At 37.4% G+C, this 144,179-nt stretch overlaps 1 protein-coding gene and 1 pseudogene across 3 annotated transcripts; one reads left to right on the plus strand and one right to left on the minus strand.

The window, feature by feature from the left end:
• Positions 1-18,920: 18,920 nt before the first annotated feature.
• Positions 18,921-76,712, minus strand: MCHR2 (melanin concentrating hormone receptor 2). Of its 3 annotated transcripts, XM_072738025.1 has the most exons (8): positions 76,254-76,312; positions 74,410-74,591; positions 47,893-48,035; positions 47,435-47,642; positions 39,630-39,839; positions 34,170-34,364; positions 31,505-31,624; positions 20,505-22,632 (listed from the first exon to the last, which is right to left on the minus strand). In XM_072738025.1, the coding sequence occupies exons 4-8, from the start codon at positions 47,614-47,616 to the stop codon at positions 22,347-22,349; spliced, it is 993 nt and encodes a 330-aa protein (XP_072594126.1). In that variant the 5' UTR covers positions 47,617-47,642; positions 47,893-48,035; positions 74,410-74,591; positions 76,254-76,312; the 3' UTR covers positions 20,505-22,346. The 3 variants fall into 3 exon arrangements, with proteins under 3 accessions (XP_025858646.1, XP_072594119.1, XP_072594126.1); XM_026002861.2 differs by lacking the exon at positions 74,410-74,591 and having other exon boundaries at positions 18,921-22,632; positions 76,254-76,712; XM_072738018.1 differs by lacking the exons at positions 47,893-48,035; positions 74,410-74,591 and having other exon boundaries at positions 18,921-22,632; positions 76,254-76,664.
• LOC112923215 (small nucleolar RNA U3) lies at positions 19,861-19,947 on the plus strand (annotated as a pseudogene).
• Positions 76,713-144,179: the final 67,467 nt, after the last annotated feature.

Consider the following 144,179-nt stretch of genomic DNA (forward strand, 5'->3'; position numbering starts at 1 on the left):
TATCATCTATCTGTCTACTATTATCTACTTTTGATTGGGAAATCTTGGGATGCTTTGAAATACAATGCATGGCCTGGTGCTCTGTAACCAATACAGAGCTATCAGCTGGGGAAGAGTAGAGGCCGAATGATGGGCCGATTTGGGATGAGTATTATGAAATAAAAGTGAGGTCAGGGAGAGTATCCTGAGTGGACAGATGTGGATGCTGTGGATGCCTTGAATGCAGTCAAGGAGACTGATAGGGCTATGGTGAGATTATGCATGTGAGCCCGTGGGTTTGCTAATATTTCCACAAAGAGACTGGTTTGAGATGTTTAGAACACTGTGAGTAGAACTGCCTTTAAATGTGTTTTGTCCCTACAGGAAATGCTTGGAACATGGAAATGGAGGCTTATGCTGATAGACCAACTTGTTTTTTGAGTGCCTTAGTTGTTTTAAGGTCTATTTGCCTTTTTTTTTTTTTTTTTTTTTTTGGATAAAAAGATTCCAGAAGTTGTATCATTTTTTCTTTTCATTTATAAAGTCATTGGCAATAGATCACTTAATCTGCTAACTTTTGAAGGCAAAGTAAAATTACATCATGAAAAATCGATGGCTTTCTTTGTGCTTTACTGAAATGTCATATAGGTGTTAAGACCAAGCTTAAAAATGCCCCTACTACAACTTGGCATATCAAAGATAGGACAGTTGTCAAGCTATAATCACCTGTTACTTTGCTGCAGAAAAATAAAGTAGTAAGCCTATGATGAATGGAAGGGAAAATTAAACAAACATGGTATGGTAAATAAAAATACTAAAAATACTTCCTTTCTAGATTCCATAGATAAAGTGCATAGCTGATCAAGCTTGAAAAGTTCAACATTTTGTTTTGATAACAAAATGAGTATTGAATAGTGGGAATAGAATGAAAGAGATTGAAACTCCAGTTTGTTATTAATAATGACTAATTGATAATGCTGTTTATAACAATGTGGTTATTAATAATGCTACACAGGCTTTTGTTCATTACCAAAGCTATGCTATTGAGCACTAAATATACGTCAGCTACTATTCTCGTAGCTTGATATTTGATATTTCTCTATTTTCTTTTTTTTTTTTTTTTTTTTACAACAACCATCAGGGTAGGTCTCATTACCTTCATGTTAAGGAGAACTGTGACTCAGAAGGGTAGAGCTAGGGTTTGCAACAGTCAGTCTGACCCCAAAGCTCCTATCTTTCACTAGCTGACTGCCAGTATTAGCAAATAATTTATTAATTGCCTACTATGAGCACGTCACTATGCAAGATATCAAAGTATAAAATAAGAACTTAGGAATATGAATGTGAAAAATGATGAATAACAACTCAAAATGGCATACAAAAGCCATGCATGCATGCAGTAAAGATAATACATGACAGGAAAAGTCAATAGAAGGAGTTATCATTGAGGAGTAAGGACAGACTTCATTTATTCATCCTGGAGAGAAACACAGGATTTGGGGAAGTGAAAGGGCCAGAGGAGTGAATGGGAGCTGTGATACAGTTTTTGAGGATTAATCTGACTTCAGTGAGAGAATGGATTTTTTCTGGAGCAGGTGAATGGAGAGATGCCTGAAGGAGTTTATTTTTACAGCTTCCTTCCTATGTCCACATCTTGTGGTAATGATGATCTAGGAGAGTGAAAATGGAGAGGTTGTAGAAACATAAAATTATAAGCCTTGCATACTTTACCTTTAGCATAGTCAAAAATTTCAAGCAGTACAATAAACTGGTAGCATAATAGAGTGTTTATTGTAAGAAAGTATATTGACAAGAACATTGTATATAAACTTGTGTTCATTTAAGGTCATAGGCTATATTGGTATAGCAACTTTAGAATTTATTGATTTACTGTAGAGTTAGCTGCATTACTATGGTTTAGCTTTGATAACTCAACCTAGATGAAAGCTCTGAAAATTTTCTTAAAAATAGGTGGACAGTTGAAGGCATTTATTCCCATTGAAAAAGAATTCACAGGGCACCTGGGTGGCTTAGTGGTTGAGCACCTGCCTTTGGCTCAGGCATGATCATGGGGTCCTGGGATCAAGTTCCACATCAGGCTCCCCACTGGGAGCTTGCTTCTGCCTTTGCCTATGTCTCTGCCTCTCTCTCTTTCTCTCTCTCTCTCTCTTATTAATAAATGAATAAAATTTTCAAAAAAAAAAAAAAAACAAAAGAAAAAAATTCACAAGTACAGTATAGTTTCTTACAGATTGATTTTTAACCACAACTCAGAATTTGTTGTTGGATTGGAATGGATTCTGAAGACCTAGGAAAGGTGAATGAATCTGTGATTCACTGACTTTAAGCAGATTGTGCTCTGAGTTTCTTGCATCTGGTGACAGAGTCCCAAGATTTTCATCCATACACTTGAGGCAAAATGACCTGTGTAGGAACTCAAGTTCTCATTCTGATTGCTCAACTCATCATTGTGGATAAATCTTTGGATAAAACTTGGTATAAATCTTGTAATATCTTGAAAAGGTTTCTGAGGTCTAATGAAGTTCTAAAATGCCGTAACTTTGATTCTTTCATCTTCTTGGGACCAGTAGAATATATTTGAAGGGTAGTTGTTTGGGGTTTGAGAGCACCCAGTGGCATGAAACCGAGAACTAACTGGCACTTAAAGAGAATGAGACCATGGTTCTGTTACCATGCTTAACTGATTGCTTTCAACTATATCTGACAGTTCAAAAAAGGCATTAGTTGGTTCTCAAGACTCTTAGCAAAATCTCTGGTTGCTCAGGCAATAATACTATTAGTTGCTAGTTAGTTTACATCAAGGTAGGTAAAAAGATGCCTTTGGAAAAGGTATTGACATTTTCTCAAACTTAAAATAATCTTTTTTGGCATTATATTTACCAAACTGAATATTTCATGCTCAACTCTAAACACATTTAGACTTGGTTTCAATAGTTTCAGGGCCCACATGTGTCTCAGAGATAATTTAATACCATATTTCATTTAATGTTCACTTACATGGTCTGTTTTTGCCACACTTTGTACTAAATTGATTCAGAAGAGTTAATCTTCAAACACTCTTACCTCCTCTGCCAGCTGGTCTCTTTTTAGGTTCTTTAGATGATATTGGACTGGTAAAAATAAAGGTCTTATTTTGTTAAGTGGCTATTCTATCATCAGAAGATCAAAACAGACTCTAGTCAATTTTCAGGCCAATCAGTTAAATCTTCTTGTGTATAAATGGGCAGTGTGGTAGCTATCTGAGAGTTCTAAAACTAAGGAATAATTTATTTGGTTCAAGTTTTTTTTACTTGTAAAAAGTAAAGTATTTACAAATATATAACATTTACAGCATATAATTTTAGTATTTATTTGTAAATTAATAAAATATAAGGAATAAGTGGAGAAATATGGGCAATGAAGGTAAATATGGTCTGTATTAGTTAGGAATCAGTCAGGAAAAAAGAAAGCACTAGGTATCTCAAGCAGAGAGGAAATCAATGCAAGGAGTTGGTTAATAACTTGTTGGAAGGATGGAGGAGCAAATCAGAAAAGAGTGTATTACCCACAACATTAGCTGCCATCCCTGGTACTGCCACTGCCACTGGAGCTTCCAGAACTTCTTACTATATTAGGAGGTAAGAAGAGATGAGACGTTTTCATTGAGCAGTTAAAGATCTATAAATGAGACCTGTGTGCCATGAGGGCTAGAAGAATACTCTGAAGATGGACTGGGGAACGATGGCTCTGTATTTCTTATAAAGAGAAGTAATGAAGGAGGTAGATTCAATGATGACTGAGACATAATAAATTTTTACAGAAAATTGTTGCATCGAGGACATTGTAGACTACCTCAAGAATTTGAGAAATTAATTTACTTTGATACTACAATCAAGGGATCCCTGGGTGGTGCAGTGGTTTAGCGCCTGCCTTTGGCCCAGGGCGCGATCCTGGAGACCTGGGATCGAATCCCACGTCGGGCTCCCGGTGCATGGAGCCTGCTTCTCCCTCTCCCTCTGCCTATGTCTCTGCCTCTCTATCTCTCTCTGTGTGACTATCATAAATAAATAAATTAAAAAACTAAAAAAAAAAAAAAAGAGAGAAAATGATACTACAATCAAGATGCTCTATTTCACCAGCATGGGGGAGTTATATTTCCTTTAGTTACAAAATGCAAGCCCCCTCACATGCAGAAAGTCCAAACTTTTCTTGGAGTTTCTCTTTATAATTCAAAGCATACCTTATTGATTTATGAATTAGTCCTTGTTATTAATTTGCTGCAGCTGTTCAGGAAAGAAGGAACTTCTGACACATCCTTGGAAACCATCACATCCTTGAAATCCACAAACCTGACTGGGCAATTCTGTCTGCTGGACCCTTGTGCTTGCAGCACTTTTTTCTTCTGGAAATCCTTCCTTTTTGGACTATTCTTTCTCTATTTATTGGTGCTGAAAAATGGGCAGATGCCACACATCTCCATTCTCACTGTGGTAGAACTGAACCTAATACATTGACATAGAAACAAATGTTATGAAACTGAATCCTTGTTTTCTTATTTTTTGGTGGTGGGGAGGTATGGCTGGGAAATGGATCTATATAGAATGAAGGAATCAACCATTTAAACTGGTTTGGTTAATTACTTAAACCAAATAATCACTTGTCTATTTTCCTCTTCACTAAATTGAGCAGATGTTTGACAGAACTGAGTGATTAATTAAATAAAAATGGCTATTTCAGCACATTATTCTGTTATTTGAAATGTATTTTTATTACGACCAGTGAAGTACTGAGTACTGATTTGGAAATAATTTGCTAGATTATTAGATAACCACTAGAGCTTAATATTTTTCCAAAGACATAACCAAGATATAAGGACTGACTTGAAATGCAGGTCATTGACATTTATAATTTTCTTTATATTCTTCATTTAATCAATCACTTCTTATCAACTCTTCTAAGTCCAGTCTTTTCCCATATTTGTCCCTTGTAATATCTCTGTCTTCTCCCTACTTTTGCTTGGCTCTTCTTTTCTACAGTCGAGTGATGACAGTGCCAACTATGAACACCTAGATCTGTTCTGCATCATTTTGGTGGTGGAAGAACAGGACTTAAAATCTACCACTATAGGAAGTAGCATATTCTCATGACTTCCAATTAAGAGCTCTTCCTTTTGTACAATTAGTAGGGTTGGATGTAACCTTGAAGGTCTATTGCAATTGAAGGAAAAAATAGAAAAATGCTGGGTGTGTTTAATTATGTTTCCTAAGCATACCACCTTATAGTCAAATGATCACAATACTTTCTTCCCCCCACTAAGTCTCTTAGGAATTGTCAGAATATCTGAGTGATATGAGGAAAAATTTCAACTACATTTGGACCAGTACACAAAATGGAGTTTACTGTAGTTGATGCATCTCACAGTTAGTCTGTAAAGTTTGTAATTTACCCTGGGACTCCATATCAAATGCATGGCCGTGATGCATTGGGATTTATTGTTGAGAAATGGTGTGATATAAACAAAGAAGATGATCAGGAAGGGGAGTATAGAGTTTGGCAGAAACCTCTTTACTAGGAATGGACAGGCAGAGATAGAGTGGGAAGTGCAGTTGGCTAATATCAGAGACTCAATCAGGCAAGTCTGGGATGATGATCTAGGAGCTTGGATTCCCAGCTGCGCTTTAGGCAAGCATTTGGCACCTTGTGTCTAAGCCAAAGAACCAAGAGGAACATGGCAATGGGGAATATATGTGCATGCCCTGGTTTTATCTGAGAGTTTTACATGAGTAATTCACACTGTAGATAGTCCATTTCTAGATAACTGGGACTTGGCTGTTAAGAAAAGAAAGAAGGCATGCTGTATAGATGTATTTTTACTTCCTGAGTCTGTGCTTTGACTTGATCTAAATTGTTGTCATCAGAAATAAATTACCATTGACATTTCATTCTTAGTCACAACTCAGAAGTCTTATTCTGTGTTCTTGAAAAATCTTTGGTTTGACAAATAAAAATTGGCAGCTACTATCTATAGAAATCCATTCCCTTAAGATGAAGTTGACAGCACCATTTAATTAAGTCCAATTTTTTCCACATAGGAGAGTTGTGAAGATGAATGAAGTAATTTGAAAACATTTCTTTGATAGCACATGGTAGAAAAAACTTTTAAGAAAAATACTGTCATGTCTAGATTTTAGTGATAGGGACATAATCTTTTCTTAAAGGGGAATCTATCATTTATTGAACTCTATTCTCTAATCTATGAAAGAATGTCTTTCAAATATATTTGATCTTGACCTAGAATAAGAAATATATTTTGTATCACATACTAGTGCATGTATGTGGACACAAACACACATATACACAACTTATGTTCTATTAATTAAGGGTGGGGGGAAGAGGAAAAACAGATAGTCGAGAGCCACTAACCTGGTCTCATGGCTCTCTGGTTTGACATGCACCTTGAAAAACAGTATTAGTAATATTTTATGTTATAAAAACAGATAAGCATTAAAAAAGCTGTATGTCAAAACCCTTTATAATAACAAATTAAAGTATAGCACAAGATTCAAAAAAGTGTTTAACTAGAGCAGAATTCTTTCCTTTAGGGATCTAGAGGTTGTGATGAGAGTCTATAACATGTTATTTTTTAGTTCATCCTAATTGAGCACTATCTTCCCCATGGGTTTCTGATTGAACCTTCTTTATTGTGATGAGTGATAAAGAAATTAACAGGCTAATTCTCATACCTAGTCTATTTTTTAATAATAAAATTGTTATTTTTAAAAAATAAGTATTTAAAGATACTGAAGTTATTTCACTTTTTTTTGCATCATATGTACATTTTTTTTCCTAGAAGACAACCACACAGTTCTACACCCCCCCTTCCATTGTTACAGGAATCTAGATGGTAGGTTGGATAATCCCCAGAGATATTTGCTCACATTGGCATTGAGACATTTCTCCAAGTAAAAATCGACAATATCTCTGCTCATTTGTTTAGCTTTGTCAAAATGATTGGCCAGTTTTGTGGCAATAGCCTGACCTTATACTTTAATGATTGTTTACACAGTAACTACCATGCCAGTTTCCCCAAATTAGAAGGTCTAAACCCCAGTATAGTGTATACTTTATGCTTTTTATAACTTACATTCTGCCTTCATTTTTAAAGTGTACTTTGTATTCAAAATCTCACACTGTTTCAGCAAGAAATCTGTACAGAGTAGTGACATGCTGTTTTGATTATGTCTCAGCTCATCCATTTAAGAAGGCTGAAAAGTTGTTTCAGCAGATTTCCTGCAGGTGTGCCTGATTACCTGGGCTCCATTGTTTCAGGAAGATAAATGGAAAACTTAGATCTTCATGAAATAAGGACTGGAGGGAGAAATTCTGCAATGAACTGTCTTAAAAAGCAAGAAGCTTTCCATCCCTAGAAATCTTTAATCATAGATATGGTGACTGCTGTTGGAGGTATTTTGGACAATATGGTGATGTAAGATTGTAAGGCTCGTAGACTTATACGGTCTTACCCAATTGGGAGATTTTATGAGTTTAAATTATGTCAAAGGACTGACATACTAGGCCTTAGGATCTATTGAATTTTCAGTGGCATACACATGGGCTGGTACCCATGTAAGGCTGGCACCCAGTGGTTAAGTTTGGGTTCAGCATAACAGCATCTTCAGTAAAGCTTGTGCTAAATTTATTCTTCAACTTAAAAACATCAATTGCCATTCTCCAGACTATTCTTCTTTGTCAGATGTCAAACTCTGATTTGAAGAAAAGTTGTTGAGGTTTAAAGATTGGGTAATCCAGTGTCACATGTGAAAACTCTTTGAAGAACTTCTCATGATTCTTAACCATTTTAAATCACAGGTCTCTTCAAGACTCTATCCAGAAAAGTATGCACTGAATTTTATAGGCTTGGAAGACTCACCCCAGATTAAAAATACTTGTATGGAGAAATGTATTTTCTTAAAGTCTCACCTTTTCACTTCTTAGGGATTGCCAGAACACACCAGTTACTCCTGAAGTTATTATTATGAGGCACTGAATCTCTTTCTGCAAATTAAATACCTTAACAGAAGTAATAAATACCTCTCCTACCTAACAATAACTGTGAGTTATGTTTACACTAAAAGTCATCTCAGAATTGAGTTCATAAAGTTGTAAAACAATAGAAATTCAAAGTAAAAAGGCTAATGAATGATTATATAAAAATGAAAAACTGTTCAGCAAAGAACACTAAAAACAAGATTAAAAAGAAAATGGGAAATTGGGGGAAAATAATTGCAATAAACATTTAGTATATAGATGGCTTTTAGAAATCAAAAAGAAAAACGTTAAAAACCAATGTAACAAATGGTCAGAGTATGTGAAAATATGATTGTTTTTACACCAGTTATTGAGTCATTACACCAGTTATTGAGTCATTACAGTGTGGCAGGAAAACACCCCTGTCCTCAAGGGGTTTATTTCACAGTAAATGGAATACAAATGACCAGTTAACATGTGAAAAATCCCTAACTTAAAAGTGTACAAAATTACTGAGAAACAACGTTGGCCTGTCATAATAGAGACAAAAATAATAATAATACTGAGTATTATTGAGAAGATGGGAAATAGATGCTCTTATCTATTGCAGATAGGAAGTTCCATAGTGGCAACTTTATGGAGAGTATCTTTGCAACATGTATTAAGAGTTTTAACAACTAGGTACTCCTTGGTCTATTTATTTCCCTTCTATAAATCAGTTCTAAAAAAGTGGTTAAAAACTCAAATATTTATGCACAAAATCCATTGTAGTATTAGCTATAACCTCGAAAAAACCTGGAGTAACTTAATTCTATTTAAAAATATGTACTATGGCCAATATATGTTAAAATAACACATATACTTAGGAAAATCTAATCTAGAATGCATTGTGATTTTCATTTAATTCTTTTCATTTTGTATTTCTGAGTTTTCTATATTATTTTTCTTTTTCTTTTTTTGAAGATTTATTTATTTCTTTTTGAGAGAGTGAGAGAGTGAGTGCAGGAGGAGGTATGGAGGGGGAGGGAAAGAGAGAATCTCAGGCAGACTCCTGGCTAAGCACAGAGCCTGACACAGGGCTGTATCTCACAACCCTGAGATCATGACCTGAGCAGAAATCAAGTGTTGGGTGCTTAATCAACTAAATCACCCAGGTGCCTCTCTATGTTATTTTTCTAATGAAACATTATTATAATAAAATATTAGCAATAATTATTTTGGGCTGCTGAATTTGGGATGGTTTTTATTTTCTTCTAAAGAACTCCTGCTCTTCAGATCCAATGTAATTATAATTTCTTTTCACTCCTACTCTTCTAAAGGAAATAATTTATTTGCTTCCCAAATTCTCTATAGTGAGCATTTTTGTATCTTTTATGAATTTAGAGAAAAAATAAGCAGTACTTAAAAACATGTCTTGACAGCAAGAATATATTCAAATCCCCTTTGAATTATAATAGATTTCTGGAAGCAAGAAAGAATTTACTCATGTAGAGAAGACACTTGGTAGAACCAGCCATCTTTAGAACCTGTTGTTATTTGCTTAGTAACATTTATAGGATTTTGGTTTATTGAAAAAGAAGACAGGATTGAATATTTTCTGCTTGATACCTGATGTAACTATATAATTTTGAAAAGGTTATTCTTTGAACTTTCAAATGTTCTTAGAAACGAAGTTTAGAAATTGGTCTACAGAAGTCCAAGCTTTAAGTTAAGCACTTGCAGCATTTATCAAATACTGTTCTCATAGATTCACAGTAAGGCATTTGAAACCACATTAAATCTTTTTTTATCTCATTTATTTATGTTTTTTCACATTAAATCCTAAGAAGTACAAATCAGATGCCTTTTAGAAAATCCTAGCTAAAACCTAACTAAGGCAAAATATGTACAAGCGTTTTAATACACAAGTGATATGCCACTGGTTTATTACTACATTCAGAATAAAAAATGAAAAGGAGAAGTTTAAAGAGATTTGTAAGATATTTCAATCACAAAAGCCTTTTCATAGTTGATATGAGAAATCTTCCTAAATGTTAACATTTAGATACGTGTCTTTCAATGCCCACATAGGACTATGGATACCCACACACAGCACACACAGATGCCCCAACATCCGTTCAAGTATTCTTTGCCTTCCTTCCTTATTTATTTATTCGATCACTTGAGTGTTTCCTGGACACTTGTTATGTGATAGATACTTAAGTATCACCAGTACCATGATGAGGTCGGTATGTTTTGATTTGAGGAGCTTAGAAATGTAGTGGGTAAGACAAGTACATAATTGCTATTACTGATTATGTTCTATATAATAGAGGACACCACAGAGTAGTATGTAATACAAACAGGAAATGATTAATTTGGCTTTCTTTGGGAATGGGAGTGTAAGAAATAACAATTACATTGTGTCTGAAGAGCAGGAGTTTGTTAAGTAGAGAGTATTCTAGGTAGCAGGAATGGCACTTAAAAAAAAAGCATGGATTTATGAATGTATACCCCCATGAATATGACTGACCAAATTGTAGGGTGAGTAGAGAGGAATGGCCCTTAGAGTTCAATCATGAAAGGCTTTGTAGACCAGGCTATATTCAAGCCTCAATCATGGTGACCTGGAATATGACTATTGTCAAGCCCTTCCAGGCCAGGTGTGATCTTCTCATCTTCCTGATCTAATATCCCAGAGGGTTCTGTTTGGGAATGCAAATACGGGCTTCTCTTTGTAGAAAGCAGTCCTCCAGTCCTGCTGAGTAAGTGCTTTGCCTAAGCCCATTTGTCTCTTCAGGTGTACCTTCTTCAGAATCAAATAGTAAACAATGCCCAGAGCGCTTTCACAAGACCTTCTCATTTGCAATGACCCAAGAAACCCAGCTTTAATAAGCAGTGAACACCTACTCAGGCTGGCAACTGGGTCAAAATGTTAATTATTCTTCAATAGCCACATTTTTTTTCTCTCTCTTCATTTGCTTTTTCACCTCCTCAGAGACTTTAATCAAGTTTGAATTTTTCTTACTGCTGAGACTAGTGTAGTGTTAAAAATAAGTTAGCCCTTTGTCTGTCTCCTGGGCACCTATAATCTCAGGCGTCATTAGCTTCTCTCCCTTTCCAAGTTAATTATATTCAGTGTGAGCTTGAATTTTCAAATCCATCTGCTTTCTCCATCTCTGGAGATAGTTTATTTATATCTACTATTTTAAATAGAAAAGAGATGGAACAACAATTTTTTCATACTTTAAATGTTTTGAGTTTGATGCAATAGCCAATTCTTTTAGAATAAAATCAATGGGATTCTTTCAGAATAAAATCACAGCATCTCTGGGTTTAGCACTGACAAAAAACTATCCAGTAAAACTAAGACACGGTTCTGCTATTCTCTCCTCTAGGCACATCACAATTTATAATTATATACATATTCCTGTATTTACATTTGTAATGCCAACAGGGCTGTAAACTCTGTAAGGGCAGGAAAATGTTTTGTTATCATTTTATATCTGAAGCTTAGTATATTATCTGGAATATGCTAGGTGCTCAGTAAATCTTTATAGAATGAAGGAAGAAAGGAAGAAATCAATTTCATAGTAACTGTAATGCTTTAGAAGCTCATAAATTTTTTATCACCAAGGTGATAAAATTTTTTATCGCCAGTTTGTTAATTTTTACTTTTGTGAATGCTATTTTGATTACCTATTGCTGTGGAACAAATTGCCTCAAAACTTAAGACTTAAACAACAACAATTTATTATTTTTCACAGTTCTGTGAATTGGTTGGGTGGTCCTCTGTGGCTTTTGTTTGGGTCACTCATATGACTATGAACACTGGACAGTCAGCTAAACTATAAGATCCAAGATGGTCTCATTCACGTCTGGGAGTTAGCATTGGCTACCAGGTTGAGTGTCTCAGTTTTCCTCCACATGGCTTCTCATCCTCCAGTAGGCTAGACTGGCATTTTACTTGATGTCTCAGTGCAGGATTCCAAGAGGGCACAGGTGGAAGCTGCAAGCTCTCTTGAGGCCTACACTTTGAAATTGACACAGTGTCACTTCTGTTATAATCTGTTGATCAAAGGAAGTCACAAGTTTAGCCTAACTTCAAGGGATGGGAAAAAGACTACTTCTCAATAGGAGGAATTGTAAAATATTGTTCATACATTTTTAAATTTGTCCAATATTTTAAAGTGATGATGATAATGAAGATGATAAGGGTGATGATGATACTAAAAGTACTAAGTATTTACACTAAGCAGTGTTCTAAGTGCTCTCAGTGTTTACAACTCACAAAAGAAGTGTGAATTGGGTGATATCATCATCCTCAATTTATAGATGGGGAACCTGAGGGTTGGTTAGAACAGTTAAAGAACTCAAAGTATTACACAAATTTAGGGATGCAAACACAGATTGATTAACTTTAAGTCTATAGTTTTCCCCTCCTTCCTTTTCTTTCTACTCTTTATGAAGTAGTAAGTCCCTGCTGACTGTGTTATGTTTTTCCATGTCAAGATCAATCCTGATTTAAGTAATCAGAGATTATTGTAGTGACTGAGTTGCTAATAAAAAAGAGTTGAATAAATAAGTTGATATGTATGCACTGTTTACTACTAGTAGCATGATTTTAATAATTGCTAAGAGAGTGGGTTCATTATTTATTATTAATTAATTAATTAATTAATTATTTTTTTAGCCCTTTAAAAATTGATTTAAGGGGTACTTAGGTGGCTCAGTCAGGTAAGCATCCAACTCTTGATTTCTGCTCAAGTCATGATCTCAGGGTCGTAAGATCCATGCTCAGCAGAAAGTCTGCTTGAGATTCTTTCCATTTCTCCTACCCTACTCTCTCTCTAAAATAAATAAATAAATTTAAAAAATGATAATAAAATTGATTTAAAAGCAGAGAGACAGAGATTATTTGATGAATACAGATTATAGCTGTTACTCTTCCTGGGTTACTATTTCAATTGGTAACTTTCCCTTAGGCTAGAAATCTCAAAACAGTTTCCTCTATTGTCTTCTTCAGTCTACACAACCAACTTTATTTTTTTGGAAGGTTTCTCCTGTCTCTCTCCTTCTTTGCACTTCCATTAGACATAACTCCTTGCAGCTCAGAGTCTGGTCTATGGAACAGAAATATCGGCATCAACTGGGAACATGTTAGATAATGCAGAATTTCAGACTGCACCTAGAACTGCTAAATCAGAATCTGCATTTTTTAAAAAAGGAGAAGATAAATAAAATTAGAAATGAAAGACTCCAAACTCGGGGAAACGAACTAGGGGTGGTGGAAGGGGGGAGGAGGGCGGGTGTTGGAGGGGAATGGGTGACGGGCACTGAGGTGGACACTTGACGGGATGAGCACTGGGTGTTTTTCTGTATGTTGGTAAATTGAACACCAATAAAAATTAATTTTAAAAAAAAAAAAAAAAGAAAGAGGAGACATTACAACCGATATCACAAAAATGCAAAGAATCTTAAGAACAATGAAAATGAAGACTCATATGCCAACACATTATATAACCTAGAAGAAAGAGATCAATTCCTAGAAAAATATGATCTTTCAAGATTGAATCAAGAAGAAATAGAAAGCCTGAATAGAAGTCAGTAAAACAACAACAACAACAAACTTCTAACAAAGAAAATCCCACAAACAAATGAATCCCACCAAACACTCAAAGAAGAATTAATATATCAGTCTTTCTTAAACTATTCCAAAAACAGAAGAGGATAGAACACTTCCAAACTATTTTATGAGGCCAGATACCAAAGATTCAACAAGAAAACTATAGGCTAATATTTCTAATAAATTTAGATGCAAAAGTCCTCAATAAAATGCTAGCAAACTGAATTCAACAGCATACTAAAAGGGTCATACACCATTATGAAGTGGGATTTATCCCATCCCAAGGATGGTTCAACATTCACAAATTGATACTACATTAACAGAGTGAAAGATAAAAACTACATGATCATCTCAATAGATACAGAAAAAGCATTTGACAATATTCTACATCCAATCAAAATATTCAGAATAGGTTTGAAAGGAACTTACCACAACACAATAAAGTCCATATATGAAAGACTGGTAGCTAACATCAGACTTAATGGTGAATAAAAGCTTTTTCTTCTAAGATTCAGTAAGAGGCAAAGATGCCTACTCTTACTAATTCTGTTCAACATAGTACTTAAAATCCTAGCCAGAGCAGTTAATTCAGCAAGAAAAATAAATGAAAAAACACCAGTTTGGGAAGAAAGAAGTGAAATTATCACTATTTGTAGATGACGTGATCATATATGTAGAAAACCCTCAAGACTCAGCAAAAAACTGTTAGAACTAATAAATACATTTAATGAAGTTGCAGGATACAAACTCAACATACAAAAATCAGTGGCATTTCAATACACTAACAACAAACTATCTGAAACGGAAATTAAGAAAATGATCTCCGGACTCCTGGGTGGCTCAGTGGTTGAGCATCTGCCTTCTGCTTAGGACATGATCCTCAAGTCCTGCGTCAGGCTTCCTGCGGGGAGCCTGCTTCTCCTTCTGTCTATGTCTCTGCCTCTCTCTCTGTGTGTCCCTCATGAATAAATAAATAAAATCTTAAAAAAAGAAAATGACCTCATTACAATACCAACTGAAAGAATGAAATAGGAATAAAATTATCTAAAGAGGTGAAAAACTTATCAGCTGAAAATATAAAATATTGTAAAGAAAATACAGATAAATAGAAATACATTTTTCGTACATGGATTGGAAATAATATTGCCAAAATATCCATACTACCCAAAGTGATCTATACATTCAGTGCAATCCCTATCAAAATCCCAATGGCATTCTTTTCAGAAATAGAAAAAGCAATTCTAAAATTCATATAGAAATACAGATGACCCCAAATAGCCAAGGCAATGTAGAACAAGAAGAACAAAGCTGGAGGGCATCATACTTCCTGATTTCAAAATTTATTTTAATAACTAAAGTAATTAAAATAGTATGGTGCTTGCATAAAGATAGACATGTAGACAAATCAAACAGGATAGAAAGCCCAGAAACAAATCCATGCATTTATGGCTAACTCATCTTTGACAACAGTACCATAGACACACAATGGAGAAAGAATGGTCTCTTAAAGAGTGTTGGAGAAACTGGATATCCACATACAGAAGGAAATTGGACTCATCTAACACTATGTAAAAATGAGAGATAATCAGCACAAAATCAACTTAATATGATCAAAGACTTAAATGTAAGACCTTGAATATGAAACTACAAGAGGAAAACACAGGGAAAAATCTTCTGACATTGGTCTTGGTGTTGATTTCATGGATATGACACCAAGTACACACAGGTGACCAAAGAAAAAATAGGCAAATGGGATTGCATCAAAGTAAAATGCCCCTGCACAGCAAAGGAAACAATAAATGGAGTGAAGAAACAACTTAGAGAATAGGAGAAAATATTTTCAAATCATAAATCTTATGAGGGGTTAATATCCAAGATATATAAGGAACTCAAACAACTCAATAGCAAGAAAACACATAACCTAATTAAAAAGTGGGCAAAGGACCTGAAAAGATACTTCTCCAAAGAAGTCCTACAAGTGGCCAGCAGGTAGAGGAAAAGTTGCTTAACTTTACCAGTCATCAGGGAAATGAAGTTGAAGTCACAATGAGATATCACCTCACACCTGCTAGGATAGCTATTATCACAAAGACAAAAGATAAGTGTTGGCAAGGATGTGGAGAAAAGGGAACTTTTGTATGCTGTTAGTGGGAAGGTAAATTGTGATAGCCATTATGGAAAATGATATTGTGGTTATTCAAAAAATTAAAAATAGAGTTGCCATATGATTTAGCAATCCCATTTCTGAATATATATCTAAAATAAATGAAATCTGGAAGAGATATCTGCATTTCCATGTTTTTGCAGCATAATTCCCAATAGTCAAGATATGGAAATAACCTAAATGTCCATCAGCAGATGTGTGGATAAGAAAAATGTGATAAACACAGCTAACACACAGACACACACGCACACATGCACCACACACACGTGAGAGGAATATTATTCAGCTTGTAAAAAAGAAGGAAAGCCTGTCATTGGTGACTACATCGATGAACTTGGAGGACATTATGCCAACTGAAATAAGCCAGACACACAGAGGATAAATATTGCATGATCTCACTTATGTGGAATCTAAAATAGTCAAGTGTATAGAAGCTTTGAATGACATTGTGGTTGCCAGATTCCAGGAGGTGGGGTGCATGGGGAGATGTTGGTCAGAGTTCAAAGCTTCAGTTCTGCAATATGAGTAAGTTCTGGAGATCTAATGTAGAGTATGCTGGTTATAGTTAGCAATATTGTATTGTGTACTTGAAGTTTGCTAAGTGGATAGATCTTAAATGTTCTAAAAAACAAATAAATAAATAGGGTGATAAGTATGTTAATTAACTTGATTGTTATAATCATTTAACAGTCAATACATATATCAAAATATCAAGTTGTTTACCTTAAAAAAATACTATTCCTGTTTGTCAATTTCACTTGACTATAGCTGGAAAAAATCCTCTGTTAAAACTTGGGGGGAAAAAAGAATCTATATTTTAACAGAATCCCCAAGTGAAATGCATGTCTTGTAAATTTTGAGGAGCAATGACATAGTGAATGGACAAGAGCATCAGATCTGGGTTTGAATTTCTGAGTGCTCTTACTAGCTATTTGTAGATGACTAGCTATATAATTTGAGGCTGGCTACTTCAACCTCTGATTTCCTCATCTATAAAATGGTGACAATAACAGTAATAACAGTATGTAGCTTTAAGGGTTGGTGTGAGGGTTATAGAAGATTATGCTCAATATCTGGCACATTTTGTGTACTCAGGAAATGTTAAGCATATACAACTATTGTCATTGTCTAATTGGCAGCATTTTTTTCTCCCATTGGACCATTGTGATAATTTCCTGCCCCCTTTTCTAGTTTTAGGCTCTTCCCATTCATCCCACCATATACTCCAGTGCCAGTTATTTCCACCAGCAAAGATTTGATTGTGGTACTACTCTTCTCAAAAAAACCTCAGGGTATCTCATTGCACTTACTAGCATTTTACTGCATTTGTGAGCCAAACTTCTTTGCGTGAAATTTACAACTTCCTTCTCTCTGAGTGCAGCCAGGAGAGAATGATATACTGCAAAGAAGGAAGGCCTGAGGAGGGAGCTTTAGCAATTTGCCCTCGTTTTAACAATAAAAAGCTGCTTGACTTTGTCTACCCTTCTTTGGGCTCCAATTTTCTAATTCATACAATTAAGTAGTTTGATTAATAGTTTTACCAAGGTCTTTTACATCTAGTGACTGATGAAGCAACTCTACTGCACATTAGGAATTCCAGAACTTTTGCACAATATTGAAAGCTGGAGAGAGGGACCTCATTCCTTATTTCTTATTCCTGGAAATAATTTTGTCAGTTGTTTGGAAATGTTAAAAAGAAAACCACAGGCCCAAAATAGTGTCACTTAGACCAGGTTCCTAAACCATGGCTTATTACCTAAACTAATTACAATTTCAACTTTCCCTAGAAATTTTGTCTTAACTAGTCAGTCACGAATTTTTTGATCAGTGCCAATGAGTTGGCTGAATGCGCCTCCTCCATCACCCAAAGAAAGATGAGGACACCTTCATGGTCAGACCCTTGCCTTTACTCCTAAGGGAAATCAGCCTTTCCTGGAATAATCCTTTCTTTTGTTAATAACTTTCCTGCCCCATGCCCCTTCTGTAACAACCTTCTATTTTGTGCAACTCCTCTTAGAGCCTTTCTTTTTCTTTTTCTTTTTCTTTTTCTTTTTCTTTTTCTTTTTCTTTTTCTTTTTCTTTTTTTTTAAGATTTTACTCATTTATTCATGAGAGACAGAGAGAGAGAGAGAGAGAGAGAGGCAGAGAGACAGGCAGAGGGAGAAGCAGGCTCCATGCCGGAAGCCTGATGTGGTACTTGGTCCCGGGTCTCCAGGATCAGGCCCTGGGCTGAAGGGGGGCACCAAACCGCTGAGCCACCCAGGGATCCCTCTTAGAGCCTTTCTGTTTGCTAGATGGGATACTACCCAATTCTTGAATTGTTTAATAAAGTCAATTAGATCTTTAAAATTTACTCGGTTGAATTTTTGTTATTTAACAGTAAAAAACCTACATAGGATATTTTAGAGAGCGGTTATTAAAAAGTGCCTACTGTTACTTAAATATTTCAGTGAAAGAGGTAATTGCCTTGAATATTTTTCAGAGAAATAGCAAGTGTATTGTATTCAATTAAGAAGCACAACACATTTTTTTATATGTGCTAGAGATAAACTGTATTCTCCATAAAGATCATGCTTTTTAGAAATGTTTTTTGCTTTTGATTAAGATGCAACTTTATATTTTTGAATAGGTTTCTGATATAAGAGTACACTTTTGAAGCAGTCTCCCAGAATTACATTCCGAGTAATGGAGTGATGAAGCCCAAGATAACTTTTTATTCTCAAGAAACTCAAAGTTTTATTTTCAGGATGCCATGTTAAGTTTTTCTGTTGTTAAGGTCGAAAGTACTTGTGGCTTTGTTGTTATAGAAATACAATTAATTTCAAAATTATTTACATTTTTTTCTCAAATCCTGTGCCTGAAAAAAAGTAAAACATTTTGTGAGGTGTTTAACTAATTTAGATCCTTTTATATGATTAATTTATGTATTTGGATTTAGGTATATACTAGTAGGGAGGAAATCTGTTGGTAGAGAATTGTTTCATTGAATAATAGAGATGAATACATGTAATCTTAGAAGAAAATGTGATGATAAATTGTCAGTGTTTTTTTTTTTTTCAATTCAGTAATATGCAATTTACCCACATGTTAGTGTTTTTGAAATTAGGGTATGCTGTACGTTTAATGTGAATGTTTAGTGTTCTATTTTTGTTTCCCAAAGGCAGTTATTCAGTTAATGGTGCATTTTACCATGAATTGTGTTTTAGAATTGAGAAATCACTAGAGATTGTTTTCTGGGTCACCCAAGTAGGTAGAATTGATCTACAGGAAACATAGGAGACGCCAGATTTTCAATTCTTGAGACTGGGTAATGTTTTAGGCATTTTTTTTTTTTTTCCAGTGGAGCCCAGCATAGTGTCATAGAGGTAAATTTTTATATAAATATGTGGTAAATAATGAATATACAGACACCAAAAATCTAGATGTCTAGAAATCTAGAAATCTAGATGACACCAAAAATCTAAATTTAGCATAGTCTTTTGGATGGACATTGCTGAACCTGAACTAATTACTAGAAAGACAAATGAACTAATTTAATATTATCCTTCCTGGGATGAAGTCATAAAGGAGTCATAGCTGTAGGGCTATTCCTAGCCTTAGGCAAGGGAGGAGGCTACCTGTAGAATGAACTAAATTTTTGAGATAGAGCAGTGTCAACAACAACAACAACAACAACAACAACAACAACAAAAATAAAACTGAGGATAGTAAAAGAAAATATTGTTAACTTTCTATATTTTGCTTTGGGCTCATTCCATGGAACTCTGTGAAATAAATAGAAAATTAATATCTGCCATCCTAACAAAAAGTTATGAATCATGAAAATCATGAAAGCAAATTATGAGAAATCAGCTTTTTTTTTCTAATTCTATAACTTTTCAAACATACACAGTCTTTATTTACTCACTGAGCTCTCAGAAATGTGTTATAGTCATTAAGTCTTAACTTTAATTTTATTAGTTGTTTTTCACTGTCCTGAAAAGAAGGAAAGTTTGGTGGAAAGAACTCAGGGCTGGTTTCTAGCTGCCCATTAGGGGTGGGTCTTCAGACAGACACTGGACTGTGTTAAAAATAACTCGATTTTAAAACTGTGCTTTCAGGGATCATTTCTATAGTTTGTTACTAGAGAAGTTTCTCTGAATGGGTAAAAATAACTTCATCTTTCTTGGGATTATTTGTCTCATCTGTAGCATCTCAGAATCTCTAAAGTATCTTTCAAGTCCCAGATTCCATGACCCCTGTGATATTATAACCCATGAAAAGCAGTAATTTCTAAGACTTCAGGTATAATATAAGTGCCCAGATTCCTGAGAATCTGGTGGATATTGCCTTTTGACTATTAGCCATATTTAGGACACATTTTACTAATTCTGAACTCTTTAAGCTTTGCTCAGGAGAAGCTATATTAAGGAAATATGAAATCCTTTATATAAGAAAGTCTTGCAAATACAAGCTACTAGCCAGAAATAAGTAAATATACAAGCATTATTCATTGATTTGTATTAATTGGTCAAAATTTAAATGAGGTACCAAAAATTGAATAGGCATAGAGGAGGAATATGATTTTAAATAACGATAAATACCCAAGTATTAATTAGATATGGGAAACTGATCATTAACTTGTCTTAAAAGTAAACACGTACACAGTCTCTATCAAATCATCTCAACGAATTTGCATCTGTGTGTGTATACACTTATGTATAGAAAAACTATATATAGAGGCCCAGAAAGGATTTTAATAGTCATCCTTTTTATTTTGTACTTTGATTAAATGCTAAAGTTCTTTACAACTCTTTATAAATTAAATCACAAATTAATTTATATATTGGAATTACTTGAGGCCTATTGGAAATGCTATTAGAAAAATGTCTGTTGTTTTAAAATTATTTAAGTCTTTAAAATCATATTATCTGTGTTAAAAAAGACAACGGAGGTAAACTCTTCAACTGTTTTTCAGTTACCAAATGGCAACATCTGTTTATGTCCCATGGTGTTGGGTCTTCAGATGTCAGGGTCACTCACTGAACCCTGACTACTGCACCTTAGGAAAGTAAGAAGGAAAGCCTCTGGAACTGTAGCCATGACATAGCTTCTTCTGAAATTGTAAAGGAGCATGTAGGCTCTGGGTGTAGCTCTGTAGAGCTCAGTTACAGAACTTACAGAACTAAAATATCTCAGAGGTAACCTATATCAGTCTCATGTTGTTTACATGATCTTTAATCCAGATATTCATTTATATATTACCTTGTTTCAAAATAGTCTTTAAAAGATCGAGAACCAAACACATTGGGTTAAAAGTCACGTGTGCTGACAGTTGAGATATAAAAATGAACATTAGGTTGTTAAAAAAAGCTGGTCTCTGTGACTCCTTTATGTAAAGGGTAGTTTAAAAATCAATTTAAGACATCCATGGAGCAAGTGATTTTATGATTTAGATGATGGAGATGGATTTATAGATTTCATCCACGAACAAAATAACAGTGTTTTAACCTTTGTTGAGAATACAGGCTTTAAAAGCATTTCTTTCTTTTCTTTCTTTACAAAGTGCATATTTGCTATAAGCTCAAAGAGGAAAAAATAGATATAATTAACATATACAAATTTAAGGGGTATTACTTTTTGTACCCTTGAACAAACATATACTGTACCCAAAGAGAATGTATCTGATTGTATGCTTAACAACCTGAAGAATACTATTATTAAAATGTAGATGCTGGTTTCTATAATCTGTAAGCATGAGAACAAAGCTAAATGCAAAAGGATATGCTTAAATCATCAACTAAATTTTTACAGACATTAGTTCTTTCCTTATGGAGTTGTAGAAGAAAGCAACCCCCCAAATTATTTGACCCTCTGTAGTATGATTGGTACAGGTTGCCAAGGTGGTAGTTTCAAAGGACAGAAACAGGCAGATCTGGATTTAGCCCAGATCTTACGTAGTTTTGCAGGATCAAGCCTATCACTTTACCTTTCTGAGGCTAAGTAAACTGAGGTAATACCTCATGAGTTTGTTACATGTAATCTTACATATTGCATATGTTCAATACATGATAACTGTTATGGTAACAGGTGGAGCTGATTATTGAAGGCATTAGATTGGATCATAACAAAATTTTGTAGATAAAAAATGGCCAAATTTCAGACCTCATTGTAAGGTGTTCTCTTCTAGACACCTCAAGAGTACTATTGCAGTGAGCAAAGTATGGATGGCAAAGCCAGATTCCTTGGTGAGTTTTCAATCAATAGTCATGGATGGCCTTTTTATCAGTGATAGTTACAGTATGCTGAAATAATATCCACAACCATGGAGCTTAGGTATCTCAGACTATCCATCCCTTACTTCCACTGCAGACAAGTATTTTACATTTTACTAAAGTTAGCATATTAAACTCATTGCATTTGAATGGTTATAATTCTGTTCCATGCTACTAAGAGTCAAAAGTACACAGGAAGGATGGACACAAGCACACTGTTTCACTGGCCCTTTCTAATAATATCAATAACATAGACAAGCCTATCTACTTATGGTGATCCATGTACTCTCCTAAAAGCTCGATTTCAAGGTATTTTCTATATTGTTGATTTCTCAGTCACTCTCCTTTGTACTTGAGGCAGGCGTTTCCGGAAATTTCCACTCAGCATGATGTAGAGGAAAGGGTTAATGCTGCTGCTGGCATAGCTGAAACAGATGGAGAGATAATAGCCTACATGGAAGGCCAGTGTGGGCTGCTGCATCTTTAAGTTCACCAGTTGTATCACATGGTAGGGGGCAGCACTTAGGATAAAGACCGCCACCAGCACCAGCACCATCTTTGTCAGCTTCATCACTCTCTCTTTTGGAACACTGGGATTGTAACTATAAAGGAAATATTAGGATAGACAGAACATAAACAATCATAGAAATTATGGGGCAATGATTTCCTAGAACTTTCATCAACAGAGATGTAATGCAGTTACCATGTGCCCCTTGATATGTTGTGATGAGAACTGATTTTTCCCCAAAGCACATAACTACAGTCTAATTGTGATACAATATCAGAAAAATTCAGATTGGAAACATTCTACAGGATACCTAACTAGTACTCCTTAATACTCTTTAGGTCATGAAAAATAAGAGAAGAGTAGAAACTGTCATAGACCAGAGGAGACTGAGGAGACATGACAACCAAAAGCAATATAGTATTCTGCATTGAATCCTAGACCAGAAAGAGGACTTTAATAGAAAAATTGGGATACCAATTTCCAAAAAATTGTAACGCAATAAGGGATAGAGTTTAGTAAGTAGTAATGTACCAATGCCATTTTCTTTGCTTTGAAAATTGTATCATGGTAAGGTAAGGTATTAATGGAGAAACGAAGTGAGTATATAGGAACTTTCTCTACTGTTAATGTAACTCTTCTATTAATTTAAAATTATTCCAAAATAAATGTTTTAAAATTCCCAAGTTTTATCACGTTATATTTAGACATTCAATAGAAATGTCCTAGGGACACAGTTGAAGCAGATGAATAACCCTAGGGAATTTATATATATATATATATATATATATATATATATATATATATTAAAAAACAGCGTGGCAGCAGAAAGTTATTGTAAGGTAATGATTCCTCTGCAGTTTATCAGAGTAGGCACCATCATTCCTCAAACTTCTTCCATTTTGAGGGATAACTAGACAGTGTGAGCTCTGTTTCATAAGATGCTCTTTGCATTTCTGAGAAAAGTGCTGGGAACACAGTGATCTGCTTTAGTGAACTATCCTAAAAGGGCTCAAGCATCCTTTCCACCTGTCAGTTCTTAATGTTCCATATGATTGCATTTCAACTGTTTTACCAGCTCAGCTGCCTATAATACATTTAGAAGCTAAATTATTTTTCTATATAACTGTGGCTGCTTCTCTTTCCCATTCTAAACAGACCACCCTTTAGGGGTGCAATATTTCCAAAGAATTTCAAGAAGCTAAGTGAGAAAAAATATCATGGGTCAGTAGAACACCTGTACCTTTGGCATTAGAGTTTGCTATTAATTTTAGCTCATGGTCAAGTTGATCACCTATTTGACTTCTAGGGAAGATGATGGGTTAGGAGAATCCTAAACTCATCTCATTCCATGGATACACCCAGATAACACCCACATTAGTGTAAAGAGTCCAGAAAATGATCCAAAGACTGGCAGAATAGACTCTCCATGGTTAATCAGAGAGAAGAGGGCAGGCACATCAAAATGGTTGGAAGGACAAAGATGCAGTCTTGCACCAAACTGATATGTGAGACTGTTTTCTGGAGGGCAGGAAGCTCTAAGCATGATGAAGGCAAAGGAGCAGACCCTACACCAGGTACCCCAGACAGGGGAGGACTTGCACTTGGAAGATGAATCTTCACAACATTTGGCTTTAAAACCAGAAGGGCTTAACTTCACAAGTTTTGCAGTCAGTGAGACTTAACACCTGGAACTTTAAAAGTCATCAGGGTCAGCTCTGGGAGAGCCAGAGCGTAATAGGAAACTGAGTTCCCACCCTTAAGGAGACAGCACAACAAACCATTCCTTGGAGATAAAGAATAAAAGCAGGATTTTGAAAAATGCCTGGAGTTTGTGGGAAGATTTATTTACTAATCTCAGAACATTTGCAGGAGGAGCAGAAATTATTAGGAGACTTCTCCAAGAATAAAAGAGCTAGGAGTGCCATTTCTCTCCCTTGCCCTCTGGCCTAGATACATGGACACCTAGGGAACCAGTATAAACACTCTCTACTTGGCTTGCTCACAGTGTGCCCTACCCTTCCTGCTCTCCTCAGAACTCTCCAACATGCCCTTGGTTGCCTCAAAAGTGGCTACATGTCCCCTCCCAGAGCAGAACTATGCAAATCTTGCCAACGTCACAGTCTCTGGATCTGTATTCTCCAATGTACCTTTGGCTGAAGCCCATGCAAAACAGTGCCACAAGCTTGGCAGTGTGCATATAGCTTGGATAGTGGTCAACAGCACTCCAAAGTGACTCTTGCCCTGGGGAGAAGGGAAGATAACCACCCACACCAGTTCCACTGTGGTCCCAGTAATGGCCCCAGGGCAGAAGTCTGGCCTGATTGCAGGCCCTGACCAACAATGAAAGCTTCTCTGGGGACAACACAGGGAGAGTGCCCTACAGTTCAGTGTGACTATAGCTGCTCCAGATGCCTGGTCTGACCCAACTCAAGACCAAGGCAGCCCCAGATTGATCCATTAACAACACAGGAACCAAACCCTGCCTACAACAGGCATAGAGAGCCATTGGCGATGACTGGACTGAAGACTAATGCAGTTCAGCTATAATAGTAAGGCACATGCAACATGTATAGGAGACATCCCTGAAGTGCCAGGTTCTGATGAACAATGAACATAGCACTGCAGAGGACTGTAGAGCCTTTTCTTCATAAGGCTACTACTTTCAAGAGCAGAAGATATAGCTCAGTTTCCTAACATATAGAAACAGACACAGGGTTAGACAAGATGAGGACCAGAGGAATGGGCCCCAGATGAAAGAACAGGACAAAATTACAGCAAGAGAGACAAATGAAATGGATATAAGTAATATGCCTGATAGAGAATTTAAAGTAATGGTCATAAAGATACTTACTGGACTTGAGAAATTACTGAAATTAAAAATATACTAGAGGGAATTAATAGTAGAATAGAGGCATGTGTGCTGCCAAAGTTAGTACAGAACAGTAAAATAGAGGAAGCAGAAGAATGGATCAGTGACCTAGAAGACAGAATAATGGAAAGCAATCAAGCTGAACAGGAGAGAGGGGAAAAAAATGAGAATAGATTACCCTTAACTCAGTGACACAATCAAGCATAAAAAATTTGCATCACAGGGATCCTAGAAGGAGAATTGAGAGAAAAGGGGGCAGAAAATTTATTTGAAGAAATAATAGCTAAAAACTTCCCTAATCTGAGGAAGGAAAAAAACATGCAGATCCAGGAGGCACAGAGGTCCCAATAAAATCAACCCAAGGAGATCCACACCAAGACATATAATAATTAAAATGGCAAAAAACTGACAGAGAATTTTAAAAACAGCAAGAGAAAATAAAACATTTACATAGAAGGGACACCCCATAAGACTTCAGGTTGATTTTGTAGGGAGGAAGAGAGTGACATAATATATTCAAAGTACTAAAAGAAAAAAAACCCTGCAACCAAGAATGCTCTCTATTCAGCAAGGCTATCATTCAGAATAGAAAGAGAGATAAAGGAGTTCCCCAGACCAACAAAAGTTAAGAAATTCATCATCTCTAAACCTCATAAATATTAAAAGGGATTCCTTGAGTGGAAAGGAAAGACCATAAACAGGTATTAAAAAAAGTAGAAAGCATAAAAGTAGCAAAAATGCCTATAAAAGCAGCCCAGGGATTCACAAAATAAAAAGATGTAAAATATAACACCATATACCTAAAATATTGGGGGGAGGGGAGTAAACATTTAGTGCTTTTAGAATGGGTTCAAACTTGAGACCATCAACTTAATACAGACTGCTATATATAAGATGTTATATATAACCTAATGATAACCACAAATAGATACACAAAATATATAGAGAAAGGAATCCAGGTATATCACAAAACAAAGCCATCAAACTATGAGAGAAGAGAGTAAGAGAAGAAAGGAACAAAGAAGAACTACAAAAGCAACCTTAAAATAACTTTAAAAATGACAATAAGTACATATTTATCAATAATTACTTTAAATGTAAATGGACTAAATGCTCTAATCAAAGATAAGGTGATTGAATGGACCTATCTATATGTTGCATACCAAAGTCTTAATTCATTCCTAAAGACACATGCAGATTGAAAGTGAAGGGATAGAAAAACATTTATCATGCAAATGGAAGTAAAAAACAAAGCTGGGGTAACATTACTTATATCAGACAAAAAAACTTAAAAAAAAAAAAAGATTGTAACAAGAGGCAAAGGATATGACATAATTATAAAGGGAACAATCCAACAAGAACACATAACAATTGTAAATATTTATGGAACCAATATGGGAAAATCCAAATACATAAAGCCAGCTATAAACAAAAATGAAGGAAGTAATTGATAGTAATACACTAATAGTAGGAGACTTTAACACTCCACTTACATCAGTGGATAGATCGGATAGAAAAATCAACAAGCAAACAGTGGCCTTGAATGACACATTGGAACGGACAGATCTAACAGATATATTCAGAACATTCCATTTTAAAAGAGTGGAATACACATTCCTTCAAGTGCACGTGGGACATTCTCCAGAATAGATCACAAGTTAGGCCACAAAACTAGTCTTAACAAATTAAAAAAGATTGAAATCATATCATGCATCTTTTTCTGACCATATGCTATGAAGCTAGAAATTAGACACAAGAAAAAGTCTAGAAAGAACACAAATACATCGAGGTTAAATAAAATGTTACCAAATAATGAATGGATCAATCAAAAAACCAAGAGGAAATAAAAAAATATGTACACAAATGAAAATGATAACACAATGGTCCCATATCCTTGGGATGCAGCAAAAGTTGTTCTGTGAGGGAAGCTTATAGTTATATAGGCTTACTTCAAGAAGAAAGAACAATCTCAAAGAAACATCCTATTTTTATACATAAAACAGTAGAACAAGAACAAACAAAACTCAAAACCAGGGAAACCCAGGTGGCTCAGCAGTTTAGTGCCATTTCGGCCCAGGGTGTGATCCTGGAGACCGGGGATCAAGTCCCATGTCGAGCTCCCTGTGTGGAGCCTGCTTCTCCCTCTGCCTGTGTCTCTGCCTCTCTCTCTCTCTCTCTCTCTCTCTCTCTGTGTGTGTCTCTCATGAATAAATAAAATCTTAAAAAAAAAAAAACAGTAGAAGGAAAGAAATAATAAATATTAGAGCAGAATAAATGAAAGAGAAACTAACAAATAAAAACACCCACAATAGAAGAGATCAATGAAACCAGGAACTGGTTCTGTGAGGAGATCAACAAAATTGATAAAACTTTAGCCAGACTCATTAAAAAAAAAAAAGAAGACTCAGATAAATTCAGGAAGAGAAGAAATAACAACCAACACTATAGAAATAGAAAGGACCATAAGAAAATATTGTGAAATATTATATGCCAACAAATTGGACAACCTAGAAGAAATGAATAAATTCCTAGAAACATAATTTCCCAAAACTTAATCAGGAATAAATAGAAAACTTGAGCAGATTGATTATAGATCAATCTTGAACAGATTTCATTGCTAGGCAGCAATGAAATTGAATCAGTAATTGAAAAACTCCCAACAAATGAAAGTCTAGGACCAGATGGCTTCACAGGTCAATTGTAACAAACATTTAAAGAAGAATTAATACCTATTCTCAACCTATTCCAAAAAAAAGAAGAGGAAGGAAAGCTCCCAGATTCATTCTATGAGGCCAGCATTACCCTGATACCAAAACCAGATAGACACTACAAAAAAAAAAAAAATGATAAGTCAATATCTCTGATGAACATAGATGCAAAATCCTCAACAAAATATTAGCAAACCTAATCCAACAATACATGAAAATCATTCACCACAATTAAGTGTGATTATTCCTGGGTTGCAAAGGTGGTTCAATATTCACAAATCATAAAGGCCTTTTATGAAAAACCCACAGCTAACATCATACTTTATGGACAAAATCAGCAAGGATATTCTCTCTCACTGCTTTTAATAAACATAGTACTGGAATTCTTAGCCACAGCAATCAGACAACAAAAAAATATAAAAAGCATCTAAATTGAAAAGAAGTAAAACTTTTCACTATCATGCAGATATATAATAGTATATTTAGAAAACCCTGAAGACTCCACTAAAAAATCTACCAGAACTGATAAATGAATTCAGTAAGGTTGTGGGATACAAATCAATATATAAAAATCATTTTCATTGCTATACACTAAGAATGAAGTAGCTAGAAAGAGAAATTAAAGGTAACAATCCCATTTACAACTGCACCACAAGGGATCCCTGGGTGGCGCAGCGGTTTGGCGCCTGCCTTTGGCCCAGGGCGCGATCCTGGAGATCCGGGATCGAATCCCACGTCGGGCTCCCGGTGCATGGAGCCTGCTTCTCCCTCTGCCTGTGTCTCTGCCTCTCTCTCTCTCTCTCTCTCTCTCTCTCTCTCTCTCTGTATGACTATCATAAATAAATAAAAATTAAAAAAAAATCCTATCTCTCTTTAAAACAAACAAACAAACAAAAAAAAAACAACTGCACCACAATTAATAATATGCCTAGGAATAAACTTAACCAATGAGATGAAAGATCTGTGCTCTGAAAACAATAAAACACTGATGAAAGAAATTGAAGATACCACAAACAAATGGAAAGATATTCCATGCTCATGGATTGGGAGAACCAATATTGTTAAAATGCCCATACTACTCAAAACAATCTACAGATTTAATGCAATCCTTATCAAAATACCAATAGCATTTTTTCCCCACAGAACTAGAATAAATAATCCTAAAATTTGTATGGGACCCCAAAAGGCCCCAAATAGCCAAAGCAATCTTGGAAAAAGAACAACCCTGGAGGTATCACAATTCCAGATTTCAAAACATACTACAGAAGTGTAGTAATCAAAACAGTCTGATAGAGGCACAAAAAATAGACACGTAGATCAGTGGAACAGAATAGAGAGCCCAGAGTTAACCCCACAATTATATACACGATCAGTTAATCTTTGACAAAGGAGACAAGAATATGCAATGGGAAAAAGACATTCTCTTCAACAAATGGTGTTGGGAAACTGAACCACTTTCTCACAACAAGCACCAAAATTAACTCAAAATGGCTTAAGGACCTAAATGTGAGATCTGAGTTCATAAAAATCCCAGAAGAGAGCATAGACCGTAATTTCTCTGACATCAGCCCTGGCAACATTTTTCTAGATAGGTTTCCTGAGGCAAGGGAAGCAAAAGCAAAAATAAACTGTTGGGACTACATCAAAATAAAATTCTCTTCACAGCAAAGGAAACTATCAACAAAACAAAAAGACAACCTACTAAATGGGTTGTCATATTTGCAAGTGACATACGTGATAAAGGGTTAGTATCCAAAATATATAAAGAACTTATTCAACTCACCACCAAAAAACCAAATACTCCAATTAAAAATTGGGCAGAAGATATTTCTCCAAAGAAGACATACAGATGGCCAACAGACACATGAAAAGATGCTTAACATCATTCATCATCAGGGAAGTGCATTTCAAAACCACAGTGAGATATCACCTCATACATGTCAGAAATGGCTAAAAAACAGAAAAAACAAGTCTTGGTCAGGTGAGGGAATGTGAACTGGTGCAGCCACTGTGGAAACAGTACAGAGGTTCCTTAAAAAATTAAAAATAGAATTACCATACGATCCAGTAATGTGGCACTGGGTATTTATCCCCAAAATACAAAAACACTAATTTGAAAAAGATATATATTACCCTTTGTTTATTGCAGTATTATTTATAATAGCCAAGGTAGGGAAGCAACCCCAGGGTTCACTGATAGACATGAATAAAAAATGTGTGATTTATACATGTGATGGAATACTACTCAGCCGTAAAAAGAGTAAAATCTTGCCATTTGCAACATGAATTGAGCTAGAGAGTATAGTCCTGAGGGAAATAAGTCAGTCAGAAATGGAAAAATAACTATATGCTTTCATTTGTGGCTGGAAGAAACAAAGCAAATGAACAAGGCAAAAAAAAAAAGACAAAAAAATAGACTTTTAAATATAGAGAAGAAACTAGTGGTTGCCAGCAGGAATGTGAGTAGGGGGCATGGGTGAAGGAGGTGAAGGGGATTAGGAGGGGATTAATTAAGAGGGGGTTATGTGTGGGAAATCTAGTGAGTTTGTCTAAAACATACAGTAATCTATTCTAAAGACAGATTTTAATAATATTTTAAAAATCTACCATGTTATGTATTTACTGACTCAATTTGGTATAGACAATTTCAAGTAGAAATAATTTTTTAAAAAGATTTATTTATTTTTAGAGGGAGAGAGAGAAAGTACACAGGAGAGAAGGGCAGAGGGGAAGAGAATCTTCAGACACCCCAACCCCCACCCTTCAACTGAGCATGGAGCTAGGCAGGGCTCCATCTCATGACCCTGACACCATGACCTGAGCCACTGTCAAGTGTTGGATGCTTAACCATCTGAGCCACTCCGGTCCCCCTGGAAAATAATCTAGATTTATTCATAAAGGTTTTTCCCAAATCTTTTGTCTTAGGGTAAGTCTTTGGTTTTATTTAGTCCTAATTAATCTTGTCCTAAGTATTCAAATATTAATGGGATCCCTATTCTCAAAATTATAAAATTAAAACACAAAAATTAGAAAGTTATACTCAGCATCTATATTTACATATGTACACAACTCTGCAAAGTGTACAAATAAAACATTTAAATAACATTGTTGATGAAAAATATAAAAGTATTCTTTAAATAGCATCTTGAGTTCTGTTTACATTTTTATGAAACCATTACCTCAGTGATTGGAACATTTATCACTGAGAGATCTCAAATAGCTGCTTCAGAACATGTCCTGTTTTCAGAAATTGCTCATGTAGACATTAATGCCCATATGTCTAAATGTGGTATGTTTCAAGTGATTATTGTTTAAATTTCTGTTGTAGATGTCTTAGGATTTCTGAATTGTTCTTTCAACAAATAAAACAAAATAGGGTAAACACTTACCATCTTGCATCTTTATTCTGTTGATACATCTCCCAAGTATAGCATAAAATTAAAATATAGCACACCAAAATCAAAGGCAAAGGGAAAAAAAAAGTTGTTATCGTCAAATAAAGTGTATACCTGTAAAATGAGAGAGAAGATATGACTGTCATATTCACAAGGCCAGGAACTGTCGTTTACAATTTATGAAGCATGATTCTCTAATTTTTCAGGGCCTGAGATAAAAGTCCTAGGGGAGAAGTTAAGGATCTTTGCTACTTTTACATAGAGAAAAATAAAATAAGATAAAGACAGAGAGAGAGGCAAACCCTAAGGTAAACTCCAGGGAACAAACTGAGGATTGCTGAAGGGGAGGTGGGTGGAGGGACAGGGTAACTGGGTGATGGGCATTAAGGAGGACACTTGTTGTAATAACTGGGTATTATATGCAAGTGATGAATCACTACATTCTACCCCTGAAACTAATACTACACTATATGCTAACTAACCTGAATTTAAGTAAAATCTTGAAAGGAAAAAAAAAAAAAAAAAAAAAGAAACTGTAAAATGGGAAAAAAAAAAAAAACCCTTCATTGTTTGCTAGCAACGGTACTTTCTCCTCTCACCAAGCCCAAGGCTACTGAGTACAGACAGATGAGAAAATGTATTATTACCATTATCTTTTAGTATTATTAACAACAATACAGAATAGCAGGTAGAATTTATTATATAGCAGGCACTGAATACTTTACATACTTTAATCCACTGAATCTGTCCAGCCCTGTGAGTTCAATTGCCATTAGAGAAGAACAGCAGAAAAGAACAGTTAGAGAACATGTTCTTCTCATGTGAGAGAAGCACAAACTAAGACACAGTGGGATTAAGTGGCTTGCCCAGCTAGTGAGTAGCAGAGGTGGGATTTGAACCCAGACGGACAATTGAGCTGCACAGCCCACATTTGTAATCAAGGCTCCAGCTGGCCTCTCCAAAGGCCTGTTGTGAAATGAGCCAGTCTCTTTGTCGGTGCTCCCCTAGGGGAAATTTCTCAGGTAAGAACTCCCGTTTCTGCACAGATGCCAGGTATCCTCCTTCCTGGAAGAACCTTGGCATTGGTAAAAGAAGACAGCCCACATTGGGTAGGTGCAGACAGGGTGGCAGAGAGAGAGAGAGAGAGAGAGAGAGAGAGAGAGAGCACCTGGGACCAGAAGGGCTCCAAAAGTGCTTCCAATCTCAGTTCTCCATAAAATCCTTTGGGGAGATCAGCCCTTGAGCCTCAGAATATCCTTTATGATAACCAACCAAAAATAGCAGAAGCAGCTACTGGTGCAAAACAGTGAATCCTTGTTATTTCTTTGGCAAAGACTGAAGTCCTACAGTCACCAGGCTATGCTCCTCTTTCAGATATGTCGGGGTCCATATTAATGTATCAGTGATTAATTACTGTACTAGTGATTAAATATCATTTCACCGTTAGATTGGCAGGTGGATTTGGTCTGTGGGTGCAGCCAGTGCTGGTGGGCGAAATAATGAATAAACAATCAATCCTACTGATGTTGCAGTCCTCTGGAGATTTTCGTTACTGGAATTGGAGCCTTGCTGGGGCCTATACCATCATCCCTCTTGGACTGTGACTACATGAGGCAAAACTGACTCATCCATTTAACAAGTGGTGGATGAGAAAAAGGAATCTTCCAGATTGACCCGAGAAAATATATGCAAAAAAGCATCTTACACAATACGTGACTCTTAGTAAGCCAGGAAAATATTTTAGTCATAGACTCTAATGCTATGTTCAAAATTTCAAATAAAATTTTTGACTTAATTTTTCTTTTCAGATTAAAATGTGAGAAATCCCTATGTTGGCTGCTGCGTTAGTTACTGAGAGCTACTATAACAAATTACCACAAACCCAATGGCTTAAAACAACAGAAATTTATTGTTTCCATTCTGGAGTAAGAACTGAAACTAAGGTGTTGGCAAGGTTGATCCTTTTAGAGGCTCTGAGGGAGAATCTGCTCTGTGCCTTTCTCCTTGACTCTGCTGGTTTCAGGCAATCCTTGGTGTTATTTTGCTTGTAGACTCATCACCCTGTCTCTGCATCTGTCTCCCCAGGCACTCTCCTCTTTGTGTCCCTTCAGTTCTCACTCTCTTCATCAGGGCACCAATCCCTGATTTGGGGCTGGCTGTAATCCAGCATGACCTCATTTAACTTATCTGCAAAGTGCATGTGTTATCTGCAAAGACCCTCTTTCTAAATAAGGTCACATTCACAGGTACTGAGTATTAGGACTTGAGTAGATCTTTTTTTTGCAGGGAGACATCATTCAACCAAACTCCAGTGGCATGCTGATAAGGCCTGAGTCTTGGTAACTCCCAGGCCTTGTTGGAAATTTTGCCCCCCCTTGATTTGGTTGTGTCTGGTTGCCATGGATCTTTAAAATCCATATTTAAATATGTTTGTGTCCACTGAGGCTACATAATTAAACTCCAGATCTGTTTCTAAAGGTTACCTTCCCCTTAAAATCAAGCTACCAACCTGATTGTGCAAAGCAGAAAACTAAGCAGGGAGACTGCCCCTTAGAGGATCCCCAAGGACACTCTGTGCCGCTGCTCACGTGTTGACAAGGAGGATGAAGCACTTCACAACTTAATTCAACTCTATTTTTCTTAAGTTTTAACAACCTACCGGAGTACATCGTCAGGGGATGTTAAATCAAAAGCACAACTCTCCACGCCGTCTTTAAATTTGATGACCTTCGAGTAGACCCAGACAGGCAGCGCCAGAATGAAGGAAGCTGCCCAAAGGCCCAAATTGATGCGGATGGTCTTGTACCTCGTTCTCCAACTTGTAAGTCGAAATGGTTGGACGAGAGCCAAGTACCTGCAAAGCCAGTTAAGAAGGGTTTGGGAACAATCAATAAAAGCACTGAGCTCCAAGGATGAAAGGTTCATGACAAGAGTAAATTATTAGTATTATTATCCTCCCTGAAGCACACCTCTATCAAGGTAAAAGAAAGTTATATTTTTTAAGAGCTGGCTGGTACCTGTAGAGAAAACAACTCTTGACCCTGCAAGTCTGAATAAACCACTCACTGAAATCGCTGTCATTTCCACGAACACACTGGTAATAGTGAAACTCTGCCCTGTGCAAACTCTCTCTTTACGAAGGTGCTTCCCATGTAGGCTAGGCTCTGGAAAACTTTGTCTCTGAGTGGGGGTTTTCTCCAGGAGGGAGAGGCCCTCTTTCCAGTAAGATTTACTGACAGGGAGGCAGGAAGGAGGCCAGTGCACTGGCTAGTAGGATCCCCTGGCAGGATGAGGTTCTGGACCACTGGGACAGACGTTTTGCCCAGATGGCCTTTCAGTGGGGGCCACCAGCTCCTGGAGGTTCAGGTCACAGAAGTCGCAGTGAGGATAAACAGATGTGGCTAGTACAGACAACGCAAAGTCCTCAGGGAACTGAGGCTGGACGCCGGAGAGGAGAAATGGGCTGATTTCATAGGGGAAGGGGTTTTCTTTCTTTTAATTTTTTTTTCCATTTCTGATCCAGTAAAAAAGGATAAATCGTTAATTAAACTTGAAGTCCTGACATATCAAATATATTTGGTTGTCTAGAAAATCCAAGAAGAATTTTTCAGAGGCAACTGAAAGCTAAAGGGTGAGAAAGAACCTAGAACCCAGGAGGAAGAGTATTTGTGAAAGTGCAGTTTTGCTAGAGTTGCAGGTGTTGCAAGGCAGTATTCACAGACATTAAATAAATGCAAAACATGTTCTGATGGTCATTTAATTTTTATAGAGCTACTTAAGTAAGATTTATAAAAATTAAAAGATTTCCTGTCCCTGTTCTTTCAATTTTGTATAAGAGACAGGACGTTTTAAAGGACATTTAGTTAAGGGACTCTTTGGCATGGAGACACTTGTGGCCCAAGGTACCCCAGGCCCTCCTCCTTCTGCATATTGTACCTTCGTTACCTGTGGCTAAGGGGAGAAGGACCCTCTTCCCCAGCTGGGGAAAGAGATGACATGGTACTTGTACAGCAGCCCAGCCATCATTCTGTCTGGGATGAAAGGATGATGGAATCATGGCATAAAGAGATTAGGGAATCTTCTCTGATTACATCCTCATCCTAACACTCTCCTTTCCCCATCTGAAAACGCTTCAATGATTTTCCAGCACCTTTGAGATAAAATTCAGAATTCTTACCATTATTTGCAAAGTCTTTCTCTACCTGTCCCTCCCTGTCACTCAGGCTGTCGTTTGTGCCCGTCTCCCTGCTGGCCTTCCTTCAAGGTCTCTTCCCTTTCAGGGCCAGGTGCATGCTGTCCTTCCTGCCTAGCAGAATCTCCCTCTGATTCATCTTACTCTTCCGTTGAGTCTCTATTTAACAGTCTGTGTCTCAGGAAAGCCTACCCTGACCACTCACTGTCTATAATGGCCAATGACTACATGCAGATTGTAGGGGAACTCTCCTTTTCCTTCCTAGTATATATCATTGTGTGGAAATACACATTTACCTGTGTGACTTTTCACTTAATATCTACATCTTTCATTAATATCTACATCAGAAGCCTCACGAAGGCAGGAACCTTGACTATCAGCTTAGTGCTGTTCTATCATCCTGTATCCAGTGTAGTTCCTGGCCTGTAGTCTTACTCAATACATATTTGCTTAATGAATGAATAACTAAATAGGGAATTTGGCTTCTACTTACTTTTGATATTCTAGAGAATTTATTTATGAAATTAGTCTAGGCAGCTTTCATCTGGAGGTATATATTTTTAATATTTTGGATGTTTACATAATTCTTTTGGTATGATTTAGAGGTAGGCACCCCCTATTGAAATATTCCACACCTGTAGTTATTCCTAATCAGAAAAAGAAAAATGAAAATTATCAGAAACACTTGAAATTTATGTTCTATTAAACTGGCAATTAAAACCACTTAAATGTATAAGCAATCAGGATCACTGATGGCAAGGTCATGGCCAATACCGTAGTTATGGCCTTGCAAAGAAAACTCCATTTCTTCTTACAAAATTGCAGATATTGGGGCACCTGGGTGGCTCGGTCATCTGCTTTCAGCTCAAAATAGCTCGGTCATCTGCTTTCAGCTCGGTCATCTGCTTTCAGGGTCCTGGGATTGAGCCCAGCATCAGTGTCCCAGCTCAGCAGGGAACCTGCTTCTCCCACTCCCTCTGCTGCTCCCCCTGCTTGAGCTTTCCCTCTCCCAAACAAAGAAATAAAATCTTAAACCCCCAAATCGCAGATAGTGAAGTTTTATGCATTTTGTACAGATGGAACTGTAAGAAATGCTGAAGAGGAAAAGATTCAGGTTTATGGAATCTTCACTTTTCTCTGGTGATGTGATCCTCTAGAGTGAGGGCCAAGCAAAGTGCCCAAGTGTCTTAATACTAAAGTAAAAGTTTAGCATACTGTGTCCATTCGATTAAAAAAAAATGACATTCATAGAGCACCTGGGTGGCTCAGTCAGTTAAGTGTCTGCCTTTAGCTCAGGTCATGATCTCAGGGTCCTGGGATGGAGCCCCAGGTCAGGCTCTCTGTTCAGCAGAGTCTGCTACTTCTTCTCCCTCTGTTCTCTCTCTCTCTAGTAAATAAAAATCTTTTGAAAAAATGACATTCAGGTGTATAAGACACATATGCACATGAGCACATATACTCACAGAAAAGAACCCGGGAACCTTAGGAAATGTGTGCAGTTGGTCTGTTCCAACACAGACAATGTCCATTCACTTTGTTTTCAGTAAGAGATTTACAGAAGACATACGACTTCCCTTCTTTTTTTTTTTTTTAAAGCATTGTTAAAAATTTCATTTATTTATTCATGAGAGAAACAGAGAGAGAGAGGTAGAGACACAGGCAGAGGGAGAAGCAGGTCCATGCAGGGTGCCTGACATGGGACTTGATCCCGGGTCTCCAGGACCACGACCTGGGCCGAAGGCGGCGCTAAACCACTGAGCCACCCGGGCTGCCCCACGACTTCCCTTCTTTAAAGAAAAACCAGTACTCTCCTGTCTTCAGAGTATAGGATATGAAGAAGCTTTTATTATTTCTAAGAATGGGATTATGATTGGTAAGATATGTACTTGAGGTTGCTTTTTTGCAGTGGGGCTGCTCTGTGCAGAGCCCTCTCCCTGCATTGGAATGCTGGCAAGCTCACCAGGCTTCACTCAAGATACTGTCAGCAGTGGTTGGCATCAGCTGAACTAACCAGACCTACATAGTACATTGATTTTAAAATGTGGTATTAATTATAAACTGAGAAGAAGCGCACTCTATTTTTTGAGAATTCTTTTACAGAAAAGCAACAGGTTATAAAAAAAATGCATTAAACATCATGTCTGAATAATAATGATTCAGTGAGGGATCCCTGGGTGGCTCAGTGGTTTAGCGCCTGCCTTTGGCCCAGGGTGCAATCCTGGAGTCCCGGGATCGAGTCCCACATCGGGCTCCCGGCATGAAGCCTGCTTCTCCCTCCTCCTGTGTCTCTGCCTCTCTCTCTATGTCTATCATAAATAAATAAATAAATCTTTAAAAAAAATGATTCAGTGAATGATTTCTTTGAACCTCTCTATTCCTTTGTTTATTCATTTGAAAAACTGCTCATCATTTCCCCACCCCAAGGGTACACATGGAAGGGTAAAAGAGGCAGAGTTCAGGGAGAAGTCCTGGATTGGACCCAGGAAAATTTAACATAGCCCTCAAGACTAATTGTCAAATCATTCATTTATTAGTACTTTTTGAGCACCCATGTGACAGGCACTGTCACACAGATACTTGGTATAAGTGACCCTGCCTTTGTGGAATTTACATTTAAGGGACAGAGGAAGCTGAACAATAAACAGTACACACATCCATATACAAAGTAAATTAAACTGTGATATATTGGCAGCAAGGGAGAAAGAAAAGGGTCAGAGCAAAGGAGGTCAAGTGTGCTGGGCTAGGGTAGGGATGAAAAGAAGATGGATGGAGATTCTAAGTAGGTTGTTCTCTGAGATAATTCCTGTTACGCATATTACTGTGTCTTTAGGGCTTGTTTCTGTTTGGGGAATGCTGCTAAAACCTAGTCTGGAGTTCCTACCATCTGGATGATGCAGAGATATCCTAATTTGCCTGCTTCTTGAAGAGCCAGGTAATGAGGTAGTTGGGAAAGCAACCTGCCATGTCAAGAGACAGCCTGGTTTTGAACTGGCTCCACCACCCACTAGCTCCACAAGTACCCACCATTGCTGCCATCTCCTCAAATAACATTAGCTTACATAGTTGGTGAATATAGTTGTGGCACATTCCCGGTCACAGTCGAATGCATTTTTAATGATGTAAAGTGGCATCATTTGCATTAACCAGTCATAACAATGGGTGTACTAGAACATCTCTTCAGAGCTATTCAGGAGCCCAAATCTAGTCCCCGGATTCCTTTAAGCTGCTAGGTGATGATAGGACTCAGGCATTCAACATACCAGAAATTGCTCTGGACAGAATGAGGAGACCTACTTCAGTTTTCAGCTTTGCCACTGACTCACCATGTGCCTTCAGAAAGGCCCCCCACTTCTTGGGACTTCAGCTTTCTTATTGTAAGAATGATGGGGGCACTCATTTTGGTTTTCAGCATTTCATGACTTCAAAGTATTTTTATCTGGCAGTGAATTATAAATAAAACTAAAGTTAAAAAGAGTGATTTGCCAAAAGGAGATTTAGTGTTTTAAGTTTTCTTTTTCTTTTTTTTTTTAAAGGCAGAGCTTGTAAGAACATACACTTTTATTTATTTATTTTTATGATAGTCACACACACAGAGAGAGGCAGAGACACACAGGCAGAGGGAGAAGCAGGCTCCATGCCGGGAGCCCGACGTGGGATTCGATCCCGGGTCTCCAGGATCGCGCCCTGGGCCAAAGGCAGGCGCCAAACCGCTGCGCCACCCAGGGATCCCTGTTTTAAGTTTTCCATTAAAAAATAAATTTCAATGAAAGTTGGAAAAAATATTTTTAAGTCCTATGATGAAACAAGCAAAGGATGAGGAACTTGGCTGTTACACAGTAGCACTGATATTGCTTAAATTGGGATGACCATGGGGAAGCACAAGCACTTCTGGATTATGTTAAGCTATTTCAGAGTTTCTTCACTTACCTGTCTATACTCATCACAGTCATGATGGCACTACAGGCAAACTGGTTGCAGGTATCCAGGGATGTGATAATGGTGCAGAGGGGCCCCCCAAACACCCACTCTCCTCCCCGGGCCCACTGATGAATAAGAAATGGCATTCCAATGATGTGGACCAGATCAGCCACAGCCAGGTTGCAGATATAAATGTCAGGAATGGTTTTTTTCCTGGACCTGAAAGAAAAGCAAGGAAACTGACAATTGATATTCAAAGTATGTACCACCTTAAGTATATGCCACCTGTTACAAATTGGTAATTGTTAAAATGAATTTTAAAGAAAGTTAAAAACACAAATGCACATACGAATTCCTAGTCTTGTGCATATTTAAACATTTTGAACTATACATCTGATAACTAACTATGCTGGCTACAAATTCTTTGATGCTGCTTTCAAAAAATGGAACCTAGTTCCTTCTGAGTGTGATTAATCTTAGTAACCCACTTTTCACAAATGGAATATGGTAGAAATGACAATGTGTGACATAAGAACATAAAGGCATTATAGGGTTTCTCCTTGCTCTCTCTTGGATCACTTTCTCTGGGATAGCCACCTGCCATCTTGAGAGTTACACAAGCAACTTTGTGGAGAGGTCCACGTGGAGAGGAGCTGAGGCCTCCTGCCAACAACAAGCACCGGTCTTCCAGCTTTGTGAGTTAGCTACTTTGGAAGTAGATGCTCCCACTCCTGCCGAGATGACTGTTGCCTTGGATGACACTGCAACTTGATAAGAGACTCGGAGCAGAACCACCGAGCTAAGCTGTTCCTAGATTCTCGCCCCTTGAAATGGTGTGAGATAATAAATGTTTGTTGTTTTAAGTCAGTAAGTTTTGGGGGTAATTTCTACATAGCAACAAATTATACCAACTCTAAGCTCAGGCAAAAAGCTTAGTTCTTGCTTATTTCTAGCACCAAAGACAGCTGAACAAGGAAGACCAATGGTTTCCATTGTATAATGCCCTTTTCCCCCCACTGAAGTGGAAGTCAAATCCTAACAGGTTATTCTTAAAAAAATTTCAACTTTTATTTAGTAATATTCCAACAAAATCTAACCCAATAGCAAAGACTATAAGACTCTGAAATCTAGAGAAGAAATCTGAAAAGAGTAAACTGGTAGAGAGCCCAGAGGATGATCTCATGACTCCTGTTGGGAGGAGTGAATTCAGTGCTATCTAGATATGGCACTCTTCTCTCTAGGAAAAGGAATTTTCTAAGAGCAGAAATTTAAAATTCATTTGGTCCCTATGTTCAAGGAGTTGGGTTATTCAATAATAAACAGGTAACGTCTTTCTCTGGGAGATGCTATTAATTCAGCAAGCATTTTGTTTGTCAACAAACCAGTTATATGTCAAGCATAATATTGTGCTCTGGGGCTGCAAAGCTAAATCTATAAACTAACATCAAGGAGCTTGTAGTCTAGGTATGTCTAAATAAATAATCACTGCAGTGCAGTGACAAAGCTAGAGCTAGCACAAGAAGCACACAAAGGGGCTTCTGCCCCTTACCCTGGGGACAGTCGAAGCAGATTTCTTGGCAGAAGTGGCATCTGAACTGAGGACAAATAAGACTTTAAAGAGCATTTAAAAATTAGCCCTAAGATCATACCACAATTACTGGTTCACTCAGTACAGAGCTTTGCTCTGTGATTTGGAGGCTAGTGTGTGTCTTTATTATTCATTGGCTGAAAATTCTACAGCCTGTGAACTTTATTTCAAAGCCAGTGAATCCTCATGTGAGACTAGTCGGTGAGGATATTTTACCCAGGCTCTGGCAAGCACACATTGTGGGGCAGTTACGGCCATTGAGTATTTAACTCAGCAACCACACTCTGGGCATTGTTGATGCACTATAAAGCGTGTTGGTTCCTTGTCCCCAGCAGGTTGGTGACTCATATCAGAAAGACCCAGAATGAGAAGAGATTTGAGGAAAAGATCGTGTCAACCAAAAAAGCAGCCAAGTGACTGGCCTTGGTCTCTCATCCTCTGTCCTATCCAGGCCATTGTCAGTGGGAGTTGGGGAGGAGCAGTGGGGTGGGAGAAATAGACCCTAGAGGTCAGGTAGAAAGAGTTCCACATGAAAAACACCACAAAAAACCCCCCCATAAATCAGCCTATAAACAGATGTTATTTCCATTTGAATTGGGATATAAACCATAAGTGGTTGCGTAGGGTCTAATTGCAGCAATTAGATTCATGGCCCTTGCTCTTCTCTAGACAGACACCCATCATTTACTGTTAATGAATTATGGTAATTCTATTGTTGAGGACAGTGCAGACCATTAACTAAATTAAAAAGAATGAAATAAAGTGTTTCTAGATGATATTATTTATGGAAAAAGAATTCTGAAGCAAATGATCTGGGCATAAGATAATAGGGCAATAAAAACACATTATGTTCATTATTGCTTTCTTTACTAAAAGTGACAGCATAGAAATTAAAATTGTAAAATCTTTACGTATACAACTTTCATTCTTTTTTTAGGTCTAATTTATCTCTAGATTTTCAGTTGCCAGATTTCATTAGATTCCTGTCTCTCCTGACTTAAACATTTAAAATAAAAAATGTAGCCTTGTGATCATTTTAGCTAACATGTTTTCCATATGGTTAACACGGCCATATCTAAGGCTCACTAATTTAAAGAATGATAAGATAAATTATGGTATTCCACATTACCCTGCAATAATTACATAGTTGTTACAAATCATAGTCAAGAATATTAATCAAAAGGGAAACATACTGATTAAGTAAAAAAAAGTTCCAATTATGTATGCAGCATAAATTTATGTAACATTTAGAGAATTTATTTCAACATGTTTAAAAATATGCTGGAACCATATGTCAAGTGATTACAATGTTTATCTATTGGTTAATAGTATAACTGATTTTGACAAACTTTTTTTATTAAAAATGTATTTACATGTTGCAGTCAGAAGTAACAATATATGCTATGGATTAAATAAAACTGGTAAAAACATATAACACCACATATGCAGGAGGCTGCTTTCCTGATCAGCTTGCTCTCAGATCCATTTCCCAGTCTTCTCTAGCTTTGTTCCTGGGTCTCCTTGCCAACTGGCTTTTGGTTGGTTTTGGCCAATAAGGAAGCACTACTGGAGGCAAGCTGGAGGAGAAGCCAGGGCATTTCCTTGTTCTTTCTGCTGTTAGCATCTCTGCCAGTGGCTGCATTCCATCCATGGCTCCACCTTCATCCTGTAGCCTCTATTCTATGGTCCCAGATCCCATTATGGCTGTAGTTCCCACCAGGCAGTTCATACTCCTGAGGTCTGTAAAACCACTGACCTCCTTTTCTCCATCCAGCTCAGGGCCAAGAAAAGGGTGGTGGTGTTGGGGTGGAAGATGGTGGTGTTGGTTAGGACACGGTAGTAGCTTCCTACTTTTGTGTATCTCTGGGTTGCTTTACCAGCCCCTGTTTGGCATTTATCTCTATTCTTACTGTGAGCCAACTCCAATGGATTAGTTGTGATTTTGTGAAGCAATGTGCTAAGAACAATTCTGAGTCTTCACACAAGGACTATTTACAAAACAAACATCTGCACAGATTAGAGATGACTGGCATGAATGGGAGAGTTTAGGATAAAGTGACATATTTGCCAACTTTGCTCTACATACATAGTGTAGTATAGTTGAAAGAGAACCTAACAGGGAATCCCATCTTCATTTCTATGCCCTCCTTGTGTCCTTGGGCAAGGCATTCAATCTCTTTAGATTCCAGAGTTGTCTAGGTGTATTGGACCATCACAACGAGGCTCTCTCAACAACTTTCCAGTTCATGTACACAAATGTGGCTGAAAGTTTCTGCAGTATCTAAAGCATAGGCTATATGTATGTATACACCAACAAGAACTTACATGTGGCTGACACTCCTGAGAGTGGCTGAGGGCTGGATCAGAGGGGGCCAGTAGTTATGATTTAAGCTGGGTGGGAAAATGGAAGAGGACTTGTTCTAAGTATTTCCCCTCCCTGTCTGTTAGTACCTGGTGTTCCACTATTAGGTCACTAATGTTCCTTCAGGTTATTGCAGCGACCCTCTTGTAATCTCTCTAAAAAATGTAGATACCTTTGGGAGGGTTAAAAGTAAGGTGTCTCAGTAATTCATGATTTAGTGTGAATTCATTGACTTGACAGGGAGTTGAGGTCAAAGAATGATAGAACGAGGACTTTTTATTTTTCAGGAGACAGGCATCCCTTAGAGAGTCTCTGCCTACATGAAGTTGTCTGTCAGTAGACAGGTGAAAGATGTGTTCAGGAGGTGGGAGTGGGGGACTGATGGAGAAGAACATCCTCCCTTTTGTGGAAGTAGCTTCCCAGGGCCCACTGTGACTGTGGAACGTACTTGTGTAATGAGGCTGAGTCCACTAGTCTCTCTCTGAGGGATTAAAGGGGGAAATGATTCTGTTATAACTGGCCCAATTTCCCTCCTACATTTTTGTTTCCTAATCTGGTTTCCTTTAGACCAGCTGTGAATTTAACATGTGACAAACTAGTAATGATCTGCCCTCCCTACTTTATAGTTACCTTCCTTAATGCACAAATTGCTTCTTTTACAAATAGTCACCTAGACTCTCTTTTTCTGGAAACTCCATCTTCCTTAAACCTATTTTTTTCATACATGTTTCTAGTCTTCCTTTGCAAAGCCAGTAGTTAGTTTATTGCTTGCTTCCCATCATTGCTAATGATCTTACTGACTTTCAGTTCTATTCATTCTCTTCTGAGGCAGATATTCATCATAAACGAGAAAGTCCTAAACCTTTTTTTTTTTTTTTAGACTTTATTTATTTATTCATGAAAGAGAGAGGCAGAGACATAGGCAGAGGGAGAGGCAGGCTCCACACCGGGAGCCCGACGTGGGACTTGATCTTGGGACTCCAGGATCACGCCCTGGGCCAAAGGCAGGTGCTCAACTGCTGAGCCACCGAGGGATCCCCAGTCCTAAACCTTTAAATATATCTATTTCTCCTTATTTTTTCTGTAGTCTTAATATTTTAATTAAAGTACCCATCTGCTAAGAGAGTAACAAAAGATCATGGCAAGACATGATGAAAATATTAACATAAATTGCCTTAAAATTTTTGGAGACCAATTTTTTAAAAAAAGTGTTAGATAAATTCTAAGCCAAAAATAAATTAAAATTAATTTGCTTTCAAATGGCTTTTGAAAGACTAATACATTTTTGGAGAGCAACTTGCAATGAAAAATATTAAAGTCCTAGTAAGAAAAATTAAAATTAAGTTGCCCCCCAAATGTTTTTTGAAAGATTAAAAGATTCATCTTAAATGCTCCATTAACATATATCTTCTCACATATTACCTAGAAAATGGTAATGATAGAAAGGACAGATTTTTCACAATCATTGCAAATAAGTTGGTCAGTATGATGGCTCAGGTTTTCTTTTTCAGTTAAATGATTATTTGCTTTAAGTTGAGAATTTGTTTCTAGGAATTATAGCTCAGTATTGACTTTTGGAAGAGTTCACATTCCATATTTCTTCTTTTTTTCCAGCTTTGTCTCCAGATTAATAGGATCAGGCTAATACCTTTCAGTGTAATTTGAGGGAAACCAAGAATTTTCTCTGGCCCCAAATATCTCTCCAACAGCTTGTCACAGGGTCTGAAATCTAATATTGAAGAGTCTTTGCATATAAAAGTTGCCTGTAGAAAATGCAACCATTTCTGCAGGGCCAACACATTATGAGAACTTGATTTCTCTCTAGTGGGGCCAAGGCTCTAAGGGTATGCAACACACTACATGTATCTCTAGGAGAGGACAGTAAAAATACCAATAGGTATGAGGGAAAGATGGAAAGAGAAATGGGCAGGAGCAACAGGCAAAGAGAGAGCTAGAGACATTCTCATGTTTCTATCAACTTTCTACTTGGAGCTATTGCTTCCTTGAGGCTTCCTGAGAATATCTGTTTATTTCTCTTTCCCTTCCTTGAACTTATTATTTGAACCATCTTTTTTTTTTTGCCCCTGCTTGATTGTTTCTAATGTATTGTATTTTTTTTTTCAATTATATCTGTTTAAATCTCATCTTTTCCACTAGGCTATGAACTTGTTAGGTCAGATGCTGCCACATTTCTTTGGGATTTTCATAACCTTTGGTGCTGGGTTTGCAATAGGTTTTAGTAATACATACTGAGTTGAACTACTTCTAGCACTTAAAAAATTAATGTAAAATGCTTGATATTCCAGAAACCAATATCGCACTGTATGCTTGATATTCACAAATGGCTTTTTAGGACACAATAAAAAATGCCTGAATTCATTAAGAGTAAAATTCTAATACACTAAATAAATCTTCAATTATGGATGGTGTAAAAAATTCCATTGATATGCTACACCAAACTGCAGGAATAATGACAATAATAATTTGAAAGTAGGCTTGCTGATGAGGAGCCACTTGGGGAAAGTGACCAGTTACGAGCTTTCTCAGGGACGGTGAGTGTCACATCCATCACCATCCTGAGGGCTGCTCTTGCTCTTAATTGTTTCTGGGAGAATTCTTCCATCCACATGGTAAATCCACTGTCTTTCTAGTTTAATGATTTGTTTATTTTTATTAGGGTGGAGAAAATAGCCTGGAATTTGCAGTCATGGGATTTGAGTTCAATGCCAGGATTGTCACTTACTAGCTATGTGATGCTGGACAAGTTATTTTCTCTCTTAAGCCTCTTCTTCTAAATGGGTATAATAATAGTACTGCTCTTTTGAGGACTGAATGATTTGCAGCTGTGCTTTGTAAGTATAATGTGCTACACAAAAGATTGTTGTAGTCATATGTTAATATAATGCTGAAAACACCTACTAGGTAGTACTCTCAAATGTGTTTTCTTATATAGAAACAAGGATGAAATTTTATTTAATGATGGTTATAAGCATGATTAGAGACCAGGATAATAACATTTAACATGTTGATTAAAACAAGTAAATGTGAATATAATCAGGATAGCAAAGATATCAAGCAGTGATGGGGCACATGTACACCAACTCTGAATCCATCTGTCAAAGCCCATGGGAAGCAAGAAATTTATTTTTATTCTCCAGGTTGAGCCTTATGCCCAAGGTTTGAGAGGAAGTAGGAAATTATCTGAATGAGGCGGGAGATGTGAAGCAAAGGCAGGAGGTGCTCAGGAGCAGATATCTCTCAGTTTGGCCTACATGGGGCTGGCTGGTCTAAGCCCACCATCTGTGACTGCCTGAATCTGTGGGTGATAAGTAAAGTCTCTCTCTTGTCCAAATGAGTGCAATATAGTCCCTTTCACCAACTGATGAGGGTAGTTTTGTTTTGTTTTGGTAAATACAGAAACTTCATCTTTATTGCTGTATAAGCATCTGCGGGCTATACACAGGATAACTCTTATTGCCAGAAAATAAAATGGTTGCATTGCAGTTTTGCTCCATGCCTAGGTTCCACCTCTAGAGATTCTGAGTTATTTAGTCTAAGATGAAACTATGTATTAGGAGTTTTGAAAGCTCCTCAGGTGATCTGATAATGAAGCTAAGATTGAGGATGACTGCTATAAAAATTCACTAACCCAGCAGTACACATTGGCTTGGGTCTTTTCATTTTGAGTTTTGCAATTTAGATGTTACTTAATACGTGATGCAAATAATCTATAGAATCTCCTTTAATTATCTTAACCAAATATTTCCCAAACCAAATATTTCCCAAAAATTATATAAAGGGAAAAGGATTCATTTAGTGAGTATAAGATGTGCCTAAATTATGGAAAAGATAAGAAGCTCTTACCTTATTATAGTGAATACAATGAGGATGTTGCCAACTAGCCCCATTGAACAGATAATCCCAATCATAGAAGGGAGGATAATTGTATCTAAAATACTGAGGGTGTGATAAGCAAACTCTTTATTGCAGGATTTGTTCAAAGGTTCAGCAGAGGTGTTCCAACAGGATGAGTGAAGTGAATACATTGTTCATGAACTTCCAGTGGTTAAAGCTGTGAAGGAATAAAAAATGATTTATTTAATGAATTTAATGAATTTTTGAGGCAGTTCCATGCACATAGCTTTTCTTTAATTCAAAAAAATGTTTATTGAGGTTTTCTTTGCACCAGTAATCCATGCAACATAAGATTCCAGGTGAATACGACTGCTCCCTATCCATAATGACCTCACAGATTACCAGAGGAGATATGTAAACAGTAAATTATAGAACAGTGTACTGATAATAAGAATATGTTATCATACCTTAATGTAGTACATTCTTTGAACATTGCTGATATTTACTCAGTATGTGTTGGCACGGATTGTTTACAGCTGGCATCTGTTCTTATTGGTCTGTGTGACTAGTACTCCTGCAATACTTAGGTTGTTAAATATATCTTCTCTGTCTGTAATAAAGTGCATGGAGACACCAACTCTGATTATTTAGGAATGGAATGCAATAAGACTTCCTGAGATGATTCCCAGACTATCTTAAAGGATGAATAAGAGTTATCTCAGTAGGGGTGCCTGTGTGGCTCAGTAGATTGAGCATCTGACTTTTGATTGTGGCTCAGGTCATTATCTCAGGGTCAGGAAATTGAGCCTTGTGTCAGGCTCCACACTGGGCATGGAGCCTGCTTAAGATTCTTTCTCTCCCTCTTTTTTCTGCTCCCAGTCTCGTCTCTCTTAAAAAAAAAGAGAGAGAAATGGATGCATTAAAAAAAAAGCTCAATAAAGGATAATGCAGGAAGGAAAAGGTGCTGTAGCTAGTATAGTATCACGTACAAAGTATAATTATGGCAACAGGAAAAGTGTGCTTAGAAAAACAAGTAAAGAAATGAAACCAGTAGATCTGGAAAATTATTTCATTGACAAAGACACTTAAAAATGCCATCTAAGTCTTGTTTCTGGTAATGGTAACTTGGGTAACCCAGATTAACCCTCCCACTGAAAACAATAAAATATGCTGAACAAATGTTTATATGTATATGTATGAATATGTGTGTGTTTATGTATACAGCAATTTAAAAATCAAGATCTGAAAAGTTACTGGGCCCTCCTTGACCAGTGTATGGATGTGATCCTGTAATGGGGAGGTAAGCAGAATATTGAAGCACCAAGGCTGTCTTTATCCAGAAGGCACTTATTGCTGCCACAGCTATTTGAGCTCTGGTTCCACAGAGAAGTCAAGGCCCACAGCCTACTAAGGTGGAAAATTTTTCAGGAGAACCCTTCCTCTGAACTGGAGCCCCAGGGGTTACATCCCCAGGTATGGAGGAACTGGATTTAGATTTAGATTTTTCTCTCCTACCTCTGCAACATTTGGGAGCTGCTTTGCTATCTTTGGGATGGAGAAGAAAATGGGTCTCTGGGGCTGTGGCTTCCAGAGAATCCTTTTTTAGGAAGGTCCAGAAGAATTCTCTCTCAGATTTGCACCTGAGTAGGCAAAGCCTAATGACTCTCAAGAATTGAACTTAGCCTGATCTGGTCCAGGAGTGTGAAGCCCCTTAGGTACCAGGCAGATGCAAATGCAAATCCCTTTTGAAGGGGAAAGCAGTTATTCTAAGGCCCCAGAAAACTCTTAAAATATTCTTTGAGGTTAATGGCCAACAAGCAAAGATGTAAGCATTGCTTATACACTGCTTGAAATGGATTAGACTTAAAAGTAACACTCTAAACTATAAAACTGCAAGAAGAAAATGTAGGGGAAAAGCTCCTCAACACTGGTCTTGACAACAGTTTTTTTAAAAAATGATACCAAAAGTGCAAGGAACAAAAGCAAAAATAAATAAGTGAGACTACATCAAACCAACAAGCTTCTGAGCAGCAAAAGAAACAATCAGGCAACATACGGAATGACACCTGAAAATCAGCACAGCAGGCCCCGCCCCCAGAAGACCAGCGACACGGACCAGTTCCAGAGGAAGTCAAGGGACTTAAAGTATACAGAATCGGAAGATACTCCCCCGTGGTTTTTTTTTTCTCTTTTTGATTTCTGATTGCTTCCCCTACCCCCCCTTTTTTTTCACCTTTCTCTTTTTCTTTCTCCTTTTCTTCTCTTTTTTCCTTTTTTCCTCCTTTTTTTCTTTTTTCTTTCTCTTTTCTTTCCTTCTCTCTCTCTCTTTTTCTCCTTTTCCCAATACAACTTGTTTTTGGCCACTCTGCACTGAGCAAAATGACTAGAAGGAAAACCTCACCTCAAAAGAAAGAATCAGAAACAGTCCTCTCTCCCACAGAGTTACAAAATCTGGATTACAATTCAATGTCAGAAAGCCAATTCAGAAGCACTATTATACAGCTACTGATGGCTCTAGAAAACAGCATAAAGGACTCAAGAGACTTCATGACTGCAGAATTTAGATCCAATCAGGCAGAAATTAAAAATCAATTGAATGAGATGCAATCCAAACTAGAAGTCCTAACGACGAGGGTTAACGAGGTGGAAGAACAAGTGAGTGACATAGAAGACAAGTTTATGGCAAAGAGGGAAACAGGAAAAAAGAGACAGACAATTAAAAGACCATGAAGACAGATTAAGGGAAATAAACAGCCTGAGGAAGAAAAACCTACGTTTAATTGGGGTTCCCGAGGGCGCCAAAAGGGCCAGAGGGCCAGAATATGTATTTGAACAAATCCTAGATTAAAACTTTCCTAATCTGGGAAGGGAAACAGGCACTCAGATCCAGGAAATAGAGAAACCCCCCCTAAAATCAATAAAAACCGTACAACACCTCGACATTTAATAGTGAAGCTTGCAAATTCTAAAGATAAAGAGAAGATCCTTAAAGCAACAAGAGACAAGAGATCCCTGACTTTTATGGGGAGGAGTATTAGGGTAACAGCAGACCTCTCCACAGAGACCTGGCAGGCCAGAAAGGGCTGGCAGGATATATTCAGGGTCCTAAATGAGAAGAACATGCAACCAAGAATACTTTATCCAGCAAGGCTCTCATTCAAAATGGAAGGAGAGATAAAGGGCTTCCAAGACAGGCAGGAACTGAAAGAATATGTGACCTCCAAACCAGCTCTGCAAGAAATTTTAAGGGGGACTCTTAAAATTCCCCTTTAAGAAGAAGTTCAGTGGAACAATCCACAAAAACAAGGACTGAATAGGTATCATGATGACACTAAACTCATATCTGTCAATAGTAACTCTGAACGTGAACAGGCTTAATGACCCCATCAAAAGGTGCAGGGTTTCAGTCTGGATAAAAAAGCAGGACCCATCTATTTGCTGTCTACAAGAGACCCATTTTAGACAGAAGGACACCTACAACCTGAAAATAAAAGGTTGGAGAACCGTTTACCATTCAAATGGTCCTCAAAAGAAAGCAGGGGTAGCCATCCTCATATCAGATAAACTAAAATTTACCCTGAAGACTGTAGTGAGAGATGAAGAGGGACACTATCTCATACTTAAAGGATCTATCCAACAAGAGGACTTAACAATCCTCAATATGTATGCCTCGAATGTGGGAGCTGTTAAATATTTAAACCAATTAATAACCAAAGTGAGGAAATACTTAGATAATAATACACTTGTACTTGGGGACTTCAATCTAGCTCTTTCTACCCTCGATAGGTCTTCTAAGCACAACATCTCCAAAGAAACGAGAGCTTTAAATGATACACTGGACCAGATGGATTTCACAGATATCTACAGAACTTTACATCCAAACTCAACTGAATACACATTCTTCTCAAGTGCACATGGAACTTTCTCCAGAATAGACCACATACTGGGTCACAAATCGGGTCTGAACCGATACCAAAAGATTGAGATAGTCCCCTGTATATTCTCAGACCATAATGCCTTGAAATTATTTTTTTTTATTTTTTATTTTTTATTTATGATAGTCACAGACAGAGAGAGAGAGGCAGAGACACAGGCAGAGGGAGAAGCAGGCTCCATGCACCGGGAGCCCGATGTGGGATTCGATCCTGGGTCTCCAGGATCGCGCCCTGGGCTAAAGGCAGGCGCCAAACCGTTGCGCCACCCAGGGATCCCCTTGAAATTAGAACTAAATCTCAACAAGAAGTTTGGAAGGACCTCAAACACGTGGAGGTTAAGGACCATCCTGCTAAAAGATGAAAGGGTCAATCAGGAAATTAAGGAAGAGTTAAAAAGATTCACGGAAACTAATGAGAATGAAGATACAACCGTTCAAAATCTTTGGGATGCAGCCAAAGCAGTCCTGAGGGGGAAATACATCGCAATACAAGCATCCATTCAAAAACTGGAAAGAACTCAAATACAAAAGCTCACTTTACACATAAAGGAGCTAGAGAAAAAACAGCAAATGGACCCCACGCCCAGCAGAAGAAGAGAGTTAATTAAAATTCGAGCAGAACTCAATGAAATCGAGACCAAAAGAACTGTGGAACAGATCAACAGAACCAGGAGTTGGTTCTTTGAAAGAATTAATAAGATAGATAAACCATTAGCCAACCTTATTAAAAAGAAGAGAGAGAAGACTCAAATTAATAAAATCATGAATGAGAAAGGAGAGATCACTACCAACACCAAGGAAATACAAACGATTTTAAAAACATATGAACAGCTCTACACCAATAAATAAGGCAATCTAGAAGAAATGGACGCATTCCTGAAAAGGCACAAACTACCAAAACTGGAGCAGGAAGAAATAGAAAACCTGAACAGGCCAATAACCAGGGAGGAAATTGAAGCAGTCATCAAAAACCTCCCAAGACACAAGAGTCCAGGGCCAGATGGCTTCCCAGGGGAATTCTATCAAACGTTTAAAGAAGAAATCATACCTATTCTACTAAAGCTGTTTGGAAAGATAGAGATGGAGTACTTCCCAATTCGTTCTATGAGGCCAGCATCACCTTAATTCCAAAACCAGACAAAGACCCCACCAAAAAGGAGAATTACAGACCAATGTCCCTGATGAACAAGGATGCAAAAATTCTCAACAAGATACTAGCCAATAGGATCCAACAACACAGTAAGAAAATTATTCACCATGACCAAGTAGGATTTATCCCCGGGACACAAGGCTGGTTCAACACTCGTAAAACAATCAATGTGATTCATCATATCAGCAAGAGAAAAACCAAGAACCATATGATCCTCTCAATAGATGCAGAGAAAGCATTTGACAAAATACAGCATCCATTCCTGATCAAAACTCTTCAGAGTGTAGGGATAGAGGGAACATTCCTCAACATCTTAAAAGCCATCTATGAAAAGCCCACAGCAAATATTATCCTCAATGGGGAAGCACTGGGAGCCTTTCCCCTAAGATCAGGAACAAGACAGGGATGTCCACTCTCACCACTGCTATTCAACATAGTACTGGAAGTCCTCGCCTCAGCAATCAGACAACAAAAAGACATTAAAGGCATTCAAATTGGCAAAGAAGAAGTCAAACTCTCCCTCTTTGCCGATGACATGATACTCTACATAGAAAACCCAAAAGCCTCCACCCCAAGATTGCTAGAACTCATACAGCAATTTGGTAGCGTGGCAGGATACAAAATCAATGCCCAGAAATCAATGGCATTTTTATACACTAACAATGAGACTGAAGAAAGAGAAATTAAGGAGTAAATCCCATTTACAATCGCACCCAAAAGCATAAGATACCTAGGAATAAACCTAACCAAAGAGGTAAAGGATCTATACCCTAAAAACTATACAACACTTCTGAAAGAAATTGAGGAAGACACAAAGAGATGGAAAAATATTCCATGCTCATGGATTGGCAGAATTAATATTGTGAAAATGTCAATGTTACCCAGGGCAATTTACACGTTTAATGCAATCCCTATCAAAATACCATGGTCTTTCTTCAGAGAGTTAGAACAAATTATTTTAAGATTTGTGTGGAATCAGAAAAGACCCCGAATAGCCAGGGGAATTTTAAAAAAGAAAACCATAGCTGGGGGCATCACAATGCCAGATTTCAGGTTGTACTACAAAGCTGTGGTCATCAAGACAGTGTGGTACTGGCACAAAAACAGACACATAGATCAGTGGAACAGAATAGAGAACCCAGAAGTGGACCCTGAAATGTATGGTCATCTAATATTCGATAAAGGAGGAAAGACTATCCATTGGAAGAAAGACAGTCTCTTCAATAAATGGTGTTGGGAAAATTGGACATCCACATGCAGAAGAATGAAACTGGACCACTCTCTTTCACCATACACAAAGATAAACTCAAAATGGATGAGAGATCTAAATGTGAGACAAGATTCCATCAAAATCCTCGAGGAGAACACAGGCAACACCCTATTTGAACTCGGGCACAGTAACTTCTTGCAAGATACATCCACAAAGGCAAAAGAAACAAAAGCAAAAATGAACTATTGGGACTTCATCAAGATAAGAAGCTTTTGCACAGCAAAGGATAAGGTCAACAAAACTAAAAGACAACCTACAGAACGAGAGAAGATATTTGCAAATGACCTATCAGATAAAGGGCTAGTTTCCAAAATCTATAAAGAACTTATTAAACTCAACACCAAAGAAACAAACAATCCAATCATGAAATGGGCAAAAGACATGAAGAGAAATCTCACAGAGGAAGACATGGACAAGGCCAACATGCACATGAGAAAATGCTCTGCATCACTTGCCATCAGGGAAATACAAATCAAAACCACAATGAGATACCACCACCTTACACCAGTGAGAATGGGGAAAATTAACAAAGCAGGAAACCACAAATGTTGGAGAGGATGCGGAGAAAAGGGAACCCTCTTACACTGTTGGTGGGAATGTGAACTGGTGCAGCCACTCTGGAAAACTGTGGAGGTTCCTCAAAGAGTTAAAAATAGACCTGCCCTACGACCCAGCAATTGCACTGCTGGGGATTTACCCCAAAGATTCAGATGCAACGAAACGTCGGGACACCTGCACCCCGATGTTTCTATCAGCAATGTCCACAATAGCCAAACTGTGGAAGGAGCCTCGGTGTCCATTGAAAGATGAATGGATAAAGAAGATGTGGTTTATGTATACAATGGAATATTACTCAGCCATTAGAAACGACAAATACCCACCATTTGCTTCAACGTGGATGGAACTGGAGGGTATTATGCTGAGTGAAGTAAGTCAATCGGAGAAGGACAAACAGTTATGTTCTCATTCATTTGGGGAATATAAATAATAGTGAAAGGGAATACAAGGGAAGGGAGAAGAAATGTGTGGGAAATGTGTGGGAAATATCAGGAAGGGAGACAGAACATAAAGACTCCTAACTCTGGGAAATGAACTAGGAGTGGTGGAAGGGGAGGAGGGCGGGGGGTGGGGGTGAATGGGTGACGGGCACTGAGGGGGACACGTGACGGGATGAGCACTGGGTGTTATTCTGTATGTTGGTAAATTGAACACCAATAAAAAATTAATTTATTAAAAAATAAATAAAATATAAATGGTATGATTAAAAAATAAACAAAAGATGTGAATATATCATATTTCCAAAGAAGACGTACAAATGGCCGACAAGCACATGAAACTATGCTCAACAGCACTAATTATCAGGGAAATGCAAATTAAAACCACAATGAGATCACCTCACACCTGTTAAAATGGCAGAAATAAAAAAGACAAGAAATAACAAGTGTTGGCAAGGATATGGAGAAAAGGGAAATTTTTTGCACTATTGGAAGAAATGTAAATTAGTACAGCTACTGTGGAAAACAATATGGAGTTTCCTCAATAAATTGGAATAGAATTACTATAAGATCCGGCAATCACAATCCTGGGTATATATCTAAAGAAAAGGAAATCAGTATCTCAAAGAAATATTTGTATTGTCATGTTCATGGTAGGGTTACTTACAACTACCAAGACATGGAAACAATCTGATGGATGAATGGATAAAGAAAATATCACACACACACACACACACACACACACACACACACACACACAAATTATTCAGTCATGAAAAAAGGAAATCCTGCCTTTTATGACAACATGGACAGAACTTGAGAGTATTATGCTAAGTGAAATAAGTCAGAGAGAAAGAGAAATTGTGTGTTCTCATTTATATATGAAACCTAAAAAATCTCAACTCAGAAATAGAATGATGGGTAGTAGTAAAAGGAAAGGGGAAATTGCTGTTCAATGTATGTAAAGTTTTAGTCGTCAAGATGACAAGAGTCTAGAGATCTGTGTAACATTGCTTATTCAACATTCAACACTACTGTTCACTTAAAAATTTGTTAAGAGGATTGATAACTTGTGTTATGTGGTTTTTAAAATAAGGATAATAATAAAAATATGTGAAAGGACAAAATGAATGTTTGAGATATGGGGCAGAGTAACTCTTACATGTTCTAGATGGAGTATTTCAGTCAGTAGCCTATTAGTAAAATATGTTCACAAAAAGCAAAAGGTAACATGGAAATTGGGAAAAAAGGATTATATTAAGGTAGCAAAAAGGCAACCCTCACAGGATATTTCTGAGACGTATAACCAACAAAAGGCTCTTGTTTAAAATATGTAAAATATGTATATAAACCAATAAGAAAAATAGAGACAGCTCAACAGAAAAATGGCCATATACTTCAATAGGCATTTACAAAACAGGTATCTAATGGTCAATAAACATCTAAGATATTCAGAAAAGGAGAATCAAAACCACAATGGGATATCTACAAATATCTACTTAGATTGGTAAAAACTTTCAAGTCTGAGAATTCCAAGTGTTGGTGAGGATATAGAGCCACAGAAACAACCCCAATATCAGTATAAATTGATATACCGCTGTGGAAAATAAGGAGGCGTTATTTATTATAGTTGAACATATACATATTATTCTGTGACCCAGAAACTTCCCCAGACATGGGATATACCTAGAGACTCGTGTTTATTTTTATTTTTTTTTAATTATTTATTTTTGATAGTCATACAGAGAGAGAGAGAGAGAGAGGCAGAGACACAGGCAGAGGGAGAAGCAGGCTCCATGCACCGGGAGCCCGACGTGGGATTCGATCCCGGGTCTCCAAGATCGCGCCCTGGGCCAAAGGCAGGCGCCAAACCGCTGCACCACCCAGGGATCCCGAGACTCGTGTTTATATGTCTTAGGATGAGTGCTCTTGAGTGTTCACCAAAATATTTATTTTAAATGTCTTAAAATAGTTAAAATGCCCATTAACACTGTGATGGATAAATCAATTGTGATAAACTCACACAATGAGATGATTCACAGTACTACAGGAAACAGACTACAAGTACACACAATAGCATGGATGAATCTAATGACTTTAGGTTAGGCAAAAGCAACAATTCATACAGTATGATTCCATTTACACAGAATTTAAAGACACGAGCAAAACTAATCTTACATAATTAGGGACAGAGATAATAATGGTAAACATGAAGAAAAGCAAAGGAGTGATAACTGGAAAAGTCAGATTGATGGGAGGGTTTTATGTATGGCTCTGGGGTTATATTAACAGTAAAAATAAGTTTTTAAAATGCAGTCTAATATCTAACCATATGGTTTCAAGGCAATCACCTAAATCTCTGTTGTTTCTTCTTTATTAGTACTTACCTTACACTTGAGTTTTCTACTTCGCCTCTGTGTTTCTATCCTGTTATTTTAGACATTAAAAATCAGCTAATATAAATGTTAACTTTGCATTTCGGTTATGCTGAAATTTGATGTCAAAAGATATGCAAAAATTTTGCAAGAGAGCCATTTTCAGGCAAAACAGTTATATATGACTGGCTGAACTCATTGAATAATCTCACACAGAGAAACATATTCACAGTCAGGCACCTCATGTTGTTTTAAAAGCAACAAATGCAGCTATTTGAAAAAGCCAAGATGACTAATTTATTTCAGTTTTCATTATGTTATTTAGATCACGAAAAACCAATGCTTAAGAAAGATTTGGGGGGAATATGCAAAAATCTAGTGTTTAGTAGGTGCAAATGAACTTTAGGACAATTGTTTAAGTATTTCCACAAGCTCAAGAAAGAAAATATGGATTATATATTCAAAATAATAGGTTTGGGGAACATATATGCATTTTTCGAAATGATGATTTAAATTTAAGACGTAGGTAAACATTTTCCAATGAATTATGTATAGCAGTATCTGTTATCTCCCAAATAATTTATGTATTTAATTATCTCTTCTCCAAATACAATCTACAGGAGTATGACTCCCCAAGTTTTAGCCAACAGTCATGCTAATAAGTATGTTTCTAAGACTAATGGCCTCATGTCTAACATTTCGGAGTATAAATGAAATGGCTACGTGTTATTTTTTTAACATTTAATAAAATAACTTGCAAGTCAGAAGGCTCACCTCTGATTGACAACTCCTGGACCCAAATCTCTTCAGCCTCACACTTCCATCTCTCTCTACCTCTTCCTTTATTTATCACCCAGCCCTCAAGTTCGCTGATGAAGACAGGTACTTCAGAGAGTGGGAAAAGAAGTTATCCATAAAAGAATACTGTGTGTGGAAAGAACCCTGGAACTAAACTGTAACCTTTAATCTAAAACCTTTGCTCTTGTTATTAAAAACCTGACAAGGTGAAGAGCCCTGTTACCTTGGCAGTTACAGTTTTTCTCCTGATGTCAACTAAAACCTTTGTGTAGGATCTCCTGTAAATGTTGGAATTCAAAGCAAAGGCAAATTAAAAATTTGTATCTGTAAAAATTTGCATCTGTAAAAATTCTATACAATTAAAATTTTATGAATCCTTCTGTCATATTTATAAGAAATTAATTACTCAACAATTCACCTAATTTCAAATTTGAGACATGCATCAGTTGAATAATAAAACTTCTTGTCATTTATCTCCTCTTGTTAGCTGTGGCCAGTAGTGGCCTGCTTTCCCTCTAGGTATATGAACACGAGAAAAGCTAAACATGAAAAGCTACTGGCCAACAATACTTGGTGCTTCATAAAGCTCAGCAAGTACCGTATTCTTATGTTATCCTTAATAGACACTGTTGATTAGTTAAGTATAAAGAAACAAAATATTAATTCACTGATGGTTGATAAATATTAGCTGTTGAAAAAGTTTTAAACTTTATTTAAATTATGTTCATATTTTAAATGTTAATATTTGCTCAGAAGGCTATTTTTTTTTTATTTTTTTAGAATCTTTTAAACAAAGAATCTCTCAATTCTTAAGTAAGATTTCACTATATCTAACGGCCATTTTCATCCAGGACAACCATGAAAACCAGTGCTTTCTGTGGCTGATTTATTTTGCTTAGCCTGAAACTCTAGCTCCATACACATCATTGCAAATGGCAAAATTTCATTCTTTTTTATGGCTGGATAATATTTCTTTGCATATATATATATATATATATATATATATATATATATATGCAGCTTTAACCATTTATCAGTCAGAGGACATTTAGGCTCTTTCTGTACTTTGGCTATTCTAGAGAATACTGCTATAAACATCAGGATGCATTTAACTCATGTAGAACTTAAGAAAACAAAACAAATCATCATAGGGGGAAGAAAAGAGAGGCAAACCAAGAAACAGACTAACTATAGAGAGTGAACTGATGATTATCAGAGGGGAGGTGGTGGTGGGGTCAATAAAATAGGTGATGGGGATGAAGGAGTGCACTTGTTTGATGAGTACTGGGTGTTGTACCTAAGTGTTGAGTCACTAAAATGTACACCTGAAACAAATACTACACTATATGTTAACCAATTGGAATTTAAATAAAAATTAAAAAGAAAAGGAAGACCAATATTTAAATAAGATTAACTTAGGGGCATCTGGGTCGTTCAGTTGGTTAAACACCTGACTCTTGGTTTCGGCTCAGGGACATGGAGGTTGAGCCCCACGTGGGGCCCTGTGCTGGCACAGAGCCTGCTTAAGATTTTCTCTCTCACTCTCCCTCTGTCCCCACCCTCCCCCACACACACACACTCTGTTCACGTTCTCTCTTTCTCTGTCAAAAAAATATATATAACATTTTTTAAAAGATTAACTTAATAAATACTCCTTTGCAAAAAACTATCTGCATTGTCTCTATATGTTTTCCTGTGGTACCTGTATGGTAAACTGGTCCACCCAAGTATTAAATGAAAGTACTTTTCCCTCAGAAGTTCTTGGTGTAAAACTCTTTCTCATTTATTAAATTAATAAATTAAGTTTCTCATTTATTAAATTATTAAAGTTTTGACACTTACTGAAAATCTAACTCCAGAAAAGTGGTCCTAAATAGTTGAAGACATCTTTTTGTTGGAAGATATTCTTAAAAAAAAAAAAAAAAAGAAATTTATGCTTGTGAGGTTGGTGTTGAGAGAAGACTGACAGTGTCAGTTTAATGTATTCTGATTCACATCGTTCATCTATGTACACTGACATCTTCATACATACACAATTTATTCATGATGACTAGGACAAGCAAAAGGAGGAATGGATATAAAGGAAATTAGATTTTTTTTAAAGAAAAAAAAAAGACGGTGTTAAGAAGTGTGAAAGGTGTTAAGAAAATGTACATGGTAAAGAGCATGATGTAGAGAATAAATCAAAAGAACAGATGATGAATTTACTTACATTGCTGTGATATTTCACACAATTTCGTTTATTTTAATAAATGAATCCTAAAGCAATAATCCTCAACTGTTTTTCAATGCACATAATCATGTTGACGGGATTAAGTTGATCTGATGAGCCAGCTTTATGGGTGTTTGTCTTGTTACTCCTTTCAGGTTAAATATCAGAAAAAAAGTTACACGGGAAAAAATTCTGTGGCTAATAACTAGCAAAATCAATACGATTGTTTCAATAGCCATAAGGCACAGATTATAACACATTTACTTGCTATATCCCTGCCCCTCCCCCCACACACCTGTAGGTCCAAGTTGTATAGAATTTCTTTCCAAGTTATGGCCCAACTAAATCATGGCTCTTTATTTTTCACCTAATTCACCTATCTCCTTCCATTCTATTAAAAAAGAATCTTTAAGAAATTTCTCTTTTATTTTTTAAAGATTTAATATTTATTTTAGAGAAGGAGTATGAATGGGGTAGGAGCAGAGGGAGAAGGAGAATCCTCACACAGACCCCTGCTGAGCAAGGAGGCTGTTGTGGGGCTCAACCCCAGGGCCCTGAGATCATGACCTGAGCCAAAATCAAGAGCTGGACACTTAACCAACTAAGCCACCCAAGCATCTTTGTTAACTATGTGATTTTGCAAAATCTCAACCTTTTAATGTCTGAGTTTTTTTAGCCTAAGTAAAAAGAAGTTATCTGGTGGGCAGCAATGCTGCACAGATTTGGGGCATCTCTGGTTGGCATTAGTGCTCTAGGAGATGAAGCCACTGATGTGATGAATGATGTGAAGGAGCCTGGTTGCTATAGGCACTGCTTGTGTAGCCCAGCTGTTCCTCAGCTCAATCCTTCAAACCACCACCTACCTACCTATGCTATTATTTCAAAATGCTATCCTAGGTCTGGCTGCTGCAAGCTAGCCAAGGCTTTCATCTTTCATGAAGCATCACTTGTGTATATCTTTTTGACAGCATTCCTCAGCTACGTCATGTTTATTGATGCACTTACTTGACTTCCAGGGGTTTTTGAGCCCCTGGGTCCTACTTCAGTTCACTTTCTGGCAGTTTCTTTTGTACCAGCACCTTTCAGTTTCTGCATCTGGACTGTTCGGGTCTTGCTAAGGTAAGGAGTGCTGTCTGGAATCCAAGGCCTGCTGCTCAGATTTGTTTTACCTTTAAGGGATTTGCATCATTTGCCTCTTATACTTGCTGGCCCCTTGCCACACACATTTCTTCATCAGCTACTCATTCCACATCAGAAGTGATCTTAGGCTTATAGAGACCATAATGCTAATACCTACCTGACTTACTGATTTTGTTTTAAGTTTATTTTCACTTTTATTATGAGGTTATATTTAGTAAATTTGGTTTGATGTAAGTAAATGCTTAACTTTTGGTAAGTGTTTAAGGTCTGGGATACAGTCTGACATGTTATCCCACTCATTCATGAATCACTCTCAAAACGTGTGAATAAAAATTAGTCTTCCTCTGCTCAAGCATTATCTAACATTTTAATTAGCACGTTCAAAATCTCCTTTGACCTTGAACTATACTAGCTAGGAGGGAATGTTCTTTGCATTTTTCAAAACAGGTTAGAGAGTCCAGACTCTCACATTCTAGGCCTTCTTTTTCTAAACTCTTTAGATTCTTTGGAAAACTCCAGCTACCATTTTGCTAGAGAAGGTTTTTATTTTTATTTTTTTTTAACAATAGTTGTAAATAAATTTTGAAGGAAATATAGTCTTTGCTTAGGAAGAACAGAGTATCTATGAGATTGTTCAGAGGAGTTGTGGTATTAGCCGTATGTAGTAGGGCTGTGTCAATACTTTCATGAGTCCTAGGTAGTTTTGCTTTCATGAGACCCTTCCTCCATAAAAACTTAACAATTATATCTTATAATTGCATTGGTATAAATATAAATATAATCCAGGTTGCATTCTATTTATTTTTCATTTGAATTTAGAAAAAAATAAAACATTTTCATTGGCCTCTAAAAGTTTCGTGGCCCCTGGGCTTTGTGGCTTCTCTGCCTAATGGATAAGTCAGTTCTGCTTATCCTTACATTAAGAAAAAAAAAAAGACAAAGTATTGACTTAGGAACTCAAAATGTCATGCTGCTCCCTCAGCTTTGAGTGAAGATGAATAACTTAGAAACAAGGCTATTATTACTGTCAGCAGAGCCACAGTGAAATTTACTAGATGATGAGTTTATTTTATCATGCTAACATTCAGTGTTGGGCCATATCATATGTTTATTTCTGGAAATAAATATAAACGAATGTAAATACTTCTAATGTGTGGTAAGATCAATAATTATACCCTCAAATTGAGTAGGCAGGGGATACAAACACTCAGCACATATTCTTGTGTTACATGGCAAAGGTATGGAGAAGTGTGAGGAAGAAAGTACAACTGAACAGCCTGTCTGACAGGGTCACAACCAAAGGTAACCTTTCAGCAGCTCCAGGAAGATGCCCCTCCACTAATGCTTGATGACACTTGAAACTAATTTAACTGAGAATATAGACTTTGCATATCCATAGTGCAAGTATTGTTTATAATGTGAACACTCCTGTGAAAGTGAAGCATTATACTAAATGCATGATGCAGAATTAAGGATTGCCATCTGAACTTTCTCAGAAAGCAGGTTGCATTAAGGGTGGATGTCCTGGTTTTGCCTAGTTTTTATAATCTGGAAGAGGCTATGGGAAGTCAAGACAGTTCTTTAGAAGTATAGGTCATCCATTGGCCTTCCTTGAAGGAGGAATAGCATGTTGGGGGTGGGGTGGGGGGATACAGATAAGAGGCCAGGTACTCTTCTTCATTACTTGTACTATCATCAGAGTGAGAGGGCAGTGGACTTTCTGAAGCAGTGTTAGTCCTGTCCTTCTGATATTCGTTGGGAGTGTGGGCAGGGATGGGATGGGGAGAGGAGAAGGTGCCATGGCTAGAATTGGGCCAAGAGAACCAGCAGTGCTTCTAATCCAATTGTGCAGGTTGTGCACTGATCAAGGGTGCCACATTTAAGGGGGGATGGTTTATTTACTTCGTAGGTATCATAGGTTTATATATTTATTAAAACAATTTTCTGGCTGATGGTAGTATTTGTTTTAATAAAATTGGTATATATTCTGACAGATGAGAGTCAAGATTCTTGGGTAAGGAGAGAATCTCTAAATTGTAGAAAGACACATTTAGGCAAGTAGCCCTATACCCCTTTAGGAAGTTCCTCAGCTTGAAAGAATTCCTGCATTTTGCCCTCTTTGAGGACAGGAGTCATGTATTTTTCCAACATTTTTTCTTAATACCTAATATAGTAGCACAGTTTATTTTTTTTTATTTTTTAATTTTTTTTAGTAGCACAGTTTAATATGAAATTAAACTTTCCTCAGAACCAAGGTTGCCACTAGCCACATGTGACTGTTGAGCACTTGAAATATGGCTTGTTTGAATTGAAATGCACTGTAAGTGTCAAATACACTGGATTTTTAAGACAGTGTGAAAAAATATAAAATAGCTCCTCAATAACTAGTTTATATTGGTTACCTATGGAAATGATAATTTTTTACATAATGAGTTCAGTAAAATATATTATTATAAAATACATTATTAAAAATAATTTCACCTGTTCCTATTACTTTTTAAATGTGGCTCTTGGAAAACTTGAAGTTACATATGTGGCTTGCATTGGTGGCACATATTACTGCTGAACAGAGCTCTGCCTTAGAAAGCTGACTAGAAAAAAATCCTTGATAATAATATATACAATAAACATTTACATTATCACCCATTTAATACCCTTTAGTTAGTAAAATTCTGATCCATTTCATATTATCTTTAAGAATGATATGATATTAAATAGGGTTAAAGAAGAAAATTTCTGAAAAGTGTATGTTTCTTCATGGCAAAGATGTTAAGTTGAAAAGAAAAATTGTTTTTTTAATGGCTTGGCACTTTACCCAGATAATCTGCAAGTTTTTATTTGGAGAAGAATGTTGTTTGTTCCTGAAAATCTGCTAGCATTATTTAAATAGCCTCATATGATACATAGTGTCCCATGTTTGGTACAGATTTTTGTTTAATTTGATCATTTCAATTTATATACTGGTTATGGTTGTATAGTTTTATTATTTTGAAGTAGTTTATTGTTTTGTAATTTATCTATAAATTAATGAGAAGGTAAGCATTCTGAAAGCACACCAGCAAGCTTTACTTGACTGATTAGGGACCTTTGTTAAATACAAGGTATGACTTTTCCTTGGCACCACAGGTTCTCCTTTGGGAATGAGTGAGATGGACCAAAGGAAGGTCAATATACCCTATTGAATCTGGATTGTTCTTAAAAAAAAAAAAAAAAAAGACTTTATTTATTTGAGAGAGAGAGAAGCAAGAGACAGAGCATGAGTAGAGGAGGCAGGAGAGGGGCAGAGGGAGAAGCAGACTCCCCACTGAGCAGGGAACCCAATGTAGGGCTGGATCCCAGGACCCTGAGATCATGGCCTGAGCTGAAGGCAGACACTTAACCAACTGAGCCACTCAGGGGCCCCTGGACTTTCTTATGCTAAGTAGAGATAACTTACCTGGAAGTATCTGGTTGCCAGGTCAGGTCAGGGCAGGGCAGGCTGAGATTGAAGCTGCTTCTGTGTGTGTGTGTGTGTGTGTGTGTGTGTGTGTGTGTAGAGGGATGGAGAGAGAGGGAGAGAAAGAGAACTTTCTGATATCTTTTTTTTTTAAGATTTTATTTATTCATGAGATGGGGGTGTGGGCAGAGACACAGGCAGAGGGAGAAGCAGCAGGCTCCATGCAGGGAGCCCGGACGTGGGACTCGATCCCGGGTCTCTAGGATCACACCCTGGGCTGAAGGCAGTGCTAAACTGCTGAGCCACCCGGGCTGTCCTCTGATATAATCTTTCTAAGGACTAGACATTACTGCCAATGCAACAGCATCTATATTGGGAGTGAGGTATACAACTGCCATGACAATGTGGAAGATTCCTTTATTGTGTCAGTATTCAGTGTTCGACCTACATGTACTGCTCACAGAACTAATTTCCAAAACACCAGAGAAAAGATATGTTCATTCAGATATATGCAATCCCAGAAGGGATGCATGAAATATTTAGTATTCATTTCTGCTGCAGGTTTTCTAATGAAAAGTTATTATATATTTGAGTAGATGTCAAGATGGTGTTGTGAATTTAGCAAAAGAAACCCTTAGATAATTAACACTTCTTTCAAATAGGTAAAAGCCTCATAAAATAAGACACATTTTAGTTTGATAATCAGAAATCTACTACAGTAAAAAATACAAGGGTCTTCCTAATTGCTAATCTAATACTTGGTCATCAAAGATAATGATTCATCTGCATGTTTATTTTTATTATCGTTACTATATTTTTTAAAGATTTTATTTATTTATTTATTTATTTATTTATTTATTTGAGACACAGAGAGGCAGACATAGGCAGAGGGAGAATTAGGCTCCATGCAGGGAGCCCGATGTGGGACTCGATCCCTGAATTGGGATCTCACCCTGAGCCAAAGACAGCCACTCAACTGCTGAGCCACCCAGGGATCCCTATTGTTACTATTTTTAATTTCAAAAGTACAGACTATACTAAGCTGTGGTTCAAATAAAAAGCTACCAATTCATATATCTATCACTTATTATGTTATACTGAAGACAAAAAAACAAAGATCTTTTATATAATAATAAAAAATAACTGGGGGACCTGGGTGGCTCAGTCGGTTGAGTGTCTGGCTCTTGATTTTGGCTCAGGTCATGGTCTCAGGGTTGTGAGATCCAGCCCTGCGTTGGGCTCCATGCTCAGTGGGGAGTCTGCTTGAGATTTTCTCCCTCTGCCCTTCTCCTGCACTCTCACTAGCACTCTCTCTCTCTCTTAAATAAATAAATAAATAAATAAATAAATAAATAAATAAAATCCTTAGGAAAAAAAAAAACAAAAAAACATGGGCACCTAACCTCCCATTTCAGGCACCTGAAACTGTATACTGTAAAGAAAAAAGTTGTTGCTGAAAATCTACTAGCATTATTTAAGTAGTCTTGTGTGAACATAGTACTTTTTTAAAATTTAAAATTAAAAAATTTTTTTTGAGTACACGCTTGATTTTCATCCCAGGCTTTTTAGGACATGACCCTTCTCTCTCTTGCATGAATTGAAGGGTACCCCCTGATAAGGAGTGCTTATGGGAAAGAATGGTTGATATGATCCCAGCCATAGCCTAGGAAACATTCCTGAAGCCATTAAAATATTAAAATCATTTCACAAAGGATAAGAGGAGTTACAGGCTTGTCTCACGATTAAGAGTATAAGCTCTGGAGCCTAAGTACCTGAGACTGAATCCTGCCTCTGACATTCTCTCTGACCTTGGGCAGTCATTTCACTTTTCTATTCCTTAGAATCTTCATCTGTAGATTGGGGAATAATAATAGTACCTACCTCATCTGGGTTGTTATGAGGATTGAATGAAATAGTGCATTTAAAGCACCATGCCAGACAGAGAGTAAGTGCTCAGAAATATTAGTTGTAGTTTAATTCTCCTCACAGTTCTATGCCCATAGTCCTTGAAGTATTGATGCAGAAAATGAAATTGACAACTGTTAGTTTATTTAATACATTTCCTTAGCATGATCTTGGCCCATCAAATTTCCAATGTTATGAAGATATCTGTTGTTAGAGTGGCCTACTCTTTTCCCTAAACTTTGTGGTTCTGCCTTGATGAGCACCATCTCTGCCTCCTCTCTGGCTCAGACTTGCCCCTACACAAGTACCCTGTGTTGCTGTAAGATTTCAGAGGGCCTGGCACCTGGGTGGCACAGTTAGGTAAGTGTCTGAGTTTTGGTTTTGGCTCAGGTCATGATCGTAGGGTCCTCAAAGCAAACTCCACCTCGGGTTCCACACTTAGCGTGGAGTCTGCTTGGGATTCTCCATCTCCCTGCTGCTCCCACATGTGCTCTCTCTTAAATAAATAAGTCTTTTTAAAAAGGTTTCAGAGGGCAAGAAAGAACTAGTCAATTAAATAAATGTTTATAGTTGGAAGGGGGCACTTTTACCCCATAACCATATTCTGTAATTCCTTCTCCTGTGTATCTAGGAGATTGCTGTGAACAAAAGGGTAAGTATAGAAGGTTTTACAGATGTTTTATTTACTAAAGTTGAGATAAAAATGATTGGTATTTTCTGCTAAACAGTTTCCTGCAGAGGTAAGAGTTTCAAGAACACAGAAGAGGGTGGCCCTTAAGAAAAGATATCCTAATGCTGGGCATCAATTTGTGACCTGAGCTGTTTTCCTCAAAACTGGGATCTGGCCTCTGGGAAAATCCTTATCCTCAAGGGGGGCCTGGCCAATGATGTGTGGGTATAGGACTGGGAATGCTGGGACTGAATCCAGGTTCTACCCTACCAGGGGTGAGACATGGGCAAATTACTGAACCTCTTAAAACTTTAGTTTCCTACCTGTTTAATGAGAAGGATACAACCCGTCTCATAAGGTTTTTTTGAAGAAATGAGATGGCATAGGTGGTGCACCTGGCACATAGTAAGCATGAAATAAGTGCTGGTTATTGCTGTTGTTACTGTTAATTTTCTATCTATGCCTTTGCTCACGTTCTATTTGCATAAAAGTACCTTTCCCTCCTTGATGATGTGGTGAACTCTTCTTTTTCAAAATGCCTCACCTTCTTGAAGAAATATCCTCCAATTTTTTTCCAGTGCCATGAGTCTCGCCTGCCTCTGTGCTCTCAGGTTTTGTATGTACTTCATGATTTTTAGTGCTGTGCTCACACTTCCCTTCCCCCAAATTGTAAGTTACTGTAAACACATGGCATATGTTTAGCATCTGCTTTTTGACTGAATTAACAGGTAGTTTCTCTCTACAACCCTTTAATCCTCCTGAAAACTTCCCATATACCTTGCATCTAATTCCACACTCTGTAATTTCATGGCCCCTGAAACCCCTTGCTCCCCACCCATCTTTGTGTCCTATCCAGACGGGCCCTCTTTGTGTTCTTCTCATAGCCCCACTGCTTCCCTCCGTTAGGGCAGCTGCTTCTCCCACCACAACAGAATTCCTCCTTGGCCTTTCACAGCCCATGTCAAAGCCTTAGTTCATGTATAAGGATATTTTGTTTACTGTTTGATTAAAACCAAATTCTCTTTTATTTCTGTTTCAAATTACATTTAGTTTTGGGGCTCAGCCACTAGCCCTCAGCACGTTGGTACCACATTTGGACTCGCAGCACCTCACCTTTCCCCAACCCTGTTCTGGATGACTGTTCAGAAATATAAAGTACCCAGGCATGTCACAAAGGTGACATCTCAAAAGGTACTTTGTGGTGAGAGTGGTCTTCCTCAAGGTGTGTGTAGCTGGTGCCAGCCATGAGGCTAGTGACCCTGTCGGAAAAGGATTTTTCTTGCTTCTGGGTGCTCATGATTAGAAGTTTGTTCATAGAGGATGTCATGAGTAGAGAATTATGTCTCAAAGCACCATCCAAGCCTGCAGAATATGCATGACAACCGTCCTTCCTGTAGCTAACTCTCTCCTGTTCTATTATCGTTCTGTCTGCTGCTCTGAACTTTCAGAAGAAGCAAGCCTTCTCTTAATTGTTCCAAAAGGAGAATTTGAGATCATCACAGTCTAGCTTTTGCCTCATCACTCCAATAAAACTGTTCTTGTCGAGCTTACATAATCTGATAGTTGGCTACAGTGAAATCTTCTTATTTTAGTTGATTTCCTGGCAATGGCTAATGTCATTGCCTAATCCCTCCTTGAAACACTCTTTTCTTTTATTCCCTTTCACTATTTTTTATATTCCTCAAATGAATGAGACCATATAATGTTTGTCCTTCTCTGATTGACTTATTTCACAGAGCATAATACCCTCCTTTCTCTTGACATCCTTAACATCACACTTGCTTAATTTTCTTGTTACTGTTTGTATGTTCTTTTCAGTCTTCTGTGCTGGTTTCTCTTCCCTTGCCAGTCCTTAAAGCATTGACACTCCTTAATGTTTGGTCCTAAGCCACTACCTCTTACCCCTCCTCCTCTCTGCCTGATTTCAGTGATTTTGTGTGCGCGCGCGCATGTGTGTGTACATTGCTGCTAAAATGATAATCATGGTGTTGATAGAGATGATATGTACTGAGTTCTTATTACATGCCAAGCACTTTAAGAATTTCATCTGTATCAAGTGGTTTAATCATCACAGTAAGCCTATGAGGTAGAACTATTATTACAGGTAAGTGCAGAATCCAGAACTGACCCAACAGTCTGGCCTTGGATCGTGCACTGTTAGGACCCTACACTGCCTGTTTCAATTCTAAAATTCTGTCTTTATTCCTCAGTATCACCCTTGGATTTCCCATGGGCGCCTCAAATAATAAACATTAAGAACTAAACTTATCATCCTCCGTACATGCTCTTTCTCCCGTGTTCCCTATTTGCAGGGATGGCACCACTTCCACTCTGGTGGCCGAACTGCACACCTGGCATCGTCTTTGCCTTCAGTCTCATCTACAATTTAATTAGATAGCAGATTCTCTCCATTCTGTTCCTTTCCCCAGATCCAACCACATTTCTCTAGCCTTATTGCTACTACCCTGAATTTGGGACACTGTAAGTACCCTCCCGTCCAAGTTCCTGCAATAACTTCACAACTGGTTTCCCTGCTTCCTGTCTTGTTCCCTCTGCAGCCATAACTAAACAGATGATGTAAGTGGTCTGTTTACATATCCTTGAATGCCTCCAAGGCTAGCAGCTTGCCACCTCTGTGTGGCCAGATGACAAACTTGTGCTTCTCTCTTCTACCTCGGCTTCCGAACCTGCTCCTCACACAGTGTTGGTTCAGTTCTTGGAACCTGCCACAAACTGCTTCATCTTTGCCTCTTCGCACTCACCCTTCCCTCTATCTTTAAGTTTCTAGTTTTTAGCTTTGTACATTTTAGTGTTTTCATATTTTAAAAACTTACTTTGTCAGCATGGGTACATTATCCTTTGACTCACATGTATTACACAAGAAACATCCCATCTTCTTTTCCTCTTCCTCTTCTAATTTTTGATAGGTATGTAATTAAAAATTTTCAGGGCCTCTAGCAGGCCTCCTGATCCTTACACTCACTTTAGGGTTAGTTCTATGGTTAAATACCTTCTGTACCCCCTGCCATTCGTTTTCTGTAGGTAAGGAATTTGCCAAAAGCCCCACAGAAAGTAGGTGGCTGAGCCAGTATTGAAACCTAAGTTGCATGCAAAATTCTGTGTTGTTTCCACTACTACATCGTGTTTCTATTGAAAGTAGAAACACACACATATTTAAAAGATAAACTATACTGAAAGCAAAAGAGATCAAGACAGTACACAGGAAAAAGAAGCAAAAAACATAAAAAGATAAAAAGGAAACATGGTAAAATCAAAATAATATATGTAAGAGACTACAATTTGCTGGCATAAAACATGTAAAAATAAAAATTATTTTAAAATTCTATGTGGGTACAAAAGATTATATATATTTTTTGATAAGATATTTGCAAGCCAATAATTAAGTCAAATAAAAGGAAATGAGAGATTAACAAGCCTAGAGAAGGTTAATCTTTTTTTTTTTAAAGACATTAAAATGGGTTAAAAATCATTAGTGATAATGTGCATTCCTTGAACAAAGGCAGCTGTTGATGCTAGCAGAATATTTAACTAAACCTATTCGATCTCCCAAGGGATAGGCTTCTTGCAAGAGATTTCTGGTTTGGTTTTCTTTAGCTGGTTGTAAATCATTTGGGATGCCTTCAACTTCCAGTTTGAGAAGAACCGACCATAAATAGCTTAAACATAACAGACAAGTCCAGAGATAAGGTGCTGATTCCAAGATTGTTTATTTCTGTGGCCTAATGGTGATATCAGGTTCTAGGTCCCTTCCATCTTTTTCCACTGTAGCCTCCTCATAAGGTAAGCTTTCTTCCCCCAAGGCAGCTCCAAACACCACATTTTCACATAACCACAAAAACAAACAAACAATAAAACAGAAGAGAAACCACCCCCTTTTTTTGTGGACATGTTGGAGATCATGCTGTCCTTTCCAAGCAGCCTTTTCTGCAGACTTCCCCACAAGTATCAATGGCTGGAACTGTACCACTTGCACATTGCTAAACTAGTAAATAGTAAGAGGAGCACAATTATAGTGATTGGTCTAAAATAATCTAGATTTCTCCCTTGCCCACTCTGGGGGCTAGGGATGAACATAAACTCTCCTGAAGCACACAGCCATGCAAACCCAATGCAAGGAGAAGAAAATAACCAACTAACACCATTTGTCATCAGTGGAGACAGAACAGAAAGACTTTACCCTTTACCCTTGACCAATTTTGTCTGGAACCACAAATGACCCCAGATAGCCAAAACAACCTTGAAAAAGAAAAGCAAAGCTGGAAGCATCACAATACCAGACTTCCAAGTTATATTACAAAGCTGTAGTAGTCAAAATAGTACGGTATTGGCACAAAAATAAACACATGGATCAATGGAACAGAACAGCAAGCACAGAAATTAACCCACAACTACATGGTCAGTTAATCTTTGACAAAGCAAGAAGGAATATCCAATGAGAAAAAGAGTTTCTTCAACAAATGATGTTGGGAAAACTAGACAGGTACATGCAAAAGAATGAAACCGGACCACTTTCTTACACCATACACAAAAATGAATTCAAAATGGATTAAAGACCTAAGCATGAGACTTGAAACCACAAAAATCCGAGAAGAGAGCACAGACGGTAACTTTTTTGACATCAGCTGTAGCAACTTCTTTCTAGACATGTCTCATGAGGCAAGGAAAACAGAAGCAAAAATAAACTGTTGGGACAACATAAAAAAAAAAAAAAGCAAAGGAAACAATCAACAAAACTAAAGCCAACCTATGGAATAGGAGAAGATATTTGCAACTGATACATCTGGTAAAGGGTTAGTATCTAAAATTTATAAAGAACTTCTAAAACTCAACACCCCCAAAATGAATAATCCAATTAAGTAATGAGCAGTAAATGTGAATAGATATTTTTCTAAAGAAGGCATGGCATACAGATACATGAAAGGTTGATCAACATCACTCATCATCAGATAAATGCAGATCAAAACTACAATAAGCTATCACCTCACACCTGTTAGAATGGCTAAAATCAACAACACAAGAAACAACAGATGTTGACAAGGCTGTGGAGAATGGGGAACCCTCTGGCGGTGTTGGTGGGAATGCAAACCAGCAAAGCCACTCTGGAAAACAGTATGGAGTTTCCTCAAGCAGTTGAAAATAGAATTATCTTACCTCCAGCAATTGCACTACAAGGTTTTTACCCAAAAATACAAAAGTACTAATTCAAAGGGATAAGTGCACTCCGATGTTCATAGCAGTATTATCTACAGTAGCCAAATTATAGAAACAGCCGAAGCATCCATTGATAGATGAATGAATAAAGCAGTAGTACATATAAATATATATATACCCACTATATACTATATATATAATGTGTATAATCTATATCTATAATGTGTATAATTCTCTATCTATCTAGATGTGGCAAATAGGAGATAGATAAGTGAGTGGAATATTACTCCACAATAAAAAAGAATGAAATTTTGCCGTTTGCAGCAACATACTTGGAGCTAGAGAGGATTATGCTAAGTGAAATAAGTCAGTCAGAGAGACAAATACCATATGACTTCACTCATACGTGCAATTTAAGGAACAAAACAGATGAGCAAAGGGGGGAAAAAAGGAGAGAGAGAGACACACAAATCAAGAAACAGATTCTTAACTATGGGGAACAAACTGAGGATTACCAGAGGGGAGGTGAGGGGTGGTGGGTGAAATAGGTGATGGGGATTAAGGAGAGCCCTTGTAGTGATGACCACCAGGTATTGTATGGAAGTGTGGAATCACTAGATTGTACACTTGAAACTGTATGCTAACTAACTGGAATTTAAATAAAAACATTGAAAGACTTGAATGTATAGAAAGAGTTAAGAATTTCATTTATTATTTTAATTAAATAAAACGTACCAAAGTTAACTCTGATTTGTATTTAATTAAATACACAATTGTTACTGTGCTGCATGGTAGTTAGCTGCAACTCATAAGAAATTTTAAAAGGACTGTCATTTTGCCAGCACTAATTTTTTGTCAGCACTAATTTTACAGTCAAATTAATTTTTAGACACTTCTCTAAAATCATACAATTTTCCCTGGATATGAATAATTCTCTTCTTCTCTGTCTCCTTTTGCTTTTCCTCCTGCCCTTTCCCAAGATGAAGGGACCCCCAATCCTGACTCAGCATTCCCATTCACCACTCCCTCCTCCTCCCCACCCTGCTGCTTGGAAATGTCAGGCCCTGGAGTCTGCAGACTTTGAAGCCACACTTAATTTGGGTCCTTAAATGTATATCTCCTGCTTTATTTGCAGTGATCTTTATAGCATCCCCAATATTTTGGTGTGGGGCAGAAAGAAGAAATCCAGCATTAGGTGAGACTATGGTACCACAGGGAGAGAATGGGTATGTGCCAAATGCTTCACGAACCTCGGCATTTGACAGTTTGGGGTTAAGAGGAATGAGAGCAAGAGTGGAGATAAAGGATGGGGAAAAGAAGGGAGCAGAGCAGCCTCTGGGATCTATTATCTCTGTAAGAGACCCTGTGTCCATACATGTCCCTGGGGGCATAGATTTTGGCAGATTTAGCCTAAACTCCTCCTCTCAAAGAAAGCTGAAAGAGATAGGGAGAACAGAGACCCTCGGGCTTTACTCACCAGCCCTTACAGGTGAAGTGTGCTTACCTCTCTGGAGGCATGGGGCAGATTAGGGCCCAATCTTAGTCCTCCTATCACTTTCTAGCTGTGTAAGTGCCACTAGTCACCAACCTTTCTGAGTCTCATTTTCCCCATTGATGGTTTCCCCATTGGTGAAATAGGACTGACACTCTCTATCATACATAGTTCTTGTGAAGATTTAATGAAATGAAGCATGCAGACATTGCTTAACACAGAGTAGGCCCTTGACAAAAGTTCTTTCTATTTTCATCTGCCCTGAAGCACAAAGAAGGATCCCCTTGCCCAATCTTGAGCTTTCCTCAATTTTTCTCATTTGTATTTATTTCATTTTACTTCTGAGGATCAGAATGTTAAAAATAAATGTATAAAGTTTTGGGGTTAAGTGTGAGAAGATAAGTGACAGCTTTTAGTTCCTTCCTAGTGGGTTACCAAAGGGAGTGTCACAGTCCTGGAGAGGGTGTCATGGAGTAAGGCTGTGTCTTCAAGGCACAGGAGCATTTTCCATCTTTTGTCCTTTGTGGAGTGGGTGATGTGACTGCCATTCCCAAGGCACCTGGGGCCTCAGACCAGACTCTGCCCCAGCCATCAGGTCTAATGGGCTTCCAGAGGTCCTGTGGAGAGAAAGCCCTGTATCCTACTCTTGGACTAAGTTAGGAAGCTGGGGAGTTTGGGGTGTCCAGTGGGATAACTGCTGCACCTTACACATTTAGCTCATCACTTGAGTTAAGTGTTCCAGGCCCACTTCTTGACTGATACTGGACTTACCACTATACTGCAATAGATCTCTCCCCAAAATCCATTTCAGGTGTTTGGGAAAAGCTAAGCTGATACCAAAAATGAAATTGGTTCTTTCACAGTATCTTGGACCCACAGGATTACTCCTGGCTCCTCTTTAAAGTACCTAGTGGTTTTCTTTCCCAACTCCATCTCTGTTTAACAACCTACATTAACATTTCAGAAACATTAGGGGGCCTGTGTATCGATAACACTTTATTCCCTAGGCAAGAAAAACTCTTTTTTTCTTGGAATTGGATTGCTTTGGGCAGTTTAACAACCAGTGCTAGGCTGAGAGACAAACAATATTGCCCTAGTAATTATCTTGTCATGGCCACGAGACGATAGATGAGGGCATGTCTGCTCTACAAAAGGCCAATTCAACTGTGACATTAAACAGATGTCATGATCCAAATGAAATACAAATAATGGGCTACCAACCCAACCCAGTCATATCCAGCCAGTCAGCACCCCCTCCCCACATCTCTAGCCACTACATTATACTGACAAACATATTTAAGTAGAAAATGCAATATTAAAAAGTTAGAAACCATTCACTGAAAACATTCCACCCCAAAATCTGCACTGAGCTGAACTGAGTGAAATTTCTGTGCATGCTTCAAGTGGAAACAACTCCACGTTTATGCCTGATTCTTTAGTAGTAGCTTCAGGGACGTTTTAAGAAGGTTCCAGGGATCCCTGGGTGGCTCAGCGGTTTGGCGACTGCCTTTGGCCCAGGGTGTGATCCTGGAGTCCCGTGATCAAGTCTTGCGTCAGGCTCCCTGCATGGAGCCTGCTTCTCCCTCTGCCTGTGTCTCTGCCTCTCTCTCTCTCTCTCATGAATAAATAAATAAAAAATCTTAAAAAAAAGAAAAAAAAAAAGGTTCCACTACGAATGAAGATACCAGACTTTGGGGCAAAACCTTGTTCAGCCTAAGAAAGCACATTGCTTTCTCATTGCTCAAGAAAGAAGTTTTAGAAAGAATTTCTCAAAGGCTCTAAGAAGCCCCAGGCTGATGTTACAAAAGCCTAGGCTCTCTCCTTCCGTGTCACCCCGGTTTCCTGCTAACTGGGAAGCCATCAGAGGAGTTCAGATGACCCTGCAGGCCTCAGGAGACCTATGAGTAATATGTAGGGAGGGGGCATCACAGAAGGCCGGCCAACAGGGACACAGGCCCAGGCAGAGGAGGAGATCCACCAAGGATGGGGAACTGTACTTGGCGTTTCTCGTTCAGAAAAGACATCGCGAACTCCTGGTTAGGAAAACAGCCCCAGGGAGCCCTGCCTCGCCCTTGCCCCTACTACCCCCCGGAGAGACCGGTGCACAAGCTCCGTGCGCTCCGGCTCTCTGAGCTGCGGCCGCCGCGTCCCTGAAACACCTACCGCCTCTCTTGTCCCACCTTTGTTTCCATTTTCTCATTTTCTTTGAGAAGGAAACTGGTCAACCCCCCCCCCCCGGCTCCGTCCCGCGGGCGCCCCCACTGAAGCCCACTCTGTACCTTCCGGGGCTGGAGAGATGCTCCCAGAGATCGGACACCTGTAGGTGCGCCCTCCCTCTGGGAGGGGCCGCGGGTGGAGCGCGGCGCCCCGGGCACCTGTGGCTCGAGCTCGAGCTCCGGACAGCGGCCGCGTCCCCGAGTGCTCTCTGGCGTCCCCGCGGCGACGGGCGGCGACCTAGCAGACAGGTCCTGGAGGCACAGCCGCGGGCGGCCGTCTATGTGGGGGAAGGTGGGGAGGAGTGGGAGGGTCTGCATCCGGCGCGATCTAAGGTCTGGAGCCAAACCCTAGCTCCACTTCCAGAGGGAGGTGTGGGCAGGCAGGGGGCTTCCCCTTTGCCACTTAAAGCCACTGCATTCAATCAGCACCTTGATCGAGCACCTTCTGTGTGCCCCGAGGTCCTCCAGGAGCTTGGGAAGCCCTGGCGAGTGCAATGTTAAAAGGTCTCTGCTCTCCGCCAAGGTGTTGTTTCCAGTGACCAGTAATCCCATAGGTTCCTGTGAACATTTGCAGGTGTTTTCAGCCAAGGAGGGAAGGAATAGAATTCTGGCTTTCTTTTTATTTCAACCAATGTTTATTGCCGTCCCAAAGATTCAAAGGGAAAGGTGGGAGGGAAGGACGGAGAGGAAACCTACACCACCACCAAGGAGCTAGTTTCTTTTTAGGAACTTTGACTTAGCCTGATTGAATCTCTTTTGGTATTCCCCCATACTGTGCACTCACACCAACAAAGCTGCTGGATAGTGACCATGAGCTTCAAGCTTTCCTACTGATCAAATCTGATCAGTCGCTACCTATCAGGTAAGGTGACATTTAGAAAGCTGGACCTGGATCACTTCTTACCCAAGAGAGCCTCACAGGGTTTGAAGTCACACAGCCCTCATTCCACACCAGCCTCAGAATTTACTATTAGGTATCTACCTGACCTTGGGCAGATTTGCTAATGTCTCCAATTCTCAGTTGCCCCTTCTATAAAATGAGGACTGTAAGTGCTCCGCTCCTGGGGATGCTGGGAGGCTTCATTGTGGTGGCATATGCAAAAGCACTTAAACCGTGCCTGCAGGTAGTAAGTGCTCAGTAAGTGGCCCCTATGATAATTAATGGCGAGTACAGCACTTTTCAGAATCCTCAGTCCTTCTATTATAATCTGAGTGGTCAGAATGCCAGGGTGAAATGTCATGTATGTACATATTAAATGAGAGAAATTTAAAAAAAAAACACAAAAGATTAAAGAATTTGGCTCCAAAATTCAACAGATCGGAATGTTTAAAAGCAAGTATGGAGTCATTGATTTAAATGACTAAATAAATTTTAGAACTGGAAGTTACCTTAGTGTTATGCAAAAAGATATTGGCACTAAATGAGTATGTGTTCTAAAATCTCTTGCAGAAAAGCCAAGGGGATGTGTTTGGGAAATGGAATTCAAAGAGAACTAAAAGAGAGTTCAAAGTGGGAGATTTGGCAGCCAAGATCCTAGAAGGGGTGTGATTATTAGCAAATGTGACACGTGAGATTTTATCAGGGCATCTTTAAAGAAAGAGGGAAAACTCCCACCTGATTCATCTCTTGGGCTGATTCTTACCTGTTATTGAAACTTCCACTGCAATACCTTTGTTGAAAAGCATTTAATATTTCTCTATTAATATAGAAGTGCAGTCTGCTGAGTTCATATGCTTTAAGGGCTAAAACAGATTAAAGTCTTGAAGTTTATTTTTCTGTGCAATTTTATAATCCCTGGCCAGATTCTCAGTCTTTTCCAAGTAAGCTCAAGGGGGGCTTGTCTTGTAGTTTACACCTGGAAGCATCCATTTTAAAAAGGCAGGGCTCTCTACAATGATAATTTTTGCCACTTCAATTCTTTGTTCCAGTGACTGAGAATGATAACAGCAATCAAACTCTAGCTACTTGTGCACTCTACATGAGGGATGAATAAATCTCTTTTCGTTGTTGTTGCCATATTGGAAAAGCGAAGAAACTAATTTTTTTCCTAGCCCAATATATTGCATTATTAGCATCAGTAGTTGAAAGGCCTGTGCTAGAAACCACTATTCAATATCACCATGGGATACTGAGTTGTGTCCTTGTTAGGTTTGCCAATTTTCATAGACATTGAGGGAGGATATGTGGCCTCATCTCATACTGTGGTGACACTTTTATTTTATATATACTTTAAAAAATGCCATCATATACTTAACAACTTTGGATGATATATAGGATGGGTTTAATCCCATTTCATTAATAGAAAGCCAAGGTAAAAGTTAGAATAAATGACAGGCAGTGAAGCAGAGGCATAATCCAGGAGTATAATCCCATTCAGTTCTTATCCTAAACCGTGAGTTCTTTTGATGATGTCAAAACCTAGTTCTCCTGGTTTTAAAACTAGGAGAGCTAGAATTCAGACTTAAACCCCATTCCCTGGAACATCTGTTCCTTTTCCCTCAGCTGGAAACTGGGTTGGGGGTTCGAGACAAACCACTTCCATGTTACTGGTGGTGTGTGGGGAAGCTGCCGCTGGCCTGGTTTTATCCCACCCTGGACACAGATTTCCGTGATTATCAGATAAACTTTGACCTAGTTCAAGAACTTCTGGTGGGATTCACTGATTCTGGCCTTATAAAAGCAACAAAAGGAATGAGTGAGATGACTGACCATACGTGCTGACCTGAATGAAGTCGGTTGTGCTCCACGCGTCTGTGGGTGTGGGTAGCAAGGGCATGCAGTGGGTCCTGGTGTTTATTCTTCCTCATTAAGGGAGTGTTCAGGGATGTCTCTGTGCCAACCTGGCATGGCTTTCTTCTGAGGACCCTGGCCTGGGCTGGGATGTCACTTCTTTCCATGATCCACTTGCTGTCAGCTTGGTCTTTGGCTCTACCCTTACTCAAAGCACAGTCTTCTGCACCTATAGAAGGATCTGCCCCTCTTCAAACAAAAAGCTTAACAGCATTCTGGGTGAGGCTAGCAAGAAGTGCTGTCTTCTCAAACTGAACTCACTGTGTTCACATTCACTCTAGAAGTTGAGTTCTTAGTGAGCTATGACAGTAGGAGGGATTTTAAAGTCCCATCAACAGGAAGACTGTTTCTTTGTTAGAAGTTAGGAATCTCCCAGTGGATGCTCATGTAGATTATGATGTTTTACGACTTGCAGACTACTGCATTTTAGGATGTTAGTGTTTTATGTAATTTTGAGTCTACTCACATGAGCATTGCATACACACTGATAGGACATTGTAATGTTTCTTCAAGTGTGTTCTGTACAACACTAATGCCATTAGATGGTGTGTAAACAAAGGGTTTTATGGTTGTGATAGATTGAATTTCTGGTCCAGGTCTTTCAGCCCTCTCTGGATCCACTTGCTTGCAGTGGCCTCGTGGACAGAACATAGTACATCACCCCTTTACTTTGGGCCTGGCCCTGTGACTGGCTTTGTCCAATTGACTTTGGATTAGAGAGACAGGGTGACGGTTCTCAAACTACAGCATAAGAGATACCACCTTTTCATTGCTCCTTTTGTCCCTCTCCCACTGCCTGTGCATGCGTTCTGGGTAATCTGCTGGGCTAAAGAGGGTGAGAGGAGTGTGGAGCCCCCAGATCCACAGATGTGCAACTGGAAGCAGAGCTGTTTCAGCCAAACTATGGATCTGTCAGAATGAATGATGATTGTTTATAGCCACTGAGTTTGATATGGTTTGCTACCCAGAATTATTGTGACCATAGATAACTGATGTCGTGGTCAGAAGGGTTTGGGACAGGACGTATGCTATATGACTCTTCAATTCCTCTTTAAGAGGAATGTGCACATTAACATATAATACACTCTGAAAAGGACTGCAGTAATCATCGCTTCCCAAACTAATTTCATTCTTGTACCTTCATATCATAATAATATCCTGTGGCATACACACTTTAAAATTTTAGAAAATTATTAAGGGCAGTTTATGTAAATCCTAGACTCGCTGTTAAGAAACCTGAAACGAACTCTTAGAACAATTGTCAATGATTTTCAAGCCTTAATTAGACACTCTCAAATTTTGCTTATTAGCAGGTCCCCATTTTCTTTCCCACGGTTGCTGAATTTCACGTCAATGACTTATATTGTATGGCTCCAAATTTCCAAATGATTAAGGGCTATTTTCCACTGCAGATGCCAGCCTATTTCACAGTTATTTTATAATCAGCATAAGAACATTTATTTTTAAATAAATGACCAATAAATTAGATTGATAAATTTTAATTATTTTCATTGCTTTTTTCCCAAAATCATATATCTAATATTTACTATTAAAGTTACTTAGAAACCACAGTGGATTAAAAAATGAGACTAAATTACCTGAAATACTGGTTAATCCCTGTTTCTCCTTATTTTTGAGAAATGTGGAGCACATATAGGAGAGCTCTTTTTCAAATTTAGCCACAATGCCAGGCACCAAAGAAAGCACAGGGTTTTAGGAAACATGTAAGTAGTAACTCCCTTTTTATTTATTTTGGTAACTATACATCATTGTTGATATCTGCTTATGGTCTTTCAGGGGCCTTGGCATATGCATTCATTTCAAACACTCACAGGTGCTTATGTTCAAAATTTACCATTGGCATTGGGTACATGCAACAATTTATACTTTCTTTTTTTCTTTTTTATAAGATTTTATTTATTTATTCATGTGAGACACACAGAAAGAGACAGACAGAGAAGCAGTCTCCCTGTGGGAAGCCTCATGTGGGACTTGATCCCAGGAGTCCAGGATCATGACCTGAGCTGAAGGCAGATGCTCAACCAGTGAGCCACCCAGGTGTCCCTGTCAGAAGACTTTCTGTGGTCCATCCCAGGAATTGTAGAGGACAGAGGCTGTCCTGGGACCTCATGTTTGTCCTATCCAGGCATCTGTTTGGATCCTTACCATTGGGTCTGTTGGCCCCACTGGGCCATCCCAAAAGTCCCCTCCAGTCCTGGAGTACTGCTCTCTATAAAATGGTGGTTTAGGATGATTTTTCCAGTGCCACATGCTTCTTCATTTTCTCCATGTTCTTTGATTTCTTTGGAGCCTTTAAAAAAAAAATTATTGGAGTTCAATTTGCCAACATTTAGCATAACACCCAGTGCTCATCCCACCAAGTGCCCCCTCAGTGCCCATCACCCAGTCACCCCAACCCCCCACCCACCTTCCTTTCCATTACCCCTTGTTTGTTTCCCAGAGTTAGGTGTCTCTCATGTTTTGTCACCTTCACTGATATTTTCACTCATTTTCTCTCCTTTACTTAATTTTTTCCAGCATTTTGAATGGTCATAGATGAGCATATATACTATTATAAACGACTATGACCTAGAATGTCTTAAAGTGAAAAGTCAGTTGAACTTTTGTGCATTTTCCTTTTCTTCAGTGAACTTCTTTCTTTACATTTTATTTGTCCAGGGCTGGTTGGTTTATAGAAGGGCGTTATCTATTAACTAAAGTGTGTTAAGTAAAGCTTCATTATTCTTCTTAAGATACTTTTTAAAGATATTTTGTTCATTAATTCATGAGAGACACAGAGAGAGAGGCAGAGACATAGGCAGAAGGAGAAGCAGGCTCCCCATGGTGAGCCTGATGTGGGTCACCATCCCAGGATCCTGGGATCACAACCTGAGCCAAAGGCAGACGCTCAACCACTGAGCCACCCAGGTGCCCTCTTCTTAAGGTATTTAAGTGGTACTTTTTAAAGGCAGGCCTAACGACACCCACATCCAATGACAAAATGATCAGAGACTCGAAGAACTTAGTCTATAACGGTAGAAAGACACGTGACGAACTTGGCAATATTCTGCTCAATAACCTCTCAATCATATCTCATGTGCAGCTGGCAAGCTCTGGAAAATACTCTTAGGCGTGGGCCAGTGATAAAATTGGGGTATCATACCTTGAAGTGGTTATAATTTGCTGCCTAAGGGGGTCATAATTAGCTACTTAACCTTAATTTATTTTCTTGGGATTTTGTGATACAATAAAGTTGTGTCGATATAAACTTTCAGAAATTTTTAGAGTGGAAATTTGCAAAAGTTCATCAAACAAGCAGTCAGCTAGCTAGCTACAATCCAGCCTGCCATTCAACCACACAGCCAACCCACTCATCCACCAAGTAGCTAGCCAACCCCCCAGTCAACCAACCAACCCATTAATCAGCTAGTCAGCCAACCAACCAGTCAACCAACTTTTTGGAAACCAACCAACCAGCCAAGCAACTAACTAGAAAATCAACCAAGCGCACCCAATCAGCCATTCAATCCACCAACCAATTCATCTTCTATACACCAGTAATTATTTTAGGTAATGGAAGTACAAAGATGAACAAGATATCACCCCTGCCAATGAAGAGGGATATTTGCAATCTTGTGGGAAAAATAAACAATTACAGTACAGTATGAAATGGAGGTATGACATTTATTTCCCAGATAGAAGTAAAACATGTTAATTCAATATTCCTGAAAGAAGTCATTTTGGGGATTAGAATTTTGGGGTTAGAGAGGTACAGAATACTCAGCTTTGCTTTTGTTATTTGAAAAAAAAAACACAAGAGGGGCTTCACTGTGAACCACTGCCTTTAACCTTTGGAATGAGAATTACATACTGTCTACTCATCAGTTACCCTAAAAATAATTGTACATGGTAAATTGCTTATAATGTAGAAACAGGGGGTGGATGTTTAATATCCAACTCCATCCTCAGGAATTTGTGAAAAACTTAGGCCAAACAAATTTAAGTAAACTGACCCTGGTTTAATCTGGTTGGTATTTCTCCTGTTGCATCAGGTTCAGTAATTCTGTCATGTCTCCAGTGCTTCCTAGGCTGAGATAGAAATGCCAGGACCTCATTTTCAGGCTCAGCTGATTCACTTGCTGAAGTTTCATTTTGAGTTTAACGTTTATAGGGATAACTGACTTCTAATGTGCTGTGAAAAGTGCATACTACTTACTACTCAGGTTGCCATATATTTCAGTTTGCTTGGGACAATTCCAGTCAATGCCTTTATTCCGGTGTGATTATTCAGTGTCTACTGCCAGCATTGTGAGTGCCTGGGACAACTACCTAGTGACCTACTCATCCTTTGGGGAAGAGATGGGAGTGTTTGCCTTCAAGATAAGGCATGAACTAGAAACAGAGAAGAAATGTAGGTACCATGATACCTCCTGCAGAAAATTAGTATCTTCCTAGGGAGCAGTAGCTTAGGATACCAAGGTTTTACCATTTCATAGCCCCATCAGATGAGCTTTATGAACACACATACACACACATGCACACACATGTACACATACACATTCTTTGAGAGCACAGAAGAAGGCATGACTAGAGGTGTGGGAGGGCTTTGAGAAGACTCAGCAGTGGTGGTTTGAGCTTGGTTTCATAGAATGAGCAGAGAAGAGGGTAGAAAGAAAACCTGTTATCTCACCGTACAAATGTATGCAAGGCAACCATTTGGGGTTTTTTTGTTTCTGTTTTTTTTAGATTTTATTTATTTATTCATGAGAGACACACAGAGAGAGAGAGAGAGGCAGAGACACAGGCAGAGGGAGAAGCAGGCTCCATGCAGGGAGCCCGACATGGGACTCAATCCCTGGTCTCCAGGATCACACCCCAGGCTGAAGGCGGTGCTAAACCGCTGGGCCACCGGGGCTGCCAAGGCAACAATTTGGTTGTGTTTTTTTTAGCACAAGTGTGAATGTATATGTTACTGCTTATGAATCATAAATGTGCAAATGTACAATTTTTTATATAGAAATGTACTAGCAGACATATGCTCAATGGTAAATTTAGTAGTCTGGATACACAAAAGGATCTTTTGCAAGGGGAGCTACCCTAGTAAGTCCCTCACCAGCAGGAACAACCTCGCTTTGTCCAACTTTGGGTAGAAAATTGGAGTAATCATTTTGCACGTGCTCTATTGCTCCGCAATCTTAAAGGCTTTTTTTAAAATTATTTTACTCTTAGAAAGATCCAATTCTTAATTCCATTGCTTGATTCCATTGCTGTAATCTATACTGAATTCATTTTGAAGAGAAATTATGAAATGTTTAAAAGCTCACATTTTTATATTAATAGCATTTTTATTTCAAATTGTTGTTTTAATAATAATTTATAAATGTTTGGGCTGCCTGGTTGGTTCAGTCAGTTAAGTATCTACCTTCAGCTCAGGTCATGATCCTGGGGTCCTGGGATAGAGCTCTGCATTGGCTCCTTTCTCAGTGAGGAGCCTGCTTCTCCCTCTCCCTCTGCTCCTCCTGCACTCATGTTCTCTCTCTCTCAAATACATAAAATCTTTAAAACAAATAATTTATAAATGTTCTTCATTTTACTAATACAGATACTCAGAAAATGATTTAATTTATCCAAGTTTTGGTAATGATTCATCATAAATCCAAAGGGGAGATTGAAGATAATTCACTGGTTTACTATTTACATATATGTATGTGTGTGTGTGTGTGCGTGTATGGGAGGAGTTCCCATGGGAGCAGGAGAGGGTGGGGACAAAGGCAGAGGGAGAGACAGAGAATCTTAAGCAGGCTCCATGCCCAGTGTGAGCCCCATGTAGGGATCACTCTCACCACCCTGAGCCAAGATCACCAGTTGGCTGCTTACCCAACTAAGCCACCGAGGTGTCCCTCATCTCTTTTTATTTCAAAGGTATGTGGTGTCCTTGTGTTCTGAGCAAAAATAACTGCTAATCAGTAAAAGAGGCATAAGGTATTTGACACATTCCGGATTATAAAACATGTTTATAGCAGAATTAATATTGAGATTTAGAGGAACATTTAAAAACAGTCTCAACAAATATAATCTTAAAAAATTAGAGGAACAACATGATAAGGAAGACAGCTCTAGGTATGAATCCACATATGAATTGGAACCAAATCTAAGGGCTCATTTTATAAGTTTTTGTGCTGCATGGAAAGTCATTTAATGTTTCTGAGTCTCAACTTCATCATGGATAAAATAAGAAAAATAAGACTTGACCTACCCACTCTACAAAGTAGACAAACATTAAATATAAATTATATTTAGTATAGAATAAATATAAGAAAGAATTTTATCAAGTGGTAGATGAGGGGTTTGTCCTTAAGTCTATTTAGAGTCTATTGTACTCCTAGAACACAGTAAACACTTACCTAGCCCATAGTAAGTCCTCAATAAATAATTGTTGAATTCATTCAATAAATAAATGTATTTATTTCCAATCTTCAATTTTCACCTAGTTTTATTAATTTTTTTAAAGATTTTATTTATTTGAGAGGGAGAGCACGAGCAAGGGTGGAGGGGAGTGGCAGAGGGAAGGGGAGAAGCAGGCTCCTCGCTGCAGACATGGGACTCAATCCTAGGACCCCTAGGATTGACTTAAGCTGCAAGCAGACTTTTAACTAACTGAGCCACCCAGGCACCCCTCACCTAGTATTATTAAAAAACCACAATAAAGCCAGGGAGGGATTGGTGAGGGTCCACTGGTTTACTATGTGCTTTTCAATTCTGACTGGTTTCATCTTTGTCTTCCAAATGGTTATTTCAAAGGTACACAGTGTCCTTATGTATTGAATAAAAATAGCTTCATGATACAAGAAAAGGTGAAAAGTAGGAGAACAGACTTGTGTTCATGACACTTGTGAATATCCATGTCATATGCCACGTCGCAGTGTCCATCCACATTGAGAAATTTGCAAGTACCTGAAGATGCAGGTCTGTCTATAAGGATGGTAGCAGCATTCTTACTTTTTCTGCTTTTCAATGTTTTAGAGTTTTGTTTATTCATAAGTATGTAATTTTTCTGAAAATAGCCTTTTCCCAAATCGTCAAAAAGAAAATCATAAATATGCTAGAAGAGACCATCTATCAGGCTACGTCTTTTATGAACTTCTCATTTAATGGTTTGGGATATTGCTCATTTCACTGGAAAGCTGTCCCACAAATATTCCCCTAGAGATTTGGTAGACCTCCACAACCTTTTGAAAGCTGGGTCTTGGAAAGACAAATACCTCAGGGATGATTCCAACACTAAGTGTAGTTCTCACCACTGGCCACTTGATGGCAGTGCCAACCTAATAGGTCCGGGTACACACCAATGTGAGGTCCCTAACTTCTTATCCATTCACATTTTAGGACCTTTAAGAGGTGTTTGGTCAAGGTTTCATACTCTGGTTTATGACATTAGTTAGACGCATAATTAGGTGACACCTGAAAAGGTGAATAATGAAGATGTCTGCGATGTCCTATAATCATCTTTGTCCTATAATCATCTCTCTGCCACATCAGTCACACACTTTCTGGGCCATATCCCAGGAATAGTTCTCACCCTGAACTTCTCCACCTCTGAAATCTGAAACCCTACCCTCTGATCACTAATACCTCTTGTTCCCTTTTCACTGTTACTATGAGGGCTGTGCCCTATCCAGACCACAGTCTCTTGAGTTCTCTCTATTCCTTGATTCACTTCAGGCTCTTGGGTTCATCTAGCAGCCCTTTCCCCCATTAATCTTTGATCTTTTTTGGTACCCCTCAAGGTTACAGATCTCCCCATGCCAATCCGTCTCCTCTTCTATATTTTCTAGCACCCCTTAGCTAGTGGTGACCATAGGATTAAGTTCTCACCAATGAATGTGAGTGCAAGCGATGTCTGCAGTTTTACCTTGCTTTTAAATTTTTTTATTTATAAAAATGTAAATATGATAGTCACACAGAGAGAGGGGCAGAGACACAGGCAGAGGGAGAAGCAGGCTCCATGCACCGGGAGCCTGACGTGGGATTTGATACTGGGTCTCCAGGATCGCGCCCTGGGCCAAAGGCAAGTGCTAAACCGCTGCGCCACCCAGGGATCCCTTTACCTTGCTTTTAAAAAATAAAAAATAAATAAATAAAAAGAAAGTACCTGGCTCTAGACTTCCTCTTCTCTCTTCCCCATGAGGGAGAACATGGGTGAACCTGCTAACCAACTTTGACTACACATGTGTGTGGGGATAGAATGGTAGGAATTTAATTCCCTGAATAAATTCATGAATCCAAGCCTTCTGGTCAACTTGGACTTTTCATTTTGTGACTATCAAGTGAGAGAGACATAAACTAATTATTTAAGCCACTCTGCGTTGGTTTTTTTTGGTCATAGCTGCTCAACCTTTAACCAATCAATATAGAACCTACCTGCAAGAACCCCATGCTTAGATCAATCCAACTCTCTGCCTCCCCCATGTTTACAGGTTGAGGGCTTCCTGAGATAAGCAGTATACACTGATTATCTCCATTACATGGAAACACTAGCTTTCCTCATTACTGGGGCTCTCATACTGCCCACTGGTCTTTTTTGCATCCTCGGCTGGCTCTTCTATTCTCCCTGGTAACTTTTAAAACTGTCTTACAGAGAAAATAAAAAAAAGATCAAGAAGTAATTCCTGATCAATTCAACTTCCTGCTTCAATTAATAAAATTACTTGCTGCTGACCTGAATATTTTTACTATCACAATGGAATTTCTTCTTTTCCATTCCCTATGCCTCATCTTTCCACATACCCTGGGATACATGCCCTTCTATCTTCATAGGGGTATGGGCACTGGATTACATCAAGTTTTTTTTCTTTTTAAACTATTTTTTAAAATTTTTTTGGCTTTCCTGTACAAATACTCCCTCTCTATTTACTCCTTCTGATCAGAATTTAAATGTACTTATTTCCCACTTCTTATTTTTACTTATTTATTATTTATTATTTTTATTTTTTTTTAAGATTTTATTTATTTATTCATGAGAATACACAGAGAGGAGAGAGAGAGAGGCAGAGACGCAGGTAGAGGGAGAAGTAGGCCCCATGTAAGGAGCCTGACATGGGACTTGATCCTAGGTCTCCAGGATCACGCTCTGGGCTGACAGCGGCACTAAACTGCTGAGCCACCTGGGCTGCCCCCACTTCTTAATTTTAAACAACAACTCAAAACTGCTTTGATCCCATCTTTTTGCTTTCATAGTCATGGTTCTTAAAGGTATTATGTACTGCCTGTGTGTGTGTGTGTGTGTGTGTGTGTGTATACTTAAAAGCAAAAATCTGGGAACTGGATGCAGGCTTTATTTTGAACAATTGCAGCCTAATAAGTGCTTCCAAAGCTAACTTTTTGGGTACTTGCAAGTAGTTTGATTATATAGATTTACAGCTGATTTCATACACACACACACACACACACACACACACACACAACCCACACAACCCACACATTTTTTTTTGAGAATAAACAAATAGAGAAAAAGAGACAAAATCTTTCTTACAGAGGAATTCCAAATAATGTATGTAAATACCAGGTTCCTTCTTAGGAATTGGAACTTCATTCCTTTTTTTTTTTTTTTTTAAGTAATCCACATGCCCAACATGGGGCTTGAACTCACAACCTTGAGATCAAAAGTTGTTTGCTTTACTGACTGAGCCAGCCAGGTGCCTCCAATTCCATCCTTCTTGAGTGTAGACTGGACTTGGTGACTCAATCCAAAGAATAGACTATGGAGAGAAAAAATAGTAACTTTATAATAGAAAAATCTGGCAGACACTATCTTAAGCAAGTGATCAGTATTAACATCAATGGTGATAAATCATGTTGTTATCACACACCCTCTGATATATGTGATGACAAAGGCATTGTCTTTGATATTCTCCCTGGAAACCTATAGCCCCAGTGTAATCATAAGAAAAATATCAGGTGAACCAAAGTTAAGGAATATTTTATAAAATATCTTACCACTACTCCTCAAAATGGTCAAGGTCATCAAAACCAAAGATATACTGAGAAACTCGTAGACCAGCAGCAACTAAGGAGACATGACAACTAAATGTAATGGGATAATCTAGATGAGATCCTAGACAAAAAAAAAAAAAAAAAAAAAAAAAAAAAAAAAGAAAAGAAAAGAAAAAAAGGACATTGAGGAAAGCTAATAAAATCTGGATAAAGGATGGAGTTTACTTTATATTGTTACAGACTAAATGTTTATGTTTCCCCAAAATCTATATATTTGGTGTTAAGGTATCCAGCCTATGGTCATATATTACAGCAGCCCAAATGGACCAATGTCAATTTCTTAGTTGTGGCAAATATACTAGGGTTATGCAAGATGTTAACCATAGAAGAAGCTGAGTGAAAGGTATACAGAAACTGTCTACATTATACGACTTTTTAAAAAAAATTATTTATTTATCCACGAGACACACACACAGAGAGAGAGAGAGAGAGAGAGAGAGAGGCAGAGACACAAAGGGAGAAGCAGGCTCCATGCAGAGAGCCTGACGTGGGACTCGATACCAGATCTCCAGGATCACGCCGTGGCCTGAAGGTGGCGCTAAATCGCTGAGCCACCTGGGCTGCCTTATACGACTTTCATAATTTTCTATAAATCTAAAATTCTTCTAAGAAAGAAGTTCACTTAAAAAGTCCTATGAAAAAATAAAATAAAATAAAATAAAAATAAAAATAAAAATAAAAAATCCTATGGAGTTCCTGGGTGGTTCAGTCAGTTAAGCATCTGACTCTTGATTTTGGCTCAGGTTGTGATCTCAGGGTGGTGGGATTGAGCCCAGGGTTGGGCTGTGCACTGAGCATGGCACAGAAAACTCCTGCTTGGAGTTTTCTCTCTCTCTCTCTCTCTCTCTCTCTCTGCCCCTCCCCCCTACCACTCACACATGCTCTCTCTTTCAATAAATAAATAAATAAACAAATAATAAAAATATTAAAAAAAATCCTATAACATGGAAGACATTGAAGTTCAATTTTACAAAACCACAGAGGAGCTGAAGAAACTATAGAGAACTCAAATAGTATGTAGAGGTATATAAATTTTGAAATTTATAGTTGAGCTTTTGAATATCTTGACCTATGGAAAGACAATACTGATGCAGCTCCTACTTAAGATAAATTTATATCATTACCTGGAACTGATACTAAGATATTAGATACTAAGATATCTAGGATACTAAGAAAGCTTAGGTTTTGCAATGTTTATATATTTGGCAAAATATTCAAAAGAATAATAAGGAGTCTTTTTAGCAAGTTTTTTTCTTGCAAAAATTATCAATGAGATGTACTCTCAATAGAAGCAAAATCGGTAACTGACAGTATTTGCGGCAAATTATTTGCATATTTAAGTAGGAAACTTGGAGTTGGGAATATTCTCTATGACTAGCTGTGAGTTCACCAGATACCTCAGCACCTTATGGACAGCATTTTATCAGAGGAGAGTATAGACAGCTGTCAATTTCAGGCGTCAGCAATTTCAAATGTATTAGCAAGCAAAGTAAAATTCTGAAGATTACAATTGATGAATAATTTAAAAATATAAGATATTAAAAAATACATCCTTCAAGGAAATACTAGTGACATTAAAACAGATGTAGCTAAGCAAATGATAGAAACACATGAGTTTATATTTCAAATAACTATTCTGTTTATTTCATTTTTAAAGCATTCAGATAGTCAATATAACAAAGTCTTTTAAAAATTTATAGAATTTGTAGAATTCACTGCCAATAATTTCTGTGGTCACTCAACGTATAGATCTTTCTGAGCAGCCTGCAGGTAGACATTGGTTCCTTATTCATTGTTGCATCCAACATGGGGATATTTGGTACATGTCTGTTAAGGGAATAAATGAATGCATGAACATTTTTGCCCTGCGGAATATTCAGGAACATTTTTGCCTTGTGATGTTGTCACTAATGACATGTAAACAGTAGTAAAACTTGACATCAACATTTCTGTTTGCAGTATATGGACTTGTAACACCTGGGTAAGCCCTGTTCAGGTGCTCATGGTGGAGATTCAGACACAGGAGATGGAACACCTCCTCTTTTATACTTACTCCCTCCTGGGGTTTCTGTCATTTCATTTTTTTATTTTGAAGTTTAAAAATTCTATTTAAAAAGTTGAAAGACTAATATAATTAACATTCATGTTTCCTTCATTAATAATGAATTAAGAATGTTAATAATAATTCCCTATTGTGGAAAATGCACTTTCATTTTCCCAGTTGTCCCCCAAATGTCTTATTATATAGCCTGTTTTTTTTCAGTCTTGTATCTTTTTTTTCAGTCTTGTATCTAATGAAGCTTCATGCATTGCATTTGTCTGTTACTTTTACCTCTTTTAATCTAGAACAGTCCACTGACTTCTTTTGTTCCTTTTTTATATCCCTGACTTTTTTGAAGAGACTTATAGAATGTTCTATATTCTGGATTTGTCCACTGTTAAGATTTTTAAATGTTATAAAGCAAATTAAAAACATGTGGCCAAGGTCCCTTTTATTAGACAAGGATGTTTTAAAGAACTGGGCTTTTAGGCATAAATGCCAGTCATAATGTGAAGAGATTTCATCTACCATGCAGGACAAGAGGTCTCCTTCCCATGCAGTCAAGGGAAAAAAAACCCTCAATTATTTCAATGAAGCAGTAATCATTTAGAATTTGTTGATAATTTCTTCTTTTCAAAAACATCAAGTAAAATTCCCACTAAGTAATTTCTGAAGCACAATAGATTTGAAAAGAAATTTTTTACATGTAAAAGCACATTGCTTTTAGTTTACCTTTTCAGCAAACGTTACACTGTGAGCACATTTGGAATAAGATGACCTATCACCACATACTAATTGTGATTTATGTAAATAAATGGCCAAATATGGTGATAAAGAGGTATTTTTAATTTTTTTCAGTTTTCCTACATGATATCATTTTTTTTTTGGTCATTGTATTTTTTTGGAGGTGGGGAGCCAGGACATGAAGCAGGCATAGGCACTAATCCAAATCAATTCTGCTTTCATTTAAACAGACTAACTTGTTTTGACTCAGTGAATAGCATTTATTTGGTTTTACTGCAGTAGGTGCCAAGAAAAGATAAAGAGAATATAGCAGATATGGCTCTTGCTTTGGAAGATATTATTTTCTAGTAGTGTAAATAAGGGAAACACACTGATATATATTTTCCACTTGCCATTTTTTTTGCTATACACACACACACACACACACACACACACATTATCTTTGGGGGAGATTAAATTTTATTTTAAGTGCTTCATTATCTGTGGCCTTAAATCAGTCATCTTCCAGCATCTCGTAGAGAAGATGGTAGGCGCTCAGTAAGTGCCTTTTCCCCGAATGAACTCAAATTTGTTGTGTGCATATTGCTATTTTCAAATTGCTGTCACACATGGTCTGGGTGAATTTCATCTGCATTGAAATTTGGAGGAAGCTCTTGACAGATGACAGTGTGGGGCCCTGCAGGGTGAGAAGAGAAGCCGTGCCAGCCTGGTGGAGAATAACGTGACCTTAAAGCTACCCTTGAAAGACAGCGGGAGTGTGTGGCTCTCACAGCCTCCCCAGCACCTCCACACAGGGCGGTGGGTCCAGAGATGTACATGGGGAAAACAATAACTACATTAGCATTCAGAGCATCCACATCAAAGTGCTTCCTTCTCCAGTGTTGTCTGCAGATGGGAAAGCTGGGGATCTTTAGAGGATTTTTATGGTAATTATAACGCATCTTATATGCTCATCCTTCTCTACAACATTGCTCATGAAACAACTACCTAACTCATTATGCTGTTGTTAGAGGATGGAAAAAATTAAAATAACCCAATTTCTTTGTTTGCATTTAAGTCTCACCCAGTAGCATACATTTACATACATTTAGAAAATATGTGTCCCTTTTGGCACCAAACAGTATTGGATCAGTCCCTTTACCTTCTGAGATTTAGTTTCTTCATAAGCAGAGAAGGAATAAAAAGATCCACTGTTTATTTCTCAGATTTGCTGCAAGATCCAGTGAGAAAAGGAATGTGTATGGAAAAGCTACAACATGTATTATTACCACTATTACGCTTCCCCCCACTGATATGTATATGACCACATGTAGGCATGGACTATGGTCATCAAGAGTGTCCTCATTCAGGGGCGCCTGGGTAGTGGAGTCGGTTGAGGGTCTCTTGGTTTCTGCTCAGGTTGTGATCTCAGGGTCGTGCGATCAAGCCTGCATGGGCTCTGCACTCAGCATGGAGTTGGATTGAGATTCTCTCTTTCCCTCTCCCTCTGCCTACCCCTGCCCCATGCTCTCTCTCTCAAATAAATAAATACATAAATCTTTAAAAAAAAAAAAGTGTCCTTTTTCAAGCAGATACTGAGTCAGGATGAACAGAACAGAATGGTGGGGGTGATAGAAGATGAGAGTGTATTTGTTGGTGTGAGAAAATCTCCCAAGAAAGTCTTGGGACCTTTCTTTAAAGTCAGGAGAGAACTGTGCTTATGGCTTCCCAGAGGCACCTTCTTCCTCTCTCTCTATCTCTCGAAGCTCAGCTCAGCATATCCCCCCACCCCCCAAGTGGGTGGTGGGTATCCCTGCCTGGAAAGACATTATGGTATTGATGGAAAGCCTGGGGATCCAAAAAACAAAAATCAGGACTAAAATCCCAATGCTCCTCCTAATTTAGTGTGTGACCATGTAAATAATATTGAGTCTCTCAGAGTCTCATTTTTCTTCTTCATAGGATAATCTTAGCATTGTTATGACCATTATGTTAACACAGAAGATGTGAAGTGGCACATGGTAGCCTTTCAGAAATTGTAGTCTCCTTCACTCCAAATCTCCAGCCCACACAACCTGGATTTCTTCATGTTGGGAATGGGGATGATATTTACCTTCAAATTAATGAGCCAATATATGTAAGTCTTAGCACAGAGCCTGGTACATGGAACTGTAATGAATTCATTCAGGCCCCAGCCTAAGATGATAATACAGTGAGAAGGATCTAGAGAGGAAATAAGAAGGGCTTGTGCCTCAGCTAGAAGCCGTGATCATGAGGAAAATAATCTGACTTGAGGTGTAAGAGGGTCAAGTTGAGGCTGCATGATCAACTTCTGGGTATAAGACTTACATTTGATTTCTCTCTTGGTTTAAAATGTCAACAAATGCCAGTCATTAAGTATTTTCATATCTGACTTGCATGTTGATATTGCTGCCTAGAAGGGACTTGCATTGAAAAAGCAGAGAGGCCTATTCTCTGGCGTAAATTGGCTGGGAGCTGAGCCCGCCACTATAGCTGTCCTAATCTTTATTCTGCCTGGAGACAAATTAGGAGCAAGAAGTGGGAGACACCCACTGCATTCTGGCCTGTTTTTCATACTTAAACATTTAACACAAGACCCCTCTCCCCATTCCAATCTAGCTGTAAGTCCTCTTGACTCTACCTTCAGAATCTATCCACTTCTTTTCACTTGCATGGCCACCATCCCAGGCCAAGCCACTTTTCTCTCTTATTTGGACAATGCTGTCAAAAAGTAGTTCTCTATCTCTTTTCCTCCCCTCAGTAGATATGATGGTTGTCTTGACAACCTTCAGTCACTTCTCTCTGCTGTGGCAGCTGTATGGTTTTTGTGAGATTGGCCCCACCCCCACCTCCAGGGCAAGCTCTGATGACTTAATGCCTATCAAGAAAATCCAAGCTGTACTGTAACATAATTGGTTGGATCATCGGGCAGAAATCCAATCAGCCCCTGATATCCTATCTGGCCAAAAGACTGGTTCAAGATGGTCGGATTAGGCCAAAACTGAAGGCATTTGTCAAATAGTTCACGGAAGGCATCCTGTTCTTTCTTCCTGGACGTGGAGGAGATAGCATGAGGTGGTATGCAGACTGGTGGCCATCTTGTACAGCCAGGCTGAGGATGAAGTCACCACAATAGGAGGCAGGAGTTATCAGAATCTTAGAGAAATGGAGTAAAATCCCCCATCAACCCATGCCTAAAGCCCTTTCTTCCTCTAAACTTTTCAGCAATATGAACTAACCAATGCCCTCTAAACCATTTTTGGATCTCTTACAAAGATTCCTAATGGCTATATACTGAGTCCCACCACCCACTTCCTGGCACCAGAGCCTTGTTTTCCTGAGCCTCAGTTTACACACCTGTGAAACGAAAGATGGCTGATAACACTTCAGTTATTTCTGTGACTCTACCTTCATTTTCAGCTCTGTTTGGGAGTAAATTCAAAAACAAGGTGGTGGTGTTCTTGGTAATACTTTTCAAAAAAGGCCAAATGTGAATGAACATTTAGTCTGAAACTCTGTCTCTATTCACTTTTGGAATTTTAAAAATCAGGTTAGTCCACAGAATACTGATGATTGGATTTCTCTGATGAGCTCAGATTTGATGGTGGCAGTAGGCAATATAAAATACTTTCTTTTTATTAAGAAATCTCCTAGACTTCAAACTTCGCATTTATGAAATTTCACAGATACAGAGAAGGTTGCCTACCAGAGCAGAAGTGTGTCAGCTCTGCACAACAGGTGGGATGCTTGTAGTTTTTGAACAAAAAGTCTTAGGAATAAACTTTGAGACTTTAATCTGTTCATGAATATCCGGCTCTAGTTCAATCTTGTCTCAGGTCACATTGCACAATTACATCTAAATTGGAACTGGATGCCATAAAATGATGTGGGAATGTCTAAGTGCTCATCAACAGGATTTTTATTACTATGACAATATCATCCTTTTTACATTTTAATTAGTTTCTAAGAAGAGTAGGTTCTTACCTCACTCTGATGTGGGGGGAGAAAGTTAATAATATATCATTAAAAAGGAGATTTGAAATATCCTGGATACTTGTTTTTATAACAAAATAATATCCAACAAAAAGAATTTGTGAAATAGTCATCTTTCCAATGAGTCTTCTAAAATTTAGAATTTAAAAAAAATCCATAATTATTTTTCAGTCAAGCAAAGAGGCCCTAATTCTTTCTTATGAAGAGCTAGGTGTGTCTGAATGCACTCTCAAAGGTCATCCTGATCCACTAACCTATTACGCTGTTAGAAGGCATCCTTGAGTAAGGAGTAGAAACCTGGGGTACCTGGGTGGCATAGCTGGTTGCATTTCTCACTCTTGGTTTCAGTGCAGGGTCCTGAGATTGAGCCCCATGTTGGGCTCCAAATGGGGCTCTGAGTGGGGCTCAGCAAGAGCACGGAGTCTGCTTTCTCTACCCCTCCCCTCAATGTGCTTTCTCTCTCTCATAAAATAAATCAATCTTAAAAAAAAAAAAAAGAGTAGAAACCCAATGGCATTCAACAATGAGTAAAAACATCAAGAAATGGTCACACTATTTTATATGATGGCAAAAAATGTTTTGGTTGGAAATTTCTCCTCCATGATATAATTCAGGTCTGGGGCACAATGAATAGTGATTACTTTGGGAAATCATGAGGCAAGTGAGGAAGGAGGAGGAGCAGGTACATCTGCAGGAGGAGAGTAGGAGACAGGAATGGAGGGAGGGCTCCTGCAGAGGTTCTACAGGGCTGTGGAATACGGTTCCTCTGTGTGCTGAGCTGAAACAGTATGAATTGGGAATAGAGTGGCCCCACCATCACTGTTCTAGATAATCTGAATTAACTATGTTAACAAGTGTTTCTTAAAACCTATTTGTATTAGAAACGTGCATGTTGACTGCAATATACGGTATACTTAGGAAGGGCATCGTGGTAATACCAGTGGCTGGTGATGGAGAAGAAGCCACTGTGGGAGTGGAGGAGCTAAGGGGATGGACCAGAATCAGGGTCAAATGTCAACTGCAGAAATCAGAGGAGTGTCCCCATGGTCCCCAGCCACCCTGCTGGTCACACTGTCTGCCTGAGGTCTGGTGGTGCTGTGCTGAAGGTACAGGTTTCCTATTCTACTCTAGACAGCATGGGGACTTTTACCAGTATAACCCATAATAATCAGTTCTATGGTTTAACTTTAATAATATCATTTAATTATTTATGGTAGAGACTGTTAATATCAATCACAATGTCAACAAGTTATTTTTACTAATGGCTTTTTGAGATCACATTTATCATCTAGAAATCATTTAGACAGAGCTGGGTGTACATAAAAAACTACATATAAACCATTTGAGCAGAGTTGGGTACATTTGAAAACCCTTCATATGTGCTAAGAGAATATAAAAATTTATATTCACTGAATAATGCGTTATTGATGAGTCATAGTTTCAGAAAAAGCACATAGTAAAAAGCTCAATATTCATTACGATACCTTTTCATATATTTTTCCAGAAAGTGTCTTGGATTTATACATCATCATAACAGAAATTATATTCTCAAGATTACCCGCTTCCCTTCCTTAAGTAGTAAGGCATTATTTTCTAGTATCCTAAAAGATATGCATGTTACACAGGTTACACATTTCTACCTAACACTTTGATAAATTTCTGCATATTGTCTAATTCTGCATTTTATTTTATGATAGAAACTTTTGTATCTCCTTTCAGTTCAGTTAGCAGACCTTGATTGAACATACAGAAAGGGCAAGGCAGTGTGTTCACGAAGAGGTAGTATGTGGGCATGGAAACTCTGAGGCCAGGCTAACTTGAAACAATCTCAGCTCCACTTATTAACCATTTATAAACTGTGAGGCGAATCAGGCCAGAGTGAGGTGTGCACTGTGCCTAGGTGTCCTTGGGAACCAGGACACATGAGAGACATACAGCTTTCGTGAAAAGTTTAATGAGACATTCATTAACAAAAGTTTAATGAGACATTCATTAACAGCTAACATAATAAATAGAAGCCAGATAGGATCACTTTAAAATTGGAATTGCTATATTGACCAGATTTAAAAAGAATGTTAATTCTGATGATGGCAAAAAGACAAAAAAAAGAAAAAAAAAAAGAATAGGTACAACTGAATAAAAAATGGAGGTATAATACTCTACAGAGGCTAACTTATAATCTGTTGAATAAAGTCACCTAGAGCCTGGAAATGCCAGGTAATATAAAGCCAAAGGGTTTAGGTAGAATTAAAAAAAAATGTTCTCCATGTTATTTGACAAAGAGCATAGTGCAGCAGATATCACTGAGCACTGACTTCTGTCCTCAAGAGACCTGGTTTGATGAACTGAGTTGCAAAAAGCAGTGCTTCCCCAACACTGGAGTTCTGGTCTCAGTTGCATGCTTCTGAATTTATTTCAACTGTTGTGGTGGAAATCGGGTGATTCTATAGGGAAAATCTGCATATATCATGCAGATATATCTGCATATATCAAAACTGAAACCTTCTGGAGAAGCTGCTCATGGGTAGTAATTCAATCCAGTAGTGGGTAATGCACTTGTGGAGAGGTTAGTGGGTGAAGTGTTGGGAGAGGATTTTGAAAATCCTGTATTTGACTGTAGTATTGAAGAGAGGGAAAGGGAGGATACGAAGAAGACAGGCAGGGGCACGAGCCCATTCAGGAGGGAGGAGGGATGTGTCAGCTCAGATCTCCTGAGACTGAGAAGTCCTTAGGGAGGCTCTGGGAGTAGAGAGAGGGACAGGGAATGTGAGGCAAGAGGCAGAACACATGTCATGTGTTCAGAGCGCTTGGTCTGCTCCAGAGAGGAGGAACCTCTGGCAGAAATATATCAGATGAGATACCCTGGCTCATAGAGTCCCATGTCTTTTTTTTTTTTTTCAGAAAAATAATTTATTTCTCCATATGTTTTATTTTAAAGCATCTAGCAAACACCACATATTAGAATTTCCAAACACATTATTTTCATTTTGCCTTCTCGTTTTCTTATTTTGCGAGTAAGTAACCCACTCTACCCAAAGGTAAAATACAGATTTTATTATATATACAAAATTAAGTCTAGAGTATAAGGAGATAAGGATATTAAGCAGATCCTATTGAACAACTTGAGTTTTGTTACTCATTCTTTCAGTAGTTACTGAGGAAGAGATCCAGCCATCCATTAGCCAGTGTTTATTGCAGAACTGAATATTGTCTATGATTTTTTAAAAAACTTTTTAATTATTCATGAGAGACACAGAGAGAGAGGCAGAGACATAGGCAGAGGAAGAAGCAGGCTCCCCGCGGGAAGCCCAGTGCAGGACTCGAAGCCCAGTGCAGGACTCGATCCCTAGGATCATGATTGAGCCAAAAGCAGACACTCAACCACTGAGCCGCCCAGGCACCCCTCAATGTCTATGATTCAACCAACATAAAAAGTAGAAATATAGAAATAAGAATTAAAAAATATATTTGTAATATCCTATTTTTAATTGTCACCAATAGTTTCATTCTAATGCTATTCATTGGCTAATAAATGGATTTTCCTAGTAATGCCCTGATTACCTCTGAACTTTCAAGTAAGAAGTGAAGTCCTTAAGATCACAACAGACACAACTAAAGAATTTTGGTTATAGACACAGTGCTGATATCCATATAGAACATGCTGTGTTTATTGAAGAGAACAGGTACTTTAGTATCAGTAAGAACCAGGGTTTGTACAAAGATCTCTTACTCTTGAATATCATATTATCATTAAACACATCTGGCATTTTCCAGGGGCAAAACACATATGACATTTCTAAGTCCAAGAGCATGCTGGAATCTTAGAGAAGAGAAAATACATGGAATCTTTCAATTGCTGGTGAATCCACATTATTAGTTGGCATTCTTTTGAAGCTGCTCTTTGCTTACAGGTGTAGCAAGCAACTCTAACAACCTTGAAAGAGACTATGAGAGCTTTAATTTTTACTGTGGTGGAAGCAGGCACCAAAACCAGATGACATCTGACCTTCAAGATAAATGGAAGTGGCATTGCTATGGTGAAGGCTGTGGTCAAGGCACAAGGGCCCAGAGACACCTATTTCAAAATTTTGATACAACCCCCTTTATTATCTTCACTGGGCTTAGAAATACTATTTGAATGGAATATCTTACAATATTGAGATAAGCATAATTTTCTTGTACTTATCAAGTTAATGTTTCACATTTATATAAAAATGAAATTAAATAAATAATAGTTACTAGGACTTATGTTCTGTATTTTTAAATACAAATGGGAAAATTAATTGTATTATATTTTAAAGATATGAAACCTGAAAGAATGTTAATAATTATTTTTTAACAAAACTTTAAATAAAAAATAAAACTGCTTTTATGTAATATTTAACAGTGGCAAGGACTTCTACCCCAGACCAAGATGTAGTAACAGGGACCGGATTGACTCTCACACCTGAAACAACTAAAAAAATGAGCAAAATATAAAACAATCATTTTGAAGACATTGGACATCAGATAATGAACAGTAATCACAAGGAGACAGGAAACAACCAGGGCATGATTGCCCCTGCTTACCTGTAGGAGAGAGTTTCTGGGCCATCGTATGGGCCAGGGGAACCCAGGTAGAACCTGGTAGTATCTTGAGTCGAGGAGATGGAGGCCAAGGTGACTTAGAACTGTGAATGGTCCTGTCTACTTTCCTCTGAGTACTGATCAGCTGACACACCTATGAGGAAAACACTCAAGGCTAAGGAAAGAAACACCTGGAAGGAATCAAGACAATAACCCTTGATGATTATACCGGGCCACGAATAATTCCTTTTCCCACCAGCCAGAAAAGAAAACTTCATAAATCAGAGGATATTGGGTAAAGTACTCAGGATGGTTTTTCTTCACTGAGTGGGGGGATGGGTGAAGGGGAGTGGGAATTAGAGCTATATTAAAGGCTGTTCTGGTCACCCCTAAAAAAGCTGAAAAGCAAAGATCTAAACAGGTTGAACTGTTTCCAAGCAAATGAATCACATCTTAGAACAAATCTCAGGAATATATATAGGAGTACAAGAATGTCCAGCCCCCAACAAGTTAAAATTCACAATTGCTGGCATCTAATTAAAAATTATCAGCATGAAAAAAAAATTATCAGCATGCAAAGGGGAATGGTATACTTTTAATATATGACACAGATTGAGGATAATAATCAATTTGAAACCAAACCAGACTTGACACAGATGTTAGAATTAGCTCACAAACACATTGAACAGTTAAGTTTATATTCCATGTGTTTAAAATGTTAAGTAGAAGGGTGCCTGGGTGGCTCAGTTGGCTGAGTCTGACTTCACTCAGGTCATGATCTTGGGGTCCTGGGATCGAGCCCTGCATTAGGTTCCCTGCTCGGTGGGGAACCTGCTTCCCCCTCTCACTCTGCCCTTCCTTCTGCTCATGTAGCCCCCCTCTCTCTCAAATAAATAAATAAATAAATAAATAAATAAATAAATAAATAAAAACTTAAAAAATATAAAATGTTAAGTAGAACATACAGGATATAAAAAAGACCTAATCAAATGCCTAGAGATGGAAACTATAATGTCTAAGATTAGATTAATAATTTAAAAATCTTGATAGCCTGAGAATCAAAATGGAATTACTGATCACAAACATTTATAAGAAATGTTCACCTCACCCCATCAAAGGTGTTAAAACAGTGCACACTGGGAAGGCCATCCAATTATTTTAGGCCAACTTAATCCTTTGTCTTCTGGCTTCCAGTGGATTCAGACAACTGTTAGGTATCAGCTGGTGATGGGTGGCCAGGAGAAAAGATTGGAGTAAAAATTCTCCTAGGTCCTTCCCTGCTGGGTTGCTGCAGATTGGCTTCATCTTTCCCTGGAAGCTACTCTCTTCCATTGCTATTGTAGGTCCAGGAGTGGTAAGGACTTACTGAATGGCACATTTTCTTGTTGGCTTCCCTTAACCCTATTCACAACTTGATAGATAAAATCTATTAAATTCCATCTATTAAATTCCACTAGTTTAAGTGTGCCATCTCTTTCTTGACTCTGACATAATGTATTCTGTGATTTTAGTTATAAAGTCATTTTCAAATCCCATTCACGTCTAAAACTTATTTTTTCTGGCTTCCATGTGCATAAAAAATTCCCATATTTCTGTAGTCTTTGTTCAGTGTGTGTGTGTGGGAGGGGGATAAAGTCAGAAAACTTCCAAGAAAGGGTAGCAAAAGTTTTAACATTTAGTTTATACAAGAAATTACTCACAATAAATTGTCAATAAACAGCTTTATGTATTATTTGGTTTCAGAATTTCAGTTAACTGCAGCTATTGACTTCAACCAATGTCAGACTGAGTATTGAGAGTCTTGGCCTTGGTAGCTTTAATTGCAGCCCAACTTCAGCAGAGAAAGTTTGGTGCCACTTCCCCTCCTTTAACTCAAGATGCCAGTCAATTTACAGTTGGTCTGTTTTATGTGAATAGGGGCATGAAGAAATTAGCTTATGTGGTAGCACTTTTTCAGTTTATTCCAGCAATGTTTCTTCCCTTAAAGATCCACCCTTTAATCTAGCTCCGGCACAGCATTCCTCCTCTTGTTCAAGACAAATATAAGCCTAACCAATTCATACCAATTAGGATGGCTATTAAAAACAAACAATAAAGTGACAACTATTGGCATAGATGTAGAAAAATTGGAAGGCTTGGATAGTTGGTGGGAATATAAAGTGGTACAGCTGCTGTGGAAAGCTGTATGGTGAGTACTCAAAGAATAAGCATACATTATGATATGATCCAGCAATGTCACTTCTGAATATATACCCAAAAGAAGCGAAAGAAGGAAAATGAATATATATTTATACATCCATGTTCAGAGCAGTATTATTCCTAATAGCCAAAAGGTGGAAACAACCCAAGTGTATGAATGGATAAACAAAATGTGATATATCCATATACTGGAGTATTATTTAGCCTTAAAAAGGAAGGCCATTTTGATATACACTACAATATGGATGAACCTTGAAGACATTATGCTTAAGTGAATGAGCCAATCTCAAAAGGACAAATACTGTAGGATATACCATTTATATGAGGTACTTGGGATAGTCAAATTCAGGGACAGGAAGCAGAACTGTGGTTGCTGGGGTTGAAGGGAGGAGGAATGGGGAGTTAGTGTTTAATAGAGACAGTTTCAGTTGGAAGAAATGAAAAAGTTCCAGAAATGATAGTTGCAAAACAATATAAATCTCTTAACGTCTCTGAACTTTGCATTAAAAAATGGTTAAAATGGTACATCTTAAGCTATGTGCATATTACCATAATAAAAAATAAAACTGACCATAGTTACCTGGGGAGGACTATACATTTTTATAGAGAATAATTCTGAGTTGGTCAGTATTAGGAAAAGGAAGTCTGTTAGGTGGAGCAAGCCTAGAGCAGCTCAAAACACAGGGAATTTCAGTATTTCTTTTAAAAATATCAATTACCTCACTGGATAAAGAAAGGCCACCACAAATTAGATATTGTATATCCAGAAATGCCTTTGGGTTTTTAAAAAGAGCTTAAAGACTTACGTGCCACAAATTTTGTGAACAAATTAGAGAATTCCAAGTTCTTAATGTTGATTTTGACTTTCTGAAATACATATTATCCTCCTGATTTTTTAAAAAAATATAAAATGTGATAAGACCAACTATGCTAAGTAGTCACAACTTCGTGATCTTGGAAAGAAAATATTAGTTCGGAGGAAAAACATAAGCATTTTCCTTCTTTCTTACAGTGACAGGAACATCCATTCCTTTAGTAATTGCTCCTTCAAGATGCCGCCTCATTTCAGAGTCCTGTTGGCCTTGTGGGCTGCTCCTGTCCAGCAGCCGTCAGTGCTTATTGTTGGGCTTTCTTGTGATGGATTTTTTTCTGTAGGTGAATTTTCTGACATCCTCTTTAAAGGTTCAGAGGTAGAAAATTCTACATTTCTGTTTTATAAGAGCCAAGACTCAAACAGAACCTTAAAAGAACATATTATTAGTGTTTCCACTAAACACACTTTCTTCCTTTCTTCCTGTGGAACATATAAATTTTCATATTCTACCAATTAGGTGTGGAGTTTGGTTAGCCTTTGACTAGAAAATATAAGAAATGTATTAAAAGGAAGAATTGGGAAATTATAAGCCACCTGCTTTCTTCCGATGTCCAGATTTGTCTTCTTGTGTGATGTTTTCATCATCTTGTCCCACACAGCCTTTGGTAGTGTCCTTAGCCCAGGATACTCCTTTGTACCTGAGGTCAGGGCCTGGACCCAGCTTATGTGGGCATTGGGGCCTGACCATGAAAGCAGGGTCTTGGGAAGTAATCTGAGCCATGGTACACATGGTGCCCTAGAAGCTGGAAAGAAATTAGAAAATGGAACCAATTTATTGCAGTCATGTGGAGATAAGGCATTGAATTACTGCGCTCTTTTAGACACCTTTGATAAATCAGATTTAAGAACAAATCGAATATAGTAAATCAGAAACTAAAAATTGATCTAAAGTTTTTAGTTTAAATGACATGAAAAATGGTATTTTTATTGGAAAGCATGAGGAATTTGAAGAGAATGAGAAGAGGAATTCAATCATGCACATGTGCTATTGAAGGGAGAAGAGGGTATTGCAATGGAGTTATCATGGAAATAGAAGTGGGGGTCTAGCCAGGGTACATGTCTAGGGCTAGAGAGATGGAACTGGAAGCCCTAATAAATGGGACAGTGTTGAAGCTTTGTGTAAAAGTGAACTCTCCAAGGGAGATCATCAGAGAAAAGCAAAGGGCTGGTAACACCTTAAGAGTTAGCAGTCAGGAGTAAATGTCTACAGTGAAATCAGGAGATGTAGTAAGGTCCCAGTATTGTATATGATAATGGTTGTTAAGGGAGAATGATCACTTGCCAAATTTATCAAAAATGAAAAATACAGGCATTGCAGGGCCAGGGATTTGGGTATGTTTTATTTACTGCTCACTCTTAGAACAGTGGCCTACAAATGCTTGCTCCTCAATGTATATTTCCCTATTGGATGAAAAAAAGGATAGAGGAAAGACCATTAAGTTTTGTAAGTATTTCACTAGATGACTGTCTTTGGCATCCTGTTTCCCTGGACCCTCAATTCCATCACTCTTTACATCATTCTTCTCTCCATACCATTAATTTCTTTATTTCTCCCACCCAGAATGCCCCAGAAACTCAAATCCCACTATCTGTCAAACAATTCAGTTTTTGCCATTACGGAGTGTGAACCTTTGCATAGACAACAAGTCCCCATCCATGAGTGATGGACTTATTAAAATATATAATTTTCAAAGAAAGCTGTTATTTAAGGATACAACTGGCTTTTAGGTAGAAATTGAAAGATGTAAATAAACATTTCATCACATCTTTTAAATATAGAAAATGAAGAAACATGAAACTTTAGTTTTTTCTGTATATTTGAAATATTTTATATATATTTACACATAATAGAATATATGTATAATATTTAAATATATAAATATAACTAAATAAATATATAATACATTTATAAAGTAAAGTAATGTATATACATAAATATAAGTCTAGTCTCAGTAATTTTTCAGGGAACAAAAGGAAACATTTCAATTGACATGCTTAGCTAATTTTTTTTCAGCTTCAGAGATTCTTTCCTTAACTATATCTTCATTGTTATGCTGTTTTCAACCACCCTAAAGTTTCCCTTAGGAATATCAATGCCTTGGGGACTGGATCTCTTTTGTCTGCTCCTCTTACTATCATCTTTCTCATTTTGCATTTTGCATTCCTTTTAATCTTTTTTTTTATCTCAGATCTCTTTTCATTTCAGCACATTATCTTTATAATTTATTGGATTGTCATTTTATCTACATGTTCTTTTTTCATGAGTTTCTTGTTTCAGAGAAATCATAAAATTTTATACCTTATTGATAATTCATAAGTAATAATCTTTAAAAAACCCTTTAGTTATCATCATTAATTATTTTGAAAAGTATACTTTCACTCTAAACTTTCAGGATGATCTTCCATCTCTCTTGCTGTTCCGCATTTTCAGGATTCCATGTTATTTTCTTTCTAGTTACCCACACTGGAATGATAAGAGGTCTCTTTAATCCTCATATTTGCCATTACGGAGTGTGAACCTTTGCATAGACAAAACAATAGGTCCCCATCCATGAGTGATAGACTTATTAGAATATATAATTTTCAAAGAAAGCTGTAATTTAAGGATACAACTGGCTTTTAGGTAGAATTTTAAAGGCAGAATGAGTGGATGACACTTCTCCTGGCTCCCTGACTACTTGGGCTTTGGTAAAACATATCCTCAGATCTTCTTCACCTGGTTGACAGCTTTAGGTGTTAAAGCTTCTCTAGGAAGCATCTCTTTACGGTGGCCCTTTGGACTTAGTGGCATTTTTCCCTGAGAGAGACACTGTCGTTTTCCTTCTCAGTATTTGCCATTGTCAGGCTCTTCTGGTTTCTATAGTTTGTTGTTGTTATGACTCTAACAGGTCAAATGCCCGTCTCTCATATGGTGATGTATCATTGCTACCTCTCCTTACCTCTCATTTCTAAGTGCATTGGCTTCCAGAAATTACAGTTTCTGAAGAGAAGTAGAAAAATAGTGCCGGGAGGGGCAGTTGTTTCCAACAGCATCCTGTCCTGAAGGATAGCTGCTAAGTTTCCTATTGTTATGGCCTCTGGGTCTCTGAGGGAGTAGAAAATTATGAGGGTACAAACTTTCCCTTTGCTTCTTTTCAGCTTGGTAGATATGTTCCAGTTATGACAGCAAAATATTCACAAGCTACCATGTGGGATTCTGAGGTCCACTCCATTGATGATGCAGTTGGTAGAAAAATCTCATTTCCTGGCAAGAAGTTGGTTTTGAGTCATGATTTTCTGTTATGGCATATAATCCTTTTTTTTTTTTTTTTTTTTTGCCTTTTTATGGGTTTCTTAATGAGAAATTGAAAGAGAGCAAAGCTGAAATGGAAAGCTATGTCCTATAGTTTTGGGTTATGAAAGTGCCATAAACATTTTAGTTGACCAACCTGAATAGATAGAAAATCAGTGACTTGGAGGTACTCAGTGACTTACTTGGTCACAAAATCAGAAATAAGAAGGGTATAATATGCAATCCCAGCTTACAGGATAATTTGTAAAAGAAATAGCTAAAACAAACTCAATTATGAAGAAGAGTTGACTGTCATGTAGGTCAGGCAGGCCCTTACTTTTCTTTGCCTAATGTCCTATCAACCCCTTGTCATATTCATTTTCATTAACACTTATATCAGAGGGCAGAAAGAGGTGACATTTCAATCTGTCAACTTCACTGCTCATTAGCAACTCATGTAAAGGGTGGTGAAGGGGAAGATCAAAGGCTAAATTGAGGTTACAAGTTTTCTGTGACTCTCACTTACCCTGGTGTGCCATTAGCACAGATAATAAAGAGGAAGCTGTATTAAGGTGTTTAGAATTCCATGGAAGGAATGAATGGTGAAAATCTGAAGAAGGGTTGAGAACCTAGATGCGGTAATTCTGTCTGAGAGGGATGGGAGTTATAGGCATGCATAGGAGTTAATATGACTCTGTGCAATGTTGCATACAGATGAGCATGATTAATGGTATTTGTGAGGGTGAGAAAAAAGGATATGTGAGTAGGTGACATTTAAAACCCACATCAAATGGCAAGGTGCTGAAAGAGGACAGAGAGGTCAGTTTTAAGTATGTGCTTATTCACCTGTGAGAAGGAGTATGTGTGGATCTATGTGTGGAACATATTTGAGGAAAGTAGGAGTATTTACCATAGAACTAACACTGCTTTCAAGTCACCAGAATGTACTCTTAATTAATCATTTTCACCACTTTTTAGTAGCTCTTATAAAATAGAAATCCTAAAGGTACAGTGCACAGAATTTAAATTTAACTTTGGATTGATTTTTCCCTTGATACATTATGCATCTTTCATCAAGCATTATTTGATAATTTGGTCTTTTCAAAAATATCAATGTGAGAATAAAATCATGGGCACTGCAATGATCAAATTAAATAATTTGTGTGAAATGACTAAGTAATCGGTAATGTACTATATAAATATAAGTAATTTTGCTTTCATAATAAATTCCTTATCTATCACATATTATGATTGTGAGGGTTTATATATAAATTACAGATTTATCTTCTTTTCCTTCCATAAGAGCATTTAAAAAATTGTACATTTGCATTATTTGTAGAACACTTTCAAAATAGGATACTGATGAAAATCAGTCAGTATTTTAAAATATCAATATCTCTATTTTATTCCAGGCAATATTTGGGATATAGATGTGATCCTGTTGCCTGCCCTCAAGGGTTCACAATACCATTGAGAAATCACAAAAACTTTCACAAAAACTGAGGGAGTAGAAAATTATAAGGGTACAAACTTTCCCTTTGCTTCTTTTCAGCTTGGTAGATATGTTCCAGATATGTTACACAGTTATGAGAGAAACCATGTAGTATCAAATATAATGCAGCAGGATTTCAAGAGCCAGAGTAGCTCTTAGAGCTTGATAATGGGCTTTCAAGAATGGGCAGGACTTGTAATTTAGCTATAAAAGCAGTTTTCCCTTTAATAGTTTGAAGCCTTACATCATGAAACGATCTGCCATTTTTAAGGCACCATTCATACTGACTTCATTAGATCCTTTTGACTTCTAAAGGGTCTCAGTGGGAGGCAGAAGACATAGTTAAAGAGGTTAGTGACTGGAGGACAAGTCACTTCTGCTTGCAAAGACTCTGTTTCTTCATTCAGCAAAACGTCCCCTGCTGTAGAGTGGTGCTATGCTATCATCTCTTCCTGGATTTTTTTTTAAATTGTTTCCTTACTGATATCCATCTTGCCCTTCCTCTTTATGCTCAATTTCCAACATTGCACTTGGAATGATCTTTTAAAATCCTAAGGCACATTCTAGTTTTGTTCAAAACTTTCCAAGGTTACCTATTTCATTCAGAGTCCAACTTGAAATCCTTACACTGGCCAGAAAGATCCCCCTTATTCCTGTGACCTCCTCTACTCTTTTGACATTTTGTATATTCTACAGCACACACTTCAACCTCCTTGCTGTTCTGGAACATGCCAGGTGTGCTATCTTCTTAGAATATTTTTATGGGCTGTTCCCTCTTCCTTACATGTTCTTCCTTGAGATATCAACAGGGTTAACTTCCTCAGTTCCTTGATGTCTTTGCCTAAATATTACCTTTTCAATGAGAATTACCCTGACCACCATATCTAAAATTGCAAAGGCTCCTTTTCTTGCTTGTTCTGTTCTACTCTTTTTGTTTGTTTGTTTCCTTAGTGGTCACCTTCTAACAGATTCTATAATTTGCTAATTTATTATGGTCATTGTTTAGTGTCTCTCTCCCAGCAGTAAAATATATTTTGTTCAGTCTTGTATCTGAAGCCCTTAGGATATTCTGGAATATTCTAAGCACTTAATAAATATTTGTTGAATTGGATATAAAAAGATTAGCATAGTGTCTGGCACACAGCCACACATTCCATAAATGTTAGCTATGATTATTACTGATCCAACCATGGGAGTATCAGAACCTCTCTAGAATGTAGCCCTATATGGATAGAGTTTTGTTTTTTTGTTTATTGTTTTTGTTTTTTATTCAAGCACTTAGAAGAGTGCTTGGCACATAACTGGTGCCCAATAAACATTTGAAAAGCACAAGGAATAAAGGAACAAAAGATAATTTGAGCAAGGCTTGTGAGATGTGCAGAGGAAGGGCTCTCTTAGATAGAGGAGGGTTCCTACTGAGTAATGCTTAAAATCTGATGGAAGGGCTATGCCTGAGGGCAGAGGGAGAACGATAGTCAAGGATGAATCCATAGGATTCATAGGATTCATAGGATGAATCCATAGGATTCATCCATAGGATGTCAAGGATGTTCTGGAAGAGAATCAGCTTAGAGAAGGGTCCTAAAAGGAAATATTTTATATGTGTTTGATACCATGAGAATGAAATTTAGATAAGACATCAGGGAAGAAGAAAAGAATCAGAGGTCATTTTTTAGAGGCAGAATTTGAAGCCATAGAAAAGAATGGAAAGAAGTGAGAAAATGAATGACTTAAAAATTTCTTGGGGTTTGATGATTGATGATTCAACAACTGGAAAGGTCTTTTTATATGGGGCAGGACAAAAAAAATACCTAATTAATGTTTGTCCTTAGAACAGTGCCTTGCACACAGTAAGGTAAAAAAAAAATATATATTGAATGAATATGAATACCTACCTGGAAGAAATAAGATTCTGTCTAATGATGTGAAAAAGCATAATAAACTAAGAGCAGAATGATTTCAAGTAATAAAGGTATATATTAAAACTAAGATAAAATTCAATGAGATCAAGTATGTTCATGATAACATTGTGAAAAATAACAGAAAAATGCAAATCCAAATGGATACATTCTTTCAAAAATTATATTGTATTGTATTTAGATTTCCTTAAAACAGAATGAGTTGGATCTAAATTGAATAAGTACTTATGGTTTGTATGTTCCACAATGGGTAAACAAAATAAGCCTGATTTAGGAGAGCCTATAAGAGAGCTCTGAGAGTGATGGAGATGGTAAGCAGGATTAATGATGGTACTATAGGTAACTGAGGCTATGCCTGGAGCAAAAACAGGAAGAGGGCTGGGCATCACAGATATGTTACTTACTTTACCCTATTACCAATGGGGAAACATGCTGTTGGGGAAAATATTTCCTCTTTAAGTTATCTTTGCTTTAGAAATTATATGAAACTTAATCATCTTCAAAATCTATTACATTAAGAAACTTTTAAAAATAGCTCAATGTCTTCATATTTACTTAGATAGCTATATTTAAACATAGTATTTCTTGATATTTTCCATTTTAAATTCAAATATAATATTTCTTTTTTTAAAAATTTTTTTTTAAATTTTTATTTATTTATGATAGTCACAGAGAGATAGAGAGAGAGGCAGAGACACAGGCAGAGGGAGAAGCAGGCTCCATGCACCGGGAGCCCGACGTGGGATTCGGTCCCGGGTCTCCAGGATCGCGCCCTGGGCCAAAGGCAGGCGCCAAACCGCTGCGCCACCCAGGGATCCCAAATATAATATTTCTATCTTACTCATGTCATTGATGTCTTATATCACCTGGAGGATTATATTTTTCTCATAACTAAGTTTTTGCTAATTGCCTTTGAAAAAAATGTTCTAAGGCTTGTTTCTGTGTTTGATTTTGTACACCTTTAGTTAACTCAAAATTTGGAAATGAAATAGTAATTATAGGTGACAGAGTGATGAATGGAGAGAAACAGGCAGGTTCTGGAGCTGGATTGCTTGGCTTTGAAACCAGGGTCTACACCTTCTAGTTATGTGACCTGGGGCATTGCCTGACTTCACTGTGCCTTGGATTTCTCATCTATAAAAAGGGAATAATAACAGTACTTACCCTGTAGGTTTATAATAATAACTAGCATATACTAGTTTTTTTATAAAGCATATAAAGCTCTGCCTGTATGTATGTTAAAGATACAAAATGTAATTTCAGTTAGTACATAGTCAGAATGTAGGATTGCAACATGGGCTTTGGATTCTAATATGGATTCTGCTACCTCCCATCTGTGTGATCTTGATCTGCTTAAGTTCTGAGACTCGACTTACATAATTATAATTGGGGATGATAAAACAGACCTCAGGGGGTTGTTCCCATGAGCAAATGGCATTGCCAGGTGAAATACATGATGGGCAGTTAAATTGGATTTTTAGGTAAATAATGAATGAATTTTAGTACAAGTATGTCCCATAAGATGTTTGTGATATACTTACACTAAAAAACTTCACTGGAATTAAAATTTGATTGGTCTATCCTTTTTTCTCCTCCCCAATTCTGACATCTCTATAAATAAATGAGTTAGTCTCTCATCTTCTCAGTTTTCATAAGAGGACATCAATCCTATATACATGTAGAATTTCCTATTGAAATAATAACTCTTCTATCATTTTTTTTTTTTTTTTTGGTGCAGATTAGGAAGACATTTACTATAGCTACCTGCATAACTGTTTCAATTTCCTGGTATTTTCTTTTTAAATAGGAGTGGGCATTAGGCCATAACCTGGATTTAGCCTACCAATACCCTTTGGGCTTTCATTATCTTTCATTGTTATCTAGAAAGTAATTATGACTTTATGAATTATATAGCACTGAAGTAGAATTCTTTGAATCTAGTTCTCTTAATGAATAATTATACATCTACGAATAATTTGGAGCTAAACACTAAAAAAGGACAGTTTAAGTAAAGCTATTTTTATTTCAAAAGGACTATTTCCCCTGTAGCTAATACATAGGGAAGGTGGAAGAAAAAAAAATGAAGAGACTTTGAAAACTGAATCAACAATTTTACCATCAACAAACAGTAAACTGTTCTTTTTTTTTTTTTTTTTTTACAGTAAGCTGTTCTTAAATTTAACTTCTTATATTCCTGGATAATAATTTATTATCCCTAAAACAACAATCTTTCTTTACTCTTAGTAGTGAGGATGGGAAATTATACATTGAACACATGTTACTCAATTTCTTTTCTCAAGTAGCAAGTTGAAGAATATATGAGAAGGAAAAATATATAATTAGAATTTAAAAAATTTTATAAGCATTAAGAAATATGCTTTTCTTGTAGGAACTTTCTAGATATTTATTTCATGAATACAAGCAGAAATATTAAGATTTAAGCATATGGTATGTGCTTACCTACCAACTTCAAAAGGGGCAAATATACTAAGAATAATGTGCCAATATTTTATCTTTTGCTTGATAATCTGAAAACATTTCTTAGTGATTAGTGACTTAGAAAAAAATCCTGGTAAAATTTTTAAAGAAATGCTCATCATTAGAGGTTTTTATAGCACAGAGGATGATACTCAGTGGATAACAGCACACTTTGGACTCTGGATTAAAAAAGTGGTTCAGAACTACTGCTCATCAACCTAGCTAGAGGTGCACTGCTCTAGGTACTGCCCTTTAGAGGGCTTATATTTCGCACACATTGAAACCCAAACATGCTTTATTTCTTTTACATTCTTTAAGAAGTTTTTGGAAAGTTGAGCATTTGAAAATTATGCTTGGTGCCCCCAAACTTTCTAGAGAAAATGGGGTGGGGTTGGTTAAAAATGTTTATGGACTTCCTGTGGGAAACCAGAGAAAGAGTGGCTGCTTTGTTTCCAGTTGGCCCTTCACACCATGGCAGAGCTGGTCCCAGAATAACAGTGTGCCCTTCCTCCCCTTTACTGTGTGGCATGGTTTGGGGAGGTACTAAAGCTACTGGAATTCTAAGTCTAAAAAATGAGATAGGTAAGTTTTTCTTTCTAGTTCCTGGGAAACCAACTTGGTTCTGATAAGTCCAGTTACCACCTAACTTCTGCCCTTTTTCTGCCTTGCTTCTGCCCTGCTTTGCTTAGCAACTCCTCTAGTTTGCAGTAGTAAACTTGGTCTGGGAAAGGAAGTGCTCCTTCAGCTTCTGCAATAATGAGAGTAATTCCTTGGGAGCATAGGTGGAAACAGGGTCCAGACTGTGAGTGTAGTTTAATTCATAACTTCTAGTTATTTAGGAATATGGCATTTGGGCCTTCATTTTCCCGGGTCCTACAATGTTAAAGGTAGGTCTGTTTAGATGAGTCAAATTCTAAATACAAAAATATTTTAGGAGTACCTTAATCAAATTATTTTGCTTATTTTTCTTCTTTTGTATGCACAAAACCAATAACTGCTTGTTAAAAATCTATGTCTGAAGAAGTGTATGAAACCTTTCAAAAAAAAAAAAAAAAGAAACCTTTCAATAAGTATAAAACTCCAAGTCTTAAGAAGCATCATATCATAGTTTAGAATCAACATTTGTTTCCTTCTTAGTGGACTACAACTATTGTTGTGTTGACACCTTGGGTTCAATGATATATGGTGGATGACTGGTCTTAAGTTGTTCACATCCAGTGCAATGCCACAGGTGGAGGTCATGAAAGTCCTGTGACTGCAAAGTCCCCATAACTGATATCAAATCACTGCTGAAGCATCATTTATTGTTGACTAGCTCTTTCTTGGTGTTCTGTGTCATTAGAAGAACAAAGTGGAAAAATGACTTGTTAGTGTACTAGCAGGTCTCGATTAGTGGATGAACCACTCAAGCACAACTGAGAGAGGCTAAACATTTGAATATCTCTTGTGGAGGTCCAACTATATCAAGAAAATGTCCCATGCTAGTCAGTGTCCACCCTGAAGGAAGCTATCAAATTTTATTATAAAGCTACTTTATAAGGGAATATATTCCCTTATAAATAATAAGGGATTTACTATTTACAAAGTAATTCACATAGTTCTTTTTATGTATTTATTTATTTAAATTAATTGGATAATTAAATAATTTAGAAAGAGAGAGAGTGTGTGAGCAGAGGGGGAGGAAAGGAAGAAAGAGAATCTCAAGCGGGCTCAATGCCTGGCATGGAGCCCAAATTGGTGGCCAATCTCACAACCTAAAATCATGACCTGAGCTGAAATCGAGTTAGGTACTTAACTGACTGAGCCACCCAGGTGCCCTTTCATATACTTCTTAATTCATTTATGACCCGTATCCAGTGAGCCCTGATGCTCAGAACAGGCAACAAGCAGCTCAACATGTTTGAGGGGATTGTACGGCCGAGTGTGGGAGATTAAGTCTTTGGAGAGCTTCTGATTATAAAATGACCACACAGGGGCACCTGGATGGTTCAGTGGTTGAGCGTCTGCCTTTGGTTCAGGCGTGATCCCAGGATTTTGGGATCAAGTCCCACATCATGCTCCTCACAGGGAGCCTGCTTCTCCCTCTGCCTGTGTCTCTGCCTCTCTCTCTCTGTGTCTCATGAATAAATACATAAAATCTTAAAAACAATAAATAAAATGACCACACAGTAACTCTTTACAAGCCATATGTAGGCTTGTAATGCAGTGACTAGGGAAAGTAAACACATTACTAAATAGTTGAACCTCTCTGGACCTTAAAAAGTATAAACTTCAGAATAGATTTACTTCTGTTTTATCTCCATCCCTGTTTTTAGGAATGAGTGATAGATTTGTGTAAAGCCAGTTGTGAGGAATTTTTTTTTTCACTTCTCCACCACAAAACTCACTGGATAAATTGCCTCTTTAGTAGATTTATATTGGGGTTCCTGATGAAATATTGCACAGGACATACTTATACTAGAAATTACTTGTTCTTTATCTAAAATTTAACAAGGTGTCTATATTTTTATCTGCCAAATTTGGCAATTCTAATTTATATGTTCCCTGTAAAGATATTCACATGTATTTTTTTGCCACATGTATTTTTTAAGAGGAATAACATTTTTGGATTCATAGACTATTCCTAAATCAATAATTAATATTAAATATTTATAATTATCACCAACTTATAAATTTATAAGGTCGATTCATAGTGCTTTGGGGCCCAAGTATTCTGTTAATTGTGGCATGCTGAAAGCAGATCAACTGTTTACTGAATAGTCACAGCTTTTGTATAATTATAGAAAATGTGATCCTCAATAGTTACTAAATATCTGGTGGACTAGGGCTCTCTTTTTGAAGTCAGAATACCTATATTTTCCAATTTTTAATTACAATTTTGCATTGTAATTACTAACTTTTCTCCTTTCCTTGGAAGTCAAATCAAGAATGAGAAATATCTGAAAGTTGGAATCTTGTACTTTGCTACATTTTATTGAGCCCCAAATTAGTTTATTGGTCTATTGTATGTGTAGTTGGCCTTAGTAATTGGATATACATAACCATCTTCTTAGGAGAGACAGTACTTGAATAAAACATTAGATTTTTAAAACTACATAAGCTGATTACTATTGGGGGATACTTACTTGGCTCATTTCACTTTCATTTCTATGTGATGAGTGACTACAGAACTAAATATGGATATGAAAATATGATGAGATGTGTGTGTGTGTGTGTGCCCATGTGTGCATGTGTACTGGAGGGAGTGCATGTAGAGTGAGAAAGGGAAATAAGAATCTTCAGGCATCCAGTCTTGATTCTTAGAAATAAGGATTGAAGTAGCACACACATAAACAACTCATGGGTAACCCTAACAGATGTCAAAGTGGATATTTAAGTGATACCTTGTAGAGGGCAGAACAAATAAAGAGACAGGTGGTTTATCTCATATTTTATCAACCAGAGATTTGAATTAACTGGCACGTCTGCACATATTCTACTCAGCAGCAACTGACATTTTTAATGATGACCCTGAGTAAGTGAATGCTGTGTGAATTATCAAAGGACAATGAAATCATGTTAGTGAAATTCAGGTAGTAAGTGCATTTTATTGTATGCTCTTAAAATTGGCCATTTATATAGAGCATATACATTTTTCTTTTCAGCAGAATAGTTAACTGTACTTCCTGACCAAATCAGATGACACAAAGGTCATTGTAGAAACTTAACATATGTTAGCTGATTACCTACTGTGTGATAGGCTTTTGGCAAACAGTGATGAATAAAATTTTATCTCTTCAAGAAATTCACAATTATGGGAGATATAGATTCATATGGTTATAAAAATGCAATAAGATCCTAGTGGGCATACACATACAATCACAATCACGGCTTTAAAGGTGATAGATAACCCCTGGGGAGTCAAGGAATTGTCCCTAAGAAGGTGACATTTGAATTCCACATTGAAGGAGTAAGATTTCTCCAGCAAAGTAGGAATTTTACTGTCATTTCCCAGAAAGAGGATTGTATGTGCAGACATGCCGGTTAATTCGAATCTCTGGTTGATAAAATATGAGATAAACCACCTGTCTCTTTATTTGTTCTGCCCTCTACCAGGTATCACTTAAGTATCCACTTTGACATCTGTTAGGGTTACCCAGAAGTTGTTTATGTGTGTGCTACTTCAATCCTTATTTCTAAGAATCAAGACCGGACGCCTAAAGATTCTTATGTCTCTTTCTCACTCTACATGCACTCCCTCTAGTACATGTATGTGCACAAGTGCACGCACACACATCTCATAATATTTTAATATCCATATTTAATTCCTCTATTTCTCCTCTATCGTTTCCAGGACTTATAGTTGATATGTTAGATAGTAGAGGATGGAGTGTGATGGGAGTTAAGAAGCACTGCTCTGAGAATCCCGGGGCCCTGCCTTCAATCATCATTTGTGAATGAGAGTGGATACTGCAATAATGCGAAAATCTGTTACCTCAGGTTAAAGACCCAGGAATTAAACAAGGGATCCTGGAGATATCATGGTGGCCCACAATATCACTGGCATAGTTATATAGTCTATTTTTCACTGTTTTAAAGTAAAGTTACGGTGGATTCCTCTTGGTATTACCAAATCTTGTATCTTGCAGAACAGAGCTGCCCTCAAACAATGAGAAGGGTCACAAGAGGCTCAAGCCTGATTTCTTGTCAAGTCATTGTCCATACAGCCTGCTTGTTAATAAATAGTTAATTATTGTTTGGACAGCTGTTATTCTGCTTGAATGCAGCCAGTGGTTATGAAGCATGGCCATTTTCTAGCTGCATTTCTGCCTGGATGGGGGTGCCCACACAGAGTGCAGGGCAAGTAGGGCAGCCTCTGCAATCAGTTACAAATGAGAATAATTCAGGCCCCATGGCGGTGTTTGAATCTGGCATCATTAATCACACAAGCCAAAGATCTACCAGCTTTCCTTTTGTATCTGACTCTATAGGTGCAAAGAAACTGACAGAGCTTAATTGATTTATTTTTATCGATTATACTTTTCATATAAATGGTATGGTGAAAAAGACACTGGATAGGGTATCTGTGCCTGGATGCTGGTGTTATTTATGCTGCACTGGCTGTCTGACCTTAGGCAAATCACTTAGCCTTTTTGGGCTTCATCGTCTCTTATCAATGGACTAAGCAACCATTACAGTTTTTTTTTTTCCAGTTCTTATGTGCTAGGATTCTTAAATGCACTTTTATAGACATCTATATACATAAGCAAATTTGTTCATGCTCTTTCATTTTAAAAAGAGCATTAATCTCACTCTAAAAAACTGAGTGTCTCAGAGTATGAGCCTAAAACATTACATTAATATGCTTTTTTTGGTGAGAAACACATAATTTTAAGAATTGTAAGAAATAAGTTTGGGAGCATTTGGAGAGAAGCACCAAAATCTGTCTCTGTTTCCCTCTACCCAAAACATGAGTGAAACAGCACTAATCAGTTCTTCCGTTACTCCCAGTGATTGAGGCTAATGACTTTGATATATATGACTGATGACTCTCAAACACAGTCCTTAGTCTGTAGCCACAAATGTTCATTCTCCAACATTTCCCATGTAGGGATTTATTTTCATGGTTAACATGCACACACATTGAAAGCTTCTTTTGCTTGACATTTGATCCATTTTCTAAATAGCTGTCCTAAAGTTAATTAAGTTTACTAAACAATTAGTGTTATGAAATGGAGCTACAGTATGAGAGAATTTGGGCCTCATGTAATAGCACCAAAGAAAAATTGCCAAAATGAGACCTTATGGTTTATTTTACTTTCAATGACATAATCAAAGTCCAGGTATGCATATGATTGTTCATCACAGTAATATTTAAAATACCTCAAAATCGTGGACCTTCCAAAGGTTCATCAAAAGGTAAAAAAATGTTTGATATATAATTGGTATATACACACTAAAATCCACCCACTCTATATATTATGGAATATTACATAACTGTAAAAGGAATGAGAATCTGCATGTGCTTACATGGAGGGAAAAAATCAAGTGAAAAAAAAGCTAGCTGCAGAACTGTGATTTCATGGTATTGATACTTATCAAAGATTAATAATTACCTCTTGAAGCTAAGCATGTGGGTCCTGGGAGGGAACACAGAGGGCGTTTTCACTTTTTACATTATATGATTTGTATTGCTTAAATTTCTAATGATAAGTATACATTATTTTTTATATTAAAACAAAAAGCCCTTATGGCAGCTTTTGGTTCTACCTTTTAAGTATCTGAAATTCAAAAGCATTTTGGTAATAATAATTCTTTAAACATGTAGCTATTATTAATCCTTGTAATACTTGTGAAATTGCATCCTCCACTCAGTAACAAAACATAAAACTGATAAAAATTAATTTTTCTCAGAACCACAGACTGGCCTATATTAAAAGGTCTCCTTTATCTCTCCATTCTTTCCTTTATCAAGATCTCTGAAGGTTGGCTTCTCATATTACTTCCCTCAGGAAATGCTATAATATATTACTATATACTGGCTCCAGAAGCAAATTATTAAGTCCTTTATTTATTCTTTGCCTTGTTCCTCAAATAAATCAGGGTGTCACTGACGTGAGCCAGTCATCCTTATCCATAGACTTAGTATTTCCCTTTGTTCACTCCACGCCTTATGCCAACATCATCTTTCCCATTCTCCATTATCCTAAATGGATACTTCTCCCTTCACAAACACTTTAGTTAGCCACAACCCAGGTTGGAGGAACTGTCTATTATTTATGCAGCCATATAATGTTGGAATCAGAGCTGTTACTCTAAAACTATGAAATGTTTAGGTTAGGATCAAATATCAGCACTTAGAAAACACTCTTTCTACAATGACCAATCTTTTTCTGAAAGTATTGTCCATCATTTCTATTGTTTATAGGTCACTGAACGTTAGCTCTACCAGCAAAATCTCAGGCAACCGATACTCCTCTGAATTGTAGAGACAGGATGCAGCGAAATATTTGAATGAGTCATTTCCATATTGTTATTCAATGCTGTTTTTCTTTGAATGTTTTTGTAATCCAGTTGCTGATGATCTGTTTCCCAGTATTCCTGTTTGGTAGGATCAATCTTCCTTTCATGGGTGGGGGAGAAGGGGTGGGTTAGAGATATCTGAGAGCAGAGAGGTGTGTAATGCCAGAAAGTCTAAAGGGGATTGTATAGGTGTTTGAGAGGTACCAACTTTGCAATGAGTATTAGCTACACCTGGAATTCCATATTTCAAGAGTTGGATTTTGCTGGTATGACAGAGTCATACAAGCATGAAATCCAGGCTCTGCCTTTTTACTAGTTATGTAATATTCAACAACTTACATAATTTTCTGAGTCTTTGTGAAGAAAGTAATATCCATTTCAGTAGTTTGTTGGGTGCATTAAACAGGAAAACTTGTGAAAACACCCAGCACAATGCCTAACTTACAGAAGTACTCAATATGTTTGTTCATTCCTCCTTTTCTTTTCTAGCCAAAAGAATGAAAACAAATAGAGCTCTTAACCTTTATATGATGCATAAGGGTGAAAATAGTCAACACAACTAGGTCTTTAATCCAATCATCCAATTAAAGGATCTCTTACAAGAGTGAAAGCAGATATTTGCTGTCATTATTAAAAGAATTATAGATCATGGTGAGGTTGCATCAGCTTCACTCAGTGAAACTCAGGTGTCATGAGGAAAAACTGTATTTTCGTTCATGCCTTAGTGAAATATTTGAGGAGATTTTATAACAAGGAAATGGAGTTTTCGACATATTTACAATAGACCAAATAAAAGGAAGTAGAATTAATGTAGGGAAGATTTTGATTGTAAATGAAAAACAAATCAGTGAATGAATAGTGAAAACTCTTAGAAGTTTATAAAAACCAGGGAGTTCTGAGTACTTTAGGAATTTTGTGATAAACTTCCTGATTTGTGAGTCTTTGATTACATTTTTATTGTTACTTTATAGTCATGGATGTCCATGATCACAACATTTGAAGTTTAATTAATTTCTTAAAATGTTTAGAGCCAGCAGTTCTTCCATCACTATGCCTCCTTCATTAAGAAACTGTGACATGTAGATATAGAGTGTTTCTTATTTGAATTAGGCATTTTAACATAAGATTAGCAAAAGAGAAAATTTTTATCTGCTCCTTAGCGGTAAGTTCAAGCATTATACTACACAATGCCGTGCGCGGATGATGGAGTGTAACACGGTGCACACTGACAGAGTGGTCTTTGTGCTTAATTTTTAAATACAAATCAAGACCTGAAGCTTCCTTCCAACTTAACCAGTTTTGATCATTCCACGTAATCTTGGCCTCTATTTCAACTTTGAAGTGGGAAAATAATAAATGCTTTATTTAAAATCAGGACTGAGGGGCGCCTGGGTAGCTCCATTGGTTAAGCACCTGCCTTCAGCTCAGGTCCTTATCTCAGGGTCCTCGGATTAAGCCCCCCTGCTCACCCCACCCCGGGTTGGGTTCCCTGCTCAGTGGGGAGCCTGCTTCTCCTTTTCCTTTTGTCACTTTGCCCCCCCCCCCCCCCCGTTGATGTTCTCTCTCTCTCTCTCTAGTAAACAAATAAAATCTTTGAAAAAATAAATAAAATCAAGATTGAATCATGAAGAAACAAATGTTCCCAAGATCATTTTAGGTCTGGAATTCTAAACTTAGCATTATGTTTGCACTTTTATATCACTGTCTAGATTAGTGTGGTTTGTTACATGAATTAAATATACTTTTTAAATCCTCGCATGATTTCAACAAAAAGTTTTCAAATTACTCAGATTTGGATACAATTTATAGCTATAAATATATCTTGGGTCAGAGAATAAATTAGTTAAGAACTATGTCATATACATATATACACATATACCCATCACACAAAAATATATATCCTTTAATGACTCTGGTATGTTAAAAGCAATTTTTTAGTATAATAACTGAATTCTTTACCTTTTTATTACACAAGTACTGCAGGAATTGATTCTCATTATAAAATATCCAAATAATATAGAGTATTTAGAAAATGAGAATGATCCTCTTTGCTTATTTTCTTTCAGGTTTCTCTCTTTTCCCAAGAGATAACTAAAGCCAAATATTTGATATAGCTTTTACTGGTTCCTCCTATGCATTTACCTGCACATATATACTAACACATTTATTTTTTTAAAAATGATGTCATACTATAGATGTTATCCTTTACCTTGCTTGTTTTTACTGAACAATGTATCTTGAAGAGCTTTTCATTTGGCACAAATTCTTTTTTTACCTTATTCTTTTTGATGGCTCAATAATAGTAATAATAATAATGATAATTTATTTAATCATTCTTTTATTGGTAGAGGTTTAGATTTCCCTCCTTTTAGCTTTTTCCTCCTTTTAGCTTTTTCCTCCTTTTAGCTTTTCAATGTGTAGTATATATGGGTGGGCATTATTGTGGGATAATTTTCTAGAAGTGAAACTGTTGGGTCAAATAATATGAACATATTCAGGACTGAAGGATTCTGAGAAATTGGCTTCACTGAAATCTCCTGGGTTCTTGAGTGCAGATTGTTGACATTTGCTGTTGCTCTAGGCGTGCATTACTCTCCCTAATGGAGACGGATTATATGTGCCTGTGATGAGAGTTTAGCATGCTTAGTATCTTTAGAACTCAAGGATTTGTAACCCGAATCCACTACTCTTATGAATAGGTGGACAACCAAATGGAAAGAGTAGTGTGTTCGCATTATGTGACAAATAGTACTATTCACTGCCTCAAATTCTTGTATCTTTCTGGGATTACCCATCAGTTGCTAATTTCAATTTTTAGCCATTTCTAAATATTTGCTTGTCCCATAATACACCTATTAATTACCATTACCATTATCTATTTACTTTACAAATAATATATTTCTATTACAAACATATTTCATTTACTTGTGATTCTTATTTGATAATTATTTGGAACTTCAAACTGTACCCAAGGCTGGGTTGGGTAATAGACACATATAAAAATTGAGTTATATAATGTCAGAAGATGTCATAATGTTTTTTAACTTCAAAATCCTTCTTATGTGTCCTCTGTACACACAAGCATCAATATTAACCAATATCTGTACATGATCAACAAGCTGTATAGCTTTTATGGTCAGCTTAGTTCAATAATAAGTGGTCATAAATGCTTCAGATATTTAGCATATCTGTATAAACCTGAGTTGAGTAGAGATTACAGTTCCATATCAAATTCCCCCTTCATTAGGGATGTCTTTGATAAGTTGGTTCAACCACTTAGCTCATGATATTAATGAAGGAAAGGATTTTAGAATTCACCCCAAGCCTGAATGGCTGCCCTTGCTCTAAACCATGGCCATGAACTAAACCCCATACCAGACCAACCAGTTCACAAATGAGAACTTTGGCACAAATGGATCCCCACCTGAAATACTTATTTGTATAATGACAAAGGACAGTATTACAGGCAGACATCCCTAAGTTTAAATATCAGCTTTACCACCTACATGCTGTGTGATCTTAGTTAAAGTTAGTTAACCTCTCTGAGATTCTGTTTTCACATTTGTTAAACTAGAATATTGCTATCTAAGCATTATTGTAGGGATTAAGTTATATGAGATAAGATACGTACAGCATCTGATATGTGCCTGGCACAATAAGTGGTAACTATTACTACTGCTGTGTGTGACTTCATATTTAATTGCATATTATTATTAGTTTTAATTCAGCCAGAGATCTTCTTTAATACAAAAAATAAATGGTTTTGATTGGTTGGTTAATTAGTTTAATGTTTTAGGCTATCCAAATGATGAATTCATATCCCCAAATGGCAGATATTATTAAATTATGGAGTTCCTAAATTTATTTATTTTTTAAAAGATTTTATTTATTTATTCATGAGAGACACAGAGAGAGATGCAGAGACATAGGCAGAGGGAGAAGCAGGCTCCCTGTGGGGAGCCTGATGGGGGACTCCATCCCAGGACCCCGGGATCAGGACCTGAGCCAAAGGCAGAAGCTCTAGCCACCCAGGCGCCCAGAGTTTCTAAATTTAGTGCCCAAAATATTCACTTTAGTGATTGCCTAGAGTAGTCAGGAAAGACACTGCACTTATTTTTTTATATTGTTCCACTGCTTTTTTGATGTGATAGCTGACAGAAATACCTAAATACATAAGGACTAATATATGTAATGGAATTTTCTGAATATGATACCATATTCTCTAAGAAATTTTTGGGTGGGTGAGGGACAAAGAAAAAGGCACTAAACCTGAACACAAGTTATGCCAAATGGAGCCTACATTTTATATTTTTAGGTATCAGAACCTAATGAACATAAGTCAAATGGCTAATGTAACTTCTTTCAGAAAAGTTGTAAGATTTACTTAAAAAAATTATTTTTGGAAGCACATTTGCATTTGTAAATAACATTTTGCTCAAGCATGATTTTTCATTACTAAAACCATTAAGTTGTGACAGACTGGAAGGGCCCATATGAAGAAGCTATATTTATGAAATCCCATTGACACTGGTATCTGATATCACCTTAATTAGAGCAGAGCTTTTTTGGTGTGTGGGTACCAGTTTGGCATCTCATTATTTAAAAAATTAGCAAAACCTCATTAAACAGCTGCTTTTCTATTTTTTGTTGACTTGTGTGAGATGCCAAACAACTTCATTCTTTGCCTAGCAGATTAAAAATTTCAATCTGGTTTATACTGCAAGTTAATTTTAATGTATAATCATCCATGTAAATAGATCTTAGAGATTGATGGTGTTCAAAATAATTTAAAATATGCAGAAGGAAATATATTCACACTTAGTACTAGTAATAAAATGGTAAGCCAAAGGCATTTTGTGTTTTTCTACAACCTATGTTAATTTCACTCTGCCTTTAGTCGGTTTTTTTGTGAAAGAATTTTAAGCACTTGGCAGTAATACTCAAATAGATTTTTACATATGCAAATATTTCAAGATAAATGTAAAAGTAATGAAAACAGATCAAACTCATTCTTTCAAATGTATTTAAACCTAAATCTTTCTAAATCAGAGTAGCCATAGACTTTGTACTGAACCTTTATGGGTGAAATTGCTGGAAATTTAAGAGTCCAAAAAATGGTACCCCACTTCTCCACCTGAATTTGGAGCTATTTAAAGGACAGGAGTAGAGAATATGGGAGATCAAAATATCACCTTTATTACTGATAAGTTGGTATTTGAGCAGGTTGCCCATATCTATTGGATACTAGGCTTTCTAAACGTGAATTCTAGAATTTAGTGGATTTGTGCTCCTGTTCACAGGCAGAACTAAACTCCTATTCACAGGCAGAGGGTGGTGGGGCACTTAGATGGCTTAGTCAGTTGGGCGTTTGGCTCTTGGTTTCAGCTCAGGTCATGATCTCATGGGTCTTGGGATCCAGCCCCACTTCCAGCTCTGCGCTAAGCAGGGAATCTGCTTGAAGATTCTCTTCCTTTGCTCCTCCCCGCCTCAAGTAAATAAATAAATCTTAAAAGAAAATATCAGAGAGTGGGAACATTGTCTGTAATATTTACTACATGTCCTAGAACCACCTAGATTACATGGGCTCTGTAGGCAACCTAGCTCACTTGAGAAATGGAGGAGAAAGGAACTGGACTTTTCATATTCATTTTTTTCCCTGCAAATTCACCCGTTGGATAAAGCATTCCATCCCTTTATGGGAGGAGTGGGTGTAGAAATAGAGAGGAGTCAGGAGTATTACATCCCTCTACATGGAAGGAAATGTCAAGGAAGGGGAACATAAATGTGCTTCCTACCAATAGTGTTTCCCAGATTCATTTCTCTTAACAGTTTGGGCTGAACCATAAAGCCCATGGGTAACTGAGATCCATTAACCTGGAGAAGATCAATAACTGGTCAGGTGTCTGGCTTCTTATTAGAGAGGCCATTTCACAGACACAATTTTGGGTGTCTTACTAGGGCCAACAGCCACAGTGCAGATTCCGTTTACTGAAGGTACTGGGATAAGTTTAATTAATAAGCCCTACCCCAATTTAAATATAAATTCACAGTTATCCAAAGATTGAAACTGACCACTTACCTGTGGAAAAACCACATTGAACTTCAGCAAGTTCCCATGGGTAAAAAAATTCCATATTTCAAATCTTACTGAGGCTGTGGCCTAAAGGCACCTGCCCCAGATATACCAGAAATCTTAAGCACTGTGGGTATTGTGCTCCCCAATGTCTATTTCTTGTCTTTATCTTAAGATTCCTGGCCAATACATCAGATATGAACATTCGAGGGTGTCATGAATAACACCTTTGTCTGAGTTCAGGGGACATTATCTGGGGAGTTACCTAGAACTTACACAGATGAGGTGCGGTCTGTGCCAACACACTTGTCTCTCCCTGCTGTTACTGTGCATGCGCTGCCATCTGCCATATGGACTCAAGGACTGTTCTTCCATTTGAGCGCTGAATTCTGTCCTTGCTCACCACTTCTGACAGTTCTTCTTTTTTTCCTTCTGCAACAATCAATTTCCTACTGTCTGTTGGACATAACAGATTTTTGTCATGTTTTTAAGAATATAGCTCTTGTTCCTTCTGGCTACCAGCTCATATTTCTTCTTTCCATAAAAACAAAATTCCTTCAAATAGTTGCCTATACTCACTGTTTCCAATTCCTTTTCTCCCATAATTTCTTGAACATCTGAAGGATTTTTGTCCTCTCTACCCCACCAAACTTGTTCTTGTTGAGATCTCATTGATCAACATATTGCTGAGTCTAATTGTCAAATCTTACTATTTATATTTTTAAAAAATTCTTCTACCAGCATTTGATCCATTTAGTCACTACTTTTCCTTATAATGCTGTCTTCACTTTTCTTCTTCATTTTTCTTCTTATAATGCTGTCTTCACTCCTAGAAAAGTGAAGACAGTAAATTTCTTTTTTGCTGCTTCTTCTTAACTTCTTTTACCTGTTTATTCTCATCTCCCTGACCTCTTGATGTTGGAGGAGATCAAATCACAGCCCTTGGAACTTTTCTCTTTTCTATCTGCATATTTCCTGTGTGGTCACATCTAGTTTAAAGGCTTTGATTACCATATATAAACTGATCATGTTTATTTCCAGGCCAGACCTCTCCTCTGAATCTCAGTCTTAAATCCAGCTTCTTATTCAATATTTCCATTTGGATGTCCAATAAGAATTCAGAACTTAACTGTCCCAGAATGGACTCTGGCACCTCCACAGTCCTCTGTGTCTTGATTGATCATACCTCCATTCTTCTATGGTCTTAGTCTGAAAACTAGTCATCCTTGAATCTTTTCTTTCTGCCACACTCCATATCCAGTCTCATAGGAAATCTTGCAGGTCATATCTTCTCCATATACTGAGGATCTAGCCAGTTACTTCTCACTGCCTTCATTATCTCTATCTTAGTAGAAGCCCCCATCATCTCTCCACTGGATTCCCACAGAAACTTCCTCATTGGTCACTCTGTTTTATTATTTTATTTTATTTTATTTTATTTTATTTTATTTTATTTATTTATTTTTTTGGTCACTCTGTTTTATACCTTGCATCTTTAGTCTATTCTTAACACAGAAAAGTGATCCTATCAGGAACGGAGATCGCCATGGAGAGGTGTAAGCAAAAAGCATGCCAGGAAGAGGAGACAGCAAGGGTAAGAGAAGCTTGAAGTATTTGAGAAACAGCAAGAAGACGGCATGGTTGGAGAAGAGTGATTGAGGAGGTTAGTGTAGAAGAGAAAGGAAAGAGCTCTATGAGAATGAGAGTGCAAGGCCTTGAGCCAAGTTAGGACTCTGGACTTTATTCCAAGTATAATGAAAAATTTTTATAGGGCTTTGAGCAAGAGAGGCAGATGAACTGATGTATTTTTTTTTAAAAGATCACTCTGGTTTTCCTGTGGAGAAAATAGAAGCAAGAATGAGGTAGGGGGACAATTTAGGAAGTAATCATTTTCCCTCAGGTAAGAGATGATAGTGGCTTACACCAGGGTGGAGGATCTGGTGGTAAGAAGGGACAGACTCAGAACAAATTGAATATGGAGTCTACAAGATGACTTAAGGATTGGATATGAAACAAATGAGGAAAGAGAAATAAAGTATGGATATTAAGTTTTGGTCTAACCAACTGGGTGAATGGAGGTACCGTTCACTGACATGGGGAAGCCTAGGGGAGAAGTGCATTTGAGGACCTGTTTAATTGAAGAAAATTTCTATGATTTTTTTTTTTGTTTGTTTTTGTTTTTGTTTTTGTTTTTGGCAGTGATTGATTTTTTGTCAACTTAGCTGGGCCACAGTCAAACATTATTCTGGATGTTTCTGTGACAGTGTTTTTAGACGAACTTAACATTCAAATTAGTGGACTTTGAGTAAAGTAGATTGCCCTTTACAATGTGGATGGGCCTCAGCCAATCATTTGAAGGCTGGTATATAACAAAAGACTAAATCTTCCAAGCAAGAGGGAATTCTACAACAGATGGCCTTGGAGCTAAAACTGCAACATTGGCTTCTTCCTGTGTCTCCAGCTTGTCATCCTACCCTGCAGATTTTGGATTTATCAGACATCATAAATGCATGGGCCAATTCCTTAAGATGAATGTCTTTCTCTGTATATACACATTGTATTAACTATGTTTCTCAGGAAAATCCTGACATATATACCCATGAAGCATCCAAGTGAAGTGAGTAGGTGGTATATAGGAATCTGGAACTCAAGGAAGAAGACAGGATGGAGATAGAAATTTGAGACTCATCAGAAATTATGTGGGTATTTAAAAATATGGAGCTAGATGAGACATTTAAAATGGGAGCAAGACATGGAGAAGAGAAGGGAACCTAGGACTAAGCCATGAGGCTTGCTAAGATAACTGAGAGAAAGTGATAGTCAATAGGAACACAGGGAGAGTTGTGGCATCCTTAGAGCTAAGCAATAATAGCCAAGAAGGAGGTAAGCCAAGAGACTGGAGGAATATGAAGAGAAAAAAATTAACCATTAAAGTCTGCAAGATAGTCCTTGGCAGCCTTGACACAAACCCTCCTAGTAAAGTGATTTGGACTAAATAAATGGAAACAATGAGTATTGAGAAGGAAAGATAGTATAGAAAACTCTCATAAAGAGTTTTGCTGAAAAATGGAGCTTGGAGGAAGATTTGGAGTCAATAAGAATTTACTGTTTGTTTTTACTATGAAAATTAGTGCATTTTTGTACTGCTAGAAAGAGCATCAAATAATTGAAGGAGGAAAAAGCAGGTAATTGTAGGAACAGAATCTTTGAACAGGAAAGAGAGTGTGCAATTAAATTCATAGTGGAGATAGTGACCATCCCTAACAATAGGATGAAGGCAGAGTTTATGACACCATAAATGGGTAGGTTAGTAGGTTTGCTGGTGGGAAGATGAGATTGTTTTCTTCTAATTTCCCAGTGAATGGGAAAGCAGAATTATCAGCTGAAATGGAAAAAACTGGAGATTTGAAACCAAGTGGAAGTATAAAGTTGTCATCTTGGATTGAGAATGAATTTTCTAGACTGGCTAAGCAATGCTGAAGGCCCACTTTAGAGTTTTAGTCATACATTTAAAATATGACCAGTCAGTTGGTTGTAGTCAGACACGGAGCAAGGGAATAACTGGGCAAATCATAGACTATGTTTTGCTAGTTTCTATAGAAAGAGAACATGAAAATGGAACATGTTTGCAAAGGAGTAATTCCAGTGATGGACTATGGACTCTGAGCCTGGAAGGAGAGATCTGAGAACACCAAGAGGGTGATGGGCAGTGTGAATTACTGAGGTCAGTGGACTCCAAATGCATTGCATTGTGCCAGAGTAGGGAGGCTGGCTGGAGAAGGGAGAGTGATGTAGCCAGAATCTGTAATGTCTGGGCTGCTTTGTATGGGAAAAGAACACTTGCTACTAATTTTGATTATTTCAATTTTCAATTTAATAATTTATAAATCTGTTAAATTTTAAAAATTTAAACCCTACTAGTACAGCTAATTAATTATTAATAAAGCAAAATGTATTAGTTATAAATAAATTCCTTTTCACCATTTAGATGTTGATTTCAAACTAACACAAATCTCCTAAATATTACAAAAAATAACTTGATTTAACATGTCAGTTTCTTACGTGCCTCTTCTACCTTAAGCATACACACAAGTTATTACAGTGATAGGATTTATTATTTCATTTATGGTGCTTCAAAGTAGCAAAATTATGGGTGTGCTTCTTTTCTTTCTTTGTACGTTTTTCTCTGCCTTTCAAGGTGTCCTTAATCATGTCAGATTCAAAACAAAAAGGATAATGTTTCAGACCGCTGAGTTGTTTGTTTCTGAGCTACAGAACAATTGGTTCTTCGTTGGGCCAGAGGACTGTCAGGCAGTTAAGCATTCCGAAAGCAGCAGCACTGTGGTTAACAGGCCACAAGTTTACTACTGCACCTGTTAGCTTGGCTTGCCATATACCTCCATAGCTAGAAGCTGGAGAAAAACAATGAATCCACATGGATTCAGACAGCAAAAGCAAAGGGCATAGTGTCAGTTTCCGGTTTCCCTAGTACCACAAGATGGCACCAAATCAGAGTCCAGATGACACACAATGTGAGTAGTGGGCTGCTCTGCTATAGAGCAGCCAACTCTAAAATGCAGCCAAGCAGTTTTATAGTCCTACACAGAAGCCTGCAGCTGTACCCTTAAAAAGAGGGTCAAGATCCTCCAACTGGAGCTAGGGAGATGGATGAGAAGCAGCCCAGTGGCAGTGTCCCACATGATAGGGATAAAGCATTGTCTCCTGGTGGCTCTGCATCATACTTACATCCCCTAGCAGAGGATGTAAAACTGTAGGACATTCTGCCGAAATTGGTCAAACTGCAATCAAGCATTGCCTCTGTAGTTTTAATGAAGAGAATGCAAGGTCACCAAGGCATTATGGTAAGCCATTCTCCTATGAGGAGCTGGTTGTCACCTCACATCAAAACCTTTTATAGTTACTACTTAAATGGAGCACTCTCAACCAGATCTGTTGATGTCTGACGATGCTTTTCTCTTTATACTCAGCAAGGATTTGTCAGATATGTCTCCTCAGTTCACTTTGTTGGGCACTCTTGCTATTTCATTATAAATACCAGGGTCATCCAAAGGATGAGGAGCTAATTTTGTGCAGTGAGCTCTCCTTTCTGGACATTGGGCTAATCTGTTATTTTGGGTGAACCCTAAAGAAAATTATTCTTCACAATTCTTCATATGGTTTCTAGAATTTGTGGCATTTATAGTTATCTGTTTACACCTTTGTTTCTTACACATATAGATATAAATGTGTATTGGCTGAACTACGTGAAATTGCCATTTTTGTAAGTCAAAATGACCATCAATTTCAGATTTAATAATGTATTTCATAGACAAGCATAAATGTATTGAGAAAACAACATCCATATATACAAAAGTCCACATTTTTAAAAATTAAAATTTAAAAATGGCCATGTTCTAATCTTGCTGCCTTTCTTTATATTTGTAACTGTTTAAAAAATATATCATATTGACTTCTCCCATTGTGAATTTTGTTATAGATTAATGGCTTATCACAGATTTAACTTTCTCCAAATACTTATATATTTTGTTATTAAATTGTGGTAACAGTCTTTGAGAGCAACTTTATGTAGCTCCTTTGCAGTTTAAGCACTTTAAAAGAATATTCTTGATTTCTGGAAACAAAAATATAGTGTGGACCCATCTATTTGGATTTATTCCTCATCCAAGACATGAATCAGCCACTTGCCTAGTTTCTTTGGATAGAAAATGGCACTGGAGACTGTAACCTGGAAGCTAAAATGCATGTCAGGTTGTTATAAATGAAAACCAGTAGGAGGCAAAATACTGCTATTGTGAGGTCATTACTTAAGTTTCTAAACCCTTGCTCCTATAAGTGTTATGTATTGAACTGACTACTTGCTTAGTGATAGTGACATGATTGACATCAAGATTTCTGATATGGTACAGTGCCCTGGGATAGCCCAGGAGAGGGTGTGAGCATGAGAGAGAGTGTCTGGGGTGATGGGAAGGGCAAAATCCTTAAGAGGAAAGAGTTTTGCTAACTGAGAGTCCAGGGCGTTGGACAGATAATATGTGAGGCATCAAGGATGATGACAGCATTAGTGGCAGAGAAAATGGTGAGCCAGGGGATAAAATCTTCAGTGATTGGAGTTCTGTAGAAGACTCTAACAAGATGGAATAGGGAGTGATATTAATTTGGGATTACTGAGGGAGGGGGCAAGGGAACGGAGCTGGGGGGATGTGTCCATAGCATCATTGCCAATATGGTGGTGAAAAATTATGTTTAATTGTACATATATTGATTTCTTTGATTAATAGTGAAGTTTAAAATATTAATTTGGATTTTTCATTCTTTCATGATTGTTGGTTTTATTACATCCTTGGTCCATTTTTCTATTGTTGATTCTTAAGAGCATTTTTATATATTTAGGGTTGTTCAACTCTGTCTGCCATAATTAGTTCAAATATTTTCCTGGATTCTGTGTGTGTGTGTGTTTGTAGGATTTGTTACAGGGATTTGACTTTACATAATTGTGGGAACTAGTTCAACTAGCTGTTATCTTTATGTCTGATGCCAGAGCATGAATATAAGGTGGGACAGAGCAAGAACAAACTGGAACCCACAAACAAAATCAGGAGCCCACATGGACCAATCAAAAACCTGGGACAGTTCTTGTTGCATTGTAGTATTAGATTTTAGGACCAGGTAAGAGAGGATCCTAGAGCTCAAATTTAAGGAAGTGCACAGGCTCAGATTTGCACACTCATAGGGTGGTACTTGCAGGAAACTGAGAGTCTTTGGTGTCCTAGGAGCCTTGCTTTCCTCACCTAGTCCTGTCCATTTCAGATCTTGGTATGGTATCCTTCAGAAGCTAGGGATTTTAGTCATGGCCCAGGAGTCAGAGAAGTTGAAGGAAGATCTAGGAGGTGGGACAGTTGCAGGTCCAGCTGCTGCCTTATGCCAACCAAGTGAGTCACCAGATTAGTGATGAAGTGTGAGTTGTAAAATAGTTGCTGCTTCACCTTCACCACCCAAGACTCACCCAAGAAACTCTCCCTTGATGCACTCTGACAGGAAACATACAGGAAAATGAATTCCTGGAAAGTAGTTTGGTCTACCCAAGTTGACACATCACAAACCACTACAGAGGGCAAATGTTAATTTTACTTAAATTCATCTATTTACTCAATTAAAAGTCCAGGGAAATCTTTGGAACTTGATTAAATGTTTCTATAGTCCTCTGGAGACTGCATATGAAGAAGAACTGGAAATATTCTTTAAATGTAATGAAGGGTTCTTTCTTCACTAGATAGCAAAACATATCATAAAGCTGAAGTAATTAAAGCTGGTGGTGCTGCTATAGGAAGAGACATGCCAATTGAGCTGCAGGGAGACTGCAGAAAGATGGCCAGGTATATATGCCAATTTTGTGTATAACAAGAAGAGGGTTTTCAATAACTGAGTAAAAGAATATATATAATATATATATTTTTAACTAAATAATATTAGCTGGGATGGTTGTTTAGCCATTTAATTTTAAAAATCTTGTTTCCTATTTCCCCTCATTTGGAAATCGATCCCTGATAGATCATAAAATTTAAGTGTAAAAATAAAGTCATCACATTACTCATTAGGACTGAGTATTTTTTAGATGATCTTTTTTAAAAAAAGTTTTTAAATTTATTTATTCACGAGAGACAGAGAGAGGCAGAGACATAGGCAGAGGGAGAAGCAGGCTCCCTGGGGGAACCTAATGCGGGACTGGATCCCAGGACCCCGGTGAACATGCCCTGAGCCGAAGGCAGAGGCTCAACTGCTGAGCCACCCAGGCGCCCAGAGCTGAGTATTATTTTAAGCATGTCATGACATGAAAATCCGAAGTGTAGAATTGACTGCGTGCTATTTTGACTATATTGATGACAAATTTTATATGGTTAAAAAATACCATATACAAAGTTGAAAGGCAGATAATAATTTTAAAAAATATTTGAACTAAACAAGGCAGACAAAATTAACAATCCATAATGTATATTTTAAAAGTATGCTTTTTGAAAGCAATAATAGAAAAATAGATGACCAAGAGCATAATAAACTGAGAATTGACAAAGGCATTAAAAATCGAAGTTAATATCTTAAGTACCACTATGAAGCCAAGAAATTAATATAAACAATAATTAAATATCATTTTTACCCATCAACTTAGCAAAGATGAAAAAGTTGATGGAACTTGGTGCTTGCAACAGTAAGGTTAGTGTTAGAAAAGTAAATGAATTTGATCACACATTGCTTTGAGAGTAACTAACACAACTCTTCTGGAGGGTAATAATGTATCAAAATGTAAAGACAGCCCTTTTGTCCTCCTAGAAACTCCACATCTAATAATTTTCTTGAAGGTACAGTTGCACCAATCTGTGAGTACACACACTGAAAATTGCTTGTTGAAGTCTTATTTACCATAGCAAAAAATTGAAGATGGCTTAAATATCCACGAACCTAAATGTACATACATCCCACAGAATTCTATGCAACCATTAAAAAATCTATTTAATAACATGAAAACATGCATACTGTGTTGTGAAATGAAAATATATTACACAATATGATCTTGTGTATATAAACTTGGAAATACAATTTTACATGTGCTTATATGCATAGAGAAGGGGGCTGCTTACAAACCAATTAAATGTAGTTACGTGAGCAAAAGGCTGTCGGTGATTCTTACTCAATTTTTTTTGTAATTTTCTTAGTATTTTTAGTAGACAGTGAATATTTGTAATTTTTGTAATAAGCAAAACACATTTTCATTTCAAATGAAAATGCAACTGCAGTGAGGGATTACGATTGTATTATCGTTGTTGTTGTTGCTGCTGTTATTTTACTCCCTTTGGCAAATTTTCCAAGCTATAGATACCATTTAGGGATGAGTAACATCTCTATTGGATCATTTATGCCACTTCCTGGGTTAGTATATATTCAATCCCTATGGCTTTCAAAGAAAATACGACCTGTCATAAACACCAAATGTACAAAGGCAGGACAGATTCTCCAGTATCTGCCATGAAAGAGCATCAGAAATAGATTCTGATTTGCCTGTCACTATCGTGAAAAGTAAATGGAAAGATTACTTGTGTTTAACTTGGGACATCTGATAGCAATTGGGCACAATCCATTTCTCAGTTTAGTGTAGTTATCCCTCAGCCTGCTTTCAGACCTAATCCCTTAAAAAAAAAATCTTAACAGTTTCCAGAGTTTGGTCTTTTTCCAATTTTCAGGGCATAAGCCTTTGGGAAAACTTTAGATCTGATCTTCCCTAGTGCCTTTTCCTTTTCCAAAAAGAACAGAGTATTTCCTCACATGTGGGATTTTTGCGGTTATCATTTATCACTTTAGACTTTCAACCACAAATTCATCCACTATTTTGTAAACTTCTTAGTCTTTGCTATAATGTATAGGAGCATTCTTAAAATAGTTTTCTAGGCTGGTACAACCTTAAAAGTAATAGAAAAAGCTCTTGAATTATTAAAAATGACCCAGTGATCTATTCCAATGATGTAAATGAACACAAAGTATTAGATGTGAGACATAGTTCTTTGCACAGTGAGTCATGTTATAAAATATTGTGTTCGTGCCATATGAGACGTGAGCTGCATTCAGACCAAGGAGAAACAATCGGCATATCCTGACTGATTTTAATAAGGATTTAGATTCCCCTTCACCACCACCACTTACTTGTCTTCTGATAGTCTTGTCCAGGAGCTAAAAAGATTAAATCTAGACCAAACCACTGCTAGTGCATACAATAACAAGCTGAAAGATCACCCATTAGGAATTGCTTCTCAGGAGCCCCTTAAGGGCTAATTTTATTGGATAACTCTGACCTGGATGAAGAAATTGAGATTTCATCACGTCTGTTCATGACACTAAATTAGCTGGGGCAAATAACACCTCCTAGAGTTTCCTTGATACATTTGAGAGTGGTTTATAGACCCCGTTGCAAAACAGTTCACTTAGGGACTAAACTAAGTCAGACAGCTCTGGGATGGACAAAATCCACATAAATGCAGCCAAGTTCCAAGGGTCTTATTAATCACAGTGCACACGGGGCAAGAATGTAGCTTTTATGAAAAATACAAAATAATATTTTAATGTATCCAGAAAATCATTCATCCTTAATTCTTGGCACTGGTTTCTATTTTTTCTTTCAGTGCAGGAATAAGAATGAATCTTGAAAGAGGATTCAAGTTGATTTAAAGGCAAGAAAAATAGATCCTTTGAGAAGAAACTAAGAATCTTACTTTATTTGGATTAAAGACAGAGAAGATAATATCTTGAGGAGATATTCACTGTGTCAAGAGAATTTGGCTAGACTTGAGGAAAAGCATTTAGCTAAATAAACACTGGAATAAGCCAAATGGGATGATTGAAGTATTTTTGTCCTTTGAGATCAATTAAATGTGGAGAAGTAGTCATTTGTTTTGAATAGCTTAGATTCCCCTAAACCAGAAGTCAGAGTGAATTGCAATCCCTTTCAAGTTCATTGCCTGCTCTGAGATTCTAGCAAATAATTTACTTCTTACTGTGTGTATGGCGGAAAAGGCAATAAAACTTGAAAACTTATTAAGCTATGTCTATGGATAGGATTCTTTTGTGAAAACATGGAATTCGATAGATATCTATTGATTACTTACAATTTTTAAGGCTCTATGTTATTGGCTTTGGGAAATAAAAATAAATAAGAAAACACGCTTACTTCGCTAGAGGAACTTAAAATGCTGTTATATACAATATAGGGCATATATACAAATAATAATGCATCAAGGCAGTGTGTGGTGTCTTATCACAAAACAATACCTAGTGGCATTAGAGTATAATAAAAAACAATCAATGCTTAAATAGTAATAATGCCACTAATAGCAAGTACTGCATAGCCCTTATCTATGTGCCAGTTGTTCTGAGATCTTTGCATAGAATAAGCTTCATAACAGCCCCACCAGATATTATTGTTCCTCTTTAATAGATGAAGTAGAGGCACAGGAAATATAAATAACCTGCCCAACCTCATTCAGCTCATAAGTGGAAGAACAAAAATTAAAACTTAGACAATTGGTTATCTGGCAGTTGAAAAACTGGCAGGGATTTTGGTGAATAAACTTGGGGTAAGATAAGGAAGGAAAGAAGGCATTTCTGACAGAGCTCATCAAGAGAAGAGGGTGGTGTTAAGAGGAGTGTGTATCAGAAAATGACTGGTCCCAGTTGTCTGGGAATGGTGTTCATGTTGTGGAATAGTGTCAGGTGAGACTAGAAAGAGAGGCTGGGCCAGATGGTCTTGGGCCTCGGATGCCAGAGCAAGGAATCTGGGTGCCAGTAGTCACTGAGAAGCAATGAGGGTTTTGAAACAAAGATGTGCTATAATGAAAACAGGACTTTGGGAAGATGACCTTGTGGTGGAATCAGAGTGGGAAATTCAAAGGCTGGGTACTATTAAAATGATAGAGAATCGATTCATTCCAGATGCACATAAATATTTTTTTAATGAATTTGTAGTTGTTAAGAATTAAGAGGATGCAAGATGACAGAATGTTATATCAGGGATGACAAAAATAGGTTTCCTTTGGCATTCCAAATCTGATTAATTTATAGTGGTTGCATGGAGGGTTGTGTTGTGAAGGATTCTGAGGCCACATCCAGGAATAGCAAGAAAGAGTGCAGTGTCAGAGTGGGGAGAGCCAGCATAAATGTCAGCTATTTGTCATTCATGCTCTTTGCCTTAATGCCGAGTGGTGTGATGGGCATGGAAGATTTATGGGGCATTTTACTCAAAGCTGTGATCAGGTCAAAGCTAAACCAAAGAAAACGTAGGGCATAGAAAGATGACCGACCAAATAGAGACTCAGAAGACCTGGATTTGGATTGAACCTGACTGTTTCCTACCTGAGTATTTCAGGGCAGGGTACTTAACCTTCCTGAGCTGCGAGAGTTGTTTTGTGAATTATCTCAAATGAGAACTACACAAGTTCCCTGTGAACTGTAAAACACCAAGTAAAAACTTTAGATAATAATATGACATATTGTTTTAAATCTGGCCACAAAATTTTAATTTGGGTGTTTCTGAGAAGTTAGCTTGCTAGTTAATAGCTTGTGAGGCTTCCACACCCACACTTCCTCAGCTTTAGAGATTTTTTTTGCAGAATTGGATATTATGGAGAAAAAAATTCTATCCTTTCCTGGTGGGGAGACCTTACATTCATAAACACAGTGCTCTGACTTAAATTAGATGGCAGTCTCCAACTAGAAAATTAACATAGGTGACATTTCTCTAACGGAAACGCCCTTTCTTAACTTCAAAGGACCCTTTGTTGGTCAAATATTCGAGACCATATTTATGTAACACCAATCCATTGGCAGGTCTCTCAATTTAAAAAAAAAATAGTGGGAGAAAGGCACATTAGATTGATTTGCCAAATGAATGAACATTTAAGCTAGTGGCCCCAATTAGACAAGTCCTGAGCTTATCAAATTATAAGCATTCCTAGTATAAACAAAGTTGTAGTTGCCTCGGTCAGTTCCTTAGCACTTGGGTGGTGATGAAAGGGTCATTTAATATCAGCACTGACTTAGGACAGCAGAGGGAATTAGCTGTTCCCCTGATGCCATATTTGGCTTACCTGATGAAATATAAAGACGTGGTCCATGTTCTAGAGGCAAATAAGATATTTAACCTGCCAAGCATGACTCATAGCTTCTGCATCTTTAATGCCTATTTGAGACGTGGAAAGTAATACTCTATTTTTAGAGACTAACAAATGGTAAATAATTGTGGTTTGTGCTATTTTCTAGGGGAAAATGCTTTGAAATATACCTTTTAATTCTAGTATATTTTATCTGTCTGCATGTATCAGGTTTGATAGAAGTTAGCCAATGTGCAGAGGCAGAATAGAACAGGGGCAGTGAGATTCCAGCCACAGGCTTTTTGTCTCTAAGATCCCAACAGCTGAATGAGTCTGTGACCTTCTCCTCAACTTACTGAATTTTTAGTGTGGTGTAGGTGCAGCCTAAAGAGTATAGAAATGATACATTATTACTAAAACCTAGATTGGCAAAATTTTTAAAAATCTAGTATTGTGACAGGATATAGATACATTGATTCATAAAAAATGAGTTCATTTTATATTTTTTTCTCTATATCTTCTACTTAACATGTGATATTCTTCAATTCTTAATGATCTTTCCTTTTGGGAAGTAGTGATCAACTCATCATGTTTAATCACTGACTATGTTCCATTTTATGTAAATTCCATTATATTATTTGAATCTTTATTGTGGGCTGTTCACATACCACTTTTTAAGTTGGTAACAGGCCTATTCTCACAGTTTTACAGCAATTCTGAGCCCATTTATGTTCTGATTGGTGGAGTCCTTCCACACACCAACCACAGTACTACATGTAATCATTCTTGTTAATCTTTGTTCTTCTGATAGATCAAAACTAGTATTTTATTAAGTTTCATTTCTTTTATTACTAGTGAGAATGAGAGTATATTTTCCTGAGAATTCATTTCATTCTTGCCTATCTGCAGCTTTATTTCTTTTAATATTGGACTGCTTGCTGCTCATTTTTTCTGTAACAATTTTGTAAGAATATTTACCTTACTTTTAGAATGTAAACTCCATAAGGTTAGGGATTTATCTATCTCATCTCTAAATATTCCGTACAAAAAATGGTGTCCAGCTCATAATAGGCATTCAATATATGCTAATTAAATGTTACAAATAATTTTTTCCAGTTTTTATGTTACATTTTAACATTATTAGTTAATACTTTTTGAATTTATGGAAATTTTAAGTCACTGTTTCTCAACATCTTCAAACAATTATCTGTTCGTTTAAAACATGAAAATCTCATGTCTACCTTTAAGATTACTTGAGAACTTCAACACATTTAAATAGCATAACTAATGCTTCTGAGCTCTGGTTTGTGGAGGCGGGGGGGTGTGATTCAGCAGATGTGGGCTGGATTCCAGGCTGCCACTTAGAGCCTAGTCAGATTCTTTAACCTCTTGAACCTGAGATTTCTTATCTGAATATGAGAATAGTAATAGTCCCTACCTCATAGAATCATTATGAGAATCCTTATAAAGTACTTAGCACTGTATTCAGAATATGCAAGCTGCTAATAATATTACCTCACTACTACTACTAATAATAGCGATAATGACATCTCTAAATGTCATTCTTCATCTGTAAAATGAGAATAATGATGTCTGCTTCTTGTGGTCATTGCCTGGCACATATTAAACACTTACTTTAATGACAGTTAAAAAGTAAAAATTATACGAAGTGAGAGTAATTTTAGAATTCACACACACGAAGATTCTGATACGCTCCTGGCCTTGGGAAAAGGAGGCCTTTCCTTTTGATCACTACCTCCTCTCCATTGAAAATGACGGGCGATGGCTTTAAAGTGTATATGATAAAATTCTGCCAATTTTTTTTTCCATTGGAGGAATCTGCCTTTGAAGTTAAGTTTACAAGTCCTTATTGACACCAGAATTAAAAATACTCACCAATCCTTCATTGTAGTTTTGTAATCTTATGTCTTATAGTTAACTTTTAATTTAGCTAAAATACATATGTTTTAATTATGAGGTAGGGATTGTCTAAATGTTTCCAGTTGATTATCAAGATATCCAAAATGTCTCGTTTTTGTCAATAGCACTTTAACTTTTCTTGAGTTATTTTTAAAAATCATTGTAGGTTTTTTTTCCCTTATATATTTTCTGGACTTAATAGGTTTTTTTCTTTATATATTTTCTGGACTTATTAAGTACATTTTAGGTATTGATTTTTGTGTTGTTATTATTCATAATAACACATAATTTACCTATTATATTCTGACTATTATTGATATTTAAAATACTATCGTTTTTTAATCTGTTACCCCACCCATAATGTTTTTTATAAATTATGTTTAATATCTTTTTTAAATTAATTATTTGGATTCTTCAGGTATATTTGCAAATTATAATCTTATTTACAACTTCCCGGCTAAAGTATCATTGCTTTGAAGTTTCAGGACTTTGTTAGATAATAATAGTGCTAATAAATATTCCCGATTCTCTCCTCACTGTCTTAACACTAAGCATTACATTGGTAATTGGTTGGAAATAGATTTATAACCCTCCCCCATATTAAGGAAATGTGTTACATTCCAATTTTATTGAGAACTTTAATCAGAAATAAGTGTTAAATTTCATGTAACATCTGAAATTAGTGATATTTATTATCACTATTATTATCTAACAAAGTCTCTCAAGATCTGATTTTTCTTTTCTGGCCTGTTTGTAGAATAGTACGTATTTTTTTTCTTGCTAACCAATGCTAATTAAACAATGCTCAGAGTACTTTGAAAGCCCTCCTAGGGTGATGGAGTTTTATTCTTTTGTTATACTGCAGGATTCTTTGCTATTATTTTAGGATTTTTACACATATATTAAAATGTATATATATTTTGCCAGCTTTTTTGGGGTTATACATCTCATTCAAAAGTGAGATTGGTCTATATTCTGTCTATATTCTGTTTTTGTTAGGTTAGGATTCAAAATTGTAATAACATTAAAAAATGAAATTTTCTTTTCCTCTCTGTTCTAGAAATGAATAAATAGTAGGAGAGGAATTGCTCCTATGGCTTTTATTGAAGTTGGACAAAAAGTCCCCTCTCTGAGCCAATGTTTTCAAGTCTTTTGTTTTTCAAAACTATCATTTTGCTCTATTATTTGAACAAGTTATTTTTTTATGAACAAGTTTTTATGATATATATTTTTTTCTTGGAAAATTATCCTTTTTATTCAGGTTTGCAAATGTAGTTGGAAAACAGAATGTTAGTAGTATGTGTGGTTGTAACTGGTTTCATTAGCAAGGTTATATAAGAGAAGTACATGAGGAAGATTCAGCAGGTTTGCAAGACAAAGGACTGACTAAAGGCAGTCCAGAAATTTAGGATTTAGAGGGATTGGAAATACCCACTGCCTAGAGGCCCCTGTTAAGACTGAATATTTGTGCCCACCCTCTTTCCCCCGCCCCTAGTTTGTACGATGAAAGCTAATTCCCAGTGTGATAGTGTTTGGAAGTGGGGTCTCTGGCAAGTAATTAGGTTGTGAGGGTAGGGCCCTCATGGATGAGAATAGTGCCCGTATATAAAGAGACTAGAGAGAGCTTCCTCCCTGTCGCTGTTCACTGCCATGTGAGGAGACCACGGATGACAGCCAGCTGCAAACCAGGACAGCGGGCTTTCACCTGAACCTGACCATGCTGGGCACCATGGTCTGAGATTTCCAACTCCCAGGACTGTAAGAAATAGATTAATGTTGTTGATACAGTACTTCATTATAGCAGCCTGAACTGACTAAGACAGCCCCAAAGGGAAGAAGTAAAATTTTAAAGCCTTTAAGTAACAAAAGCCCATTAATACTTTGCCTGTAGAAAATGTCATATTAAGTTTGTGGCCTCAAGGAAAGTATTAAGTTAAGGAGAGAAGTATGAGTGTAAGGAAGAAAGAAAGAAGGAAATTGAGCTTGAGAATTATGTCTAGCAACTTTGGAATTGTATTAGCTCTCTATTGCTGCATAACAAATTACCAAAAAATTTAGCAGCTTACAACATTACGTCACAGTTCTGTAGGTCAGAAGTCTGGGCATACAGCATGGTTGAACCCTCTGTTCGGGTCTCACGTGGTTGAACTTAAGGTACTGACTGGGGCTGTGGTCTCATCTGAGGTTCCAAGTCCACTTCTAAAATTGCTGGTTGTTGGCAAAGTTTAATTTCTTGAGATGGTGGAATTGAGGTCCCCATTTCCTTACTGAGTGTCAGCTGGGAGTTGCTTTTAAAATTTTTTTATTTATTTTTTTATTTTTTATTTATTTATGATAGTCACAGAGAGAGGGAGAGAGAGAGGCAGAGACACAGGCAGAGGGAGAAGCAGGCTCCATGCACCGGGAGCCCGACGTGGGATTCGATCCCGGGTCTCCAGGATCGCGCCCTGGGCCAAAGGCAGGCGCTAAACCACTGTGCCACCCAGGGATCCCTGGGAGTTGCTTTTAGATCCTAGTGGATGCTATCAGGTCAGAAGATCTCCCTCACATGCATCTCTGACTTCGGAAAGGGCCCAGTTCCTTTTAGAGGCTCACCTGATTAGGCCAGGTAACCTAATCATGGAAATGATACAGCCCATCATATTCATAGGTCTGCCCAAACTCAAGGTGGCATTTATATATTACATAAGGCAGTACATGGTGGGATTGAAATTTTGTGGACTATCTTAGACCACAGACACTGCTTGAGAATAAACAGGTTAGAAGAGGGATTTTTATTGTTAAAGAACCCAGAAAATGGCAACAAAATAAAAGAAGATAAAATAAAAGAAGATAAAAACCCTTTTGAGCGCGCCCTCATTTTCATAGGCAATCAATGGTGATGTCTATGCCTAGGACCACACTGCTGAAGATGCAAGAGCCTCAGTCAACCTAGGTCATTAAATGTCTGCCTGGAGCAGATGTCCTGCCTTCCCCTGCTGCCACTCTGGCTGCCCTCCAGACTTTATGTAAGTGAGAAATGATTGTGTTGAGCCATTGAGATGCTTTTTCTATCTACCCTAGATGTTAACACCACTTTAACCAGTACGATACCCTGAAAGGCAATGAAACAACTAAATGAAAGGGGCTTGGGGGTTCCCAGATGACCCAGTGGAGTCAAATTATTTATCTACCCTGACTAAATGTCTAAATGTCTAACATTCCTCTAAATGTCTGTGTTGTTTGAGCCTCTGAATTTTTAGGTCTCTTTTACAGTAGCTTAGTCTATACCTCAACTTATAACTATAGTTGCCTCTCAACAACGTCTACACCTTTGTATTTGTACCATTCATGCAGGAAATCTTAGGTATTAACTTTAATTTCTTCTCTATGTCTTGAACTATTACTTGTATTTTTGTTGTTAATTAACTTTATGAGTGTTTAGAGATTTTCTCTCCAAAATTTTAAGCTCCTTAAAGGACTGGGACTATGTCTTATAAATTTTTATGTTACATAATCTGTAATATTATTCTTTAAAGAATAGAAGAGTTCAGTATGTATTTGTAATTTTTGGCTACCCTCAATCTCCTGTATTCTTTTTCATTGCTTGTAATTCAAGTTTCTGTCTCCAAAGATATAATATTTTCATTTCTTAAATTAACAAAATAAAATAACACATCATTAGTCCAAGTTTTAAAAACCTTATTCTTAGTGCTTTTGGCCTCTTTATGTTATGATCATGATATTCCTGCCTCAGATGGTGAATGTATTCTAAGTTTATCCAGCCACAATAGCAATATTTTGTGAGTAAAGACAAGGAATATTAAAGAAATCCCTAGCAGAACCTACCTAATTACTTTGAAAATATCTCTTCCTAGTGACTTAACAGAACTGTTTTCCATAGAAGAGAATGGACCCTGGCCCAGAACACTTAGGGAGGACAA

Source organism: Vulpes vulpes, chromosome 1 (assembly GCF_048418805.1).
Source record: "Vulpes vulpes isolate BD-2025 chromosome 1, VulVul3, whole genome shotgun sequence".
NCBI classification, from domain to species: Eukaryota; Metazoa; Chordata; class Mammalia; order Carnivora; family Canidae; genus Vulpes; species Vulpes vulpes.

Excerpts from the sequence above, each read along its gene's own strand:
- MCHR2 (XM_026002861.2), bottom strand. The coding sequence starts at position 47,616 with ATGTATTCACTTCACTCATCCTGTTGGAACACCTCTGCTGAACCTTTG. Across the intron at positions 39,840-47,434 it reads ATTGTATTCACTATAATAAG|GTCCAGGAAAAAAACCATTC; the intron begins GTAAGAGCTTCT and ends CTTTTCTTTCAG. Across the intron at positions 34,365-39,629 it reads ACTGTGATGAGTATAGACAG|GTACTTGGCTCTCGTCCAAC; the intron begins GTAAGTGAAGAA and ends CTGGCTTTGCAG.